The 111,553-nt window shown below is 35.8% G+C and overlaps 16 protein-coding genes and 1 long non-coding RNA gene across 20 annotated transcripts; 3 read left to right on the plus strand and 14 right to left on the minus strand.

Moving 5' to 3' along the window:
* Positions 1-7,585: 7,585 nt before the first annotated feature.
* On the minus strand, positions 7,586-40,663 carry LOC123320474. Its single transcript, XM_044907805.1, has 2 exons — positions 40,570-40,663; positions 7,586-9,266 (listed from the first exon to the last, which is right to left on the minus strand). The coding sequence occupies exon 2, from the start codon at positions 9,188-9,190 to the stop codon at positions 8,336-8,338; it is 855 nt and encodes a 284-aa protein (XP_044763740.1). The 5' UTR covers positions 9,191-9,266; positions 40,570-40,663; the 3' UTR covers positions 7,586-8,335.
* On the minus strand, positions 10,242-11,264 carry LOC123320479. The gene is made up of 3 exons (XM_044907810.1): positions 10,690-11,264; positions 10,566-10,634; positions 10,242-10,468 (listed from the first exon to the last, which is right to left on the minus strand). Exons 1-3 carry the CDS (start codon positions 11,033-11,035, stop codon positions 10,449-10,451), a joined length of 435 nt encoding a protein of 144 aa, XP_044763745.1. The 5' UTR covers positions 11,036-11,264; the 3' UTR covers positions 10,242-10,448.
* LOC123320475 lies at positions 19,391-21,736 on the minus strand. Its single transcript, XM_044907806.1, has 2 exons — positions 20,859-21,736; positions 19,391-20,769 (listed from the first exon to the last, which is right to left on the minus strand). Exons 1-2 carry the CDS (start codon positions 20,989-20,991, stop codon positions 20,096-20,098), a joined length of 807 nt encoding a protein of 268 aa, XP_044763741.1. The 5' UTR covers positions 20,992-21,736; the 3' UTR covers positions 19,391-20,095.
* LOC123321096 lies at positions 24,725-25,680 on the minus strand. Its single transcript, XM_044908598.1, has 5 exons — positions 25,584-25,680; positions 25,329-25,492; positions 25,134-25,220; positions 24,922-25,002; positions 24,725-24,732 (listed from the first exon to the last, which is right to left on the minus strand). The coding sequence occupies exons 1-5, from the start codon at positions 25,664-25,666 to the stop codon at positions 24,725-24,727; spliced, it is 423 nt and encodes a 140-aa protein (XP_044764533.1). The 5' UTR covers positions 25,667-25,680.
* Positions 26,107-27,724, minus strand: LOC123320472. The gene is made up of 2 exons (XM_044907804.1): positions 27,574-27,724; positions 26,107-27,484 (listed from the first exon to the last, which is right to left on the minus strand). The coding sequence occupies exons 1-2, from the start codon at positions 27,704-27,706 to the stop codon at positions 26,148-26,150; spliced, it is 1,470 nt and encodes a 489-aa protein (XP_044763739.1). The 5' UTR covers positions 27,707-27,724; the 3' UTR covers positions 26,107-26,147.
* Positions 32,839-34,846, minus strand: LOC123320480. Its single transcript, XM_044907812.1, has 2 exons — positions 34,738-34,846; positions 32,839-34,670 (listed from the first exon to the last, which is right to left on the minus strand). Exons 1-2 carry the CDS (start codon positions 34,778-34,780, stop codon positions 34,300-34,302), a joined length of 414 nt encoding a protein of 137 aa, XP_044763747.1. The 5' UTR covers positions 34,781-34,846; the 3' UTR covers positions 32,839-34,299.
* Positions 34,819-36,029, minus strand: LOC123321097. The gene is made up of 5 exons (XM_044908599.1): positions 35,583-36,029; positions 35,445-35,519; positions 35,305-35,370; positions 34,884-35,088; positions 34,819-34,828 (listed from the first exon to the last, which is right to left on the minus strand). Exons 1-5 carry the CDS (start codon positions 35,677-35,679, stop codon positions 34,819-34,821), a joined length of 453 nt encoding a protein of 150 aa, XP_044764534.1. The 5' UTR covers positions 35,680-36,029.
* LOC123320476 lies at positions 38,442-39,830 on the minus strand. The gene is made up of 2 exons (XM_044907807.1): positions 38,916-39,830; positions 38,442-38,856 (listed from the first exon to the last, which is right to left on the minus strand). Exons 1-2 carry the CDS (start codon positions 39,250-39,252, stop codon positions 38,504-38,506), a joined length of 690 nt encoding a protein of 229 aa, XP_044763742.1. The 5' UTR covers positions 39,253-39,830; the 3' UTR covers positions 38,442-38,503.
* Positions 40,664-45,308: 4,645 nt separating the features above from the next.
* On the minus strand, positions 45,309-47,677 carry LOC123320470. Its single transcript, XM_044907802.1, has 2 exons — positions 47,415-47,677; positions 45,309-47,358 (listed from the first exon to the last, which is right to left on the minus strand). The coding sequence occupies exon 2, from the start codon at positions 47,351-47,353 to the stop codon at positions 45,434-45,436; it is 1,920 nt and encodes a 639-aa protein (XP_044763737.1). The 5' UTR covers positions 47,354-47,358; positions 47,415-47,677; the 3' UTR covers positions 45,309-45,433.
* A 3,701-nt stretch (positions 47,678-51,378) lies between these two features.
* LOC123320478 lies at positions 51,379-54,078 on the minus strand. 4 transcript variants are annotated; one of them, XR_006538767.1, is made up of 5 exons: positions 53,355-54,078; positions 52,106-52,306; positions 51,804-52,052; positions 51,613-51,720; positions 51,379-51,553 (listed from the first exon to the last, which is right to left on the minus strand). XR_006538767.1 is itself a non-coding variant. In XM_044907809.1 (4 exons), the coding sequence occupies exons 1-3, from the start codon at positions 53,440-53,442 to the stop codon at positions 51,829-51,831; spliced, it is 513 nt and encodes a 170-aa protein (XP_044763744.1). In that variant the 5' UTR covers positions 53,443-54,078; the 3' UTR covers positions 51,379-51,720; positions 51,804-51,828. The 4 variants fall into 4 exon arrangements, 2 of the variants coding, with proteins under 2 accessions (XP_044763744.1, XP_044763743.1); XM_044907809.1 differs by having other exon boundaries at positions 51,379-51,720; XR_006538766.1 differs by having other exon boundaries at positions 51,613-52,052.
* A 187-nt stretch (positions 54,079-54,265) lies between these two features.
* On the minus strand, positions 54,266-58,583 carry LOC123321098. The gene is made up of 5 exons (XM_044908600.1): positions 58,468-58,583; positions 58,157-58,360; positions 57,922-58,086; positions 57,575-57,774; positions 54,266-55,059 (listed from the first exon to the last, which is right to left on the minus strand). Exons 1-5 carry the CDS (start codon positions 58,541-58,543, stop codon positions 55,033-55,035), a joined length of 672 nt encoding a protein of 223 aa, XP_044764535.1. The 5' UTR covers positions 58,544-58,583; the 3' UTR covers positions 54,266-55,032.
* A 2,742-nt stretch (positions 58,584-61,325) lies between these two features.
* On the plus strand, positions 61,326-61,889 carry LOC123321099 (poly [ADP-ribose] polymerase tankyrase-2-like). Its single transcript, XM_044908602.1, has one exon. The coding sequence runs from the start codon at positions 61,326-61,328 to the stop codon at positions 61,887-61,889; it is 564 nt and encodes a 187-aa protein (XP_044764537.1).
* Positions 61,890-66,464: 4,575 nt separating this feature from the next.
* On the plus strand, positions 66,465-67,298 carry LOC123321100 (putative nuclease HARBI1). Its single transcript, XM_044908603.1, has 2 exons — positions 66,465-66,771; positions 66,884-67,298. Exons 1-2 carry the CDS (start codon positions 66,563-66,565, stop codon positions 67,296-67,298), a joined length of 624 nt encoding a protein of 207 aa, XP_044764538.1. The 5' UTR covers positions 66,465-66,562.
* A 300-nt stretch (positions 67,299-67,598) lies between these two features.
* On the minus strand, positions 67,599-68,726 carry LOC123320482. Its single transcript, XM_044907814.1, has 2 exons — positions 68,569-68,726; positions 67,599-68,504 (listed from the first exon to the last, which is right to left on the minus strand). Exons 1-2 carry the CDS (start codon positions 68,621-68,623, stop codon positions 68,197-68,199), a joined length of 363 nt encoding a protein of 120 aa, XP_044763749.1. The 5' UTR covers positions 68,624-68,726; the 3' UTR covers positions 67,599-68,196.
* A 3,789-nt stretch (positions 68,727-72,515) lies between these two features.
* LOC123321101 lies at positions 72,516-73,746 on the minus strand. Its single transcript, XM_044908604.1, has 3 exons — positions 73,729-73,746; positions 73,013-73,518; positions 72,516-72,933 (listed from the first exon to the last, which is right to left on the minus strand). The coding sequence occupies exons 1-3, from the start codon at positions 73,744-73,746 to the stop codon at positions 72,516-72,518; spliced, it is 942 nt and encodes a 313-aa protein (XP_044764539.1).
* A 7,596-nt stretch (positions 73,747-81,342) lies between these two features.
* Positions 81,343-92,109, minus strand: LOC123320471 (cytochrome P450 307a1-like). The gene is made up of 3 exons (XM_044907803.1): positions 91,211-92,109; positions 87,188-87,970; positions 81,343-84,526 (listed from the first exon to the last, which is right to left on the minus strand). The coding sequence occupies exons 1-3, from the start codon at positions 91,593-91,595 to the stop codon at positions 84,183-84,185; spliced, it is 1,512 nt and encodes a 503-aa protein (XP_044763738.1). The 5' UTR covers positions 91,596-92,109; the 3' UTR covers positions 81,343-84,182.
* Positions 92,110-93,858: 1,749 nt separating this feature from the next.
* On the plus strand, positions 93,859-94,838 carry LOC123320483. Its single transcript, XR_006538768.1, has 2 exons — positions 93,859-94,360; positions 94,530-94,838. It is a non-coding gene; the product is annotated as an uncharacterized LOC123320483 (long non-coding RNA).
* The last annotated feature ends 16,715 nt before the right edge of the window (positions 94,839-111,553 follow it).

Consider the following 111,553-nt stretch of genomic DNA (forward strand, 5'->3'; position numbering starts at 1 on the left):
AGAAACACTGTCACATGGTCGGCAATATCCGGCTTCCTTGAACGTCCTGTGTCTGGCAGTCCTTTTATATTGTCTTGCTTACAATCATATTGCAAGGAAGGAGTGACAGACATTTCATCAAACATGAGGATGCAGAACTTGTCCTTCACCGGCATTTTAGTGACAGTTTTCTTTAAGGATATATTTAAATACCTGCTTATTTATACCTGCTTTCAGTGGCATCTTACTAAGAAGCTGACCCAGTGGTTTCTTTGAAGGCAAGGTGAAAAGTTTCGACAACAAACGATATCCTCTTCCACTTGCCTTCAAGAGTGACAGAGCCAGAATTTTGTCCTCAACTTTGAATCGCCTTCCTCTAGGCTTGATATGCTGGTTTCTGACTTGAGCCATTATAAAATTATATGTGGGCTCAGAAACATGGGCTCATCAATTTGATGAAACTTGGAGATTAATTGAGTTTCTCAGCCCTTTTCATCCGTTCCTTAAATGATATAACTTTGTTCTCTAATTTTCGGATTTTTTTGCCCTGCCGAACTATTCTTTTTGATAAAACTCTCTCATTATCAGATAATCTTCTTTGCCTTCTTACATTATGGCTTGTCTTTCCTACGAAGTGGGAAGTCCCTGCCAAGAATTTTATCTTCTCATCATCCTTAGAGACAACCAACGAGACTGTCAACTGCCTTGTAAGAACCCTATCGTAATTCTCCATCTCTCTCTGAAGACCTTAAACCGTAGGTGGCGCTTGCATCTGTCAATATCTGTTCCTCGGCAAATTCAAATATCAGCCTAAGGAATCCTCTGCTTGGATGATAGATTTTATTCTTGACAATTTAGAATATTTCCTTTTTGAAATGATAGAACGCCAAGAACGTATTTAAGAATAGAATTTTTCAGGCATTCCTCATAATCAAAAAGGAAATATTCTAATATTGAGAATAAAAAGTATTTCCGCTTATACTATTCAAGGGAATTGGTTTTTGTGAAGCAGAAAACTTCAGTTTTACATTTTTATTGTTAGAAAAAGCAAATATAGTATATACAAGAAAATTAAATTACTAAAAGTGATATGATTTCAATATCGAGAATCAAACATAGCTTACTAAAAATGATAATTGTGATGGTGAATTTGAAAAAATGAAGATGGAAAAGTCATTTTATTTATGTAAAATTTTTTTCTTTTTTGATTTTGTATCTTTTTTTGAGTTTTCATATCTTCATTTTTTCTTTTGCACAACCACGGAATTCCAATCTTACATATGGCTTTTATAGTAACATTTTTAAAAAAATCCACATGTTCCTAACATCCCAAATGGCCAAAATTGAGATGTGAATTCAGAAACTCCAGCGAAGCCAACATTATTGTTGGCTCATCCAAAAGTTTTTCTAGTTTCGTAATTGCACAGCCAACAATAATGGTGAAGTCTTCACTGGGGTATATTAGAACATTATTTTTATCACTCCATTCTTTATTAGATATAAATGAGTTATGCTTATCTAAATCTGATGCAATCAGTTTAGATAAGCATAATTCACAATTTAGTTTTTTTTTATTCCTTCTTAATATAAATCCCCCAACAAATGCCACAGAGAAAACCCTGGGACTGCCTTTTGATACCTCCATAGCTATTTCTGATGCCTCGACCTCACAACAAAATTCAAAACAATATTCAAAAACAATATTGTTTTTTACTGCCTGAAACGTCGCCAATTACTATTATATTTTGAATAATATTAAACCCTGAATATCAAATACTGTTATTCTTTCATAAGTCACACAGGGTAAATACTTATCATTCGATAAATACATGTATAATACACAGGAAAGAAATGAGAATAGTTTCTCCTGAGTCGACCAGCTGAAAAATACGCATGGGGAATGGTGGCGACAGCTTTCAATGTAAACAATTCCGTCTCTTTTATTATGTCTATGGTCCCAACCTTAAAACAATCTTAGCCGATGTAAAAATGGAGATAGATAGATAGCTCTGATATTACAGTTATTGCAAACCTGAAAAAATATAACTTACCATGAAAAAATAAGACAGGGATCGCATTTTTCCTAATAAACTTTTGGCTGGCTACATTAGATGCCGATTGGTGTACAGTTTGAACGATTTTTGCCACAAGTGAAAACAATTGGCGTGCCGATTATATTTTTCGAGCGTCCTACGTAAAGTCTTAGTTGTCTTTTTTTAGAAAACTCCATCTCTTCCATAATTCGATGAGAATTTTGTGCATTCTAGTTTTGAATAACTATTTTCATATATAACAAGTAGACTCTAAAAGTGATTCATGTGGTGATCTATAGGACAACGGCATCCAAGTTAACAAAATTCGATCACAGTTTTATAATTTCGATCAGCTCAATGATTTGCATGGTCCTGGTTTGATTCAATTGGCTTTTGAGGTCCATTCCTGACACTCCGAATTCATAAGTTTGGCAGACCCTGATTTGCATAACATGCTGTATAATTCATAAAATGCCAGAATAATTAGGTTTGGTGAGGATTTGTGTTCACTATTTACAATATTTGTAAAGTGCCAAATGACTTCGAAAGAAGAAAACTGGACAAAAAGAATAAAAAAAGGAAAGAAAAAAAAGGAGAAAGGCTGATCAACATAGAAATCGAAAAGTCTTCGTGAAAATCTGCATTGATGTGTTTCATTAGTAGACAATGTCACTCCGCTTACACACGCAATAAGCAGAATTAGCGATTCTTGTTGTTGGCCAATATCCAGAGAGTTTTCATCCAATCTGGGTAAATTTGCACACATCACTAGACTTTGAAAATTCCATCAGAAATAATTTGATATTTCTGGATGAGTGACAGGTGAAGGAGTATTTTCAAAGTAATACTTCATATTTAAAGGTACTATAGAAGGATACGGATCTTCATCAAAGGTGATGATTCTTTTGGAAAAATCAATATGTATCACATTTTTAATGAAATCATGTTATTCATATCTGGCGGAAGCAAATTCTTCTTCTATAGATAAAGCAATGTTTCGGACGACGAATCTAGAGCATGCACCTTATTGGTTGGTGAATTAAAAAAAGTGTAACAGTGAATCGACCAATAATTTGGGCAGCCGTTATCTTGTAGCACCAGAAATTTGGAAAATCTTATATTCAAATTTTCAATATTGATTCAATTTGGAATCTGCTGATATATGGGCCGAATGTTAAAAAGTATCTAATATTTCGCGATATTTCAAAGCACGTAAAGTTTTTTTTCGAATGGCAAAAAAACGTTCATTATGTCCACTACTTTTTGATACAACAAGTGATTTAAATGACATTTATAACTCACATGTAGTAAGCAAAATTTTATTCCATTTTGATTAGGATTCTCTGTCCAGAGAATTGGCTAATTTATAAAATGACATGAAAGCTGTCGCTACGATCAAAGATTATAGAGTAGAAAGATATCATCGCCTTGGACGTGAATGGGTCTAATCCACAATTTTAGGTTTTCTGGGTTAGAACTTTAGATAACTTCAAACAAGCTCAAATCTTGTAGTAGAGAGACATTCAATCGATTTGTAGCTTATTCGTTTAAGCAAAATTGCTAAAAGATCAAAGCAACAATTTTTTTTAGTGAATACTAGCGGCTTGATCGTTTCACTTCTGTTAGAAAACAGAAATTCAAATCAGCCCTGTAGAAACAGGGGGTCAATGCAGAAAAACTTTTTTACAACAGTTTTCTGTTTTTCAATTGAGGGGCGCCAAATTCGAATTCTATTCTTTGTATTAAATTTCAATATCGACTTTGTTTCTATCAGAAAACAAACATCCTGAGCGACGAAACAAAAGTATGGCTTTGTTTTGTGATCAGGATGTTAGTTTTCATCTAAACATCGTTTGTAATCAATTGATATCAATGAAAAACGTTGTTGGATGTACTATATTTTTATTTGCAATTCATAAAAAATTCACAAAAATTTAAATGATGGGCAATAAATGAAGCTCTGACTAGGACACTAAAGTATATGGTGATCTGCTATACGTCGAAGTTATTTCTGTACAATAGGTTGTTCTGAATTAATGAACTCAGTTGAATTTGTAAAATATACATATATCAGAAATTAATATGAACCAATATTCAATATACCATCTCAGCATACATATTCCAGTTACTTACATATGTAGGTATGTATTTATAATTTTCAGAACCACACATTCAAAACATACAAGATCTGTATGTCAGTACAGTTTCTTGGTGCTTTTTTTTATGATTTCCTTATGATATGGTATCTTTATGACACAATATACCAATTGATTAATGAATGGAAAAAACACTCACAGCAGGTTTTATAAAACTTTTAATTTGTTCCAAAATCTACCTTGTCTGGTCAAAATCATAATAAATGGGTTGTTTCTATTTAGAGACCATTCCACCAACTATGACAGGTTTGACAGGTAAATTGTGTATTCCCAGAACGATTCAGCAAATTATTTCTACATATTTCACAATTTTTGATGGATGCATTTTTTACAATAATTCTACACATTACACCACTTTCGTAAACGAGGGTACATCTAGTAAGTCTTGTTGAGGGCTATTTACAGGAGTTATATTTTCCTGCAATGTAGGAGTACTGTAATTGTTTCTTTGTGTGAGGAAAGATTTCAAATTGTCTAAACAAAGACTTTCTGTTTTATCTTCCTCATCAGGAATGCACTGACATGAAATTATTAATAACTAAAGTTTTGAATGATTAAATGAACTGTTCAACATTTGGGTTAGTATTCCTTACCCCATATTCTCTAATGTACCCAAAAAAGTTTTCTAAACAATCTTTATTGAAAGCCCCAGTGAGAATATCTTCAAAGTGATAATAATCATTGAATAGTTTTTGCCCTAAGTATAGGAAGGCTTTCAATGTTATCACTATATTCTTCAAAGTGGCCACCACAACGGATCTTTTCTTTCGAGGGCCATAAAATGACATACAGTTGAAAATTTGTGTGTGGGTTTATTATTGATTTTCAAATTGGGTTCAGAAACATTCAAATCATAAAATTTCTAGACATGCTCCCACATTGCAATTTCTAATGCAGAATTCTCTTCTTTCCTCTATTGATGATTTTATTTCAGCCTGATTATTTGTCCCTTGGTCACATATGGTGACCATAACATCCAAACCAATACTTTGGCATTTTTCAATCAATACTTCCATCATATCAAACATCAAATCAACACACTTTTTAGGGCCGTGGCTGAAAGTGAAGGCAAGGGGTTTCTTATTCTGTCTGTAAAATTCCTTTAAAAAGAAAACATTTGCATGATCAACCAACCTTGCCTTCTTTCTGTCCCATCGTCCTGTAGACCTACAATTTTATCAGCAACTCTATCATAAGTCAAGTTGGTTGCCAATGAAATTTCGGGCATAAACCCTATCTTTACGAGATTTCATTCGGCAAACATTTTCCTTCAGTTGCTGAAATATGTGATCATTCACACCAGGGTTGCAAATTAATTTTTCTAGGAGTCGTGATAACGTTCTAGCAGACGGTAGGCAAAATAGCTTGCGAAGAAGGCGATTTTCATTAGGACTTGCTTTGTATAAAGCCAGTGAAAGGACTTTTTCATCTAATGTGAATCTTCTGGCTTTTGGATGCAGTTTTTGGTTAGTGATTTGGCATTTTATAAAATGAAATGTTGCCTCATTGACATGACTTAGTGAGTTTCTGAACCCTTCTGCATGCAAGATTTTTTGTGCAGCATCTAACCTTTCCTGGAAACCTTTCATTTGACGCTCCTTTTTGCTCAGTCGGTTCCTGCATTTACGTAACATGTACAAGATTTTTTCCTTTGGATTGAGCTGTATTTTTCTTGTATCAATCTGTATTGGAAACCCTTTACCTGAAGAAAGGAATGTTCTAGTAAGTGCATGCAGTTATCCTAAAAGTTCTATTCTATCACACATGCATATAAAGAATAAAGGTATCGCTTTACTTGAGCAAGAGGGATAGTTCCTCTCTGATTATTATTTTCTGAAATACTTATTCTTGCTTCAAAGAAATGTAGGCTGATCAAATGTCCATTATAAATTCCACACCAAATGTGGACACTGAAGCGTCTTTGATGGTTTCTTTCTCTTTTGATGAGGATTGTTTTGAGATGTGCTTTTTTTCTTCACGTGATAGTCAACTCTCCTTGAATTTGAACGAAATACTCATGATTTCTATTCATTACTATATTTCCGTCACTATCTACTTGTATTATGTAGTCATAAACCTTCCAATACAGTGTCATCTCTGAATTTATAGGGGCATTTCACCTCAACAAGGTGATCTTCACCTATCAATCCATCCGCACTTGTGTAACCACAGTCCAGCGGCAATTAATTTTACACTAAGTGCTTCCTTCAGAGCTTCGATAGCTTTTTTTTTCATGTATCTTTCCCCATTGTATGTCTCTGAAATTACTAAAATTAAGTACCTGAAATAGACTGGGAGGATAACGCTGCCTATTACATGCTGCCAAGACAACCGCAAAATTGCTTGACGTTAACCTATTCTTCCGAGCCAACAGCCATTTTGCATTCTCGGACTGTCAGCTCTGCTATTTTGCTGACATCGTTTTTCTCCAATTTGATTTTGTCTTCGAGAAACTCCAAGTGGTTCTGTGCTGTTGAATACTCTTGGCTGAACAGAGTATCTTCCACATTAATAAGAAACGTTTCTGAGGTTGAGGATGAAGCTGGCTGAGTCAATATAGGCTGAGACGAAGACAATGGCTGAGTAGATAAGACTGGCTGTACCGGTGACGTTGACTGAGGCAATAATATCTAAGACGTTGACAATGGATGAGACCATGAAGAAGACTGAGACGGATTTTGCGTTGAAGACGTCAAGTTTAAAAATGCTGAAAAATATTATTCCATATAATATACGTAATATACCCTATAAAAATAATATACTTACAGGGATCTTCTGAGAAGGGAGGACCAGGTCTGTTTTCCACAATATTCCCGACAAATCTTGCTCGGTTTTCGAGAGAGAAATGCTCCACCAATGGATCAACCTTTATGGCCGCAACTTCATTTGGGGAAAAACATACAGAACTGTTGCATCCCCTAATTTCTGACACCAATTTGAGCAGTAGACGAAAATGACTTATTACAAGATGCCTATATTTTTGAAGCATCTTCCTGCTTATATTCTCCGTCGGAGACAGAAAGGATCTGAAAATAGTCTTGATGCTTGAGACGCAATTAAAGGAATCCTCAATTGCTACCTCTGTACGTTGCTCATCCATCATCTCAGATATCAACGTCAAACAAATATTCATCAAAGTCTTGGTACGGTATGACGACCGAAACAGCTTAAGCATGTGGATCGTAAGGTTGTAATAGTTGTGTATGTATTATGTAGAAAAATTATATCAATTTGCCCTGTCGCTGATTAATTGGGATCGCTTTTTGGAGATCCGCGAGCGTTCGAATGTTCTCGCTACTTATTGTGATGGAGGAGTTCCCTACATGTTTGCCAACCTATATAAAGGTCTACCAACGGGGAATTATTGCTTTCTAACGAAACCTACTTCATTCTTTCCGCAATGATCAAATATATTAATGAAATTCTACCGAGCTTTCTAGAGTTTACTGTTAAAGAGAAAAAAGATTTTCATAACCTCGATTGCTGATTGGTTGAAATTTATGTTGGTATTACTACTGTTTGTGACAATTGACATGTTAAAGTTGATACAACTCACATTGTGAAAACCTCTGGAACATAAATATTGTTATAAAATTTTTTAACGTTTATTTTTATTTCCCTTACAACTTCTGGGTAATCCCTCCTATATACTGGAGTGACCATCATGTCTGAACAATCAGCATACATTTATCCACTTGAAAAATCTCTAATGTCATGATTATTTGATGATGGGTAGTTCCGTTTGACAGTTATCGAATTATTCTTCTTTTCCAAAAAAAAAGAATTGCATTGAGATTTTAACAAGTGTGTATCAAAATTGTAAATGCCTCTGCACTTTTCCAATACCTTTGGACATTTTTTTTCAATTATGTGATCGATTTCATTATCTATAATCACTACACCATCTGGGCTTGTTGCCATATATGGATGATTTACATTTAACATCAGTCCCTTTCAACGAGAGGCTGATTTTCAACCAGAATTTTGGCGTACTCCTGCCTTGCCACCACCTCCTTAGCCTTTCCGTACGCCATAGCCACAGTTGTGATTGATTTGGTTTCGCTCCACGGATTTTTCAATAGGAAGGTTTTTTTGTTGCCCTGTCGCTGATTAATTGGGTGGCCACAATTTTAGCATTTGAAGAAGTGATGAAATATTACCTCCATTTCAACCACTCCTCACATCCTTTGAAGTTCCAGGCACTTCAAGCAGTTCCTCACCTTTCGAGATGTTCTTCAATATAAGAAGTAAATTGGCCATGAATTGTTCTGACTGCTGTTTCAAAACATCCAGTTCTTCATCATTATATTCAAAATCTTCATATTTCAAATAGAATATAGATTGAAACATGGAATTGTCACCAGCCTTTTGTAAATCTGTTACAAAATCGTTCTCATTGAAGGTTTTCACATAACCTTCAGGCCTTGGATCAAAATTGGCTCGTTCGGATCTATACCTCTTTAAAGGGTAAACAGCAGATTCAACTACTGCTGGGTTGCGCTTTTTTGGTCCAAGGCCCCATTTACCGGGTTGACTAGTGGCTGATAATTTCGTGTGTCCATGTTTTTCAACATATTCGCAAATAAAGAGCAAAAATGCAGACACATGACTGCATTTTCCCAGGGCTGACTGCTTGCACTCGCAAATGCCTTTCATTACTACTTCAGATATTTTGTTTAAAATAAGTAGAACAGAACATTGCAAAGCCTTCTGGAAGGATGAGAGACACTTACACTTACCTACATAAATATGTATTGTTAGCTTCCCCATCTTCAACATCAACATCAGGTGATTACTACTCACATATTGCTGACCTTTTCTGAATGGTTTCACTGTAGTGAGCGACTGGTCAGCTACTTCCAATATCTTTGGGTCGTCATTCTCAACATTCTCACCCACTATAATATGTATGAATATGTCCTTTGTTGGAATACTTTGGAATATCGCAACTTGGAAACTTTCCCCATACAATTCCTTCAAAGAGCGATTCATCAACGTTACTGCTAGAAACAGGCTTGGCATTATTTTTTAAATCGTACTATTTTTCTCCATCAACACCACTGATTATCTTTCCTTCATTACCAGCATTCACACAGTTCTGTATTCTGAAAATAAAAATGGATTTGTACTACTTGCCTTGACTTAGAATGGGTAATTTCCAACGGGCTAAAATTCTACTGCGATAGAATTTCTCATATCACTCAAAATATTGTGAATGCCTAATAAATATCATCAATTTTCCTTATAGAACAATATGCATTTTAATCCATACCTTGAAATAAGTTCAGCCTTGGTTCCCACTTTTTCAATCCTCTGCATTCTAACCAGCGTTGTAGTATGAGTACGGAATGTGAGTCTAGTGACACATCATCAATTATATCAATTTGCTCTGTCGTAATTAGGTGGCCACAATTTTAGCATTTGAAGAAGTGATGAAATATGACCTCTATTTCAACCACTCCTCACATCCTTGTGGTGAAGTCCCAGGCACTTCAAGCAATTCCTCACCTTTGAGATATTCCTGTGAATAACTGTTAATATTCTTTCAATTTAAGGATAATGTGGAGATATGTATCTGGGTAAAGAAAAAAAGAATTATCGACTACAGTTTATTGCTCGTACATATTACATGTAACATTAAAAAAAAAATTATTTTGTTACGTTTAACAATTGTTTGGTATATTCATTGTTAAAATCTATTTTCAAAATAACAAAACTCTTATCAAAAGATGCATATAGAACAAAATCGTAAATATTTACATTTAGTATTGCCATACCCAACTGGACCTGAGCATGGTATTTATGTTTCTGACGAAGAGAATATGCATTTCCTCTTTTTTCTATGAATCTACATTTTTCCAGCACTTCTGTTATGCTCTTGGTGCTCCTGAAATATTAAGTTCTTAAACTGGAGATTCATCTTTGAACCTGCGAGAAGTAACCTGAACTACTTCATGGCCACAGTAATTAATTAATAAAGACTTGAATATAATCAGAACTTTGAACGTGATAAGCTGATTCATTGGCTTTCACACAAAATACTGAACAATTCAATTAGTTACAGTTTTTTTCGTGAGGATCAGATTAAAAAACTTAAATGTGGAAAAATACATATTTATTAAAAAGTTGGGAGGAATTAGGTATATATGATATTTTTCGAATTTATGGTTATGGCATTGTAATATGTAGGCTTAATAACTAACATCACTGTAGGTATTTTTGGAAAATATCATCATCCCATATGATCGCCTCTGTAGACTGCTCGTCCCTCCACCAATTCCTAGCGACTTGATCCACATACTGTAAAAAAAGATAGACTATTAGATAATTTCTTAAAAAACTCCTAACAATATGTAAAAAATAGGAAATATATAAAGATTTAATTTTTTCAACTTACATATTCTGCAATTCCCTAATTGTAACCTGGAATGCCACTTCTTGCGACTAACATCAGTAGGTGGGACAACTAAAATTTATTCAGTTAGTTAGTTACAGCATAGATATAATTAATTTTAAATTACCTCTAGATCGCAATACTCTGCCAGATGACATTGACTGAGAGTACAGCACTTGCTGCGAATAGGAGATTGGCCGAGATGATGATACAGGCGGTAAGGATGTGGCAGACCGAGGAGACAGCGACTGAGGAGATGATACAGGAGCCTGCAACGATAATGTTGACCCATAGTGTAGAACAGAGTGAGAATGTCCAGTTGAAGTTGAGGCTGGCAAGGTCAATGAGGGATGAGAAGAAGTCAACGGCTGAGTGGAGGAGACTGGCTGTACCGGTGACGTAGATTGAGAAAATAATATCTGAGACGATGTACATGGCTGGGAAGGATTTTGTGTGGAGGACATCAAGTTCATAAATGCTGAAAAATATTATTCAATATAATATAAGTAAAATAACATGAAAAATACTATACTCACAGGGATCATCTGAGAAGGGAGGGCCAGGTCTGTCTTCCATAATGCATCCGACAAATCTTTCTCGGTCTTGAATAGAAAAATAATCCACCAATATATCAGCCTTAATAGCTGCAACTTCACTTGGACTGAAGCGTACAGAGCTGTTGAAAGCCCTACTTTCATCCCCCAATTTGAATAGAAGAGGAAAATGGCTATATTTCTGGAGCATCTTCCTGCCGCTATCTTCTGACGACGAAGACCTCCTCCTCTTACGAGGGGTACTAGGAATTGCCTCCTCATAAATGGAGTCCCCCATCAGAATCATGAATTCTTCGATCTCCGCCTGTTGCTCCTGGGAAGATCATTTTAAGGAAGATTCCTCCTTTACCTCCGGAATTTTTTCCGTTGGAGGCTTTGGTGTGGGGGTCTTGGGAGCGGATACGGGAGGTTTTTCTCGAACGGTGAAATGACCATTCATTGGGGGCACGAATTGCCCCCTTTGTTTGAGAAGATTGAGATATTGGCCAGAATATAAGTCGTATGCCGTATAATGGGCATAAGTGGCCTTGGAACCCTTAATGGAATAATAAATAGACAACAAAGATTTTCTCCTCACTTCGGTGCAATTGGTATTCACCTCCCGTATCGCACCCCACACATCCAATAGTTGGAGGTGATTCTGCAAGCAGAACACGGATAGTGCCACCCTATCCTTATACACCATCTTCCCATTGGAGAACAACTTAATGATTTCGCGGGGTAACCGCCCATCACTGTTTATATCGTGCAGGAATTCGTCGAACGTTCTTACACTACCCATATTCCTGAATCAAATTATAATAATGAAAAACTGATGGTTAAAATAATTTCTAATATTAAATCGACATAATGTTAGATATATAATTTTATTTTACAAGTTTTAAAATTATACTTACGAAAATTATTTGCACACAAAGTTACGAACACTTGGAACTGAGTAAAACGAGAAATATTAGATTGGGGAAAAAGAAATCCATTATTTTTACGTGAACTTCAAGACTTTATTTAACATGTTTTGCATTGTCCGATTTAGGTCAAATATGCACCATTTTGTTCTATAATTTGTTGCCATTTTAATGGTAGCTTCATTATGCCTCTCTCATAAAAGTCTTGGTCCTTATTAGCGAAAAACTCCAGCAATTGATTTTCACACTCTTCCCTTGATGCCAATTTCTTATCACTAAAAAAGTTTTGCAATGCAAGAAAAAGATGGTAATCGCTTGGTGCGAGGTCCGGACTGTATGGTGGATGCATCAAAACTTCCCAACCAAGCTCCTGGAGTTTCTGACGAGTCACTATAGAAGTGTGTGGCCTGGCGTTGTCCTGATGGAACACGACACCTCTTCTGTTGGCCAATTCTGGCCGTTTCTGGTCAATTGCTCGCTTCAGACGGTCCAGTTGTTGACAATAGATGTCTGAATTTAATGTTTGGCCATATGGAAGCAACTCGTAATAAATGATTCCTTTCCAATCCCACCAAACGCAAAGCAGAACCTTCCTGGCCGTTAGTCCCGGTTTGGCCACCGTCTGAGCTGCTTCATCGCGCTTTGACCACGATCGCTTTCGCCTAATGTTGTCGTATGTGACCCATTTCTCATCCCCAGTCACCATCCGTTTAAGAAATGGGCCGATTTCATTACGTTTGGCCAAGGCTTCGCAGATGGAAATTCGATCCATCATGTTTTTTGGTGTTAATTGGTGTGGCACCCAAACATCAAGCTTTTTTTTAAACCCAGCTTTGTGCAAATGGTTTAAAACTGTTTTGTGGTCGATCTTTAACTCCTGGGCGATGCTACGACTACTAACATGCCGGTCTATAATTTATGAAGTACGGCTCTGTCGCATGAACGACCTTCAGGCGATTGAGAAGAGCCTGATCTACGGAATAATGCTGGGGCGGATAGTTCGAGACGAAAATTATGGGTTTTTCCCGAGCAAAATCTTTCTGATTTCCATATTTTACTTCGGCAGAAAACGAAGATCCTTCTAATAGCCTTTTCAAGTTTCCGTGGCTAATATTCGAAAAATCAGCTTCCTCGAATAAAATAAGTTCGTGAAATGACACGTCCAACGTGGAAAAAGCCCATTTCGATCTCTCAGGATAATATATTCTTTGACTTTTTTCACTTCCCACCAATATTTTTTCAACAAAATACGATTTGCCAACGTTACTGTCACCCCACAGATATAGCTGAGGATCCTTATGACGAAAGGTCCTCAGCTTTTCGTTGAACCAATTAGTAACCTCTATTGTCCAAGGACAATTATATGTTAAAGTTAAAGGCTGGAGAGAGGGCACAACGGTAGACTCCATTTTTCGCGAGAATGCGGCTAAATATGACTGTAAAAAATTAGCGCTCCTTTGATTTTTTACGACAAAGGGATCGAGCGGATTATAAGGATTTTTATAATTATTATACGCCCACATGTATATTTGGTATTGAAAAGAAAAGGTTGAAGTGGACATATTACTATAGGGTTTCGTATCCAGCTTAGTAATATATTTTATGACTTTGCTCTTATTTTTTACAGATTGAATGTCCAAACCAGCAGCCCAATTTCCATCATCCATACTTAAAACGACCTGCCTCATTATTTCGAAATCAACTTTAACATTGAATTGCGTATAAGAATGGATGTGAAATTTGGCGAGTCGATTCTCCAAAGAAGAATTGGACGACTGATTTAAAAATAACAGCTCACCATTAGCGCTGTAATTGGAGATGTATTCTTCGTCCGAATCACCTCCATCTAAATCGGTAGTTTCGTAAGGCTCCATACCAACACAAAACGTGACAATTTCCAGCTGCTGATCTTGTTGTTCGCCCTGTATTGAGATCCTCAATTGCTTCTCCAATTTCCTCCTGAAAGTTTTACGGGGGTTCTCTGTCGCGGGAAAATTCTCCGGCAATGAGGCGGTGATGAAATACTGCATACCTATAAAAAATGAAAAAAAAAATTAGAAAATATATATTAAATATGTAGAATAATATTAATTAAAATTTTATTCGAGTAGGTTAACTTACATTTCTGAGTTGTACGCCTCCCACTTGAGCCAGATGATGATACTTGATCCTCCTGATTGGCCGCTACGCGTCGCGATCCTCTTGTAGCTGGTCTCGACATTCTTATAGCTTTTTTAAAAATTAAATTACACATGTTAAATAGGTATTCAAATAAGTTAATTTTCAGAATTACTAAGGCGATTCAAACCAACCACATAAACATTTCAATTTGATTTTTCATATAAAATTAGCATATAACACAGATACACCTGAGACATGACATCTATTCTTTTATATTACTACTTCTTAAAGGGCAAATCTCTTTTTTAAGCGGATTTAGCGTAGCCAACAGATCCACCTATGCGGGGCCCCCCAGGCAATAATGGTGAAGTCTTCACTGGGGTATATTAGAACATTATTTTTATCACTCCATTCTTTATTAGATACAAATAAGTTATGCTTATCTAAATCTGATGCAATCAGTTTAGATAAGCATAATTCACAATTTAGTTTTTTTTATCCCTCTTAATATAAATCCCCCAACAAATGCCACAGAGAAAACCCTGGGACTGCCTTTTGCCACCTCCATAGCTATTTCTGATTCCTCAACCTCACAAGAAGTTTCAATCAAAACAAAATTCAAAACAATATTCAAAAACAATATTGTTTTTTAAAGGCTAGAAAAAGGGTACTGCCCGAAACGTCGCCAATTACTATTATATTTTGAATAATATTAAACCCTGAATATCAAATACTGTTATTCTTTCATAAGTCACACAGGGTAAATACTTATCATTCGATAAATACATGTATAATACACAGGAAAGAAATGAGAATAGTTTCTCCTGTAGTCGACCAGCTGAAAAATACGCATGGGGAATGGTGGCGACAGCTTTCAATGTAAACAATTCCGTCTCTTTTATTATGTCTATGGTCCCAACCTTAAAACAAACTTAGCCGATGTAAAAATGGAGATAGATAGATAGCTCTGATCAGAGACAACCGAGACCGTCAACCTCAAACAAAATCTATGTCCGATCTTATCATCCATCTCTTTCTAACTTTTGACGAGTTGTATAGTAGGTGGCGCTTGAATCGAGGGAACAAACGAATAGCGGGAAATTTGAATTTCTCTTATTCATTAGAGCTTCCAATTATTCTATGTTTGCAAACATGATGAAGAAACTTTCACTTTTGATTTTTTCATTTTGCTCTTCAAAATATTAGAGGCAAATATTGGATTATTAAAAAAAAATGAAAAAATCAAAAGAGAGAGTTTCTTCCATCATGTACAAAATTGTGGTTTCATTTCAACTTGGAGGAATTGAGTAACACTTCAGATAAAGGACTTAATTTTTTATTTAACAATAATTATAACAACAATAAGTCTGCCTTGCTAACAAGAAAGGTCCTATCTGCAGAATGTGATGGACATAATGCAATATCTCCTAATCGGGAATAGTTCTGTTCGTCAACATTATATCTAAATGAAAACATGGAGAGTTTGTTGAAATACTATCTGTTATACAATGAAAAAAAACAGAAACCCCGAATTTTCTCAAAACTTAAATTCTACAGATAGGACCTTTCATGTTAGGACAGCAGAATTTTAACAACAATAATTATAACAACATATGCTTCATTACTGATGCAATATCTTTTTTAATTTTTTGTTCATGCTTCTTGTTTTAGCTTCCGTTTTCACCTCTTCACACTTCCTTCTGCACCACCATGGAATGCCAATCCTACAGAGAGCAGCTGTCGTTATGTCCCTTATGTGACTTTTATGTTCAGAACATGCAAGATGATCAAAGTTCATGGTAGACAGTACCGCAAGTGCAGTCACTTTTACTTTAGGATGGGAAGGGGATTCATCCAAAAATTCCTCCAACACTGTTATTCCGCAACCTATAGAAACAGTGTAGCTTTCACTTGGGTACAGTAATACCGATCTTTGATCAGACCACTCTTTATTCATTATAAATAAATTTTGTGGCTCTAAATCTGAAGCTGTGAGCATAGAATCACATAAGGAACAGCATATGTGTTTTTTCACCACCTTAAGAATGGCTCCAGCCACATATGCCACAGACAGGATCTTGGGGCTTCCAGAAGAAACTTCTCCCGCAATTTCAGCAGACAATACCTCTACTGATATTTGCGGTGCTTCATTAATCAGAGAAGCCTCTTCTACAGTTTCCCTTTCCAAACTTTGAGGGGGAATATTGAGGAATGACTTCAAATTACAGACAAGTTCATTGTCGTCCTTCTCACAATTTCTCCCACGAAAGCTTTGGCTTACCAATCCATTTAGAAGTTGGGTTTTCAAACTTCCAATGAATTGCTGAACTGTAGGATTGTCATTGCATCCACAACCATACCTAATTTGACCAAACAGGTTCTCCAATGGATCTTGATTGAGAGTTCTTGTTTTGAGGGATTTGAAACCCAATTCCCTCAAATACTCCCAGAGCCCTTGAACAGCTTTGATCGATTGGAGCCAACCTGTTTGGGAAGGTGGCATGGATTGTTTCAGGGTGCCAGTTTTGGTGTATCGAATGAAGCTCCACTTTTTAATCCTTTGTGATTCCTCCTCCCAATATTGGATGTGGGGTGAGCGGACACTCAATGGACCCTTCAGCTCTTTCCCAAAGGGACCATCATCTGACTTGCCATTCATACTGTCAAACAGTGTGTCCACCTCTTTTATGAAGGAAGCAGTCCCAATGGCCTCGGGGTTCATTTGCCCTGAAAAAAAATATAAATGTAAAACCTATCAAGTTAGACCATAAAAAATATATTACCTGCACTAATCAAGGAAAATATGTATGCTGCAACTGTGTGGCTCATTACTTTGGCAGCTATATTCACCTTCATTGCATACTGCAATATGGGTTTCAGGTATGTGGCTTTTATTTTCCATAAAGTCCTGAAAACGATTGTATTTCTATTATCTATTTCGTAAGCTGCAATGACATCCTGAAATTTGGCAACTTTATTCAAGATGGTTTCGCCAATGGTTACAGGAAGACTAACATTGTGCTTACGAAATAGAGAATAGGTACATTTCAATAAGTGAGGTGGATCAAACATGCAATGAACTTTTGAGTTTTCAAAAAAAAAGAAAGGTGTATCTTTAGTAGCACCAAGTTCTTTGATGCACCTCACATTACTTGTACCCATATCACAGACTGTAACAGCAACGTCCACTTTGGCAACATGTTTTGCTGCAGAGAGAACTTCTAATAGACATTTTTTCAACTCTGCAGCATTACAACCCCTATGGCTGAAATAGTAGGCCACTGGCTGCTTCCAATTTTTACCCAACCCTACCAGCATGAACACTAACGCTTTTGTGGCAAGCCTTTTACTAAAATTAGTATCTCCAAAATCCTCAAAACCAAGGATTTTGTCTTCCCCCATATCATACTGGACACCTTCTTTGATGTCCATTTCATCAAATAAAAGGGCACAGCATCTCTGATGTATGTCTTTGGGGAGATTCTCATTTAGTTGATTGAAAATGCTTTCGTTGATTCCAACTTTGAACGGAACCATTTTCAACAACTTTAATATTGTGTTTTTGCTTGGTAGGGCCGCAAATTTTCTGAGAAGGTTGTAGCACCGGGGACTCCTCTTGAAAAGGGAAAGAGCAATGATTTTGTCATCAAGGGTCCATCTTCGTGCATTGGCACTCTTTGCTTTAAAATTCCTGATTTGTGATAGCATAAAATTAGCCATCACTGACGGCATGTCCTTAAAAAGGTTCCTTACCACTCCCTCATCAGATAGGTTCGTGATACTATTGATGGTGTGGTTTCTCTTTTTACACAGAGCTTTAACTTTGCGTAGTTGGTCTTCCTTTTTCCGAATAAGATCAACCAACTTCATCTTTCTAGGGGTAGAATTTGATAAGGTAAAATTATCAATATTACGGAATATCTTCGCCCTAGACCTCCCATGTGGTGTACTTGGGCATGCTGATGAAGATGCGCTAGGGGTAGGATCTTGTGCATCTAAAAATACAACAACAAAAAATGACATCAGTACGTTGGAAAAAAATTTTTGCAAATAAATATAATACCTGATGAAGGAATTGTTGAAGTCCTAGATGCAAATTCCTTTTCATTCAAAGAAGGTATAGTGTTTCCCTCTTTAGCTAGAACTGAATGAAAGAACATTAAAATTGTACATTATAAGTGAATAAACTATCGTATTGAAATTAAAATATAATGGACAGAGTAAAAGAATATCATTAGTTATTTCAAAGGAAATATTTGCAGATAAACACTGTACCTGATGAAGATAATATTGAAGAACTAGATTCAACTGGAAATACGTCTTCAATTACAGAAGGCATAGTGTCTCCCTCTTTTGCTAGAACTAAATGGTAGTGCATTAGAATGGTACCTTAAGAGTGAATAACCTATTTACTAATGGTATGATATAATCTTGTAGATAAATAGCTATATTACTGAAACATAATAATACCTGGAAATGAAGGAATTACCCATGCTATAGGAATAGCATCTCTCTTCAGTTTTAATAACCTCAAGTCCATGTAAGCTTCGTTGCTGAAATGCTTATCACAAATTCGATGGTGTTTTTTAGATTGGGTGTTTTTGAAACCTAGAATTTTCATCCACGATTCACATCTACAAAATAAAATATGGATTTTACCTGGATTCACTTTAAACAATGCCTTTATTGAAATCTGCTTTTGAATGAGATAATTTTTACTCTTACCTTCCTGGATTTGATGGAAAACAAAATAATTTCTTCACTTCGAACTCGGTGTCTCCACAGACTATACAACTTTTTGCAGCCATACTCGAACTCACTTTGTATTACAAAAAAAGGAAAACTTATTCAGCGTACTGCGACCCAAACTGCAAGAAGTTTGAATTTGAAAAGGTTTGTTGTTGTTGTTGTTTGTTTACAAGTGGTGAGGTTATTTCTGTATGTGCCATTGCGCATGTTTTTTCTTTTTCTTTATTCTATTGCACACCAAATTTCGAATTCCCCAGAAGTCGAACGTAGCTCCACCTAGGGCTAGACTCAAGTCAAGTGCAACAAAGATAGACTTATGCCATTTCAACGAAATAGAGAGAGATGCAAGAGCGTTCTTAAAATCGGACAAATTTCTACTTGAAGTTGACGGTCTCGGTTGCCTCTGTATTAAGGGTAACAATCGCATAGCACCTTACCCGCCATAAAAGGCATTACCGAACCATCCGCAAGAACAGGGACGGACTAAGAAAATTTTAAGATTGATACACGAGATAGATATTTCACTTCAACCTTTCCTTTTCAACTATTCTCCTGACGCCTAATGTTAGGTCTCAGCCTAGTAAATTGTACGTTAACATTGGTGGAAAATGAAGTATCCTGAGAGTTTCGTACTGCCGAAGTAAATTCATCAGGAACTAGATTTGCGCCATTATTTACATTATTCACTATAGACGAATCGGGGACAGGAGGTGACTGTCGAGGCTCCTCGGAAATATTCACGGAATAACACCGACTATAATTTATGAAGTACGGCTCTGTCGCATGAACGACCTTCAGGCGATTGAGAAGAGCCTGATCTACGGAATAATGCTGGGGCGGATAGTTCGAGACGAAAATTATGGGTTTTTCCCAAGCAAAATCTTTCTGATTTCCATATTTTACTTCGGCAGAAAACGAAGATCCTTCTAATAGCCTTTTCAAGTTTCCGTGGCTAATATTCGAAAAATCAGCTTCCTCGAATAAAATAAGTTCGTGAAATGACACGTCCAACGTGGAAAAAGCCCATTTCGATCTCTCAGGATAATATATTCTTTGACTTTTTTCACTTCCCACCAATATTTTTTCAACAAAATACGATTTGCCAACGTTACTGTCACCCCACAGATATAGCTGAGGATCCTTATGACGAAAGGTCCTCAGCTTTTCGTTGAACCAATTAGTAACCTCTATTGTCCAAGGACAATTATATGTTAAAGTTAAAGGCTGGAGAGAGGGCACAACGGCAGACTCCATTTTTCGCGAGAATGCGGCTAAATATGACTGTAAAAAAATTAGCGCTCCTTTGATTTTTTATGACAAAGGGATCGAGCGGATTATAAGGATTTTTATAATTATTATACGCCCACATGTATATTTGGTATTGAAAAGAAAAGGTTGAAGTGGACATATTACTATAGGGTTTCGTATCCAGCTTAGTAATATATTTTATGACTTTGCTCTTATTTTTTACAGATTGAATGTCCAAACCAGCAGCCCAATTTCCATCATCCATACTTAAAACGACCTGCCTCATTATTTCGAAATCAACTTTAACATTGAATTGCGTATAAGAATGGATGTGAAATTTGGCGAGTCGATTCTCCAAAGAAGAATTGGACGACTGATTTAAAAATAACAGCTCACCATTAGCGCTGTAATTGGAGATGTATTCTTCGTCCGAATCACCTCCATCTAAATCGGTAGTTTCGTAAGGCTCCATACCAACACAAAACGTGACAATTTCCAGCTGCTGATCTTGTTGTTCGCCCTGTATTGAGATCCTCAATTGCTTCTCCAATTTCCTCCTGAAAGTTTTACGGGGGTTCTCTGTCGCGGGAAAATTCTCCGGCAATGAGGCGGTGATGAAATACTGCATACCTATAAAAAATGAAAAAAAAAATTAGAAAATATATATTAAATATGTAGAATAATATTAATTAAAATTTTATTCGAGTAGGTTAACTTACATTTCTGAGTTGTACGCCTCCCACTTGAGCCAGATGATGATACTTGATCCTCCTGATTGGCCGCTACGCGTCGCGATCCTCTTGTAGCTGGTCTCGACATTCTTATAGCTTTTTTAAAAATTAAATTACACATGTTAAATAGGTATTCAAATAAGTTAATTTTCAGAATTACTAAGGCGATTCAAACCAACCACATAAACATTTCAATTTGATTTTTCATATAAAATTAGCATATAACACAGATACACCTGAGACATGACATCTATTCTTTTATATTACTACTTCTTAAAGGGCAAATCTCTTTTTTAAGCGGATTTAGCGTAGCCAACAGATCCACCTATGCGGGGCCCCCCAGGCAATAATGGTGAAGTCTTCACTGGGGTATATTAGAACATTATTTTTATCACTCCATTCTTTATTAGATACAAATAAGTTATGCTTATCTAAATCTGATGCAATCAGTTTAGATAAGCATAATTCACAATTTAGTTTTTTTTATCCCTCTTAATATAAATCCCCCAACAAATGCCACAGAGAAAACCCTGGGACTGCCTTTTGCCACCTCCATAGCTATTTCTGATTCCTCAACCTCACAAGAAGTTTCAATCAAAACAAAATTCAAAACAATATTCAAAAACAATATTGTTTTTTAAAGGCTAGAAAAAGGGTACTGCCCGAAACGTCGCCAATTACTATTATATTTTGAATAATATTAAACCCTGAATATCAAATACTGTTATTCTTTCATAAGTCACACAGGGTAAATACTTATCATTCGATAAATACATGTATAATACACAGGAAAGAAATGAGAATAGTTTCTCCTGTAGTCGACCAGCTGAAAAATACGCATGGGGAATGGTGGCGACAGCTTTCAATGTAAACAATTCCGTCTCTTTTATTATGTCTATGGTCCCAACCTTAAAACAAACTTAGCCGATGTAAAAATGGAGATAGATAGATAGCTCTGATCAGAGACAACCGAGACCGTCAACCTCAAACAAAATCTATGTCCGATCTTATCATCCATCTCTTTCTAACTTTTGACGAGTTGTATAGTAGGTGGCGCTTGAATCGAGGGAACAAACGAATAGCGGGAAATTTGAATTTCTCTTATTCATTAGAGCTTCCAATTATTCTATGTTTGCAAACATGATGAAGAAACTTTCACTTTTGATTTTTTCATTTTGCTCTTCAAAATATTAGAGGCAAATATTGGATTATTAAAAAAAAATGAAAAAATCAAAAGAGAGAGTTTCTTCCATCATGTACAAAATTGTGGTTTCATTTCAACTTGGAGGAATTGAGTAACACTTCAGATAAAGGACTTAATTTTTTATTTAACAATAATTATAACAACAATAAGTCTGCCTTGCTAACAAGAAAGGTCCTATCTGCAGAATGTGATGGACATAATGCAATATCTCCTAATCGGGAATAGTTCTGTTCGTCAACATTATATCTAAATGAAAACATGGAGAGTTTGTTGAAATACTATCTGTTATACAATGAAAAAAAACAGAAACCCCGAATTTTCTCAAAACTTAAATTCTACAGATAGGACCTTTCATGTTAGGACAGCAGAATTTTAACAACAATAATTATAACAACATATGCTTCATTACTGATGCAATATCTTTTTTAATTTTTTGTTCATGCTTCTTGTTTTAGCTTCCGTTTTCACCTCTTCACACTTCCTTCTGCACCACCATGGAATGCCAATCCTACAGAGAGCAGCTGTCGTTATGTCCCTTATGTGACTTTTATGTTCAGAACATGCAAGATGATCAAAGTTCATGGTAGACAGTACCGCAAGTGCAGTCACTTTTACTTTAGGATGGGAAGGGGATTCATCCAAAAATTCCTCCAACACTGTTATTCCGCAACCTATAGAAACAGTGTAGCTTTCACTTGGGTACAGTAATACCGATCTTTGATCAGACCACTCTTTATTCATTATAAATAAATTTTGTGGCTCTAAATCTGAAGCTGTGAGCATAGAATCACATAAGGAACAGCATATGTGTTTTTTCACCACCTTAAGAATGGCTCCAGCCACATATGCCACAGACAGGATCTTGGGGCTTCCAGAAGAAACTTCTCCCGCAATTTCAGCAGACAATACCTCTACTGATATTTGCGGTGCTTCATTAATCAGAGAAGCCTCTTCTACAGTTTCCCTTTCCAAACTTTGAGGGGGAATATTGAGGAATGACTTCAAATTACAGACAAGTTCATTGTCGTCCTTCTCACAATTTCTCCCACGAAAGCTTTGGCTTACCAATCCATTTAGAAGTTGGGTTTTCAAACTTCCAATGAATTGCTGAACTGTAGGATTGTCATTGCATCCACAACCATACCTAATTTGACCAAACAGGTTCTCCAATGGATCTTGATTGAGAGTTCTTGTTTTGAGGGATTTGAAACCCAATTCCCTCAAATACTCCCAGAGCCCTTGAACAGCTTTGATCGATTGGAGCCAACCTGTTTGGGAAGGTGGCATGGATTGTTTCAGGGTGCCAGTTTTGGTGTATCGAATGAAGCTCCACTTTTTAATCCTTTGTGATTCCTCCTCCCAATATTGGATGTGGGGTGAGCGGACACTCAATGGACCCTTCAGCTCTTTCCCAAAGGGACCATCATCTGACTTGCCATTCATACTGTCAAACAGTGTGTCCACCTCTTTTATGAAGGAAGCAGTCCCAATGGCCTCGGGGTTCATTTGCCCTGAAAAAAAATATAAATGTAAAACCTATCAAGTTAGACCATAAAAAATATATTACCTGCACTAATCAAGGAAAATATGTATGCTGCAACTGTGTGGCTCATTACTTTGGCAGCTATATTCACCTTCATTGCATACTGCAATATGGGTTTCAGGTATGTGGCTTTTATTTTCCATAAAGTCCTGAAAACGATTGTATTTCTATTATCTATTTCGTAAGCTGCAATGACATCCTGAAATTTGGCAACTTTATTCAAGATGGTTTCGCCAATGGTTACAGGAAGACTAACATTGTGCTTACGAAATAGAGAATAGGTACATTTCAATAAGTGAGGTGGATCAAACATGCAATGAACTTTTGAGTTTTCAAAAAAAAAGAAAGGTGTATCTTTAGTAGCACCAAGTTCTTTGATGCACCTCACATTACTTGTACCCATATCACAGACTGTAACAGCAACGTCCACTTTGGCAACATGTTTTGCTGCAGAGAGAACTTCTAATAGACATTTTTTCAACTCTGCAGCATTACAACCCCTATGGCTGAAATAGTAGGCCACTGGCTGCTTCCAATTTTTACCCAACCCTACCAGCATGAACACTAACGCTTTTGTGGCAAGCCTTTTACTAAAATTAGTATCTCCAAAATCCTCAAAACCAAGGATTTTGTCTTCCCCCATATCATACTGGACACCTTCTTTGATGTCCATTTCATCAAATAAAAGGGCACAGCATCTCTGATGTATGTCTTTGGGGAGATTCTCATTTAGTTGATTGAAAATGCTTTCGTTGATTCCAACTTTGAACGGAACCATTTTCAACAACTTTAATATTGTGTTTTTGCTTGGTAGGGCCGCAAATTTTCTGAGAAGGTTGTAGCACCGGGGACTCCTCTTGAAAAGGGAAAGAGCAATGATTTTGTCATCAAGGGTCCATCTTCGTGCATTGGCACTCTTTGCTTTAAAATTCCTGATTTGTGATAGCATAAAATTAGCCGTCACTGACGGCATGTCCTTAAAAAGGTTCCTTACCACTCCCTCATCAGATAGGTTCGTGATACTATTGATGGTGTGGTTTCTCTTTTTACACAGAGCTTTAACTTTGCGTAGTTGGTCTTCCTTTTTCCGAATAAGATCAACCAACTTCATCTTTCTAGGGGTAGAATTTGATAAGGTAAAATTATCAATATTACGGAATATCTTCGCCCTAGACCTCCCATGTGGTGTACTTGGGCATGCTGATGAAGATGCGCTAGGGGTAGGATCTTGTGCATCTAAAAATACAACAACAAAAAATGACATCAGTACGTTGGAAAAAAATTTTTGCAAATAAATATAATACCTGATGAAGGAATTGTTGAAGTCCTAGATGCAAATTCCTTTTCATTCAAAGAAGGTATAGTGTTTCCCTCTTTAGCTAGAACTGAATGAAAGAACATTAAAATTGTACATTATAAGTGAATAAACTATCGTATTGAAATTAAAATATAATGGACAGAGTAAAAGAATATCATTAGTTATTTCAAAGGAAATATTTGCAGATAAACACTGTACCTGATGAAGATAATGTTGAAGAACTAGATTCAACTGGAAATACGTCTTCAATTACAGAAGGCATAGTGTCTCCCTCTTTTGCTAGAACTAAATGGTAGTGCATTAGAATGGTACCTTAAGAGTGAATAACCTATTTACTAATGGTATGATATAATCTTGTAGATAAATAGCTATATTACTGAAACATAATAATACCTGGAAATGAAGGAATTACCCATGCTATAGGAATAGCATCTCTCTTCAGTTTTAATAACCTCAAGTCCATGTAAGCTTCGTTGCTGAAATGCTTATCACAAATTCGATGGTGTTTTTTAAATTGGGTGTTTTTGAAACCTAGAATTTTCATCCACGATTCACATCTACAAAATAAAATATGGATTTTACCTGGATTCACTTTAAACAATGCCTTTATTGAAATCTGCTTTTGAATGAGATAATTTTTACTCTTACCTTCCTGGATTTGATGGAAAACAAAATAATTTCTTCACTTCGAACTCGGTGTCTCCACAGACTATACAACTTTTTGCAGCCATACTCGAACTCACTTTGTATTACAAAAAAAGGAAAACTTATTCAGCGTACTGCGACCCAAACTGCAAGAAGTTTGAATTTGAAAAGGTTTGTTGTTGTTGTTGTTTGTTTACAAGTGGTGAGGTTATTTCTGTATGTGCCATTGCGCATGTTTTTTCTTTTTCTTTATTCTATTGCACACCAAATTTCGAATTCCCCAGAAGTCGAACGTAGCTCCACCTAGGGCTAGACTCAAGTCAAGTGCAACAAAGATAGACTTATGCCATTTCAACGAAATAGAGAGAGATGCAAGAGCGTTCTTAAAATCGGACAAATTTCTACTTGAAGTTGACGGTCTCGGTTGCCTCTGTATTAAGGGTAACAATCGCATAGCACCTTACCCGCCATAAAAGGCATTACCGAACCATCCGCAAGAACAGGGACGGACTAAGAAAATTTTAAGATTGATACACGAGATAGATATTTCACTTCAACCTTTCCTTTTCAACTATTCTCCTGACGCCTAATGTTAGGTCTCAGCCTAGTAAATTGTACGTTAACATTGGTGGAAAATGAAGTATCCTGAGAGTTTCGTACTGCCGAAGTAAATTCATCAGGAACTAGATTTGCGCCATTATTTACATTATTCACTATAGACGAATCGGGGACAGGAGGTGACTGTCGAGGCTCCTCGGAAATATTCACGGAATAACACCGACTATAATTTATGAAGTACGGCTCTGTCGCATGAACGACCTTCAGGCGATTGAGAAGAGCCTGATCTACGGAATAATGCTGGGGCGGATAGTTCGAGACGAAAATTATGGGTTTTTCCCAAGCAAAATCTTTCTGATTTCCATATTTTACTTCGGCAGAAAACGAAGATCCTTCTAATAGCCTTTTCAAGTTTCCGTGGCTAATATTCGAAAAATCAGCTTCCTCGAATAAAATAAGTTCGTGAAATGACACGTCCAACGTGGAAAAAGCCCATTTCGATCTCTCAGGATAATATATTCTTTGACTTTTTTCACTTCCCACCAATATTTTTTCAACAAAATACGATTTGCCAACGTTACTGTCACCCCACAGATATAGCTGAGGATCCTTATGACGAAAGGTCCTCAGCTTTTCGTTGAACCAATTAGTAACCTCTATTGTCCAAGGACAATTATATGTTAAAGTTAAAGGCTGGAGAGAGGGCACAACGGCAGACTCCATTTTTCGCGAGAATGCGGCTAAATATGACTGTAAAAAATTAGCGCTCCTTTGATTTTTTACGACAAAGGGATCGAGCGGATTATAAGGATTTTTATAATTATTATACGCCCACATGTATATTTGGTATTGAAAAGAAAAGGTTGATGTGGACATATTACTATAGGGTTTCGTATCCAGCTTAGTAATATATTTTATGACTTTGCTCTTATTTTTTACAGATTGAATGTCCAAACCAGCAGCCCAATTTCCATCATCCATACTTAAAACGACCTGCCTCATTATTTCGAAATCAACTTTAACATTGAATTGCGTATAAGAATGGATGTGAAATTTGGCGAGTCGATTCTCCAAAGAAGAATTGGACGACTGATTTAAAAATAACAGCTCACCATTAGCGCTGTAATTGGAGATGTATTCTTCGTCCGAATCACCTCCATCTAAATCGGTAGTTTCGTAAGGCTCCATACCAACACAAAACGTGACAATTTCCAGCTGCTGATCTTGTTGTTCGCCCTGTATTGAGATCCTCAATTGCTTCTCCAATTTCCTCCTGAAAGTTTTACGGGGGTTCTCTGTCGCGGGAAAATTCTCCGGCAATGAGGCGGTGATGAAATACTGCATACCTATAAAAAATTTAAAAAAAAATTAGAAAATATATATTAAATATGTAGAATAATATTAATTAAAATTTTATTCGAGTAGGTTAACTTACATTTCTGAGTTGTACGCCTCCCACTTGAGCCAGATGATGATACTTGATCCTCCTGATTGGCAGCTACGCGTCGCGATCCTCTTGTAGCTGGTCTCGACATTCTTATAGCTTTTTTAAAAATTAAATTACACATGTTAAATAGGTATTCAAATAAGTTAATTTTCAGAATAACTAAGGCGATTCAAACCAACCACATAAACATTTCAATTTGATTTTTCATATAAAATTAGCATATAACACAGATACACCTGAGACATGACCTCTATTCAATCAAAACAAAATTCAAAACAATATTCAAAAACAATATTGTTTTTTACAGGCTAGAAAAAGGGTACTTCCCGAAACGTCGCCAATTACTATTATATTTTAAATAGTATTAAACCCTGAATATCAAATACTGTTATTTTTTCATAAGTCACACAGGGTAAATACTTATCATTCGATAAATACATGTATAATAGACAGGAAAGAAATGAGAATAGTTTCTCCTGTAGTCGACCAGCTGAAAAATACGCATGGGGAATGGTGGCGACAGCTTTCAATGTAAACAATTCCGTCTCTTTTATTATGTCTATGGTCCCAACCTTAAAACAAACTTAGCCGATGTAAAAATGGAGATAGATGGATAGCTCTGATATTACAGTTATTGCAAACCTGAAAAAATATAACTTACCACGAAAAAATAAGACAGGGATCGCATTTTTCCTAATAAACTTTTGGCTGGCTTCATTAGATGCCGATTGGTGTAGGTACAGTTTGAACGATTTTTGCCACAAGTGAAAACAATTGGCGTGCCGATTATATTTTTCGAGCGTCCTACGTAAAATCATAGTTGTCTTTTTTTGGAAAACTCCATCTCTTCCATAATTCGATGTAAATTTTTTGCATTCTAGTTTTGAATAACTATTTTCATATATAACAAGTAGACTTTAAAGTGATGTGGTGATCTACAGGACAACGGCATCCAAGTTAACAACATTCGATCACAGTTTTATAATTTCGTTCAGCTCAATGATTTGCATGATCCTGGTTTGATTCAATTGGCTTTCGAGGTTCATTCCTGACCCTCCGAATTTATAAATTTGGCGGCCCCTGATTTGCATAACTTGCTGTATAATTCATAAAATGCCAGAATAATTAGGTTTGGTGAGGATTTGTGTCCACTATTTATAATATTTGTAAATGCCAAATGACTTCGAAAGAAGAAAACTGGACAAAAAGAATAAAAAAAAGAAAGAAAAAAAGGAGAAAGGCTGATCAGCATAGAAATCGAAAAGTCTTCGTGAAAATCTGCATTGATGTGTTTCATTAGTAGACAATGTCTCTCCGCTTACACACGCAATAAGCAGAATAAGCGATTCTTGTTGTTGGCCAATATCCAGAGAGTTTTCATCCAATCAGGGTAAATTTGCACACATCACTAGACTTTGAAAATGCCATCAGAAATAATTGGATATTTCTGGATGAGTGACAGGTGAAGGAGTATTTTCAAAGTAATACTTCATATTTAAAGGTACTATAGAAGGATACGGATCTTCATCAAAGGTGATTGATTCTTTTGGAAAAATCAATATGTATCACATTTTTAATGAAATCATGTTATGCATATCTGGCGGAAGCAAATTCTTCTTCTATAGATATAGCAATGTTTCAGACGTCGAATCTAGAGCATGCACCTTATTGGTTGGTGAATTAAAAAAAAGAGTGTCGATTTATTGGAGTAACATTGAATCGGCCAATAATTTGGGCAGCCGTTCTCTTGTAGCACCAGAAATTTGGAAAATCTTATATTAAAATTTTCAATATTGATTCAAATCGGAATCTGCTGATATATAAGCCGAATGTTAAAAAGTATCTAATATTTCGCGATATTTCAAAGCACGTAAAGTTTTTTTCCGAATGGCAAAAAAAACGTTCATTATGTCCACTAATACTTTTTGATACAACAAGTGAGTTAAATGACATTTATAACTCACATGTAGTAAGCAAAATTTTATTCCATTTTGATTAGGATTCTCTGCCCACAGAATTAGCTAATTTATAAAATAGCTGTCGCTACGATCAAAGATTATAGAGTAGAAAGATCTCATCGCCTTGGACGTGAATGCGTCTAATCCACAATTTTAGGTTTTCTGGGTTAGAACTGTAGACAACTTCAAACAAGCTCAAATCTTGTAGTAGCGAAGACATTCAGTCGATTTGTAGCTTATTCGTTGAGTATAAGCAAAATTGCTAAAAGATCAGAGCAACAATTTTTTTTAGTGAATACATCCTAGCGGCTTGATCGTTTCACTTCTGTTAGAAAACAGAAATTCAAGTCAGCCCTGTAGAAACAGGGCTGATTTGAAATATTCAATAGGAGTTGAAAGTTATGACCTACTACCTGAGACTTAAATTCTATATTAGATTTTCTAGAGCGAAAAAAGTTCAAATACGTTTTACTTGAAATTTATATTGAGTGGATTAGACCCATTCACGTCCAAGGCGAAGATCTCTAGTACTAAAATAGTACTAAAAACCGACTACATTTTGGCTAGTGAAAACACGCTTGACAATGATTTGGCGCTAAAAACGCACTGTCAATGCAGAAAAACTTTTTAATAACAGTTTTCTGTTTTTTAATTGAGGGGCGCCAAATTCGAATTCTATTCCTTGTATTAAATTTCAATATCGGCTTTGTTTCTATCAGAAAACAAACATCCTGAGCGACAAAACGAAAGTATGGTTTTGTTTTGTGATCAGGATGTTAGTTTTCATCTAAACATCGTTTGGAATCAATTGATATCAATGAAAAACGTTGTTGGATGTGCTATATTTTTATTTGCAATTCTTTAAAAATTTACAAAAATTGAAATTATGGGCAATAAATGAAGCTTTGACTAGGACACTAAAGTATATGGTGATCTGCTATACGTCGAAGTTATTTCTGTACAATAGGTTGTTCTGAATTAATGAACTTACTTCCAGTTTCATAATCAAATTTAAAGTCACTTTAAGCTTAAAGCTTCCTTTACTGTCATTTTTAGTAGGGTTAAAGGAAGCTTTAAAAGTAAAGCGACTTTAGGTTTGATTATGAAACCGGCCGTTAGTTGAATTTGTAAAATATACATATATCAGAAATTAATATGAACCAATATTCAATATACAATCTCAGCATACATATTCCAGTTACTTACATATGTAGGTATGTATTTATAATTTTCAGAACCACACACAAGATCTGTATGTCAGTACAGTTTCTTGGTGCTTTTTTATGATTTCCTTATGATATGGTCTCTTTATGACACAATATACAAATTGATTAATGAATGAAAAAAACACTCACAGCAGGTTTTATAAAACTTTGATCCACAGTTCTTCACCATTCAATAATTTTCGAACAATATTTTGGTGTTTTCACCAAGAAATAAGACAAAAGAATTCAATAATCAGCAACTAGAACGAGCTAGATAAACAAAAAGCGGTACGAGAATCAAAACATTCGAAACCTCTTTGATCAAAATGGACGTCTGAAATCTCACAAAATTCCATATATTTTTGCAACTGGCACTCAAATTAATAGTGTAATATTTTTGGGTAAGTGCCTGTGATTAGGCGCGTTACTAAACACATTCTTCCCATATACTAATAATAAAAGATTTTTATTATTAGTCTATAATTCTTCCCATTTTTCAGCTGTCTCCTTCTTACAATCAATGTGAAAGTAGAAAATAACACTTCTGTGACAACTGAAATATGAAATATCTGTAGTTTTTTGGATATTTACTTCCAGAATTAGATGTATTCATGAAATGCAGGAATACCCTCTCCATTAAAATAATCAAGGCTCAACATTTCTTCTTGAATGTCGAAACCATGACGATTTTTCAAATGTAACCGAAGCTCACGTTGCAACCTTCTAAACAATTAAATAAATGAACATCTCAGTCGTAAGTCTTCATAATCTTCTGAACTATCCTTGGTTTTTCCCTCAAATGTTTTCAATGAAGACTTCAAGCGTTTTTACTATTATTTATTATTAATCGATTTCAAGCGAATAACCAGTAATAACCGCGGTTATTAGAGGTTATGCCCTTGGTTATAGCCCTTGGTTATATCCCGAATAACCAACAATCATCGCTTGAATACAGTTTGGTTTTTTCTGTGGTTATAAGGTCCAACAATAGATGAATAACTTGGCAAAACAACATAACCAACGTCTCTGCAGTGCACTCTCTCTTATTTGTGTTCTGTGCTGCCCACGATTTATTTATTGTTATTATTTTGTTGTAGTGCTGGTAGACAAACTGGGAGTGTATATTTATTTCAGATTTCCCATCTATAGATCAATCTTTAATTTACAGTGAAATCAGTGAATCATGTCAAGTGTAAAAGATCTAGTTGCATCTATTGTCCTTGCTAGTGAATTTATATTCGAATCTGATTTTCATTTCTATATTTATAATTCGCAGATGAATTTCGAAACAATATCCAATTTGATAATGTTTATGATGACAAAATTTCATTCCATGAAACCCAAAATGTTTCTAGTCGAAACATGGGTTGAAAGGTATGAAGAGCATATGTTTTTCAGAATGTTCCGGTTGTCGAAGAAAAGTTTCCACCTTCTCACTGAAGTGATTGGGAAGGCAGATACTAAAAACATTCTCTCCGAAAAATATAGAGGAGGACACTATTCATTGGACCTCAAATCACAATTGCTGATTACATTGTGGTATTTGGCTACTGGGGATACTTTATTATCAATAGGAGACAGATTTAATGTATCACCTACCACAGTGATGAACGTGAATAACAGAATCATATATTTCTTTTTGCAACTAAAAAAAAAAATATATTATTTTTCCTACCTATGAAGAGCTTCACACTGTAGCACAAAGCTTCCCTCATTACCCAGGTGAGTAAATCGAAATTTTTCATTGTTTAACAATAATGCTTGTATAATTATAATTGAAACTTGATTTTGTTTTTTTCACACTTAAGGAGCAGTTGGAGCAATAGATGGGACCCATATATTTGCTAAGGTGGTTCCATCGCTATATGCGATGGAAATTGTTTCTTCACTTACATATTCGTTGGATTTCCAGGATCTGCACATGATTCCCGGGTATGAATTATTTCAGTTATTGCTCTGTTAACTGCTATAGAAATCAGTAAGCCTTTTAATGTCAAGTATGTCTTGAATAAGTTGATGTGAATAGGCATAAATCACACATTAATATTATTCAAACTATGGATAACAATAAAATTAATAATTTCTAGGTGTTTCAAAATTCTTCACTATATCATCAAATTGAGTCACATGGTCCGCAGAAGTTTTTTGATGAAAATTTTCATCTAATAGGGGACAGTGCCTTCGGACTGAGAAGTTGGCTCATGACGCCATATAAAGGAAATAATCTTACGAGGAAACAAAAAAAAACATAATTATATGTTGAGTGCAGACAGAGTGAAGATCGAACATGCCTTTGGATTATTGAAGGGAAGATGGAGACGACTGCAATATATTAATGTGTATAATATTTGTAAAACGGTTGAAATCATCACAGCAAGCTGTGTTCTCCATAATTTTTGTTTGATTAATAAGGACTTATGGGATGAAGAGGCTCCCATAGAATGTGCTGATAGAATATTGAATTATCAAGAGGAGGAAGATCAGCAAGAGGGTAGGGTGAAAAGAGATGTAATCGCAAACAGTTTTTGATGTAATGAATTTTTCTGCTGTAGTCTGGAGAATGGAACTTCTGCTATAATTTATTGAATGGAAAGTAACACTTTACAAAAACAGTATCGAAAGAAGTTTTTTGGGACGATTTGTTTGACAATAACATGAACTTTGTATTTAATTATGACAGTGTTTGTCATGTTACATTGGTGTATATTTCTTTTGTTTTCAAATGACAATGACTAGCGATTATGGCTGCAGAAAAAATATTGTATGCAACACATTGAATTTTTTACATAGATTACTATTATATATATTATATGATTCTTATTACATATATATTTCTCAGTAAATTAGTGTTTCTCTAGATTTCATGTATTTTTTGAACCCCTCATACCAAATTCAGGGAAGATACATCATCAGTCCAATTCATATTTTAACATATATAAAAGAAATGTGCAGCGGTAAATGGAATTGTTTTTTACGAGTTCCTTCCACAGAGAGAAATGTCTTTGGATATGTTGAAATGGCTAAAAATAAATTTTTGAGCGTTTATGAAAAATCCAAGATCTTAGAAGATCGCAGAAGGCATCATAACATTGCTTTCAAAAAAATATGAAATCGCCAAATCAACTGTATTCTTGATTAAAACATAAGTTCTGTAGAAACCTACGAACAATTCTGTAAAAAGGAGTGAATGCTCAGCTATCAGCCAATAATGTGCAAACAAAAATGCCTCCTCATTTTAAATGACAAGTTTTTCTTTCAGTTCAACATCAAAGTCTATGGTTTCACATAGTTACTTAAATTCTATAAACCTCTATTTCATGTCTTTTACTTCAGACCTTTCATAAATGTGAACACTTTAAAAATACGCACAAGCTAAGTTTTATTTGTGTTCACACTAGCTTACAAAACCAAAAAAAACGAATGAAGGAAAATATCACTGAAATTCAAGAATAACATAATATATACATAGAAAAAGAACTTTATTAAATACATAATAAAAATAAAAACAAAAATATACACAAATTTTTTACAAGAAAGAGGAAAAGGCCCCTTTATTCTCCATCAGAATCTTCCTGCCTCTTCCTCTTTCTTGTGAAAAATTCCTCCATTATATTGAGGAGCTTCTCCCTCTGCTCCTCTGTTTTTTTTAGATGAGCAGCAAGCACGTCGAACTGCCTCCTTTGTTCTACCTGGTGGCTCCTCAATTCCTGAAGAACCAGATCCCCTTTGTTGGTTCTGGAGGTTGGAGTGTCTCTCAGGTTTTTGAACCGGTCAGTTATGGCTGGTTCCGTTCGAGTGGTGTAGCTGCAAGAAGCGCCCTCATCCATTACTTGCGCTTCTTGCACGGGCATAGGGGCCTCAGGCATTGGCTCATCCTCCAAGCTGTCCACTAAATGCTTGGGATGAGTCTTATGCTTCTCACCTAAACACCATTCAATGCAAAATTAAAAATCAGAAAACTTCAAAATCTCTTAGTGATGAATACTAACCTAAAATTGAGTGGACCTCCTCAAAAAATGGAGGATGCTCCATGAAGGCTGCCCCTGTTGTCTTCTGGTTTCTTATATATTTCAAGTATGCCTTAGTCAAATTGGCGAATTTTTGGCGGCACCTTTCACCGCCATTCGCCCCCAACATAAATTCGTTCCTCGTCATCTCTTCAGCTATCCCAGCCCATAGCTGTCTCTTGTTATTTTTTTTATTATTAAACTCCTCCTTTTTCTGATCTCTTGATCTCAACATGAGATGTGTTGCGGCAACGTCGGTATCAGTAGGTTTTTTTTTTAACCAAATCACACCTTCCTCATTTGTAAAAACATTCTCCTCATCTTCTTGAAAAGCTATAAATAAAGAAAAATTTCATTTTGATACGGTAAATTCCATAATTGAGGGGTTCAAAACTGAAGTGAACCAACTCCATTCAGCCTAGTTTTGAGATGAATGGCTCAGAAGTTGTTTATCACCAATTAATTCAAAAGTGACTTCTTTAGATTTCAAAAGATTAGAATGTAAGCATATGCTTACATAAGAATAATAATAAATAAATTTCAACATACCTTCACTCTCCAAATTATCTGCATGCTCTTCGAAATTCGATGCCTGATATTGCTGAGTTTGAAAAGCTATAAATAAAGAAAAATTTCATTTTGATACGGTAAATTCGATAATTATTCATAATTTCATTATTTCAACATACCTTCACTCTCCAAATTCTCTGCAAGCTGAGATTGAGAAATCTGGGAATAGTAATATTCCCTTGCTGCATCAGAATCTTGAAAAACAAAATACCAAGAGTGTTAGAATATTACATATTTACGTCCAATAAAATATTTACCATTCAATAAAAGTTGGGCAGTCCCCATATCAGGCACAATAATTGTTTTGTCCTCCCCTTCTATATTGACTACTATCTGGTAGCTATAATTCTCCATTTTTTAAATTTTCTAACTTTGCTAACGACACTTTTGTGGTACTCACCCTTGCCTCTGCTACAACCAAATGAGAAATAAACGTGGTACAGGGTAGTGGTACCCTCCATAATTCCAACCAAAGATGGTTCTTGTTTATTTACTTTTTCTTCTTATAACCTCACTTCTCCAATAACCAGAACTTTAACCCAGCTCTCGAGTATGGTTATCTCTGGTTATCTGCGGTCCAAAATGATGACGTTGAAGGGCTAATTCATGACGTCACGATATTATAACCAACAATGACCAAAAGCGCTTGAATGCAGTTGGTTATTGTTGGTAATTACCAATGATGACCAGGTTATTCGCTTGAAATCGGTTATTATTTACTATGATCTATGGGGTGGTTTCTAGCTAACTTCATTAGATATGGAACCTCAGCAGACAAAAATCTTCGAAGGATCATCATAGGGATGTTGAAATGTCATATCCAACTCCCAATTCTGACCACAATGATTTCCAGTGCCCATATCACTAGCAATGGCCACAACTATGAGTTTAGCTCTATATAACACGCCAATAATTTGTTCCAAAATCTACCTTGTCTGGTCAAAATCATAATAAATGGGTTGTATCTATTTAGAGACCATTCCACGAACTATGAAAGGTTTGACAGGTAAATTGTGTATTCCCAGAACGATTCAGCAAATTATTTCTACATATTTCACAATTTTTGATGGATGCATTTTTTACAATAATCCTACAGTTTACACCACTCCTGTAAACGAGGGTACATCTAGTTTTGTTGAGGGCTATAAATACTCCGTGGCACATTTACAGGAGTTATATTTTCCTGCGATGTAGGAGTACTGTAATTGTTTCTTTGTGTGAGGAAAGATTTCAAATTTTCTAAACAAAGACTTTCTGTTTTATCTTCCTCATCAAGAATGCACTGACATGAAATGATTAATAATTAAAGTTTTGAATGATGAAATGAACTGTTCAACATTTGGGTTAGCATTCCTTACCCCATATTCTCTAATGTACCCAAAAAAGTTTTCTAAACAATCTTGATTGAAAGCCCCAGTGAGAATATATTCAAAGTGATAATCATTGAATAGTTTTTGCCCTAAATAGAGGAAGGCTTTCAATGTTATCACTATATTCTTCAAAGTGGCCACCACAACGGATCTTTTCTTTCGAGGGCCATAAAATGACATACAGTTGAAAATTTGTGTGTAAGTTTATTATTGATTTTCAAATTTGGTTCAGAAACATTCAAATCATAAAATTTCTAGACATGCTCCCACATTGCAAATTCTAATGCAGAATTCTTTTCTTTCCTCTATTGATGATTTTATGGCAGCCTGATTATTTGTCCCTTGGTCACATATGGTGACCATAACATCCAAACCAATACTTTGGCATTTTTCAATCAATACTTCCATCATATCAAACATCAAATCAACATACTTTTCAGGACCGTGGCTGAAAGTGAAGGCAAGGGGTTTCTTATTCTGTCTGTACAATCCCTTTAAAAAGAAAACATTTGCATGATCAACCAACCTTGTCTTCTTTCTGTCCCATCGTCCTGTAGACCTACAATTTTATCAGCAACTCTATCATAAGTCAAGTTGGTTGCCAATGAAATTTCGGGCATAAACCCTATCTTTACGAGATTTCATTCGGCAAACATTTCCCTTCGGTTGCTGAAATATGTGATCATTCACACCAGGGTTGAAAATTAATTTTTCTAGGAGTCGTGATAACGTTCTAGCAGACGGTAGGCAAAATAGCTTTCGAAGAAGGCGATATTCCTTAGGACTTGCTTTGTATAAAGCCAGTGAAAGGACTTTTTCATCTAATGTGAATCTTCTGGCTTTGGGATGCAGTTTTTGGTTAGTGATTTGGCATTTTATAAAATGAAATGTTGCCTCATTGACATGACTTAGTGAGTTTCTGAACCCTTCTGCGTGCAAGATTTTCTGTGCAGCATCTAACCTTTCCTGAAAACCTTTCATTTGACGCTCCTTTTTGCTCAGTCGGTTCCCGCATTTACCTAACATGTACAAGATTTTTTCATTTGGATTGAGCTGTATTTTTCTTGTACACTTCTATCTCTGTATTGAAAACCCTTTACCTGAAGAAAGAAATATTCTGGGAAGTGCATGCAGTTATCCTAAAAGTTCTTTTCTTTCACACATGCATATAAAGAATAAAGGTATCGCTTCACTTGAGCAAGTGGGATAGTTCCTCTCTGATTATTATTTTCTAAAATACTTCTTCTTGCTTCAAAGAAATGTGAGCTGATCAAATGTCCTTTATAAATTCCACATCAAATGTGGACACTGAAGCGTCTTTGATGGTTTCTTTCTCTTTTGAGATGAGGATTGTTTTGAGATGTGCTTTTTTTCTTCACGTGATAGTCAACTCTCCTTGAATTTGAACGAAATACTCATGATTTCTATTCATTACTATATTTACGCCACCATCTACTTGTATTATGTAGTCATGAGTACTTTTAAACCTTTCAATACAGTGTCATCTCTGAATTTATAGGGGCATTTCACCTCAACAAGGTGATCTTCACCTATCAATCCATCCGCACTTGTGTAACCACAGTCCAGCGGCAATTAATTTTACACTAAGTGCTTCCTTCAGAGCTTCGATAGCTTTTTTTTTTGATATGCTCCAAATTATATGCACCTGTAAATAATTTTTTTTAAAAATAACTAGCTGTACCTAAAATAATAAAAATAACTAACCGGTACCTGAAAGCCGTTTGAATAGCTTGGAAGGATAACGCTGCCTATTACATGCTGCCAAGACAACCGCAAAATTTCTTGACCTATTCTTCCGAGCCAGCAGCCATTTTGCATTCTCGGACTGTCAGCTCTGCTATTTTGCTGACATCGTTTTTCTCCAATTTGATTTTGTCTTCGACAAACTCCAAGTGGTTCTGTGCTGTTGAATACTCTTGGCTGAACAAAGTATTTTCCACATTAATAAGAAATGTTTCTGAGGTTAAGGATGAAGCTGGCTGAGTCAATATAGGCTGAGACGAAGACAATGGCTGAGTAGATAAGACTGGTTGTACCGGTGACGTTGACTGAGGCAATAATATCTGAGACGTTGACAATGGATGAGACCATGAAGAAGGCTGAGACGGATTTTGCGTTGAAGACATCAAGTTTAAAAATGCTGAAACATATTATTCCATATAATATACGTAATATACCCTATAAAAATAATATACTTACAGGGATCTTCTGAGAAGGGAGGACCAGGTCTGTTTTCCACAATATTCCCGACAAATCTTGCTCGGTTTTCGAGAGAAAAATGCTCCACCAATGGATCAACTTTTCTGGCCGCAACTTCATTTGGGGAAAAACATGCAGAACTGTTGCATCCCCTACTTTCTGACACCAATTTGAGCAGTAGAGGAAAATATCTTATTACAAAATGCCTATATTTTTGAAGCATCTTCCTGCTCATATTCTCCGTCGGAGACAGAAAGGATCTGAAAATAGTCTTGATGCTTGAGACACAATTAAAAGAATCCTCAATTGCTGCCTCCGTACGTTGCTCATCCATCATCTCAGATATCAACGTCAAAGAAATATTTCATATATCAAAGCCTTGGTACGGTATGACGACCGAAACAGCTTAACCATGTGTATCTTAAGGTTGTAATAATTTACACACTTCGGACAAGTCCACCTATTCATGTTTAATTTCCTGAAAAGCGGTAACTTGTTAATAGATGTATTATGTAGAAAAATTATATCAGTTTGCCCTACTTGGGTGGCCACAATTTTAACATTTGAAGAAGTGATGAAATATGACCTCCATTTCAACCACTCCTCACACCCTTGTGGTGAAGTTCTAGGCACTTCAAGCAGTTCCTCACCTTTTGCGATATTCTTCAATATAATAAGTAAATTGGCCATAAATTCTTCTGACTGCTGTTTCAAAACATCCAGTTCTTCATAATTATATTCAAAATCTTCATATTTCAAATAGAATATAGATTGAAACATGGAATTGTCACCAGCCTTTTGTAAATCTGTTACAAAATCGTTCTCATTGAAGGTTTTCACATAACCTCGTTCGGATCTTTACCTCTTTATAGGGTAAACAGCAGATTCAACTGCTGCTGGGTTGCGCTTTTTTGATCCAAGGCTAGTGAATAGTGGCTGATAATTTCGTGTGTCCATGTTTTTCAACATATTCGCAGATAAAGAGCAAAAATGCAGAAACATGACTGCATTTTTCCAGGGCTGACTGCTTGCACTCGCAAATGCCTTTCATTACTGCTCCAGATATTTTGTTGAAAATAAGTCGAACAGAACATTGCAAAGCCTTCTGGAAGGATGAGAGACACTTACACTTACATAAATATGTATTGTTAGCTTCCCCATCTTCAACATCACTTATGTGATCACTACTCACATATTGGTGACCTCTTCTAAATGGTTTTACTGTAGTGACTGACTGGTCAGCTACTTCCAATATCTTTGGGTCGTCATTCTCAGCGTTCTCACCCACTATAATATGTATAAATATGTCCTTTGTTGAAATACTGTGGAATATCGCAACTTGGAAACTTTCCCCATACAATTCCTTCAAAGAGCGATTCATCAACGTTACTGCTAGAAACAGGCTTGGCATTATTTTTTTAATCGTACTATTTTCCTCCATCAACACCACTGAACCTTCATTACCAGCATTCACACAGTTCTGTATTCTGAAAATAAAAATGGATTTGTACTACTTGCATTGACTTAGAATGGGTAATTTTCAACGGGCTAAAATTCTACTTCGATAGAATTTCTCATATCACTCAAAATATTGTGAATGCCTGATAAATATCATCAATTTTCCTAATAGAACAATATGCATTGTAATCCATACCTTGAAATAAGTTCAGCCTTGGTTCCCACTTTTTCAATCCTCTGCATTCTAACCAGCGTTGTAGTTTGAGTACCGAATGTGAGTCTAGTGACACATCATCTGGTGAGACTGCACCAGGGACATCTTCAGGGCACAGAGAAGACATTAAAAAAAAATAAAAACTGAGAGGACGAATGAGAACTATCTGGACCCAACTACAATGGACGAAAAATTATTCAACTTGAAAGTATGGAAACTAACTTACCTTATTCGTCAGCAGAGTGAATTTCGATGTATAAATCAAAACGAGATGAGATGAAAAATAGTATTGAATCCTAGAGGGATTTGTCATTTTTGAATTTGGATTAGTTTTCGCTTTTATCGATAAATTTGTTGGTAAATCGGTAGAAGTCCCAATAATTTCTAAACGGTTTGGATAATTATAAATATAAACAAAAAACAGACCACAAACTTTCTTCTTGTGACTGTAGACTAGTTTCTAGACCTTAACAATGCTCTTCAATTTAATTCGCCAAATCTCTATCGATATCCGAAATTGTTGTCCATTGCACTACATAATCAGGTGAAGTTACTTTTGACGCCAGTTTCGATGCTGTACTTTTTTCAGTATGAAATTCTTCAGATTATCAAGGTCGTTAGAAGTATCTTCCTCTTCCAAATTTGAACCGAGTGAATGTGATGATAAAAAATTATTTATCAGGAGGGATTTGAGGGAGGAAATGAAGGATGAACACGTGGGATTAACATTTCTCATCCCGTGGCTTCTTATCTGAGCAAAACAGTTCTCCAGGGAATCCTGGTTGGAAACCCGTGCGGCGAACTCTTCTTTTCTTATTTTTTCGAAGAATTCGAAATATCTATATAAGAAGCAACGGATGGTGAATTTAGAATGTTTCAAGGAGGGAGTAATGATTGGATTTGAGGATTGGCTGGTTTTGAAACACTTGGACTCTAGGAATTGAAGGGATTCATTCCAAAAATCTATGTGGGGAGATTTTAGTGACACCTCACCACACTTTTGCAGAGGGGGTTGTCGTAACGACCATTGATACTAAGTTTGTTCGTAGAGTGGTTCACAACGGTTGTGAACTGTACATAGCAAGCGCAATTCCATTTTAGGGTGGCGAAAATCCATTTGCGATTGCTCTGTACAGATCAAAACCGTTGTGAACCATTCTACGAACAAGGCTACTACATGCGTCTGAATTTAAGAATGCAGCGCCCTCAGTGAGCAGTCGTGAAACTATAAATATTGACATTGTTCAATATTCAATTCAGAATAACAACCTATGATGATACACATCTGTGGTTCTTTTAAACATTAAAGCATTGTGAAACCTATCATCCCTAAAAATTTTTTTTGTACATTTAGTTAATAAACAAAGAATTATTTATATGTGACACATGTGACTTTCAGTAGTATTCCTGTGAATAACTACATTTTTCCAGCATATTGCATTCAACAGGTATTTCTAAAATATCTTCCCTTCATTATTTTAAAAAAACTTAATTATGCTCTAGTATATTTACAAAAGGAAATATCAAAAAATATTGAACATCACTACATTTTATAAAAAATTTTAAGGACATCACCTTCGTACAAACATTTCAACTCCAGTAGAGCAACAGGTCTGTCACTTTCAAAAATGACCCCATCTGGAGAATAACCCAACCACGGATTTGAATTGGAAACAACCATACCGCAATCCACAACATGAAAGGAGGTTTGAACAAGGAAAGCCTCCTTAGCATCACTCTCAAACTTCACCACTTGCTTAGTATATTCTTCCTCCATAAAAATATTTCTTGGATTTATTCCCTCATTCATTTTTTGAGAATGTATAAAGGTCATATATTCGCGAACCTATAAATACACACCAGTCCAGTAGTGCCATAGTAATTTGTATTGTATTTTTTAGCAGGCATATAAATTCAAATGCTTAGCAGAACTGAATACACTTCTTCACTAAATTATTAAAAGAAGTTATTTAGGATATATAGCTAATGCCTCACCTGTAACTCAATATTTCCTCTGTTCATGCCACTCTTTAGATTGTTGTGGTATATTAATTATTATTTCAGCATCTTTGCTTGATAATTCTTCATACAATGGCTCACAACAATCATTTTCATAATCAATTCTGATCATTGCAGTTTCAAGCATAATTATGGACTGAGAAGCATTGTCCAAAATTGCTCGAAAATAATCTCTGCCAGGCTCTTCACTTCCATTCGAAGTAGTTCCATCAAAACTTCTTCTACCGATACTAAAACCATAAACATTTCAATTTTATAAAACACAACCTGATATAATATGGCATCCTACTCATGTTTAGAAATTGCAGATTCAGGTATTCGGCTTTTAAAAAAATTGAAGATATCATTTTTGTCCATTGGTAACTGACACTTCTCAATTTTATTTTTGAAGCTCGGCATTTCTTCTATAGGGACTGCCTAATATTTTTCGGCCGTCATCAGCTTTTGCGCTGACCAAACACATTTAAGATCTGTCTTAGAAATCGTCTTCAAATCTTTTTCCCTAAAACAAAAAAAAAAAACAGCAGAAAAAAACTAGGACAATAAGTACGTTATTCATTCTTTTTGAAATCACTTGGCACGATTACGCCCTTATGAATTAGTAAAATGATACACCTTGTGCATCTGATTAAAACTGCAGAAATGTGTTTGCATTTGCCGCTATTTCCGGCTTTGCAAGTACACAACATTTTCCTTATTTCAATACCCCCTGTACCTGGGTCCTAATATAGTTCGCCTCGAATGTTTTGTGGATCGGAGGTTAGTGCATTACACTGAAGGCACAAAGCACAAATAAATATGTCATTTGTGGTTTAAGAATTCATCTTCCCACATAGTACAACGTGCTCGGCATTGAGTACTTTCCTTCGCGAACACTTCTTGAAGTATTTGTGCCTTCAATACAGCTCAAATACTCTACTAAACTTAGTCTTGCCATTTATACCTAAAAAAAATTAGAAAGGTACTTGAGAATCCCGTAGTATGCATAGGTAGTATGACACTGATTAAACCGTTCACATATGATAATTATACTGTCACAATTATTAGTCGTAATTATTTCAACAATTTTCCAACCCCTAGATCACTTCCCATCGTGATTTTGAACAAATGACGATACCTACCGGTTTTATAAAACTGAAAATAAATACACAGTAGTACACTTGTTCACTATAAAAGTCGAAAGTCATATATATTTTGAAAAAACTAATTTTAAAACACAAATACACGTTCAACGCAAAACAACGTCAATATTTACAGTTCCACGACTGCTCACTGAGGGCGCTGCATTCTTAAATTCAGACGCCTATCGAAAAGTTTATCAGAAAACATGAGAGAATCAGCAGTTTGCGTCGCAGAGGAATCGAAGTTATACCTTGGCATTTCGGCACTTAACTTCGCCATCATATTCATGACTGCACCAACACATAGGCTGAGCAGCTGTTCAGCACACTTCACTTACATTTTTTATACTTTGAGGTATGAAATGTTCCTCTGTCAACTTTGGCACTTTAGTACTATACTAATTTAGACTGTACATAGCCGGAATATGTGACCAAGAGGCAAATTTTGGATGCCCTCTTGACGAAAGTACAAATCTTTTGTCGAGAGAGCATTATGAGTACCCTTGAGGAGATGAGGGGGCTCGTATAGATGAACTATTTCTTGTTTATCTATAACATATGCTTGAAAAGTATTTTTAATTTCATTCCTCAAGCAATATTCGTTCGTTTCATGCAGCAACATAAGTTGATCCTTGGTCAGATATGCTGGCCACAATGTTCTCCCTTGCGATCACTACTGAGCATGTCCACTATTCCTTCCACACAATCTCTGGAAAAATTGTGTGAAAGTATGGGACTTTGTGCAACATCTTCATACATTATTATACCACATCTGTCCAATCCTGTTGTTTACCAACAGTTTTTCGCAAACTGTTGAAAAATTGATAACTTGAACGAAATATTACTGAGAAAATTCGTTAGAGTATGTTCTGAATTTGAACAGAATATCTTAGATGGATATCTACATCCTTCTCTGCCTTTTTTATAAAATGAAAGTGCAAAAATTTTGTCGAGAAATTATCGGCGACCTCTCATCTTTTGTTTTTGGTTAATCTGTTGAGGCATAAAAAAATTGAAAGTTGTTCTGTTCTCCTTGTTGAGGTGTTCGACGTTGTTGGTTTTTTCAGCATCAAAAACTTTCTCCTTCAATTAGCTCTCCTTTTTCTTCATATATCTGAGTTGCCATTTCCACAAATAATTCATTGTCTTCTTGTGAGCCGAAACACCTCCAATTAGAAAAATTTTCCTAGAAATGCTGAGAAAAACATTGACTTTTTCTTGGCTCTCTTTTCTATGTTGACACAATCCAGTTTTCCTCCTCGTCATTCCCGATCTCCATTGCATTTTTTACTCATCAACGACAACTTGATCCTCATCTGAAAAAAGATTTCAACTAGGAAGTAATGAAACGGGAATTATGTAATGAGTATAATTAAAGATGCATATATCATTTTGTTGTGTTCGGCATAGGGTGGTTCCTTTTTATTGATTTTAATCTCAATATCGAGCAGCTCCTGCTTCCTACGAGCCATCTTAACCCTAGAACGCCAACGTCCCTAATTCCCCACAGTAACGCCAACCATACGTAAATTTTACGTGTTCAACATTGGAAGAAAATGATAGCGTGAATTTCTCTGTATAGGTTATTAAACAATTTTGGTTTCAAAATATTTTATTTATACATAATTTTAATAACATTCAAATGAAAAATATACCTGCAGAAGGTAAAACAAAGAAGCTTAATATGGCATATAAAGTGAGTAATATTATTTATTGACATTTTGGACGCAATCATAACATATTTTTATCTGATGTTCTCCACAAAGTGCTCGTGGACAGACGTGACAGTAAGTTATCGTCATTCTTTTCTTAGCAGATGGACAGATGCTGCAGTATGAACGTTTTCCCTTTTGTTCCACTTTGGTTATTGTTGGAGCTTTTTCCCCCATCACATTTGATATACATTCCTTCAAATTTCTGGACAAGGTAGGAATGCTGCGCCTTGTTTCCTGCCAAGGCATGGTCAATTGTTCATGAAGTGTCAACATATACTTGAGTCTAGATGCTGGCTTTTTTTTCATAGCAGTCAAGTTGTGATTATAGATGACGTAGGAGTTCACTGCGGCAATGTTCATCATATTATAGAAGATACAAAGAGGCCAGCGCCGAGTCTTTCTATTACAACTCATGTTCTGGGACATTTGATCGAATGTATCCACCGCTCCCTTCGTGGAGTTATAAACATGTATAATTTCTGGCTTCGCAGTTTCGGGATTCAGGCAGTTCGAAGTATGCATCGTGGATAGCAATAAGACATTTTTATTTTCTTTCGGTTTATAGGAGATTAGAGTAGAATTTTTAGTAAAGACAGCCATTGTAGTTTTACACGGTCTAGATTTTATATCTAGTAGTTGTGGCGGTATCTGTGGTTTGTTTTTTCTGAGTGTGCCGACTACAGTCAATTTGAAAGGGGCTTCAGTTAGTTTATTGCTTAGAGGTATATTCGTAAACCAATTATCCATCGTGATGTTTCGTTTAGTTCCCCAAACTGGCTTAGTCAATAACTCGACATAATAATTAGCCAAAGGAGCTCCATTTGTTTTTGTTGATTTTCCAAGATATGGGCTTGCATTCAACACGTATTTTGTTGCCACATCACAGACCATTACGATCTTTATACCATATTTATTCGGTTTATTGGGTATGTACATTCTGAATGGACACCTCCCACGAAAACCAACTAGCTGCTCATCGATACACAAATATGCACTCGGTTTGTAATTTTCTGTGCAATTATGTATAAATTTATCCCATAAATCCGATATAGGAGCAAAATTAGATGCTGCTCTTCGTTCAACTCTTGTTGATTGGTCATCAAATCTCAGAGCATTTTGTAAAAAGAGAAATCTTGTTCTACTCATAGTAGCTCGATATCTGGATCCTGAGAATGAATCGTCGAATAGGAGTTCAGCTGAGAGGTGGTTGCTTTTCAAGGCGGCAGCTAAGATTAAAAGTCCAAATAAAGCCTTCAGTTCACTTATTGACGTTAGAGAAGTGGATGCGTTTTGTGTTTTATACTTTTCTTGCAAGACAACTATTCTTTGATTCGTATAAATTAGTATGTCTGACAGTACGTCATCGTTGAAAAATAGAGAAAACGCATCGAGAGGCTCAGTAAGCGCTTTAGCTGGGCCAACTGGACCAGGTCTGATATAAACCACATTTCTTGCCGGAGTTTTCCCCTTTTCAGATATTGGCGGTGTATCACTCCACTTATACCCATCTTTTCCAAAGAAATTATTTGGAAGAATGCTTTCTTCTTGGTTTTTCTCTTTCAATGGTGTTCGTCCTGAGCATGAGCTGACTGAGTGTGAGGTGGATGGAATAGCATCATTCGCTAATTTTTCTTTTTTTGCCGTCGATCCTTCGGAAATAATACCTTGTATTCTTTTCTGGCCCCGTCTCCATATGGTTTGTAGCTCCTCAGCGTATGAATCCTCATCTAATGGATCTGGAACATAATCTCTATCGGCAATGCTGTCGTCGCTGTCATAATCAGCATCTATTTCTTCCGGATTTTTTTCTTCTGAATCGCTTATATCACTAAAATCGCTTGCTGCAAGAATTTCCTCTAAATCCTTATCGCTTAATTTTTTTTTGGAACTTAAAATATCTTTCGCACTCATTTTCGCTGGAAAAAATGCACATTTATAAGGAAAAAAATATAACTCTAAAAATTATACTCACGTTTCCGCCAATCATACGTCAAAAATACGTGTTGTGATTTATAGGTAAACGCCAACGATACGTAAAATTTACGTGTGGATTTTCACTCCTAGCACTATAACACACTAAAACCGACTGATGTGATGCCGCATTCGGCGGCACTTATGGGTCTAAGGAGTGGGGAAAGCACTGGCGGGCGCTCGTCCCGCGGAAACAGATATCTAGGTTGTAATAGTTAGGAATTTAAAAGACATACGTAAATTTTACGTGTGTTGGCGTTCTAGGGTTAATCATTCCAACTTTGCCCTCTTTTCAATGTTCACGCATTCCAATTTTTTTTATAAATCAACCTTTTGTTATCATCATTTTTCAGTTTGACTTTTCTTTTCTTATTTGTGATTGTTTTTCTTTTATGCCGAAGCTCTGATTCTCTGCTCCCGACCACCACATCATCCTTAAAGCCCATTCGCTGTTATGTATCCTCACCATGGGCAACTTGATCCTCATCTGAAATAGATTTCAATATTTTTAAGTAGGAAATAATGAAATGGGAATCATGTGATGAGTATAATCCAAACCTGCCTATAGTATAAAAATTTTACAATATCATAAAATTGCCTCTTCAAAATGTTCCTTTCGTTGTCAAGAACTCTTATAAACTGATCGTATAAATAAGATAAAGATTGATCTTGCCACTTTTTTTATTATACGGCCTGATGTTGTTGGGTGAATACCAATCAAAACAGCTATACAATCCAAATGAGCTCTTGTTGCATATAAGCTTGGACAAGTTGATATTTGATTTATTGGGGACAGACATATTCCTCAAAAATGGGTTTACAAAGTAGACTGAATAAATATGAGTTTCAAATTCCAATTGGTTTTCGATATAAGGCAAAAATTTCATCACACTCTTTTCTCAATCTAAATTTTTTTGAAAAAAGTATAATCATCCAAATTATGGAAATGATCTGTACAATCTTATATCCTACGCATTTAAATTTTCCAGAATAATTTGAAACATAGGTAAACGGCAAACGAGACATCATCAGTAGTGCGAAGCGAATAGACTGGAGTTGATGAGTATTCCCATGTGGGAGTGGATTGTGCAGATGTTTGCGGAAGAACAGGTGTGCTTGCTGAAGACCACCCAGAGTGTGTGGAATTACTTGAGTGTAGAGGTGAGGGTGCAGAGGCAATGATCCTATCAATCAAGCTACACACTTCATTTCGGAAGGTCCTGTATTGCGTTGAGGTCATGTCTTCTACGTCCGGTACTAAACTTAACAAAAATTGTGTCCTAGGATTGTCGTGGTTTGGTCCCTCCTGAGTCTTTGATTTGATGTAATTTATGACGACCGCATCAGCATCAGTTGGTGTTTTCTTTCTTTTATTGGGGGGTGCTACTGAAGCTTGTTTTGAGTATCTGATAGTCTCGGTATTGATCGTAGTAACATTTGGGGATTCAGATTGTGTCCTCTGATGTGTAGAATCCTCACGCGTAGCATCCTGAGTGAGCTCTGTGTCGGATGCGTCGTTGGCCTCCTTGTTATTGTCTATTGTTTCTGGGACGCGATCTTTGTCTGGTTCACTGTACGCATTGTCCACCTGTTCATGTTTGATTTCCTGAAAAGCGGTAACTTGTTAATAGATGTATTATGTAGAAAAATTATATCAATTTGCCCTGTCGCTGATTAATTGGGTGGCCACATTTTTAGCATTTGAAGAAGTGATGAAATATTACTCCATTTCAAACACTCCTCACATCCTTGTGGTAAAGTTCCAGGCACTTCAAGCAGTTCCTTACCTTTTGAGATGTTCTTCAATTTAAGAAGTAAATTGGCCATAAATCGTTCTGACTGCTGTTTCAAAACATCCAGTTCTTCATAATTATATTCAAAATCTTCATATTTCAAATAGAATATAGATTGAAACATGGAATTGTCACCAGCCTTTTGTAAATCTGTTACAAAATCGTTCTCATTGAAGGTTTTCACATAACCTCGTTCGGATCATTACCTCTTCATAGAGTAAACAGCAGATTCAACTGCTGCTGGGTTGCGCTTTTTTGATTCAAGGCCCCATTTACGGGCTTGACTAGTGGCTGATAATTTCGTGTGTCTATGTTTTTCAACATATTCGCAGATAAAGAGCAAAAATGCAGACACATGACTGCATTTCCCCAAGGCTGACTGCTTGCACTCGCAAATGCCTTTCATTACTGCCCCAGGCCTTCTGGAAGGATGAGAGACACTTACACTTACATGAATATGTATTGTTAGCTTCCCCATCTTCAACATCACTTAGGTGATCACTACTCACATATTGGTGACCTCTTCTGAATGGTTTTACTGTAGTGACTGACTGGTCAGCTACTTCCAATATCTTTGGGTCATCATTCTCAACATTCTCACCCACTATAATATGTATAAATATGTCCTTTGTTGAAATACTGTGGAATATCGCAACTTGGAAACGTTCCTCATACAATTCCTTCAAAGAGGGATTCATCAACGTTACAGCTAGAAACTGACTTGGCATTGTTTTTTAAATCGTACCATTTTCGTCTATCAGCACCACTGAATATCTTTCCTTCATTACCAGCATTCACACAGTTCTGTATTCTGAAAATAAAAATGGATTTGTACTACTTGCATTGACTTAAAACGGGTAATTTTCAACAGGCTAAAATTCTACTTCGATAGAATTTCTCGTATCACTCAAATCATGTATAATGTATAAATCAAAACGAGATACGAGAAATAATTCTTGTAGCAACGCTTACTATTGTCAATGTGCTGGATAGCTTAGAAATGATAATACAAACTACAAGAAAACAAGAATGCGTTCTAGCGAAGATTATGCACATATCTAAATCTTTGAACATAACAGAGACAACCGAGACTTCAAACTAACTTCTAAATATTAGGGTCAATTGAATTCTCCATTTCTCTCTATTCCACTCAAACATACGCATAGATGGCGCTGCATTAAGTTTGAGAAGGCAGCGCGGGAAAATTTGAAATTTCAGCGGGTGATTCGAAATGCTTTCGCATTTAGCGAGTTACATAAAAGGTCACAATACTGCATGAAAAACTTTTTCATTTTCCAGTACAGAAAAAATATTTTACTGTAAAACTCTGATTGTTCTTGTTCGAGAGAAAACAATATAAATACTAACTCTACAAGTGGTAGCGGAATTTGATGATAATTCATCAGAAAGCAGTTCCTCAAGGTCGGACGAAGAAGATTATGGCATCTCTATAAAACAGAACGTTCGATCACGCATTCCTAATTATGAGAATGTTATAAGGAATTATTCCGATGAGGAATTCAAGAGTCATTTCAGATAAATATTAACAATAATAACTGAAACGAATATATCTACAATTAAATTCCCGCTGGATAGTCATATTTTGGGTGATTCTACATATGAAATCCATCAACATTTGATGACTCCTTATAGAAATAATGGATATTTAAGTAGGAGACAAAGGAATTTCAATTATCGTCATTGTTCAACCCAAATGGTAGTGTAAATGTGTATTGGGACTCTAGAAGGAAGGAAGAGAAGCCTCTTGCACTGTCTTACCATGACTAGGATCGCTTTAATGGCAAAATATGTAATCGCATGGTGTTTTCTATATAACATTTGTATATCTCGAGGAAATATAATGACAATTGTTACACTTTCTGGGAATCATGAAGGAAATATATTGCCAAATAATAACAGCAGAAACACTGGAATTCACAAAAGAGATACTATAATGAATACTTTGGCCATTTGAATAAAGTGTTGATAAGAAATAGAAATTTATTTATTTATTTATTCTTGAACATGCTCTCCACCCATTCGATTTCTATTATATTTTGTTCCTTAGAGATGGAATACGTGTATGAAGTTTAAGTACAATGAATGCTATTATGTCTTTAGGAAATCGCTCCTTTGAAATCTAACTTAAAACTAATCAAAAATACACTTCAATATGTTCAAAGCATTTATTTTCAACCAAGTTTTTTCGATATTTCTTCCAAAACACTCATCAATTTTTTTATTATCTGCATCCTCTCCTTGTGACGCCTATTTCTGTTGGCTTCATTAGCCTCCTTTTGTTTCATTCGTCCCTCCATCAGCGAATTTATGTTAGGCTTTGTAGACCCTGAAACCAATACAAGTGATATTTTGTTATCGATTCACTTTTCATATTATTCAACTCACTTTGTGCGCATGTGTAATTCCCAATAGCAGTTTCTCGGCTAACCACAATTCCGGAGGAGGATGCAGTCGAAACTGGATGAGCCCAAGCCTTCTTTTGAAAAATTTCATCTGTTATATGGAAAAATGCATAATTCATTCAAATTTGTATGCTTATTCAATTCCGGGATCGATATCAATAAAGGGTTACTTACATCTAGAAACTGCCATTGTCTCCTATCATTCCATTGATTCCATTGATGGACCTATACGTTTTTTTAAGCTCCTCAATTTCGAAGAGCACTGAGGCCCTGTCACCAAAAACCCCTTCTCTCTTATTTTAATGGCGAGTTCCTCCCATACTCTTTTGTGAGAAGTTTTCCCATTAACAAATTTGTCCTCAAATATATTGTGAGTTTCCAGCAGGAGAAGAGTGCACGGGGTATTCCACCTACACATAGAGACTGCAAAAAAATTAATGAGTATTCATTTAATTCAACACATTTATGGGAATTACCATCATCCACGTTTTCCTCGATATCAGCAGGAACAGCAGATTGGTTCGCCGGCACAGTTGTTCTCTCTGCTGAACCCGCTGCAGGGTTCGCTGGCACTGTTGCTGACCCTGCTGTTGGGTTCGCCGGCACTATTGTTGTCTCTGCTGCATCCGATCTCTCCTTCAAAGCTTCGGCCACTGATTGGGACGCAAACGCTAATTCTGAACAGAAAACACCAAAAATTTATATTTTAATTACATCATTTTATAAATTACATCATTTTATAAATTACATCATTTTATAAAAAATGAGTATTTTGAAGTATTACACGTCTTCTCATCATCCACCCTTGATATTGTAATGCGGAATACTTGTACAGTGCTTCTGAAAGCTTGAAAATAATACATTCTGAATTTCCATCATTACAACATCTTGTAACGTCCCTTTCTCCAGTATCTCGAGCGCCAGCTATTCTTTAAAGGGGAAAATAGCAAAAATAGTTGGTTTCCGCTTCTGACGTGTTTGCACGCCGGGCAGAAACTTCCCCCAACGCAGTGAAGTGGAAAAGGGTAAGGTTACACAACGGGTTGAAACTGAGGTTTCCAAATGAAATTCAGAAGGCTATCTTACCCCTGAACGCGGTAACGGATGGTCTGTCTGGTTCCTGACGGCCCGTCGGCACTCCGCACACACCGTCGTCAACGTTAACAGAAAAATTAAAAGCAATGAGAAAAAAAACTGTACGGCGGATATTCGAGAAAAAAAATGAAAAAGAAGCAAAAATTAAACTATCAGTCGGCGAAAACTACTCTGCGGCGAAAGAAAAACTGTATTCGCACTCAACTCGACGAATTACACCAAAATTCTACTCTCTTCGAATCGTACCAATTAATTGACCAGCGGGGACACATCTGATGAGGATGTGCCTCAGATGTCAAAAATCGGTAATATTCGCGTCGATGAAGATCTGTTTATCGGTGCCGGCAGAAAAAACTCGGTTATCTCTCAATTCAGGAGGTTTTTCACGGTCCGACATAGTTTTTTAGAACTAAAAACGGAAACGGTGCGGACTGCTTACAGTTCCGAACGATGTCGGAATCCTTAATTGAAAACCGAATTTCTTCTCAAGAATTAAAATTAAATAAAAATTATTCAAAACAAAAAAATTCATCTAAGACGGGTTGCATATTTCATTTAAAAAAATTCAGCTTCGTCATAATCTTTACCAAATAATAACGCATGAAAAATATTCTACAATAACACACTTACCGCTTTCTGCCCGTTTTTTTAATTCCTCCGGCACATAAATCTCGAACATTACATTTCGCTCTTCATCGAACACTTGTATGGAATCCATTTTAAATTTAGCGCCACGCGTTCACAAATGACCACTACGACCAACGAGCAGAGATGGGTCGTCGTGATCGAAAACTATGACGCCATCCGAGACGTCATCGATTCGAAGCGGGCGATCAGTTTACTAGTTTTTAGTTATTAAGCTCCAAGCGCCTTGAGCATTAGCAAATCTGGTCACAACCATTTTTTTATCAATGACTCTCTCGTAATTTATGTGCATTAGAGCTGATCCATTCGAGCAGTTTTCTGCCATAGTGCTTCTGAGCCAGGTCTTAAGTCTCCTTGGAAGAAAAACTGCGCTCTGCTTCTTCAGCTGTTGTTACAGGAAGTACTCAAAATATTTGAAGTAATATGTACAAATTTGGGTAAAAATCTTCGCAACATTTCTCAAGTGCTGATGAAGGACATGATTCGGGATCATTTGGTGTTGAAGTGATCCATTTTTTTCCATCTTTTTAATTCATTGGAGAGAAGACAATATTTGGTTCATCATTACCAGATATTTCTATTTTACTGTCAGAAAAATTACACAGGCCAACACACCCCAGGTAGCATAAGACGTACAACGGACGTAAGAGAAACGTCATTGCAGACGTCTGGTTCACCTATATTATGACGTCAGAATGACGTCTTAGTGACGGGCAAATGTCAACGTCAGCGGACGTCAATTGTAGACGTCATCGGACGTCAATTATAGACGTCATTAAAACGGCAACTTCAGACTTTTATATCAAAAATCTTTTACTGATAAAAAACAATACTTAAAGTTATTCGTTATTAAACATAAAACGTCATTTATTCGTAATAATACATTTTAATAAATCTAATAAGTTTATTTTAGGTAGCAAAGGAAAAGCTGCACGAGAGTTATCCGTTAGATGAAAAATAATACATTTGGTAATAATATCCTGAAAACTTAGCGCTTTAAATACAGATAAGACATCAACAATAAAAATTTGTAAATCACTAGACTCAAACGGATAAGAAAAGTTATTTCTTATTAAACATAAAACGTCATTTAAATAATAATTAATACATTTTAATAAATGTTATTAGTTCATATTATGTAGCAAAGGAAAAGCTGCACGAGAGTTATCTGTCAGATGAAAAATAATACATTTGGTAATAATATCCTGAAAACTTAGCTCTTTAAATTCAGATAAGACTTCAACAATAAAAATTTGTAAATCACTAGACTCAAAAGGATAAGAAAACAATGATTTATAAGATAAAAATTCTTTACAAATAAATACTATAAGTCCACCAGAATCTACCAGGATGTTGTGGATCTCAAAGATTCTATTTGACTTGTCAAGGCAGTATGAATTTCTAGGTGACCGAGCATGAATGGTAAAAGTCATATTTTTAAAACTGATTTTCTCATATTGTTTATACTTGGTGTATGTTGTTAACATTGGACCACGATTGTGCTCACATCTTGTCTTTAAAGAATCAGTAACAACTGCTGCCATATTTTTTTCGTTTAATTCATTGAAACGGCGATATAGTTGCTGCAAAGGTTTGTTAGGAGAACGTATCAATTTTTTTATCGCACCCAAATTGTTTTCAAAAGGAAATGCTGAGATATTATCTAAAACTCCATATTTTCGTGCATCATCTGCAATGTGAATTAAAGCGTGTATATTATGAACAAGAAAATCCACACCATATTTTTTTTACAATGTAAAACAAAAGTAATAATCTGTGAGCTAAATCACACCCTAGTTTTTCCAAATTTCTCTGAGACAATAAAATTGATATTCCAGAATGCAACAACATAAAATGTTCATAAACTGCAATATCAATATGATCTTTTAAAACAACGGGACCTAGATACAATAGGAATGATCTGAACTGTGTAGCTTTCCAGAAAGATATTTCGGATATTTTTTGAGGTTTTCTTATGAACTCATCCGGAAGAAAAACACTTAGATTGGTTAAATAATCAGAAATAAGGTTAATATCCCTCGCTGATAAGCGCACTCTATAATAGGGACCTCCACTCCAAGAGTTAATTAATTTTTTCATTACTCCAAGGCAGACACAGTGCATATAATCATTAGGAAATAAATTTATTAGATCAATAGTTAAATGAGTTAATGGTGATATAGAAATGTGGTGATCACCATCAACTTGTGCTAAAAATGACTGATTTGTTCTTTTTTGAGATGAAACGCTATCAAAGATCATATGCCCATTCACATAGTCACCAGAAACAGTACATCGATCACAAGATGAATAACCATTATGACCTTTAATGCACTTTATATATGCCTTGGCTGGTGCATCGCAGATAAAGCTATGAATTTCAATAGAATAAATTTTATTATTAAAATAGAAACCATTATTTAAAAGTTCTGAGAGTTCATTTATAAAGTCATTTAAATAGGAGTCTAAAGGCTGTGGTTTGCTCTTCCCACAAAAAACACCCACGACAAAACATTTTGGTTTAACAGATAAAATATTTTTAATAAGTCCCAGAATTGGCCAAAACTGAAGCGGTGAATTTTTATTAGAAAAAACCGGCACGCCATCAACATTAAATGCAACTTTAATACATTCTGAGTCAAAAGACGTATTATTGAGAAGAAACTGTTTTAAATTATTTGATAAACCTAAGTGAATATATTGGCCAGTGTCTAACTGCTTCTGGTCTGTTACAGCCACTGGAATTTTTAATAACGTTCGTGCATCTAAGGGCAATGTTGGATGATGTGGAGATAAAATATGTAATAATTCCGTAACACTCACATGAGTCAGGTTATTACGAAGTGCCCACTCTTTTAAATCGTTTTTTAAAATATTATCTTTTTGATAATTATTAGTAGATTCTGCTGAAGAACTAGAGGTATTAACGTAGTTATCAGTATTTGAGTAAGGGTCATCATCATCAAAAGAATAATCAGTATCTAATTCTGATAATTGGTTGTCGAGAGATAGATTTAAATCTAATGATGCATTATGTTCAATGTTAAAATCATTGGTCACAAATGTTGAATTAACAGAGATACACTTTGTGAAACATTCTCATTGTGTTTAAGACTAGTGCAAAATGTATTATTTTCAGGATATTGGTTGTCCAGATCTTTTAATGTAATTTTAACTTCTTGAGCAACTCTCCTGTACATTTGGCGATTGCCAACTACTTTTTTATAAAAATTTCTAGACATAGTAAAATAAATAAAAATCTCTTTAGCAAATCAACTCAAACTAAAATAAATAAAAATCTCTTTAGCAAATCAACTCAAACATGAAGTAAAATATGAAAAATATCAAGTTCAAAGAGCTCAAAAAACAAAGTAAAATAAATAGGGACCTCTTTAAAAAGTCAATAGTCCACGAACATAAGAAACTTACATTTAATCATTATTATTGTTTTGCTTCTTTTTCTTTAGTCCTTTCAGGGGCATGCTTTAACCATGTCTTAATGACGTCTTCTATCTCTCTCGTAGAACACCCATTACAGGTTAATTTAACAGCTCCTAGAACCAAAAGAAATCGAAATTTAATGAATTTGTAGTTTATTACTTTATCACAATTCTGGCCAGTAATCAGAATATATCTGGTGCTATGGCCTACTTACGTATAATTTCCGAATTAAGTTTTAATTCTGAAAATGCCTTCTTTGTATGACGACCATAAAAATTATAATCCTTGGCTAATCCGTCACTTAGTACTTCTTTTAAAATTCTACTTGTTTTGGAGGATACATCCTTACCACCAAAACCAGACCAATGTTTTACCTAAAAATATTTATATACCTATTTGTCTGTTGTACAGGGTGGTCTGCCATAAATTGACTCACTACCTGCAGCCGTAATTAAAGTTGCTAGGTAAAAAAGGTAAATACATAAGTAGTTGCATTATATCTAAGCTGTCAGATTTTTTTATCAAATTTAACAAATGGTTCGTAAAGGTCAAATTGTGACATAATTATCTCAAACTCAAAATATATCTGTAGAATCTACCTAGCACCTGTAATTACAGTTGCGGGTGGGGGGTCAATTTATGGCGAACCACCCTGTATACCATTTGTAATAGCACAATAATCATTCATGGGATAACTGAACTTTAATAGCAAAAACCAAATATTACTATCAGATAAAAAAAATTTTAATAAATCAAATACTTACAATGGCATGTGCACCTTCAGATTTTGATGTTAGGTAACCTTCAAAAGAAACAAGATCATCCAAATTCTTTAGAGGAAATGTAACTGGAAGATCATCCGGTATTACTGATTTTGCTAAGCTCTCTTTTTGATCCAATAAATTTAAAATTTTCTTGTTTTGTTGCTTTATTTCCAACAGGTTCGTCAAAAGGATTTCAAATGCTTGAAAAAATAATTCCATATTATGCTTGCCCATAAATTATAAAACAGAATCAAGTGAAAATAGAAGTAATATTGTTACTTTTTACTATTTTACATTTTTTATTTATTATTAAAATACGTAGATATAGATTTTTAAACTTTAGATACCTGATTTCGAAATTGCTTCTGAACCATTAATTATTAGTTCTTTAGCTGGTCGTATGGAATCGTGAGTGAGCTCTCTCACTTTACAAATGTTGATAGCCTTTGATGAATAATTACTACTGGTGCCAGCACTAGCACTACCTGCTTCATATCGATGATCATTTGGTGCTAGAAAGAAATGAGTTAAAACCAATAATTATTCGTTATATCATAAATAATAATATATAATAATAAATACCTTCAATATTTGGCCTCAGATTGTTAAGGCTTGGCGGCCGAGGAATAAAATTTTCTGAATATTCTTCATCGCTATCAAATCGAATTGGTCGAGTAACTTTTCTCTTGGATTTCAAAGTGATGGATTCACTGTCTTCACTATCTGTTTGTAAATCTGAAGTTAGTTCAGCAAGTTTTAATTTCTTCTGTGCTAACTCAAAATTGTCTGAAAGTTAAAAACATATGTTTGTAAAGGGCTTTTAAAATTTTCAAACAGTACTCAAATCAAATGGCAGTAAAATATTATATTATACATTGATAAGAGTGAGATACCTGCTACCTGATACCTGTTAGAGTTACATATATACCTGCTGTGTAATAACACTTTGAAATTGAATACAATTTCCATTTATCGGAAACTTCCTCTCCTCTTAGAACCGCTTTATTAAAGACTTTCGTGTCCTTATACGGAGGCCAAAACACTTCCCTTTTTCAATGGTGTGAGCCATTTTGAATGGACAACGGCAAGAGTGTCACCAAACTCCTCAGTGAACCCAACCACGGAAAACATCTTTTAAATTTAAATGTTTAAGATTTATTCAAACGGCGACCAAAAATTCCCATAAAACGATATACGGGATATGCGACACACAAACCAACAACGACGACAAGTATGGAGACCGCCGGCTACTTGGGACTACAAAACAAGCACATAACAACAAGCAACAAGTCGAAACTCGAAACGAGCGGGAAATGAAATTGTTGCGTGCGAACTGCGACTGCGCGACGCGTTGCACTTCGGCTTGCTTCGGCTTCAGTGGGTAAAATCGAATGGAAATATGTAATGTCCTTGTTGTACGCTTTCGATATAACAAGGACAAAATAATTTCGAAATAATTAAATACTTCTGATATTTTCTAATCTATTTTTCCGCCCATACACAAGGCCCTTCAGGCCTTGTTTGTGAGCGAAAAAATTATTCAGAAAAAACGAAATTATTTTCTGGCATGAACTCTGATATAGGCATAGTAGCGAAAATTTCAAAAGAAAAAAAAAATTTATTTAGTTAGCTTTCTGTTTTAGTTTTTTTAAATTTTAATATTCGTGTAGGTATTTACATGAATAACATAATTTTGTTAAGAAAAATAATCTACTCTGTTATTCCGTCATAAAATGGCAAAATAATAGCGTCATTCTAAAAACGTGATAGTGACGTCTAGTAATGACGTTCTAAGAGACGTCATTTTATGGTCACTGACGTCTAACGTCAGAAATGACCTAAAAAGTACGTCATTTTGACGTACCTTTGCTACCTGGGACATTTTGGTGCCTGCGATTTTTTAACTGTTCCTGAGTAATTTTTGGATGCAGAATGTAAAAAAGTTCTCAGATTTTGTCTATCAGATCTAGTTTTTGAGATTTTTAAAAAAAATTGTGTATATAATTTACGTTATAACTGTTATAATATATAATATTACTATTAACAGTTAAAAAAAACAAAGACACATGGATTTAAGTATTTATTGCAAAAACTTAATTTACATAATTACATTAGTCACTAATTACATAAAAATTTTCTTTTATACGATTTTCTAGAATGAAGTTTACTAGGGCAGTCTCGCTGAAGGCTCCAGCAGTAGTCCGCCATCATGTGGCTATCCCATCGTCCTTGATAACGATCTTCCATAGTTTTAATATCCTGATGGAATCTTTCCCCCTGTTCTTCACTACAATCACCTAAGTTTTTCGGAAAACGATCTAGGTGGCTGTGGAGGTAGTGAACTTTTATACTCATGTTACAGCCGAGAATATTAAAATTTGAAAGCATAGTTTCCACTAATTCTACGTAATTCTCTGCTTTATGATTGCCAAGAAAATTTTGTACTACTTGAACAAATGAACTCCAAGCGTTAGATTCAGTCTGGTTCATTGATGTGGTGAATTGTGGATCTTTAACAAGTTGTCTTATTTGAGGACCATCAAATATACCAGCTTTTAGTTTTTCCGAGCTAATGCCAGGAAATTTACGTGACAAATACCCAAAACAATTTCCATCTCAATTGAAAGCCTTCACAAATTGCTTCATTAGGCCTAGCTTGATATGCAAGGGCGGAAGTAAGATTTTTTCTCTTGAAACCAAAGGTTCGTTGGTCATTGTATTCCTTGAATCATGACATCTGTTGAAGGCCAATTTTCGTTAACCCAGTGCTCATTTTTAGCTCTGCTGTCCCAAAGGCACAAAAAACAAGGATATTTTGTATAACCACTCTGCTGTCCAAGGAGGAAGTTAATCATTTAAATCAACACAAATTGACCACTGATGTTCTTCGTATTTAATTTTTCTCAAAACTAATGCTATTGTTTCATATTCTTCCTTCATGGTAGTAGAATGACCAATAGGAATTGAGCCATATTTGTTACCGTTATGTAAAAAAACACATTTGTTGTCCTTTATCAGAAAAAATATACCATTTAACCTGTAACGCGTATCTCAGAAACTAGAGCTGATAGAAAAAATCTGGTGGCATTTTTGGAATCAGCACATTAAAAACATATAAAATCAGATGTTAGATTTCCGGCACCAAATTTTTTTTTCATTTTGTTGGCCTGTGTTATTTAACGTTGCCGGCTTTTTTGATAAGTGAGGAATATTTGGATGCCAATTCATTCACTCCGATGGCTATAGAGAATTTTCCACCACCCATCCCGAAATAACCACTAGATGACAGCGCGAACAAAATTCTCGCGAATTACATTGACATTCAATAGATGGCTGTACTTGTAAGCTTCATACATTGAACTCTGAAAGTTCAATGGCTTCAGATAATAACCTTATTGGCCCAATCTTATTTTACTTTTTACTCGAACAATACTTGAAAGTTCTATGTGTCGAATGATTATGAGGGACCTCTTGAAAAAGCCTTTGGGGGGCTAGAGCCCCAATAGCCTAGATGCATACCACCCGCCGATACGAATATCGACAGGAGTTACGATCTGAATGAGCTAACCAATATGCCATCGTCAGGGTCACCAAATGGAGTCAAATGTTTTATAAGTTGTATAATATCGATTCATCAGAAGCGTCCTTGAAAGATCTACAAAATGAATTTAGCACTTCCTATGTCTAGTGTTTCCGAAAAATGGATTTTTTCAAACCGTTCCAATATTCTTCTTTGTTTTCAGGTAAAAATATGTTCAATTTTATGTTGAATTTCATGAAAGACATCAACGAGCACCACGGAGTATCGCCGGCAGATACAGCACTCCATATTGCCATCGAAAGAGGATTTTTCAGAACAACGAAAAAAATATTGGCAATGAATGCCGATGTCAACAAGCTCAACTGCGGATACGACGAAACCCCACTTCATCGTGCCGCAAGATACCAGAGAATAGAGCTCATAAATTTACTTATTGAGCATGGAGGAAGCATGGAAAAAACGGATACGGGAAAGCAAACCCCTCTTCATTATGCTTGTTATTTCTATCCACAAAATGAAAAGGTTGTTGGGAAATGTATGGAATACAATTCTTTATATTCTAGAACCATGAAAGGTTATACTCCGATGCACACATTAGCCTCTCGATCAAAAGAAGCAACAGCTGAGGCTGCAGCAATAGTGGAATCTTTCCTAGGTAGAGGATTTGACATGGAGACAAAGGATTACCGAGGACGCACACCACTCGTATCATACCTTGAAAAAAAACGTTGGGCCAATGGCTTTATTATTATTGAGAAACAGTGCCCATCTTGAGATAACCACAGATGATGCTATTCTTCTCTTACGTTATATTTCAAGCACAGAAATAACGGACGAAATGAGCAGGATTATTCTCAAATTTATCGCCTAGGAAGTTTCCAAGGGAACAAAAATTCTCGAAAATCTGAAAGAAAGCTTGAACGGACGGGTGAGGACAAGCAATTATTTGAAAACCTCGGACATTCGAAGTGGGTTCTTATCCAATTTATGGTCCAGACATTCTTTACAAGTTCACAAAAGGAAAAAGGAGGTTGAAGATGATGACTGAAAGTGCAGACAAATTGAATAGAATATACGAGGGGAAATTACCACCACTTTGTATGGGTATAGTAATTGATTGGCTCTCGATAGCTGATATGGAAAATTTAAAAAAGTGTGCATTAGGTTAGGTATATTGAAATGTGAAGTTAAATATCAAAATAAACAGTTTGACGCCGAAAGGCAATGAAATTTCGTAAATAATTTTTAAATCTCTGTAAGTATATTTCTGTGATCATTATTCAGATCCCGAAACTGGCTGATTGATACACAAAAGTGTGACTTGTCTGAACCAGTTTGAATGTATGTACTCATTATAATATGATTTTTATGTACTATATGATGAAAATAAAACAAAATTTAAAATTCAATATGGTGATTTTTTTCAAAACAATTTTTAACAGTACAACCCCCCCTTTATTTCTTGCAACCCAAACTTTATCTATAGCAATCTTTCCTCCTCAGATATAACATCCTATAAAACCAGAGGTAATGTATGTCAATCGCAAGGGTTATTATTCAATAATTGTTCAAGTCTTTTTCGTATACGAAATATCACCCACGTCTTCCAGTTCTCTCATTATTACCATAAAAATACCAATAATTCAAAGAACCTAAATTTTGAAACTAAGTTGGACGCTATCTAATGAATATTCGAACGTTTTGTAAAATTAAAGTATTCTTCATATTTCCTCGTATAATTTACAGTTTTCGAGTAATTTGATGTTCAAAAATTAAAAATATTTGTGATATTCGGAAAATTAGGTACTTTGGCTGAATGAAACTCTGTTTAAGAGATCCACAGATGTGCACATCAGTGGATCTAGTAGTGTCATAGATTGAGCTTGTTTTTCTGAAGGGAATTTTGATTCTCTAGGGGTGGCATACATAGCTCGTTATGAAAACTTAAAATGGTGTTCCTTCAGACGTCAAGAATCTTCTGTTGAAATATTTGTACGAGCCAAAGACTTGAATACAGACTGGTTATTTCTTTGGTCATAAGATCTAACATAGATGAATAATTCTGTTGCAAACGGACTTAAAGCAGAATATTTACAACTAACTTACCCTTGTTCCGTAAAATCCTCTGAATAATGGTTCCACCGCATCTAAGTTATTATTATTATTATTACAATGACAAGAGTAAAGGTAAACCTATAAACTCAAAATAAAAAAAAAAATACAATATGAAACTAAGAGTAACTCAAGAAGTGATGAATAAAATCTGAATGTTGAATTGATTGGTTGAAAAAAAAAACTATCGCTGTCGCTGGCTGGACCATCCATCCAGAGAGTTCTTAAAGGAGTTCACTGATCGTGACGAAACAATCCTATCCGGAAGTCGATTCCACGCCTCAAACACTCTGTTGGGGAGGAAGTTGAGCCTCGGTGTGGTACTGAATTTTTCCTTGGCAAGCTTGTAACGGTGTCCTCTCAATAATCGGTTCCGGTTGAGTGGGAAGAGGTGAGTCATGTCCAATCCAAAGAGGGAATGAAGTGCTCTGTAAGTTATTATCAAGTCTCCCCTTTCCCTGCGCTCCAAAAAGGAGGACAAACCAAACAACCGCAGCCTTGTCTGGTAGTCCGGGCGATTTCTGCCAAATGGTATACGGGTATTCCATCGCTGCACGGATTCTAAAAGTTGCTGGTCGCCCCTCAGATTAGCCCACCAAACGGGACCAGCATACCCGTAGTGTAGAGAGTAGCATATGTAGTGTAGAGAGCCTTGCTTGTTGCTATATCACATCCAGGGAACGTTTTAGACAGTTGGTAGGTAAATTGTCTCGCTCTTGACACAGCAGTTGAAATGTGCTTGGACCAACTCAAATCATCAGTGACGGTAACACCCAGGTCGCAATGTTGAGAGACGCTACGTATTCTCTGCCGGCCGATATAGTAGGGAATCTTAGGGTTACCCCTGCCGATATGAAGAATGCAACACTTTTCGACATTTAGAGGCAACAACCACTCCTCACACCACTCGGAAAGCCTTCCGAGGTCATCCTGAAGACATCCCGTATTAACTAATGGGCAATTATAAAGTTTCGTGTCGTCAGCAAACATCGCGCAATTTGATCGAAAAAGTCGAGGAAGATCAGAAGTATACAATAGGAAGAGGAGAGGCCCCAAAACTGAACCCTGGGGGACCCCACTGAGAACACTCACATCTGAGGAGGAAAAATAACCACCGACTCTCACCCGAAAAGTACGGTGGGACAGAAATGATCCGATCCAAGAAAGCAAAGGGCCCCTCACTCCCAAGTGTTCAAGTTAACCCAGGAGTCGGCGATGGGGGACACGATCAAATGCCCGTGCGAAGTCGAGGTAAACAACATCCACCGCTTTACCAGAATCAACCCACCTGGTCCAATCGTCAACGCAGGTCAATAAGTTTGTGATCGTGGACCTACCTGGAAGAAACCCATGTTGTTCATTGGGGATTATATTATTTTGCAGGGCAAACTCCATCAATCTATCACTGATAATTCTTTCGAGCACTTTGCAGACACTGGATGTTAAACTTGCTGGTCTGTAGTTGCGAGCCGAAAGCTTGTCGCCCTTCTTGAAAATAGGTGTAACAGACGCCGACATCCAATCCAAGGGTAGCGAGGATGTCCGAAGAGAATAGGAGAATAAAATGGAGAGTGGCTCGGCCAAAGCATCGGCGCAGGAATGAAGCAGCTGTGAAGAAATGCCATCACGACCAGGGGAAGAGTGCTTCTTTACCTTGGAAAGGTAACCAAGAACCAGTTCTCTGCTCACGTCGACTCCCGATATCTCATCGTCAGTACGTGGAAAATTAGGACTAGGAATAAAATTGTCGGGCTCTGTCAGAAAAACGGACGCAAATGTCTCGGCCATTACATCAGCCACCGGAGTAAGATTCTCGCAAGGCTCCTCAGAAGAGTCACGTACGAAGGGTATTCCCACCTTGCTTGCTTTAAAGGACTGCCACCATGTTTTAAAAGAAGGCATATCATGGATTTCTCTCTGGAGTTGTGTCGTATCTTATCGCCCATCAACAATTCCAGAACAGTTTTTCTTCTATAATGCAATGTGTCAACATGGAAATCCAAATGCGGCAACGTATGCTTCAGAAAATTGGCCATATATAGTTTCAACGGACCAATTATATCTCACATTTCTGACGAATTCAATAGATGCAGTGGCGGATCCAGCTCTCGAGAAAGGGGGGGGTCACGGTCAGGTGGATTACATACCCGCCAATTGATTTTTTGGAGACAAATCAGCACCCCCAAAATAAAATTCTGATGAGGTCTTACACAAACAAGAAGTTTATTTGATTTATTACAAAAACAAAAACTTAATGAGAATAATTACAAAGTTGAAACTAAATAGCAAAGGGAATTTTTCTATTTCTCCTTGCAAAACGAGTGATGACTTCCTCTACATCAACAGACATGTCATTATGGATATGAAGTAGCGCTAGTCCAATAAGTCGTTCTTCTGCCATCGAAGCTCTTAACCATATTTTGAGCCTCCTCAGAGTGGAAAATGACCTCTCTGCCGTTGCCACACTAACTGGTAGTGTTGCGAGTATAATGAGAAATTTTCTCACATTCGGATACATGTCAGAATCACAGTTTTCAATAAGATTATATATCGTCTGTGGAATCTTCTTCTCTCGTTGCCATTTCATCTTCCATAAGCGATTTTCATTCGTAACGATTGAAACAGGAGAATTTTCTAATAGGAGTTTGTACTCATTTACCAACTCATTAACTATTTCAATATCTTCATTTTCATTTTTTGAATGAACGACTTTGAGTATGAAAACTCCTAATTTGAATAAATTCATTACTTCAGATGGCAGTCGATCCTCTAGATCGTTTATTATTGAATCCAGAAGAGGAATGTATACAGACCTGCGGAAATACTCTTCTGCAGACTGGACAGGCTGATTATTGGCTCTGTGTATTTGTATTTTGACTATTCTAGGGCATTTAATAGTCACATCTAGCTGCTCAGCGACTTCCTTCGCCTCTTCAAAAAGCTGTCGGAAAACTACGTCCGCTTTTTCCCTTTTTTCTCGTAGTACACTGATCGTATCTTTTATGGCATCCGTAGCTCTTTTCAAATCAATTGAGCTGGTTTGTAATATTCTACTTAGACTCTGTTTCACCACTTACTGTTAAAGTGGCAGATAAGCTATCCACAACTAATCCACCAGATAAATCTGAAAATTGTGTTTCACAGGTGTCTGTTAGGTTATCCTTACTGTTAAACTGTCGAATATTTTGACTGAGAGATCGAATGGCTGATAAAAGTTCATGTGCCAGATAACGTCACTCCGAACTGTCAAAACTTCGAGAAAATTTTGCTCTCGATCAGTTTATCTCGAAGGTATTTCGTGAACGTTTGCAGACGCAACACCAGATTTTGTGATAATGGATCTTTTTGAGTGTCTTGAAGATGAGAGTGACTATTATTTTGCGAGCTTATCGAGGCCTCGCAAACGTCGTGAAATTAGAACTAGAATGGAACATTTTGAAAACTATGATGACGAAGAATTCAGGTGCCGATTCCGACTGACGAAGGCATCTATTAATTACGTTCTGTCTCTCATAGAGGATGACATAAGAACAACAACTAACTTGTAAGTACCTGCACATTCATATAATTTCGTTATATTGTGATAAAAAATTGCACTTACAATGTGATTGAGAATATTATTATGTTGTAATAAATGTATGTTATTTTTTTTTCAGGAACTCTGCAATATCTCCAGTGAATAGATTGCTACTCACACTTCGATACTATGCAACAGGATGCTTTCTTAGAGCTGTTGCAGATTTGAGTGGTGTCAGTGCAGCATCAGCATGTAGAATTGTTGCAGAGGTTTCTCTGGCAATTGCAAATTTGAGAACCGAATTTGTTAAATTCCCCTCAAATTTACAGTCTGTTATACATGGATTTTATAGCATAGCCAGATTTCCAAGAGTGATAGGAGTTATTGACTGTACCCAGACCCACATAACAATAAAATCTCCAGGTGGAGATAACGCAGAATATTACAGGGACAGACATGGTAATTTTTCAATGAATGTTCAGACTGATGTAGACCATGAATTGAAAATCCTCTTCAATATGCTGAGAGTCCTCATTAAAATATTTATCTCCTGACATAATCGCAATGTTCTGAAGCACAGCACAAGCTACAATAATGCTTTGCACTTTTGAAATATAAAGTGTTATTTTTTTTGATAATACTGGAAACCTGCTTTTCCATACACCATAAGATCTCTCTACTACATTCCTCGTCCTGATTTGTGATTCATTGTACAACCGTTCTTGTGGGCTAGAGGGGTTGTGGAGTGGCGTCAGCAAATAACTTGTATTTTCATATCCTCTGTCTCCTAATATTAAGTTATTATTGAATTCTCTGTTCAGAAGCCGCTGTTTCACTCTTGAATTATTGAAAACTGTCTAATCATGACATGAACCTGGCCATCTAGCTACGACATCCATAATTGAGGATCCACAGCATAATGAAATCGAAAATGCTTCAGGAAATGATGTAAGAAGTATGCTTATATCGGAATACTTCGCATCATTATTGTAAATAATAAGGAGCACAATATTTTTCATTAAAAACTGTATTGGAATTTGTTTCTTTATTTATTTATTATCTCTTTATTGAATATTCTCAACTTGTAAATATTGAACGATTTTTGGGTAATAACATCAATGAAAATGTGGGTCCTATATTGTTAATTGTTAATGAAATTTCACTTAATTCGCGGTTTTATTATTGCATGAGCATACATTTTTGTTCTTCTCAATCTCCAATAAAAGTGCCTTCTCTTTCAAATCATACAATTTACTTTGCTCTTCTTTCATGCTTTTCTGCATACTTGTTTTGTGCAGAATTTCCTCTCGCAACATTTTCATCTGTAGCTCATGGATTTCCATTTTCTGTTTTTCTTCCAGAATTTCATTCTTCTTTCTCTTCTCCTTCAATTCTTCTTCTAATACCTCTTTCTGCAATTCCACCAAGGCAAGTTTGGCTTCACCCAATTCATTAAACACCCTTTTCTCTTTTAGTTGGCCTGGAAAATGAGTAAAATATGTTCGCAGAAAAAAAATCAATAGAATACTTACACAAAGCAGGATGTTTTGTTGTTTTTAGGGAAGCAGGTTTCCATTGGCTCCATGTATTTTCAGTTGCTTCTCCTTCTATTGAATTTGATGAAGGAACTGATGGAGAAAGAGGTTTTTCTTGTTCCGTTTGTCTATGATTATCACCTGAATCGCTATGCTGCTCCATGTAAATAACTTTTATATTTGGCTCCAATGGCACAAATCCTTCAGTTATATTCTCTTCAATAACTGACAATAAATAAATATATCACTGCAGATATTATCATATATTATAATGATAGCAAGTACTCACTAATTTGATCAGAATCACATATGCTCTCTTCCCCTTCAACAGATAATAAGATCATTTCTTTGACTTTCTTTTCTGTTTCTGTATAAGGTGGTGCTTCATTTATTCCACCACCTGTCTTATATAACTCGGCGCGGATGGTACTAGCTTTTTTTCTGGTATTTTTTTTTTATCGCCTCATATTTAATTTTGAGGTGCTTCGCATCACGGAAAGGCCCTAATCCTCTACTATTGAAAGTCATTTCTATATCTTTCCACGCTTTCTTCTTCTCTTGCCAAGTCACAGCATCACTTTTTTTGTCCTCGATTATATTTTTACGCTCTGTTATAATCGAGACGAGAGCATCGGTATCCTCACGTGAAAAATTCACATTTCTTTCCCCTTTTTTTTAACATGCTTTCACATTCACTAAAAATTCACCAACCAATTTGAAAATGATAGAAAAATTTGAATTTTGGATATTTCAAATCAGAGCATAGAGACATGAGAAAAGTCTTCATAATTCTTCTTCTTCTGTCAATGTACTTCATAACTGACTAACTCTGTCCTCATTCTATGCTCATTTATCCTAATTTCAATCACGAGGACGGCGTTGCCAAACTGTCATTCAGTAAAATTTTCAGATAGTTAACTAGCAGATAAATTACTTGGAACTTGGGCGGTGATTATGATGTTAGCATATCTGCTGAATACATATCGAACACTTTAACAGTAAGTGGTGAAACAGAGTCTCAAAGACACAGTTGTACCTGAAACATCAAATATGATGAATTAATAGATTTAACTCACAGTTAGATTTTCCATATATGACACAATTACTAATTGAAATTTGCAACTCATCATTTTAAGAACGAAATAGAGATAGTTCATCAGAAAAAAATGAGCAAAAAAGATATAGGTATTTACCTAAAACATCACACATGCAGACAGATGATATAATAAAGTCTGAGCTTCGCAATGTTCGGAGTTAGCAGTGTGCGTCATTAGTAGTTTTGCCGTCTTGCGATGTTGAAATCGTTTCTAGGGCTCTACATATCTTCAACAAGTTCTCTCCTTGGAATTGCAGGTGCCCATCATGCCGCTCCACCCAACGTGTCTCTTGGCAGATGCATTGGCGAATGCAACAACTTTTCTCATTGTACCTGAGGTGTTACGGCAAGAAGTCACTTTCGATGACATGGCTAAAGAATTATTCAAAATGTGATTGCTGCATGGGCAGCGTTTGGCATGAACAGCTTTTTTCGATAATTCTTGTACCGCTCCCTTCGTTGCTGAAGACATAACTGAGCAGCTGTCGGTTCCAATACCCACACACCATTTTAAATCAACATTGAATTTGGAGCAGAGGTTTTCAACGATATTCGCCAATGCTACACCAGTCAGTCTAAGCTCTGTATTACCTGTAATGTTATCCACCTCATCACTTCTTAACATTTCGTGAATATCGCAAAAAGTCACAAAATCTTCCCTCGCAATATAATTGTGCAGATACCTGAACGACAGGCTTAACTGTGATGTATGAGATAAATCAGTTGTCTCATCAAATAAAACTGAGAAGTATTTAGCTTTTCTAACATTCTCTAGAATGTTCTCCTGAATTATCTCTTTGCAAACATCAATCAACTCATTTTGCACAGTCTTGCTGATGTATGTTGCATTGGACTTACAAGTCTCCAAATGATGTTGCAGTTTTGTGTCGCCTGAATCTATACGAAATCTCAGAAGTGCTCTGAAATTTCTTCATGAGATAATACACTGTCATTTTCGGGCAGTGAATTTGTTTGAGAGTTCATATTCAATAATAATTTACCATCGTCACGATGCCCACGTAGTGGTATATTCTGACGACCACAAAAAATTATTGTTTTGACAATTGGTCGCAGACGTTCCCTGTTTTCATTGATTTCTTTCATTCTTTGACTACAAATCTGGTTCAAAATGATATTTTCTGGTTTATGAAATGTTGATAAGAAAGTTTTTCCTATTTCGACAGCTTTCTCATGGTACTTGTTCCGCTGATGTGTCAGCAGAGCACCATTTTCACCGAGCAAATTATCAAATACTTTTAACGGTTCTGTGACAAGTCGTTTCAAAGATGTATTTGAGTTTACTGCAAACAAAGCACAATATTTGCAGTAAAGGCCCTGCTCTTTATGAGACGAAACAAGCCAGTGAAATTTGTCAAGGTGCGACCTTTGTGCATATTTTTTTGTTTGTTTATTTTTTTTTGTTGACAACACAGTGAGGAAAAATATAGTTTGGAGGAGGCACCCGATGCTTTTCTAACAACATTGCTTTAGTTGAATCATCAATTTTGTTCCCTACGTGCCATCCAATATCAGAAGAAAATTTCTCAAATTGTTCAAAATCCGAAGTGTGTGTATTGGTAACAGGACCAACAGAAGTTGAATTTTTTTTTTTCATCAAAATTTGTCGAAACCGAGGAAGTAGAAGCAGCAGCAGAATAACTACTATCACATGCACTGTTAGTTGTTATATGTAAATCATTAGTTTCATGCTTTTGTTTCTTTGTGAAATATGAGTCTATTTTTCCAAATGTATCACCACATCTATTACTTTTCGAACCACTGTCATTTTTGTTCTTAGGGTCACCCTGAAATAATTCATGCTATAAAAAATACACATGCACCCCTCAAAGCAAAAGCATTAATTTTATTAATTTATTATTATGATAAATCCGGTCACCCGTCACCCTAAGACCAATGGACAAATTATTCTTCCAAAATTAAGATATTTTTCATTATTGGAACTAATCACCCTTCAATATTCACTTAATTATGATGAGCAACTAAAAAAAAAAAAACAAAAAACAGAATAAATGTTTACGAACACTCAAATTCAATTCAATTTTCTCAATTGAAACATTTTTTTTTAAAACACAAGATTTGAGGGTTCGTCCAGTCCAGGGGGGGGTCATGACCCCCCCCCCCCCTGGATCCGCGCTTGCTGGCACCATGTTTTAAAAGAAGGCATATCATGGATTTCTCTCTGGAGTTGTGTCGTATCTTATCGCCCATCAACAATTCCAGAACAGTTTTTCTTCTATAATGCAATGTGTCAACATGGAAATCCAAATGCGGCAACGTATGCGGACGGACCAATAATATCTCACATTTCTGACGAATTCAATAGATGAAACATTGGTAGTGCCGTTCTCCATGACTTCTGATTTTCTTTAGAAGTAATATGGAAGTAAATATTTAACGAATTTATCACTGAATAAGAGACTTGAGCGAATGTGCCAAACTGGAACACGCAGCATACTTACTACAGACTGGTAGCGCAAGAGTTGCAATATGTAAATAATTTAGTAACGCTTGCAAATATGCAAAATGATTCTATTTGTACTCACCAGCATTGTGATCTGCGTCTGCGCAAAGAAGATTACGGTTAGCTTAAGGAGGGTAGGGGTGAGAGTACCTGGAATACGGAAATATCCGTATTCCAGGTACTCTCACAATAAAATCTGTGGGTATCTGTGAGTCATAGCCGTCTACAAGGACGGCTGTGCTTTGAGTATACTATAGTCTATTCAAATATAAGACGGAGCAATGTAAACAAGTTCGCGCAGAGGTAGGAGGATCTTCGCTACTTGCCGTCCAGAGTCGAATTGAGGATAATTCACACAATCGTATCGTTTGTACTCCGTATTCATCTCCAAATAAAAAATTCACAACAGCTCAACATAAAATATGTATTTACACATAACTGAAAAACTCTAAAAAAAATATCAACATAAATATCACAGAATCGAAAATATTGACCGAAATATGAAGTTCAGAAAAAATAAATAAATAAACAAAAATGCCATAATATTGAAATAATGCACAAAAAAAGTATTCTGAATAAAAAAATATCAAAAAGTATAAAAAAAAGATAAACAAAATAACGTAAATAATCTAAAGTGGGCGAAAAATCATCAAAAAAATCATTCGGAATTCGTTTCGCCCCCGTCTTCGGTGTCAGTTTCACTGAGATTGATCACTACCCTCTCTATGGTTGACTCCATAATATTATCAAGTTGCCACATTTTTTCCTCAACCTCCTCTATGACATGTTTACATTTCTGCCACTCGTCAGGACCAATAGTTCGTATCGCTTCCAGAAACAGGTTACGAACCTCAGAAATTTTAAAAGAGGAGTTCTGTGCAGCTACTTTCCCTTTAATTTGAGCCCAAATGAGCTCGATTGGATTTAGCTCACAATGATATGGTGGGAGTCTCAACACAGTTCTACCTGTTTCTCTTGCCATTTCATCAATTCTATATTTGTTGTATTTTTCTTTATTTTCTTTCACCAAAACAAGTAGTTCAGCTTTCAGAAGATTATGGTCGAAAGAAATATTTCTGCTGTTTAGCCAGTTTTTTATATCTTCTTTTCGGGTTGAAGAAGACGGTACGGAATCAATTTTTCTTGAATGATAGCATTACGATAACAGCGTTATTCTCAAGGGTAGGCAAAATTGTAGAGAACCACTTTTCGAACGATTCCCCATTCATTTCTTCGTGATAATCTCCAGACTTATTGGATTCGAAGAACCACAAGCCGTTCTCTACAAAACCATTTTGCCCTCCTATATGACAAATGATCAGTCTTCTTCCCTTTCCACTTGGATTTTTGAGTCCAGTGGACAGACCTTCCCGACGAGCTTGTCTACAGGACTTAATGGACTCATCAACCCATATGGTATTTTTTGTATGTCCTGCATTAATCCAAGTCTCGTCGAGGTAATAAATTGTTCGACCCTGCTCCCTATATTTTCGAATTTTTCTGAGATAATCTCTCCTCCAGACAATTATTTCCTCCCTATCTATAAGGAGACTATCACGACCACGTTTTTTGAAAGCAAATTGCATTTTCTTCAATAATTTATAGAAGGTGGTTCTCTTGAAATTAGGTAAACTGTCGTCATTGTTGACAATTTCTAACACCTTCGAAATTGTAGGAATTTCATTACGAAAAAAAAAACCGTGAACTATTCGTCTTATAAGATTCATGTCCAAATCGTCAACCGTATCAATAATTTTCAAAGAATTAGATTTTTTCTTAGGTGCAGTTAATATCTGGTTTTGTTTATATTCCTGAATAATTTTGAATATGGAGGAATTACTTACACCTGATGATCTTGAAACAATGCTCACCAAGTCCCTTTTTGACATATTAGGATGATCCTCAATTTCTTTTCTATAAATATTCAGAATCATCTCTTTTTCCGGAAGAGAAAAATGTGATTTTTTTGTTCTTTTTTGTGGCGGGCCCCAGGCATCACTCTCAGATGCAGTATCTGTTTCTGACATTTTCACCGCGAGTTCCTACAAAACAATGAATGCGAAATACTATTCGTTTACGCTGGCACAGTTGGATTCGAATGATATCTGTCTGCAATCTGCATTCCGTTGCGATTCCAATCCTGGAAGTCTGAAACGGACGAAGTATGGATAAGTGTTATGACCGTTTGACCAATGAGAGATGCCCTATGCGCAAACCATGCGATACGCGTTGTTTATATTGCTTATATTTGAATAGACTATAGTACACTTCGTCATTAGAAAATTCGAGTCCCATTTACCCTTCGATCACAACACGTCGTTAAATTTCAATAATCAGACTTCCAAGAAGATCTTCGACTATACAACCACTAACTAAAAAGAATTTCGAAGAATCCTCAACGACAAAATAGAAAATAGTTATCAACTGCATAGATTTTGTTGAATGCTTTGGAACAAGAAGTATTTAAATTCTCGGACTATATGACCTACAAAATAACAGAACCGTAGGTACCACTAAAATAAAAACAATTCGTCCGTATAAAGAAACACCCTCAAATATTGTTGATTCAATGAAACTCAGAAACAGTACCCTCAGACGTTGACAACGTTTTCGTGACCCCTAAAAACATTGACTCGTAGTCACTCACGGCCATACCAAAAAAAGCCATTGAAATTTTCAAAAAGCGATAATAGGGAGATAAACCGAAAAACAGACGCCGACTTTTTTGAAAAATACTTTTTTTTTTAGTTCTAGGTAGCTTTGAAAGAATTCTGGAGTTCCTTATGAAAATTTTGAACGGTAAATCGTAGATTCTAATGAAAAAAAAAAATTGGTGTCGCTAACTTCACGCGGCGCCGTCTTTTTCGGAAATTCAGTTCAGATGCTATTTTTCGTTAAAAAAGCCCGTCACACTAACAGTGCCATCAAAGGAAATGTTGATCGGGACTCCGGTTCTGATCTGGCAGATGCTGTGGTAACTGTCCGGTTAGAATTTACCCAAGATGCAGGTAAGTGCGGGAAAGACAACCTTCGTGTAGAATTAAGCCATCTACCCTGTGTCGGACCCTCAGGTGTTGTTATCCCACAGTCCTGTGACTGTGTGACAGGTATCGCTGGTAACTGTCGCAGTAATGCTCTACATGTCTGCCTCGTCTCATTCATGACCGGTTCTAATGTTGGATTCCTTACAGGGGTACCAGTACGTGATACATTGACTGCTACAGGAGGATCGAAACCATCTCCCTAGTGGATCAGTGATGTCTCGACCCTTAGATCCTCTCCGGTTGGATCGGTGACATCCCAGGTGAACTGGGCTCCTCCACATCCAAAAGAGACCCCTGATCCCGGTTGGATGTCTGCGGCTGTCTGTGATTACTGCTCCTACGCAGCTCCTCTAGTGTTTCCAAAGCCTTGTCTGTAGTCGCCTTCATTTGTTCAATTAATTGTAACTGTATTGTGTCTGCAGTGACAATAAAGTCCAGCCTTCCTTGAATGTGTATTAATCTGGTGTAAAGTCGCGAAAACTCGCATTATCATAATTGAAGTTCTGAAGGGATTCCACCAGATCGGTGAGTTTATTTTGGCAAATCTCAATCTCGGAGGCGGGATTCAATGATGTTAAGGGTTGTAGAGGTCCATTAGACTGGAGCACTTGTCGTAGCAGGCTCCGTTTAGCCATCACAGTGCCCGGTATCGATTGTCCCCTCAGTTGCAATTCGTATGTAAGTTCATCACTAAGTAACCGATTCACTACCATGTTCGACATTTTATATTGTAATGAATCCCAGTTTTCTGACAAAATTGGAGTTCATTTTAGTGCATTCCTTTCATTTCACATTTCCGCCTTTAAAAATATTTAATTCTGAAATATTCAGTGCATTCATTCCGATAGGCAGAGTAAATGTTAAAAAACCTTTTATCTGTGGTTAACGTTGTATTTCTTACATGCCGTTGAAGATTTCGACGTTTTTCTGATTTTGATATGCGATAAACCGGAGCTGATGACGTTTTTCACTCTTGTCGCATTCTGGAATTTTCAGATTTTTAAAGTGTGGGGGGGATTTGCCAATGAAAGCAGATTTTCCCCCGCGAAGGCCACTTTTACTCTTTTGTCACTTGACTCTCTTTTATCTCTTTACTCTCTTAGCTCTTTTCTATGCGATTCGTCTCTGATTGTGTTCACGACTAGCCGTTCAACGAATTTAGAATAAATTTTGTGTTACGAAGATAGTGCTCTTAGAAATTAATTTTTATTTTTCGTTTTTTCGCGAGTGCCTTGAATAAAGGAGGTAGGTCCCCGTCTATACCGTTCAGTTTCTTTATTAGACCTACACCGGTTACTTCTTTGACACTGCTGTACTGTCATGGTGGGTAAGCCCTTGGGGTAGTGAATCGAAAGTCCCGTCAACACCTTCTGTTCGCGTTCCCGCGTCATAAGTGTTGAAACAGAAATCTCTTCTTTTCTATCAGTCATGGTGCGTAAGCCCTTGGGGTAGAGAATAAGAGATACAGCTCGTCGTCAGTGAAATCCCGTAGTTGCGCTCAAAATAGACCTTTTCTTCGCTATCAGTCATGGAGCGTAGCCCTTGGGGTAGCGAATAAAAGTCTCGAGTAGATCCGCCCTGGTTGTGTTTCTTTCAGTTCTGGAGAAATACAATTAATTGCGTCCCGATACCGTATAGCAAGTCATTTCACTTCGCGAGGTCATCCTTAGTATCCATTTCGTCAGTTCTGGTTGGCGTATTTTATTGAACAACCTTTGATTTTTCACTGTACCCGGTATAAACTTTATAAAGTGCTCGTGATCGGATCGAATTTCCAGAATGTATGTTTGCTGATCGATTCGCTCATATTTCATACCTACACATATTTCCGTTGTTTATATGATCAGTTTTCGAAGGTGTGAATAAACTGGTACATAATTTGATTTTGACTACTTCGTTATCGCTACCACCCTAGATAACAGCGAACTCTGTCTCCGACTAGCAATCTCTCTGGTAGGTTTGCTATTCTTCCTAGTGAAAAGAATAGCTGGCGCTCGAGATAAGTTTTCTCCGAGGAAACCACGTTACAATATTCAACAATAATAGTCCAAGATCCCAGAGCGACCAGATATAACTTATTTTATTTAGGATCTCAGTAGATTCTCATGTGCTTTGAATACCTGCGAACTTGTGGAGCTTGCCTAGTGACACCTGGGCAGATACCAGGTGGCAATGGTGACTGAAAATAAGTGTTACTTAACTTATTTTTTGTGCATCTTCAAAGCGTCTGGCAAGAGTTTTGGCCCATGGGAAGTGTCTGGCACTTATAATATAACTTCAGAATGATTTTATTCAAAACATATATAAAAATCAGCCGTGTGAAAATAAGTTAAGTAACACTTATTTTTAGTCACCTGGTATCTACCCAGGTGTCACTAGGCAAGCTCCACAAGTTCGCAGGTATTCGAAGCACATGAGAATCTACTGAGATCCTTAAGTTTCATCTGTGTGGAAATAAGTTATTTCTGGTCGCTCTGGGATCCTTCTCTATAAGTCCGATTCAGAACGCACTAATATTTCACACCCTGTATGTCTTTCACAATCCGTTTAAGTTCTAATTCCGACCCGGTAAGTTAATCGCTAACCTACCCACTCAAGTTAGGAGTGGGTCCCGGTGTACCAAAAAAATAAAAAATAAAGTCTAAGTACCAAAAACAATCTAAGTCCCGATGTATCACAAAAAAAATTGACCAACGTAACTCGGAAAAATTTCAGTCAGTCCCACTAAAGTCCGAAAATATTCGAGAAATACCGCACACAATCGCAAGTCGTTTCGAATAGTCCGGAAAATTTCCCGAAATTCGAATAGCACCGGAGACAACAGGTTAAATTCCAAACAGTTTTTAAAGTTCAATAGTCAGAAAATAAATTACAATAATAGAATTTCAGTTTTTAGAAAAATCAGAAATAATCGGTGAGTTTCAACAGTACAGTTCAAAAGAAAATATAAAGCAAGTTATCAACAGGGATAGGTGATTCACAACTAAGCCGATAGATAAATCAAACCTATCAAGTTTTATCAATTGCTACACTAATTTTCAATCTTTCAATGTCCAGAAATTCACTCACCTCCAATGAGAAATTCAACAGTTCAATTCGATAAATCAGAAATAATGAGAAATCCGAAATAATTTTCACTGATAGAACGACGTAATAACAGTTCAGTTTAAAAAAAATCAATACAGTAATCAGCAAACAAGGTAATACCTCGAGCCTTTTACCAAATGTTTATGGAGGGTCCACAGGGGTCAATATTGGGACCCATCCTCTTCATAATATACATCAATGATATCTTTGTTCCAGGTTGTCTCCATGAATGCCTGTACTGTGATGACAAATCACTTCTGATATGTGGAAACTCAGTAGAAGAAGTAGAGAGAAAAATAATGGAGGCACTCGCGTATGCAGAAGAATGTTTTACTGCAAACAAGCTCAAACTCGACCATGACAAAACTCAAAATTTATCTTTCAGCAGAAAAACAAGAGACCCAGTTAAGTTTCTAGGAGTTGTAGTGGACTCAAGTTTGGACTGGAAACCATACATAAACAAAACTTGCAGGAAAGTGAGCAAATCGTTATATTTGCTCAGAAGCCTTAAAACTATCTCCTTCCCTGATGTCCAAAAATCTGCATAGTTTGCTATAATTCAAGGGGTATTAGCATATGGCATTTCGATCTGAGAAATGTCGCCAGAAGCACCCAGATTGTTCATAATGCAAAAAAAAGGTATAAGAATATTGTACAACATGAAAAATCAGGATTCGTGTAGGGAAAAGTTCATAGCAGAAAAGTTACTTACACTGCCATCCTGGTACAAACACGTTGAGCGCCATCCAAATATCGATATATTTTCTTGTGGGGCCAAATTTTTTGTGTCGATATTTTGTTTTGCTCTTATATCATATAGATAATCCCTTTGCTCAGATTTTCCCTAAAAGTGCAATATCGCCTGATATCAAGAATATTGATGACCGGGCCCACGGAACCGCTCTGGTCCTCAGAAAAATAGAAACGCACAGCAGATGCGGTACAGGTGAAATTTGACGAGTCCAATCTCCTTATTATAACCATAACAACACCTGTTCAATTTTTTTTTCGAAAAAAAAAATACTACTAAAAAGTAGTCGTAAATTCCAAAACAGCGGTCCTTACGGACCGCCGTGGCCCTACAAGTAAGACTATCAGCGGTCCCTATGGACCGCTGTGGCGCTCAACGTGTTAAAAAGGTCCTCGATTATGTGCATGTAAACAAACATATCCACAGAACAAATAGCAGTTTCCATGAGAAAAAGACAAGATATAGGGAACACTTCACCATGCCACTACACCGCAGAAATTACACACAACAATTTGTTGACTTCTGGGGAGTGAAAATGTATAACAAGTTGCCTGAAGAATTCAAGCTCTTTACAGCAAAAAAATTCAATGGAACAAAAACAATTTAAAAGTTATGCGATATTTACTTTGGCTTTGGTTTTTTTTTCGTATTTGCTGTGTTGCATATATATCTATGTATAGAAGCTCGTAATCGTTGATCCACTTTGTTGTATATTGTTTCAGTATGTGTATTATATTTTAAGATGGACTATGTGATATTTTTCTCATTTGTACCTGTGATATTTTTGATATATTTAATTTGTATTTATGACTAGCCATGTAAATATTTTTGATGACGTTAAATAAACATTTACAAAAAAAAAAAATAAAAGGAACAATTAAATAATTATGTTCAATGGGGTACAACAATAGGTTGATTTTCAAAATATAGTTCAATTCAATTCACAGTATAACAGTTCAATACAGAGTGGCAGGAAATAGAACACAACTCAAGTTTATTTTTCACAGTTCCGTTCAAGAGAAAGTTAATAACTGTTTTCTGAATTCACTCACTGTCTGGTTAATTTCTCTCACCTCTGTTGCTTCCTACTAGATTTTGAACTGTCTCTGCTCCGTGCGCCATTTTTGTAACGCCCTTTTCTCGGGTATCTCGAGCGCCAGTTATACTTTAAAGGAAAATAGCAAACCTACCCTGGTAGCTAGGAGCCGAAGACAAGATTTCGTGGTGTCTGGGGTGATGGCGACAACCAGTGAAAGCCAAAATCAGCGTGTACAAATTTTATTTGTCGAGTCGTAAAAGGAAACACAAAAGGCACTTTACAAAATCCATACAGTGAAAGATTCGATGAAATAGGTTGAGCAGAAACAGTCTATTCTACAAGGTTTTTCCGCGGAATCAGATACAAGTAAAAATTAAGTGGTAAAATTACGGCGTGAAACGGACGGAATTAAACAGGGATCCGATCTTTAACGTGTTATGGTGTTTACAGACGTGTTCGCCAGCCAGAACCTAAGACTTACACTTAACGGACAAGTATCGGACCTCAGCCAGGTTAGGGGATGAAATAAGACGGCACAGACTCACGACGGTGCACCTCTAGGTGCGTTCTGCACCCTCTGAGTATCCACGCCAGTGGGGTGTCGTACTAGTAGCACAGGTGAATGTTGGACAGTAAGGAAGGGTCGCCACCCCAAAGTGTGTTCGGTACCCCCTGAGTATCCACGCCAGCGGGGTATCCTATTAACAGTAGGGGTGGAACTCAAACTATGGTATAGGAAGGGTAGAAATGGAGGCCGAAGTTCCAACAATATAAAAAAACGGAGTGTCGTCTTACCTATGGTTTCTGGACGGGCACTTGCACTCAGAAAGGAAAATAATCAAATGAAAGTAACGAAAAATTCTATCCGCAATATCCAAAAAAAATGAAAGAAACTCAACGTAAATTATATTGCAAGAATAAAACTTAACGGCAGAAAAATAAGTTTCGGTAGCGTACGGCAAGGCAATTAATCATGAGTGAGTGACATGCGTGGGGACACCTGATTTTATACCCACAAAGTGGGTGAGGAAACTAGATGTGCCCCGGCTGTCGAAAATCCTGAATTGGAAATTGAAAATATTCCTCTCAAAATTAATTCAAAAAAAAATTATTTAAAATGAAACATAAAGATTATTCTAAAATGAGGGTGCATTTTTGCCAGATAAGTACATCCTCATTACAACAGTGTTTCTGTATTGATTGACAGTACGTTTTCAGCGCCATCTCATTGTCAAATGTATTTTCACTGGCCCAAAATGTAATCGGTTTTTAGTACCGTAGATATGAGGGCGTTTTCTATCTTCCTACTTTATAATCTTTGGCTGAATCTATTTCTCTTCCTATGTTATTGTTTCTTTTATATTTCTTGATGGCTTTCGTATCACAGACAAAAATGTATTCGATGCTTTTTAAACATATATGCTGACAGTGATGCTAACGCCGGCCCTGGGTAAGATCATGCAATGCATCTTTGTGGCCTTTCTTATGGTACTTTCAATTATTCAAAATGAAACCTTCAACCACAAAACCCAGTTATGGTCGAGGGAAAAATTATTTTAACACATTGCTGTCATCACATATATTTTTTATTAGGAAGGACTATACAACACTTGGAACATATCAAGATGTAAATAACAAAATAAAGGTTTCGTATTCCTATGAATTAACAATATATTCTAAATCATATAAAAAGGAATTCAGTTCTTGAGTCAGTACACCTCGAATACTTTCAATATGTTATTAAATTAAAATCTGACAAATATATCTATTTACATAAACAAAATCCTCAAGAGAAAATAGCTCATCTTCTATGATCTCATTTACAAGGTACATTACATTGATCACAATAAACGAAGTTGTTGCATATTTTACAGAAATATTATACATTTTTTATTTGGTACATGAGCTTCAGGAATGCCTTGGGAAAGGAATAGAACTACAAACGGAATCTAATACTATTTCGGCTGCATCCCAGAAATAAACACTTCACTGTAAGAAATTTTTTATCGTTTCAATAGAAAAAGACATTCAATGCTTGTCAGAACAAATTTTTGTTACCCCAAGAGAAAACTATGTTTTTAGGACGACAATGGTATAACATATTTCCTGGAAAATATGAACCTACTAGTACCTAGTACTATTGCAGTCTTATTATCAATATTTTTTACTCATATCAGTCGAGCCTACACAACTTGGAGAACTAGAATCGGAGTCACTTGAGTGGTAGTACTTTATTCAATAATTGGAGGAATTAATTACTGTTCGAATTCCAGTACGACGCTTGCAATTAAGGCAAAAATAGAGGTTCTCTTTTCCAAGAATGATTGCAACCCCAATAAAATCGCTAAGTGGACTTTCTTCAGCAGGGAATGCTTTGACCTCTTTTGGTTGTTTCACAGTTCCTGAAACCCACGAAATCGTTGCTTGTGCATTTTCTACTGGGGAAATGAGAAGAACCTTCGAAAATAGACTCTTTGAAAAAACTTTCGACAAATTTTGTTCGAGCGTGTTAATCGGAATGTCATAGGGCTGATCTGATGATGGGGTTGAAAGATGACCATGAGAAACTTATTTTGCGATTGACTCCTCCAAACTATACCAGATAGAAATTTCTTTCCTGTTGAAAATCACCCCCTTTTCTAGTCCTTGAACATGATGTCACTAAATTTCTGATATTTGTATTTCTTGGAAATATATGATATCCTGAAAAAGTTTTATTTCATCGGCAGTGAATTGGTACCGTTTCCTAATTTCAAGATACGACCTTACACTTTTTTTTCAAGGCAGCCTTGTTGGTCCAAAATCGATAAATGGCTTTCAACACAATTTCCAAAAACACCTCTAGTCTTCCTAAGAAGGCCGTTCATATTATGCATTAGTATGTACATAATGAGTTCCCACAACAATTTTTGGGGCCTTAGTATGACTGGGGGTATTTTTTGAATACATTTCAAATCTAAACACACGGATTATAATGTTGAATTCGAATATCATTCTTTATTTTTCAATGGGTAAATTCAATATAGCGATTTTAGAATATCATATGTTTTCAATATGAGTTCCAAAAGAAAAAATATATTAGAAATTGAAAGACATTATGTGGGAGGTGAAACCTTTTCATCCAGAAACAGAATCTTTTATCTGCACTACTTTGGGAGATGAGTTTTTTATGAAATGCAAAGGATTAAATGAATCAAAAGAAAAAAATTTAACCAATATGACAATCAAAAATACCCATCTGTAAACAGAACAAATAGCTAAATAAAAGTTTGAGGCATTTTATCAGAATAAGGAAGGTAATATATTAATTATACAGGGTGATTGATTATAAATGACTTCTATGGGTCAATGTCTGAAACAGATTTAATTTCAAATGGGTAACTAATTTTCTTTTCAATCTCCTCATTCTCCTTGAAATGTTTCATCCAACAGTCTTCACATCTGAGTTTGACGTCAAAAGAAATCAAAATTAAGTCAATTACCTGCAGACAGAATAAAAGAATTGATCGAACTGATCGAAGAAGTAAATCTATTGAACGCGCGCAATCAAGATATGGTCCTGGCAGAAATGGAAAAGAAGAGAAAATGTATCGAGCAAAATGAGGCATGCAGACTACTTCAACAAGTTCTTCAATTGATTGACGACATATCTTTTTATAAACAAAATCCAGATTTGAGGTATTCCAGATAAAAAAAATCAGAATTATTAGGAGAATCAAGAAATCAAATGGAAAATAGGGTTACCATTTGAAATCGAAAAGTAGAATCACAAACAGGCTTTCGTAAACACCTTTTGTATATGAAAATACATTTTTCAGAATTTCCTCAGGAATTATGAAACTTTTGTACGACACATTTTTTTTATAACGACACAGAAAATTTAAAGGGAAGAGACATTGATAATCAATCACTCTGTACTATAAAATTTGTTCAACATCTCTGATCGTTTTTTTGGTTTAGTATTTTCCCAATACAACCTTGTTTGGAATTTTTTCTCAGTTTTTTCTAAAAATTCATAATGGTATAAAACATTAATATTACAACTACGCGCAGGATAGTTTCAATCCGTTTCGTAGTTTTTGCACAACCGTAGGATTATTCATTCAGATTGAAATTTATGCAACCATGAATGTTTAAGAAATGGTGAGGTTTTTTCTAGATTTCGTAAATATTTCGAAGTATAAATATGCAATGATCTGATCGTACAAAAAAACGTTGCGTAGGTTTTTCATTCTCTACACAAAATTTCATCGATTATGGAAAAGTTCCTACCATCCTTATCAATATTTTTCACGATATTTTTTGTTGGTTGACTCAACGTGATTCGAGGTACTCAAACTGATATGATGATTTGAATAAGCTCTGACAAGTAGTGAAAATCTCAGTGAATCAAGTCCCAGAAGCTCAACAACTTGGTGCTAATCGCGATGTGAACCTGAATTGAAAGGTGTTTTTGGGCAAAGCGAGTGAACCAATAGGCACCTTGTATTCTTCGTTATCTACCGGTGATATCGTGTAGTGTTGTAATAATCCTCCGATTATTCCAAGACTGATCAGATTGACCATTTTGTATCCCATGCACGATCTCTTACCGCCTCCAAAGGGCAAAAAGTGATCCGGCTTCATGACCTTACCGTCCTTGATGAACCTTTCCGGCATGAATTTTTCTGGTTCATCCCAAAGCTTGTCCGACATACTGAGGTCGTAGTTGTTCAGGAAGAGAAGAGTGTCTTTTTCTATCCGGTAACCTGAAAAGGAAGTCCATCTGAATTATTGGTGATTGAAGAATGAAGGATAATTTCATCAATTTTCAAATGCTTCCTGGCACCGCTTTAGGGGAAGCCCCTTTTTTCGTTATCGGTATCCTCATGAATTCCAAAGACGTCGGAATATTAACGTTTTTCCATTCCAGATTTTCGCATATGATTTTCGAGAAGAGGGTTGGTCTCCTCCCTCAACCAAAATAAATCTTTGGTCCTTGTTCTTTCAGTATTGTTATCTAGTTAGCCTAGACCATTTACATGCATAAAAAGAATATTGCGTTACCATAGCAACGAACAATAACTCATTAGAAGTGTCAGTGTGAAGTTTGAGGTCAAAAAAGTAAACCAGAGTTATGTAATAAATTAAAAGAAATAAGATATCCACCGAAATTGTAAAAATCGAAAAATTGGAGTATCGAGCCATCATTAAGCAACTGCATTTAAAAGGGTTAAGAGGTAAGCAGATTTACGAAGATATGTTTAATAGCCTTGGTGATCAATGTCCTTCGCATGCGATCGTGAAAAATTGGACTGCAAGCTTCAAAAGAGGTAAATTTTCCATTGAAGATGATGACCGATCGGGAAGGCCAGTTTCTGTCTGTCCCCGAAAATAGCGATGCAGTTCATGACATAATTTTATCAAACCGTCGAATTGGGCTAAGGCCCGTTTGCACCAATACCCCTTAAAACGAGTACTTAACTGAGTGTCGTTTAAAGTTAATGGACGCTTAATTTTATTCCCAGTTGCACGACTGTGGCTTAACAGAATCTTAAGGGGCCCTTAAGTTCTAGTGATATTTCAGTTTTTTATTTTGGTGCAACTTCATCCTAGTCAAACAATTTCATTGGTTGGCCGGTTGCCAATGATCGTTGTCATTTCATTAACCTAATTTTATTTTCCTATCAGTCAGTGTCAAGGATATTATTATCAAAGAGTAAAAACTTTTTGTTGTTGAATTAGAATTAATATTGATAATGATAATATTGATAATGATTGTCAAATAAAAGGTAACTAAGTTCATATTATTACAACACTTTCTTTGTAAGGTCTTGTGTGAATTTTATTACTAATGTGAAGAAAATGTCCTTATTGCCCTTGTTAGTACGAATACGGTGAATGATTGCCAAGCAAGTGGTGGTAATTTACGAAGGCACTCAACTTCTCAACAGAAGAAAAGAGTACTATAATATTATTTGTGACACCAAATTGAAAATTAAAAAATACTGATGGCATTACAATAAAGGCAAAAGAAAAGGCTTGGTATTCAGTGGTGAATTCATTCAATTTTCAAAATCCATCAAAAATGCGAAGTTCTACAGCCAGTTCAACAAATTATTTAAGGTTAGAATCCCGCCCTTAAATACCCAAGTGGTCATTTCAGGAGCGCTTGAATTTAAGGCCAGCTTTAAGCTACATTCACAATCAATTCACGGGCCGAAGTGCACTTCGGCACGGAAGCTTAGTAGATGGCGTTCTCCGTTACCTTTCACAATGAAATTCAAGACAAAATTTCTTGCAAGTTGCAAACTATCACTTCGGCAAGGAATTTCGTGCCGGCTATAGATGATGCTGATGCTTATGTTTTGATCAGTTACATTTTTGATTCATTTGAGTATTTGGTTCCAAGATTATTGCGAATGGTAAATTTCGTGCCGAAGTGCACTTCGGCCCGCGAATTGATTGTGAATGCAGCTTTAGCCATTTAAATGTCACTTAACAGTTGGTGCAACGTAATTTAAGTTAAGGGATACTAAGTGCGTTTGGTACAAACGGGTCTGAACCGTATATCTGAAGCACTGAATTTCATTCGAACGCGTTCATCATATAGTTCACGTCAATTTGGACATGAGAAAAATTGCTGCAAAATGGATACCCAAATGTTTGAATGTTGACCAAAAGCGTGGAAGGTTAGAAGCATCGCGTTCGATCTATGCACGATTTGAAAACGATGTAGACTTCTTAAACCGAATTGTTACTATGGATGGGTCTTGGGTACATTTCTACGATCCAGAAACAAAGCAACAATCAATGGAATGGCGACACTCTGGTTCTCCAACACCTAAGAAGTTTCGTGTCCCAAAATCTGCTGGAAAAGTTCTTGCTTCAGTTTTTTGGGATTGCCATGGAATAATCACGATTGATTTTTTGGATAAGGGTAGAACAATAACCGGAGATTACTATTCGACATTACTGACCACTCGCGGGAAAAAATCAAAGAGAAAAGACGCGGAAAGCTATCCAAAGGTGTTTTGTTTTTGCGCGACAACGCCCCCTGCACAGAAATCTCATGTTGCCATGTGAAAAATTCGTGATTTAGGGTTTGAATTACTAGAACACTCTTCATATTCAACAGATTTGGCTCCATCCTACTATCATCTCTTTCCTCAACTCAAAGAAAGTTTGAAAGGTCGTAAATTTTCTTCCAACGAGGAGGTAATAAAAGCTGTGGAGGTCTGGTTTGCAGAACGAGAAGAAACATTTTTTTTGAAAGGTCTAGAGACGTTGCAGGTTCGCTGAAATGTATCCAATTGTGCGGAGAATGTGCTGAATAATGAAATATTTTGACATTGAAATTTTGTTTGGTTCTATAGTAGGCTAAGAATTTTTCAATATATCCTCGTAAAACTATTCATAAGAAAACTTACCATCGATGGAACTGTCTTGGTTGGATACCCTTGGAACAATTGGCGACGCGATCAACCTCACAGCTTCATTTATAGTGGCTTCAGTGTAAGGCATCTTATTTCTATCACCGATCACTACATCTCTTCCTTCCGTGCTCACAATCCTGTCAATCTCCTCCTGGATCTTCTTCTGTACCTCAGTCTCCTTAACCAAAAACCCAAACAATTTCATGATGAAATTACCGACAGCAGAATGTCCCCCGATTATATCCTCCAAGGCGAACAGAGCGGTCTCCCAGTCGAACTCTGCCTCCGTCCTCACGTGTTTAATCAAACTTTCGACATAGTCCTTAGGTTCCTCCTCCACATTGAACGTTTCGTACCTTTCCTCGATGATTCTACCCAATATGAAGTTTCTTATGTTGTGCGTCAGGGTAGAAATCCTCCTCAGGTTCTTCTTGTGGAGGGGCATGAGGAAGGGGAGGAAATCGGCCGCGTAGCCCTGGTTCACCTCGTAGAATATCTCGTCGAAGTCTTCGACCATATCGAGGAACTCGCTGTCGTTGTAGCTGAATTGTCTGGTGCAGAAATGTTTAGTGAAAATGTTGGCGCAGTGTTGTACGATGATCGGTTTCAAATTCACCGGTTTTCCGGTCCCTAGTTTGGCGACCATGCTCCTGGTGTTCTGGTGGATTATGCCTTCCAGGTTGCTGAATATGTTGGTGGTTATCCTTGGGAACGTGTGGGCCCTGAGCATCTCGCGGCGCGTTTTCTGTACTTCGGACCAGTCGCAAAACGCTAGAGCTGAAACAAATCCCTTCTTAGTTTGTTTTTCCAATTATTTCGATCGATAGTATTTTCTAATGAAATGATGAATATCACTCTTCGATTAGATCTACAGAGTGGGCTGCTGCAAACGAATCAGTGGATTTGTAAGTCGCCAGAACCGAATTATACAGAGTGTCCCGGATAAGATGGGAAACATTTTGATCGGAGACAGAAAACATCTATAGGATCACCGAAAACGACCATATTTAGTACCTAGGCGTTACAGTTTCTGATTTACAGGGTGTTTTTCAAATTTGAATGGAAATTAAAACCATCTTCTGGTTTTATGGCAAGATTTGGAATATTATCAATTTCAATACTGAAGGGATTTCTGACGACAAGGGTGATCCTTTACCAAAATCAACAGAGTTGACGCATAGTTGATGCAACTGGTGAACAAGTTATGTACCTATGATTAACTATTTTTTACAGCCTTCATCAGTTCGATGAAGGCTGTATTATTTACTTCTTCTTTCTCGTTTTCTGTTCTTGTTTTTCGTTTCAGACATAATTTCGATTTTCATGTCAACTATTTCATGAAGTTTCAGTGATATCGAAAAACAAATGTAACATTTTAAAGACCCTTTTTCATGTAGAATGCAGTGGCGTAGTCAAAGATTTTTTCAGTACGCCACTTCAGTGATATAATAGTAACTTTCATTTTTTTTTCAATATAAACCCCATGTTTTTTTACAAATTCCAGACTCATATTTTTTTCTGATTCAGAATAAAAAATACACGTCGTGTTTTTAATTGTCCTACCAATAAAAAACTCAGAAACTAGTTTGGTGAAGTTGGCACATCATTTCCATTGATAGTATAACAATGAACTACATATATGTTTCTATGTTGTGTCAGGTTATGAGGGACTTTGAAGATCACTTTCATTCCGGATATTTGAGTACATGCTTGAAAAATTAAGAAATTGCGAGAATTTCCATGACTACTACTGCTGGAGAAGTGGACCTATTTGAAATCTGAAAATTTGGATTATGATATTGTTCGGCATCTACTGAGCTAAAATATTCTTGAAGCCTAAGCACTTTCAGTTATACAGGGAATGAAAGTAAATTTTTCAAAAAATTTTTCTTTACTTTTTCTTTCCTGATATGATAGAATATTCAATTCTGAATATATTCCTGTTCAAATCGTTGCATTTGTCAATATGCGTATTCAGTATTATGTTAGATATTCCTATTCTATCTATCCTTTCATATCAATGTTCCATGGACATTATTTTTCTTCGCAGAATCCAACGCAATCATAAAAAAATTAGGGTTCTAATTTGAAAAACGAAAGTTATGGGCAAATCTTTCTCCCAATTTTTGACATAACATTTGGAACATCCTGTGGCTAGTTTTTCGAAATTCAGAAAATGTACAATATTCCCATATTCTTCGACTTCAAAAATGTGAAAACGATTTGTGTTTAAGATATTTAGAGTAGGAATATCGAACATAATTCTGAATAAGTATATCTTTCTTTTTTAAATGTGTTTTCTCAATATTTTAAAAACCATTTGGACTAATGCAACGATATAAACGGAAATATATTCGAAATTGAATACACTATCATATCAGAAACGAAAAAATAGAAAAAAAAATTGTTGAAAAATTTATTTCCATTCCCTGTATAACTGAAAGTGCTCACGCTTCAAAAATATTTTAGCTCAGTAGATAATGTCGAACAATATCATAATCCAAATTTTCAGACTTCAAATAGGTCCAGTTCTCCAGAAACGTCTTATAGGCCCTCGAACTTGGTACACTCTGTATAGGTTATCTACTACTTTCAGAACATATCAATTTGAATTCAGGTTTACAAAATTTCCTGAATGTGATATCTGGAATGAAAGTGATCTTCACACATTCTAAATTTTTTCAATTTACTTGATTGGTATTCCACATTGTATAGTGTTATAGGTATATCAGTTATCACTATATCCTCGATTCATTCAGGAGGAATTTTGATGGCAAGTATTTTGTTTTTCATTAACATATTAGAAAATGAATGGGAAAATTGGAGAAGAAAAATAACAGAAAGATAGAATGCAATTATCCGTTATATAAATAATCTTTAACTAGCAAACCAAGATCCAGGCAACGTTTCGATTCAAAAATAGGTTTCATCAGGGCTTAGGGAAGTCTACCCAGAAACACCTGCTTCTTTGCAAAATGTGTTGAGGAAATACCATACTTTATCTACACTTTCCTGATGGAGAACTATATTCAGTTCGAAACGTTGACAAGATCTTGGTTCGTTAGTTAATGGTTGTCTACATACCCGAGAATTTCTATCATTCTGTTATTTTTTCGTCAATATTATAAAGCAGAAATTATCACCCCTTTTACATTAGAATTAATGGATGGTTCAATAGTTATTTTCAACAGATGGAGAAACAGAACACACAACTGCAGGAACCTCAGCTACTCTAAGAAATTGGCTCATGGGCCTCAATACCGAACATGAAATTCGTTTGATCATATCATTTTTCTTTGCCATCATTTGAAGATTCTCATGTCTTTGCCGTATGAAAATTAAATTTTTCAACAGAATTTGGATTCTTGTAGTCTAACTGAATAAAAGAATGGCTTTTCGCTCATTGGACGAAATCATTATTGAATCTGCATTAAATGTGACTTTTACATACAATATTACGATACAGGTTTATGTCATCAATACATATTTATATTCCCAAAATATGTAAAGTTTCTGAAGGAAAGAATCGAGTACAGTAACGAACAAAACTATGGCCTACTTGACGACGAAGTTGCCAATTTAAAAATTAGTAGTAGATGGTTGTGTTAGCCAGACCTAAATCATAAGAAATGTAGGCTATAGTTGTAAATCTTGAGGTTTGATTAATTCTATTCATCCAACTTGATAGTCTTCTCATTAACCCCCTGTACATTTTTGGTCGAAATAACGAACAGTGTTACAATGGCAAAATTGAAGATGGTGAAGTTGCCAACGAAAAAAAGGGTGTTACTTTCCCTTTTCATCCCAACATAAAAAATTTTAGCACCAAATTACCAAAATTAGATTACTAGTTAGTTTACTATAGTTTTAAGATATTCTTCGATCTTTTCCTTCTTTTCTTGTACTTACTACGGAAATTGTTTCTGATAAATGCCAATTTTTCATGAAATTTTTTCGAACATATCAAGATACAAAGTATCTATAGCAATACGATTGATAACAATAGAATATACTCACAATTTTGTTTGTTTCCAGAGAAGAGATGCTCGTACCTCACGAAATTCGGTCTGGCATCGAAGTGGTTACTCTTGTTGATGATGGCTTCTCTGATGTTCTTCTGATCATTAACGACCACACATTTCACGTTTCCCAGCTGCAACCTCACAACATTCCCATATTTCTTCCCGATGTCCGTGAAGGCCTGGTACGGGACTTCGTAACCTCCCAGCAGGTGAAGATGACCAATTAGGGGCAACTGAAAAGGTACTGGTGGATCCGGAAGGCCATTCTCTGCGGTTTTTCTACTTTTGCTTCTCCTATTTTCGCGTATGACCAGAAGAACTATGAACACTAGAATGACCGATAAAACTATGGTGAACTGACTGAATAGTAGGAGCGACATTTTCGTTTTTTTTTTTGTTTGTTTGTTTATTCTCAGTAAACACCCTGATTTTTGGTTACAGAGAGCCAACTGTCTGCTCTTGACGCAAACTGCTGTCTGAGTTATCGAATGTAGTTCAATCGTTTAAATACCCTCATGCCCTATTTAGATGCATGTATTCACAGGAGATGTTTCGGACCAACACGATTAAATGAATAAGAATGACAATAGAACTATGAAGATTTTCATATTTTTTATCTTTACCATCTGACCAATTTCCGATGTTGACCACGTTTATGCGACGATAGTGTCGGTCTACTTGGTTGTAGACGAGGGGGGTGGTTTTTGAAACGAACGTGAATACTGTTGAATTCAATTAGGGATTTGTTAATTCCAAAGTTTAAGATATATTCTGACGAAAGTATCTCGAACTGAAATCAAACAATTAATTTCTTCAATATCGAATTAAATAGTCTGGAATTAAATTAATATTTCGTCAAAAAATAACTCAAAATGAAAACGCCGAAACCCGTTGCTTTATTTTCAGTTAACCTAATTTTCTGGCAATAAAATTGAGTGTTTTTCATCCACCCCTTAGCCGCAACCCCATTCAACTTCCCTGTTTCAAATACACTGCGCAAAAACATTAACGCACATTATGGAAATCTCAAATTTATTCTACAACTGAAGGTGTTTTCAATGATAATTATTTTTATCAGAATTATGCATGCATATGTTATCCACTTTCAACGGTTTTCTTCAATACAGATGTTTTTTCCCAGCAGGAATAAAAAAAGATGATATTATCAGATTTTGAATGTATTGGCTCCATTCTAAAATCAGTTGTTATCGATCAATTCTAGTGATCAATAGTTTTTCTTTCGTTTGATTTTCTACACTCGATCGCTATGCAACGCGAAACACGCAATTTGACCCAAGAGGAATGTGCAAACGGTAGTTTTGCGAGAAGAAGGGTGGACATACACAAGAATTGCAGAAAGGTTTGGAGTTTCCCATACAAGTGTGTCCAGAATGTTGCAGCGATTCAGGGAGACAGGTATGAATGTCCGAAGACCAGGACAGGGTAGACCACGGGTAACAACTGCCATTCAAGAACGTTACTTGAGAGTTTCTTCGTTGAGACAACGGTTTGCAACCGCTCGCCTCCTTCAAATTCAGCTTGAGCAAACTCATAAGGTGCAAATTAGCACTCAGACTTTTTCCCCATTTTTTTCAACTGTCATTTGAAAAAATCGAGAAAAAACAATTTGTAATTCTTCATATTTGGACATTGATAACGGACACCCCGTAGATCCAAAAACTACAAGAAGTAGATAAAAATCCTCTTGAAATAAGTACCTATCTGCTCGATTTAAATCTTGTCGGTTTTCTGATTTTCAAGAGAAAATACTGCTTTTGGGGGATTAAAAAAGGAAAAGTTTATATGGAAGACCCACCCGATTTTTTTGAAAGGAGTCACCCCCTCCCTAAAGTTTCCCCCAATTATCCGTATACACCCTGTATATTTTGACGTGAATTTGGTAGCCTCCGATGGTTTCGTCACTTGATCCGTTTTGTAGATACACAAGCAAAATCGAAAAAAAAATTCTAGTTACCCCTATTATTCTCCCGAAATATTCCCTCTAAATCTTCGAAATAAGGACGCACTAATTTATGATGCCCTCAAATTAGTAATCGGAAAAGTATTTCATGAACTCAACGTCATTTCTCAATGCGTTTGTAGGAATAGATCTTCCATTATGCATCCTTTGCTCTATTTGCAACCGAAAACAAGTTCAAAGATTCGGTTATAGAACGTGGAATTCCTGTTAACCTTTTGAATCGATAAGCGTGTTCCATGAAATGTAACTAGAACGAATAACATTACTTTCACCTTCTTAACATTTTCTAGTATTTTTCGAAGAAGTCAACGTAACTGTTTCGAGATGTTTATTTTTTTCAGAGAAATACGCTCTGTGGTAATCATACAATTTAAAAATGGGGTCTGAGATTTTGATTTTGTTTCCCATAGATTATGGAATGTGAATTTCTAGAAAATTCTTGATATTCGCGGTGTTTTCAATAGATTGGCTGATTTTGACTTTTTGTCACTGATTGTAACGTTACAATATAAAATTATAATTTCAACGTTCTTTATTTTCAGTTCAGTCAGTATTTTTTCTAGTTGATTTGCTCCTGACAAATTAGTGCAAGAATTTACGCAGGAGCAAATCGTTTATTTCATTTTATAATTGATTTTGTTTCAGAAATTGGGAGTGAAAAACCTAATAAGTTTCAGGAAATGCAGAATCCTCCCAGAATAAATTTCAATCGATATTCTACCTTCTGACAAAAAAAAGCCTCATCTTTGAAAACACCCTATAGTCTAATGCATCCAGAGTTAATTTCAAAAAAGCTGGAATTTCATTTCACAACTAAGTTTCTAAATTCCTACTACTGTTGTGTGTTGAATAATTAGTTGTATTTTTTTTTATTCCGTGGCTCACACCATGTTGAAATTGCTATTTTTCGTCTTCTGTCAAATCTTCCTTATGTGGGACTTGAAATACAAGAATCCGTACCTCGAATATCCAAAATGAACTAATACCTTTTTCCCTACTTTGTTTCATTCTATAGGTTTCCTCTGAACCCTGAAATAACTGGTTTCCTTCATCCTATGCAAGGATTTGTTCCATTTATTTCAAAGAAGAGGATTTGGATAGAATCTCTCTTCCATATGTAAGAGTCAGAGAACATGCTGTAATTTCCATTTTCCTTCAAAAGAGGTAAGATTCATAATCCATAATTTCAAAAAAAAAAATAATTCTGAGAACTTCCATTGTCAGCATGAAAGCTATATTAAAGATAATAATTAGCTTTCAATGCTTTTGTCAATGGCTGGTCAATATTATTGATTATTAATTGTTAATTAATTTGTTAATTCTTAAATTTCAGGTTATCACAGCTACCCTCATAAAATAGAAGAGTTACCTGTCGAACCCATGGACTTTCGAGAATTCCATGGTGATTGAGATGGTTCCATCAACCTCAAGGGACTCCATAGATGAAGTTACACTTATGGAAGGAAATGAAACAAATGTTCTAGAAAATACCGCTCCGAAATATAAATCACTAATACACCATATCCTATTGCAGAGATTGTGTGTTGATCCGAATATTGTATATTTTGTGAATAAATTGCACGTTCTGTAAATTATTTCCTGTATAAATCTTGTATAATTATAATAAATATCAATAATTTTACTATCTGTGTTTTCATTGTATAATTATGATATTCTCATTCATATGGAATTTGGAGGAGTTAATTAATTAACTGTTAGAGAAACAAATTTTTCATCCAATCGGAAATGAAACTGATAGATAGATAGATGATAAAAGGCTAAAGTTTATGACATTTTGACTTATGTGACTTCTGGTTTAATTATTTATGGATACGGTGTCGAAGAAAACCGTTGTTTTTATTGTTCAGTAGCTTATATTTTTATGTAAATAAATTGAATCGAAAGAAGTGGGAAGAAATTTCTCAATCTTAATTGGTGCTTTTTAGAAATACCTTCATTATATTACGAAAAAAAAACGACAAATTTCTTACCGCACATAAGAAATATTATTTTATTATTATTATTAACAAAATGTAAACTATGAAAACAAAAAGAATGGTCTAATATTATTAAAAACAGAAATCGAAGTAGTCATCTTCTTCTCAGGAAAAATGTATTATTTGTAATAACACGTGGCACAAGTACTATTATGGAAAAAAAATTTCAATCTTTTGGGAATTGAACCCAACAATTTCTCCACAAAGCTATATTTCGTGGCATTTCGACACTGTTGGGATGCAACAAATTCATGTACGTCTATGATCCAATACAGCGTAAAAGAACATCGCCATGAAATGACGAGAAACTAGGTCTAAGGGCGCCGTTAATTACGTTGACATATATTGCCATTAGTTTTTTCAACCCTTGTTCACAAATCATTTTTTTTCCACTGTGCAGAACAGTTAATAAAGTTAATTAACTGAGTGAACCTTTTCTTCGCCAGTCCAAAAGACACATTAGACTTGTACTTCAATTATTTTCAGCATGATTTCTGAATTCAATTGTCATTAAAGGTGAACCGAAGAAAATTCGAATTGAAGAAATTCAAACAAACCAAATTCCCGCCACAATGTACCCTTACCTATTAGTTGGGGAGCTTACGATGCTGAATCGGAATTTAATCTAGCGTCGTGGAGACCTAGTAGATTTTGAAGATGAGGTGGTAGAAAAAAACGAAAGTTCTATGATGTATGCACTTTTAGCGGTGGGGAAAGCGTCTGCAGGTTTTCGAAGATATAAAAAAATCGTCAGGTGTACTTGTAGATACTTGAGCGTGTTAGATTTTCATACCGATGGTTAATCTCGGTGCTGCACACGTGTAGACACATTAATCTGACACTAATCGGGGTTTTGACAGTTTGCAGATGATGACAAGGCATTTTTTTTAAATATCTCCATTCCTGTACATAGGTAGGTAACTTTGATTGTTTCTGTATTCATGATTCAAGTTGTAGATAATAAAATTCTATACAACTTTTGTCTGAAGCAATTTTCCATACTCTTAACCGTTTTCGAGTTAGAGGGTGATAAGGGCGAGGAGCTTAGCCACACATGCGAAATGCCAAGGTCAATGTAGAAACCCAATATAATGTACATTCATCGTCATATATCTAGAAAACGTTCAAACGTAGAAAAAATTGCTTCCGACAAAATTTGTAGAAAATGTTATGCCCTACAACTTTTATAATGAATGCGAAAACAATTTGAAGCCCAGGAGAGGAGATAATCCAAAAAACTGATTTTTGTGACCTTTATGGCCAAATTTTATTGTTCCGGCTTGCTGAAACTGCCAGATTATATTTTTTCCGTTATTCTTGAATCATCAGCTGTAAAATAAGAAAAAAGCCACCTCGCTCGAGAACGTACACGTGACATTTTTTTTGCAAATTTGGCGCCCTCCCATACATTTTTGTCACGCTTTAATTGTCAGTATCATCAATTCATTATCTTTTGAGTGAAAGTAATTCATCCGAAAAAAAGTTTGAATAACGATTTCGATATTGTTGAATGACGAATAATCGAGTTATAGCTTTTCTCTCTTTATTTCCGATTCAAATTGAGCTTATGAATTGGAAAATCCTATTCCACCTTCTATCAAGGTTGATTCATTTAAATAGCTTGGATTATTCAAGAAATTCATGTATGCATCATGAATAACAAAGCGAAGAATCATTCCAAGTCTTATTCACAAATGAAATAGAAATTCGAAAGACAATTCAAAAGACATTCAGGAATAAAGAGGAATTTTTCTGGTGTACTGATGATTTTGTGAAGAATTAAAACATTCAGCCAATTATCATTGTCAAGGGTAGAATTTCAAATTCGTAAAGTGGTTCACAATTTCCGCGATTTTGTCGGTATATAATAATTTCGTAAGCACCGGGTGATGTAAGGGGGGCAGTTCAGCTGATTTAGAGGGTTCGGAAAATAGTCTATTTGTTAAAACTGCTGAGTTTCACCAAACGAATGTAGGAAACAATTCCTACCCTGGAGCCAAATTAGAAATAAGAGAAAAAAGCTTAAGAAATCCAGCCTTTATCTAACGCTAATATAAACTTTGTAAAAATGATGAGTTTAGCACCGAGGGTGGTTTGTATAGTTTGACTCATGGAGCAAAGAAGAGTGTTTTAGGCCACGGTATTTATGAAATTTCATTTTTTTATAATTCTTTAGGGCAAATCGGCACGAAAAAATGGATATTCCGGCCTACTAGTCGTTATATACTAATTTAGAAAGCACCGTGTGGGAGAGGCAGGGTACAGGATATCCCAAATTGTTTAATTTTAGGCGTTTCTCGTACTTTTAGACTAGATAGGGAAAAACGTTTAGAGGAGTACTGGGATTTTCGTGGAAAGTCCAGTAGCGGTAACCGTTTCTCGATATCTTCATTTGTCTTAAAGATATAACCAAATTTTGATATTTTGTCGATTTCGAAAACTTCTTTATTTCCGAAAATATCTAAAAATGATGAAACCTTCTCACAGGCACTTCAACAATGGGAATACGACACTATATTCTTTTTTTTTTCAATTTTTTGTACTAAGGGGATTAAAACACTTCGTTATTGTGAATTCTTTTTTGATCTTAAATCATACGTTTAAAATATTAGCTTCTCAAAAAAAATATATACAGTGTGAGTCTTTGATTCGTACGAATATTACAGTACGAACAGTAGATTCTTGAGATCAAAAGAAACACTTGTTTCCTTTACCATTTTTTCCGAATCAGCTCAGTTGAAAGATACAGGCTGTTGAAAAACCTTAAAAAAATGTTATTTTCAGTTCTATCTCACAAACGGTTGTATCGAATGAAAAGAATTTTTCATTTATTCGATGAATTTTTGTAGAACACAAGATATCACCCACGTTTTCCAGTTTTCTCATTATGACCATTACGTATCATAGAAATACCAAAAATTTTCACAATCCAACTCTCGAAACTAAGTTGGCCGCTATGTAATGAATATTTGAACGTTTTGTAAAATAAAAGTATTTCTCATATTTTCTCGTATAATACGCCGTTTTCGAGTAATTTGATGTTCAAAAATTGAAAAGAATCTGTGAAATTTGAAAAAATTGGGCACTTTGGCTTAATACAACTCTGTTTAAAAGATCCGCAGATGTGTAGTTTCACAAGCTGTATTCGGGTTCGGCTTTTGGACGGTCCGAGGATGGTTCTAGAACTGCGCAGAGGATTTTATACTAGGGCGCAACAGTTTTGCGCAGTCCTAGAACAATTCTCGGACCGTCCAAAAGCCGAACCCGAATACAGCTACAGATATAGCTAGTTGTTCAGAAGGTTATTTTGTTTTTCCAGGGGTGGCACAACTCATTATGAAAACTTAAAATGGCTATATCTTTTTATCAGGTCCTAATCGGAAAATATGGTATGGGAAAAGGTGTTTTTTTGACCTCAAGACTCTACTGTTAAAATATTTGTTCGAGTCAAAGACTCACCCTGTATATGCCGTTATATTACATCTTCAAGGTAAAATCAGCATAAAAGTGAATAATAAATAACTGTTGAGTCTCACCTACATTATTCTATGAATGAAGTGGACATAGAATTCTTCAATACACTGTGATAGTAAAGGTCATGGAATGAAATGAATTTCAATCAATATTTTGCACTAGATCATTTCCAAAATTGCCATTGCCATAGATATATCCAACCAGTGGATGGGAACGAATGGTCCTATGGCCTGGCCAGCAAGATCGGCAGACTTCAAAAGTTAAGCGGCCTATAGACGAGCAACCTAGTTGAACGTCTGTGGGCCGGTTGGTGGTTGATATTCCTTCAACCTCGTATGGTTTACGACTTGTCGACTACATAGTTGTCAACTAAGTTGCTCGTCTGTGGGCCGCTGCTCGTTTGTGGATATTTTCGTATGGAGACGAGGGATGTGTTAAAAAAAAATTCTCTAGACTCCAGTCATAAATGAGGCCGATTTAAATCATAGAGTCAGAAACATTTTACGTGTTATGCTGTTGAATAAGGTGAATTCTGTTAGAAAAAGATGTCGAATTTGTTTTCAGAATAATGGCACTCAATTTGCGAACTCTTTATGAGTTATATTGAAATTGATTATAGAAATTCTGCTCGATATTTATTCAAATTGAGTGTAACATAAATTTCATGATTTTATTCACTTTATAGGTGTTTCAGCTGACAAATGAAATTCCATTAACGGAATATTTTAATTCGTATTCTATGAATAGAGATTCATTGGGTGTTTCAGATATGTCAGCACTATAAGCCTTGTATGAAAGTTCGTCTTGAGGAAATTTCGAGAAATTACATGAATTTCTATGAAAAAACGAAATTGGAATATTCTCATTCACTTCATGATGTAATTCAATACACAACCTTTTCACAAGACTGTGCTCCGAGTGAGACAAAAGTCCCGTAACATATTGACATAATATGCTTTTACTTTCAATTAGATGTTAATTTTCATTGGCTTACATGCTTAATATAGTTTGAGCTGTTTCCAACCCATCTGACCCAACACTTATAAATGAAATCGTTTCAAATGGTTCTTCATCGATATATGGGTCGAGCTTCTATCAGAAGTCTTTCTCGAGTAGGCTTTGAAATTTTGGCTATATTTATGTAGTATTAAACTTTTAGTTCGAATACGCTGCTTCGCTCGCGCAATATTTCATAGTAAAATGCTAGTTAAGATATCATAAAAAAATTATGATCATGTAAAGAATACCCGCACGATGAAAAGAACCAAAAACAAACACCAATTACGGAAAGATTTGCGCAATCTTCCTGAAAAAAAAACACTGCAATTCCCTACGGTACGACGTTATCTTTTCTTTCGATCCTAGTCCAAATCGAAATGATAATGCCCCTCTGTAATCCCATCCCACCTTGAATGAGCCGTTACGTTTCTTGCCTAAATTTGTAGGTATTTCTTTAACCTGTCAAATCGGGCGAAATATCCGCTGTATACTATGCTGCGAAGAACTGAGATGTATGCCTTCGCCTAGTTTTTAAGACAACTTCTCGTGCTCTAACAAAATTGTACCTGATCATTTTCCTCTATCTCTTATAATAGGCCATGAAAACCTGAAATCAACGGCTTCATTTGCTTATGACAAAAATTGATATTTTTATATAGTCATTTCTACATTATACATATAGGAATGAATTTCACACAAAAACCTACTCGAATAAATTCTCCACACTATACAGTGTGAGTCTTCGACTCGCACAAATATTTTAACAGTAGATTCTTGAGGTCAAAAGAAACACTTCTTTCCTATACCATTTTTCCGATTCGGCCCTGATAAAAAGATATAGCTATTTTAATTGTTCATAATGAGCTTCAGAAGTTCAGAATAACTAGGTAAATTTGTAACACCTACACATCTGTGGATCTTTTAAACAGAGTTGTTTTCAGTCAAAGAGGCTGCGTATCTTCATATCTATTTATAGGGATTCCTATTCTTGCAATAGACATGTTTCAAATAAGTACTTGGTTCGTTTTAGCTCGAAGGACCAATGTTCGGTCGTCATTTCAAACTACTATTTTCATAAGAAAAAACACAACTTCATGTTATAGCTCCGCAATTAAACCTGTAGGAAAAAATCATAGCCACTGGATTGCTATCAAAAAAGTGTCTGTATTGTGTCTTCATTTCAACATCCTAGCACAAACCAGAAACAGAGATAATGACCAAAGTTGAAATCGCCCAAATTCAAATTTTGGCCTCTAACTCAAAAACAAAAGAGGATAGAGGAATGCAGTTGATGGCATTATTAGTTCCTCGAAAAAAGACGACATGAATGGTACATTCATTTTTCTCTATCTCGTTGGGTTAAAAAGTTGTAGTTCAGGTATCACCAATTTTGCCCACCCTTTACAAGCAAATGGGATATTAGATCCCGGGCATATTAGATCCCGGGCGATTGTTGTCAAATTAATAATACTTTACAAAAGCATAGATGAGGCCATCAATATTACAGTCAAGAATTGTAGATGTGACAACTTTGAGTAGTACCACGTGTAGAAACTCAATTTGAATTCTTTCTAAAAAGCGGAAGAATTATTTGAATTTCGAAATACAAGGTGATATTTTTACCCTGAACACTTTGAGTAAGGATTAGTGAGTCCGGCTCTGGAATATTGAAATGATTGATATGTCTCTGTTCGATCTAAGCATGTGTCATTGATTTTCCAAGTTTCAATCAATTCCATGGATAAGTTTGGCTCTGCTGATTGTCTCAGTATTTCCATGAATCTCTCATAAGAGTATAAACAGTTACTCCCGGGACACCCTGTATAATAAAGATGATGCATAAAATAAGCATATCGGTATCCTTAGATTTTGACGAGCTGTTTAGTTCCATTATATAAAAGGAAAGAGGTTATGTTCAAGAGTATTCAAGACAATCTAAAATTGCCTTTCTCGTAGCATCAGTATTATTTTCTTATCGGAATGAATGTCAGCTGAACAATAATTTTTGTAGAATCATTGATCAAATTTTCCATCTCATCAATGCTTCCATTGTTTCGACCTACTGAATCAAATATACGAAAGATCATCGCCAAGAAAGGATGCAACTTTCAAGAAATATTAATTGAAAAAGTTCCATTTCACTTCAGATGTGAAAAAAGTTCCGCTGATCATCAAATTCGAAATGAAAACAAACAAACCATTTCACTTCGACACATATTATTTCTCGGTACAAAAATAGCTGATTTCCTGTCTTAATTATGTAGTATTCAAATTTATGAAAAACAAACTGTGTTAAGAACTGAAACGGACAAATGAAAGCAGTCTGTCGTATCGATGTATGAATTGAATGAAAATGATGGAAAGGATGTTAAATATTGAGAGTTAAGCGACAAGAAGTGACAGAAACGATTCGTTTTCAAATAACTGACCTCGTTCGTACCAGGTTTTGATAAACATGCATTTGATGAACAAAACCTGCCATTGAACATAGATGTCCTAATTTTGGGATCGGTGTTTTGAACGGATCCTTATTTTTGGAAATATTGGGAAAACGTTTTTTTTTTAGCCAAGCAGCGGCCTAGTTCAGTACCTTGCTTCCTAATTTTTTCAAATGAAGATTTTCAGAATGTTGTGCATTATTTTGTAGACAGAAATATAACTTACCTTCAAGTTCGGCCCTTGCGTTTTGGAAAACTTCAACTTGAATTTCTCGGCTTGCTGTGTGTGTAGTATACTTATTGATTTCCTCTTCAATCATTGAAAATTTGCATGTTCTGACAACAACTAGTTTCATTATTTTCCGTCCTGTACTTAGTGAAGGAAATCGAAAAAGACTTAAGTTCCCTTCAACCGCATCTGAAAAGTGGTATACGAGGATATGATATCTAATTAGCCTGGACCAGTTCCTGGTCTAGTTAGCCTAGACCAGTTTTATGCATAAAAAAATATTGTGTTACCATAGCAACGAACAATAACTCATACGAAGGGTCAGTTTGAACTTTGAGGTCTAAAAAGTAAACCAAAGGTACGCAATAAATTAAAAGAAAGAAGATATCCACCGAAATTGTGAAAATCGAAAAATTTCAGTATCGAGCCATCATCAAGTACCTTTATTTGAAAGGGTTAAGAGGTGAGCACATTTACTAAGATATTCTTAATACCCTTGGTGATCGATGTCCTTCGTATGCGACCGTGAAAAATTGGACTGCAAGCTTCAAAAGAGGTAAATTTTGCCATTGAATATGATGACCGATCGGAAAGGCCAGTTTCTGTGTCAGCCCCCGAAAATATCGATGCAGTTCATGACATGATTTTATCAGACCGTCGAATTGGGCTAAAACGGATATCTGAAGCACTGAATATTTCATACGAACGCTTTCATAATATAGTTCACGGCAATTTGGACATGAGAAAAATTGCTGCAAAATGGATCCCCAAATGTTTGAATGTTGACCAAAAGCGTAGAAGGGTAGAAGCATAGCGTTCGATCTGTGCTCGATTTGAAAACAATGTAGACTTCTTGAACAGAATTGTTACTATGGATGAGACTTGTATACATTTCTACGATCCAGAAACAAAGTAACAATCGATGGAATGGCGACACTCTGGTTCTCCAAGACCTAAGAAATTTCGTGTCCAAAAACCTGCTGGAAAAGTTCTTGCTTCAGTTTTTTGGGATTGCCATCATGATTGATTTTTTGGATAAGGGTAAAAAATAACCGGAGATTGCTATTCGACATTACTGACCACTCTACGGGAAAAAATTGAAGAGAAAAGAAGCGGAAAGCTATCCAAAGGCGTTTTGATTTTGCAGGACAACGCTCCTGCACATAAATCTCATGTTGCCATGCAAAAAATTCGTGATTTAGGGTTTGAATTACTAGAACACCCCCCTCATTCACCAGATTCGGCTCCATCCGACTATCATCTCTTTCCTCAACTGAAAAAAAGTTTAAAGGTCGTAAATTTTCTTTCAACGAGGAGGTAATGAAAGCTGCGGAGGTCTGATTTGCAGAACAAGAAAAATAGTTATTTTTGTATCTAGTGCGCGAAATGCTACTTTGGTGATCGTGAACTGATTTTTTTTTAACGAGGCGCAGCCGAGTTAAAAAAAATAGTCGAGATCACCAAAGTATTTCGCGCAAGAGATGCAAACAAAATTTTTTCTACAAACGTCAAAAATTTATTCTAAAATAAGTAACATGTTCAGCTCAATATGAAAAAGAGTATTGAAATTTCAGAATCAAATGCTGTCACCTCTACGGCAGTTGCTTGCAAATAAAAAATGGATAGTCTTATCCAACTCCCAAATCTACGATATCACGAGCTGAATCTGAGTTATCTGGTTTAGGAATACCTAATTATTGGTTCGTGCACTGGCTGCACCATTAATGTTAACATTATGAATAATAAATAAAATTAGGTAGTGTTAAATTCTCTCACAATTTGAAAGCCTTAATTATTGTTATACATTAATAAATGAATGATTTCTTGGATTTTTGCTTGATTGAGGAACATAAAGGTTATGATATAAAAATCCCATATAGTTTACATGCAGTGTGCGAAGTAAGTATTTCGCACACTACCTCGCGCACGGTGTCATGGTAACGAAGGAAAATGAAAAAAAGGTTCACTTCGCATATTGTTGTCAATGCACGAACCTTGTCATTTTTTGACGTTTGTAGAAAAACATTATTTTTTGAAAGGTCTAGAGACAGGTTAGCTGTAATAAATGTAACCAATTAAGAGGAGAATATGTTGAGTAATGAAATATTTTGACATTGAAATTTTTTTGTTTGGTTCTATAGTGAGAATTTTTCAATATATCCTCGTACATTGTAAGAAAACAACATAAAATACTAATTAGAACTTCTTATGTTAGGAATCCATCTTAGTGACACTTCCAACTAAAAATTCGACTGCAGCAATTTAATGGTTATTGTACTGTCTTTCGTTGATATATATAACTCGTCGGAAATGCCATATACCATATTTTTCTGATTTTATGTTAATTACTTTCACTGACTTATTCGAAATGTCTGAGCTCTTGACTGGGTCGTCATGACTGTTAACACTCGAAACTATTTCTGCATCTGATGGTACCAAACTTTCATAGTAAGTTATATTCTCTGAATAACAAGTGTCCCATTAGCTTCTCTTCATAAATTCTCAAAGAGCCTCAATCAGTTCGGTCGATGGTGTTAACTGAAGCTCGTTTAAATCTTTCCGCATATAACACAAATAAATTAATATCTATCGATGGATGTGTGTTTCATGTTTTTCTTCAAAAACGTAACTCCTTCTAACCTAACTGGCCCATTAACAGGTGCAGTCAAAGGGTTTCAACTCCTCAATTTTTGAGACAGTCAGTTCTGGAAAAGCGAACTCGTATGGTCCCAAATATGGGCCAAGAAAATAACTCCCGGATATTCGTTTATGTAAACTGGAGAGTGGATACGTTTCCTCTGACTTTCCTGAGAGATAGTTGAACCTCAATATTCGACAAGGTAAAAAATATTATAGGAAGTTTTATATCGGGTATATAAAACTTTCAGTTATAATTCCTACGAGTCGATCACCAATCCAACATAAGTAAAATATTTTTTTGTCTTTGAAATTTTTGATTTGTTATAATGCATCACTCGCCAGTGCACAGTTTCTTTTTTTACAACAGTAATTACAGTATGTTTTTCGAATAGCACTACATTCAGTTAAATACTAACAACAATAACGTTATACCCCCTTTTTACTCTTTAAGTTTAATAATACATATAATTATTTTTGTGAATATACGTTTTATCTGATATTTTTTGTTCGTTGCTGCGCAATTCATGCAAGTATGAACTGCATCCAAGTAGACTGTCTAAAACAATGGGAGCTGTCCGCTGAGTGATTCCCAAAAATATGTTAACTCTAATGTCTAGCGATATTTCAAGATCTCAAACGAATATCAAGGACGATTTTGTGTTATATACGGGATATTCTGTTTACAGATCCGTATTATGCCACCAGATGCCTGATGATGAGAAGTAATCATCTTCATTCTATCCATATCAGGTCTTCGGTATGAAAATTGACATTCTCAAATTCAAATCTAGGATGACTTAATATAACCATATATGTATTACCAACATTTCCGTGAAGTGTTTTACTGTCAAGAAAGCAAGATTGCAAGGTTAAGAAAACTAAAGATGCATGGATATTAAAATCAACAAATGTTAGGATCAAAATAGAACTAGCCACTCAGAGTGTCAACATAAAAAGCACTCCATCGAGGAAGTGGATCCAAATGGGCATAGAAGAGCTATTTAATTTTTCGGGACACTGAAATTTTGAAAATAGGTCACTGAGATCCTGACAATAAGTTTCGTAGGAAAAAAACCCGGTTTGTGATATACAGAATGTTCCACAATTGCTCGTCTTGTCACTTAATACAAAAACAGCAAATATTTGATTATTTCAAAACAAACACCACACTTTTCATTGATGAACAATTTTTCAAATTTAAAATTACTTTTTATTTTCACCAGTGGTGCCCGTACATACTTCTGTACAAATAAATTTGGTGAAAAAAATGGTACGCCAATTCTTTTTTTTTCAAATTTAAAATTCTTATCGTCATTACCACATAATTTACAGTAAGAATGGTATCTTGAATTTTTTACTTGCGATAAATATTTTCTGAGATAAAAAATAAAATGCAATTTCATCTGAGAACTACGAAATTCTAAGATTAGCTGCAAACTTGTCTGGACACAGATTAAGGCAGCACACTCATATTTGACGTATACTTAATCAATTATCTCGTCTACTACGACATTGAATTTAACTGCTGATTTTACAAAATATTTATTTTCATTTTCAACAACCTGTATCTCAGAAACAATGCGTCCACAGAATCCTAGTATCATAAAATCATGTGAGGAATAAGATCCCCAATTTACGGAACCTTATTCTAAAACACTCTGTATAATAACCTGCAGGTACGCAAGTTAACCACTTATTTTGGAGCAGTGTAATAAAAGGGTCATCAATTCGTTGTGTTGCTCTGAAGAGGTCGAATTAGGCTGAAACCATGGTCAGCATCTACTCTTCCTCGGTGGAATGGTCTATCTGTTGAAACTCTGTTTGATTGTGGTTGGCTACTTCGTTTTTAATTGTACGTTTACTTTAATATCAAGGTATATTATTTATCTGACGTAATTGAAATAGAAATACAGATTCAGAGCGCACACCGCCGATATACAAAACGATGCGGAAAAACCCGAAAAATTCGTTACTTCAGTCTCCAATTTTTTCGAACCCTTTACATTTCAGAAATGGATATGCATAAAATGAATAAATATAAAAAAATGGAATACGGTTCTGTACAAACGATAAATTCACGAAATATGTTAGGAAGCACCTAAATAACCTTGTTCTAACCTTAACCTTGGTACGACAAATTTTGGGACCCTATTATCATGTCTGGAGGCTTATTGTAAGTAGATTCTGATAATTTCCGAACAATTATTCTATTCATGTAACATAATGAATCTCATAAATATGTTTTATATATTAATTCAAATGAGGAAGAGCATTCGGAACTAGATATTGGAATGTTTGACAAACTGGTTGGAAGGGACTTCGAATTAGGGGAGGAATATCCGAGGGAGTCTAATGTAGTTTTGTGCCATTCCAAACATGATCTTCAATTAACTGAGGAAACCTGTGTGAAGAGCAATATGGATATTCATTATTTATAATTCGAATAGTATCTGAAATATTTTCTTCTTAATTATTCGAAATTGAAAGAAAAAAAATGTGGACCTTGAACTTGACTTCAGATTATTGTCAAGACATTCCACCGAGAGTGCCAGGTTTATAGATTTAGTCAACTGTTATATACGGTGTAATGAAATGAAAATTTTCGTTAGTCGTGAAATTTCTTCTCACCTCATGCCGTTATTATACTTAGTCGCGGATAAAACAGAACACTTCGTATTACTTTAATTTCTAGTATTGTATTTGTATTTGTTTATGTATTTGTTCAAGTTAGGATGAGAAACGATACATTTTTAACCATAACTAAACAAAAGTTATTTTCGATACGACATCTTGGTCATTAGGAGTGATATTTCCAAAATACTAGTCCAGGGAAATATCAAAGCTATAAGAATTGGCTATACTGAATTGGCAATTGTATATTTTGGGCATGCCTAATCTGTATCCATTTCCTGCATTAAGAGGTTAACAGTTCATATGTCTTTCATTCACAATTAGGTACTTCATCAATAAAAATAAACCTGGAAAGTCTGTAAATTTCACTTTGAGATCAAGAATATTTGAATTGTTCTCATTCTGGATCCGTCAGAAATATATGAATAGCTAAGCATTTGACCGCCAATTTTGGCAATAATCAGCATAATTCACACTGATTCGTTTTGTACACATAATATGATTTGCGCGACCCAGAGACAGAGCAGACATTGTCTGATTTGGAATTCGAGAGTGATCCATCGTTGAAAATATTTCACAGGGTCGTAGCATATTGATATTTTTCCTGTAAGGAAATGTGGGTATACATTAGAGTAGAGTGTCAACATTTTGATGAGTTATTTCCAATAATGAAGTTTTTTCCTCGCTTAAAAAGCACATAATCGTATATTATTCAACGAGTACATTTATTATTCACGCGTTTAAAGCTCAAGAAACGAGACGAAATGACAAAATCTACAGGGTGAGTCCTTGACTCGTACAAATATTTTAACTGTAGATTCTTGAGGTCAAAAAAAAACACTTTCTCCGTAACCATTTTTTTCGAGTCGGCCCTTATAAAAAGATATAGCCATTTTTAAGTTTTCATAATGAGCTGTGCCACCCATAGGAAAACCTTCAGAATAACTAGCTAAATCTGTGACACTACGCATCTGTGGATCTTTTAAGAAGAGTTGCATTCGGTCAAAGTACCCAATTTATGTCATTTCACAGATATTTTTTATTTTTGAACATCAAATAACTCAAAAAGGAGCATTATACTACGAGAAAATATGAAGAATACTTTTAGTTTACAAAACGTCCAAATACTCATTTAGATAGGGTCCAACTTAGTTCAAAGAGTTATGTTCTTCGAATTTTTGGTACTTTTGATGCACGTAATGGTCATAATGAGAAAAGTGGAAGATGTGGGTGATATCTTGTATTCGAAAAAGATTCATCGAGTAAATGAAAAGCTTTATTCCGAAATAATAATAAAAAAATACCATTTCATTCGATTTAACCGTTTGTGAGAACCAAAAATAACATTTTTTTTATGCCTGTATCTTTCAAACCGAGCCGATTCGGAAAAACGTGTTTCTTCTGACCTTAAGAATCTGTTAAAATATTTGTACGAGTCGCAGGCTCACCCTGACGACTTCTAAAATCATATTCGAAACCTTATCTCTTCAACTTTAAGTGTTACAACCCCATCCTAAATTTTGAAAGATGAGGTAAGTGACACCTCATTCAGAGTTCAGCATATTGAACTTTTTTTCATTAAATCCATTAGTTTTTGAGATATTCATATTCAATGGTGAATTGAAAAATTCGGTGTAATTCGGTTCTGCCAACCTACAAAGCCGCTGTTTCGTTTTCCAATAGTCCACTCTGTATATCAGTATATCCAGGAGATCCACCTTCACGGTCTGATTCGCCTCAAATAAAACATAAGACGATTTCTTTAAATACCGAGGCCAGAAACAGTATTCTATGAGTACGATAGATCTGAAACACCCCGCTCTGTGATCGCTGCGAACTTTCGTCAAAACCGATCTTCACATATACAGGCAGTGCTGGGAAGAAGTTTAGCAAAAGTTTTGCATGAGGTAAGCAAACGCTTTATTGGATCTACAAAGATGGACAACGAACATTTTCCTGATTCCAAACAATCGAATATAAACCTGAAATACTCGGTAATCGATTTTTTTTCCCGAAGCCGAACTATTCGATAATATAAAACTGGTAGGAGAGTAGGTCTGTAATCACAGAATACTGTGGTTAGTGAAATGTCATACATAGCCGCCATATTTGGTTGGGGAAATATGTAAATTTACAGCTTCTATCATAAATATTTGATACAGAATTGGAATTTATGATAGAAGCTGTGAACTTACATTAAATGAACAATTATAAACATTATAAAAGAACAAATTTAGCACTTCAACACTTTATTATATTATACTCAACAAATAGTGTGACGATGAAATAAATCAAACACTTGAAAAGAAGTAGACTTCTTGATTGTAGAACCTGTTTTCCAAATAAAATCTCAGTATAAGCACTGGGATGTTACTTGGAAACCAAGTAACATCCGTATATCTGTATGATACAAAAAAAAATCGAGATAAAACCAAAGCAAAAATTTGTTCCCATACAAGTGTTGTTATATTGAATTTATTCATATTCATAGTATAGGACTCTTTCATTGTGATAAATTATCTTGTTGCCTTCTCCATCTTGAAATCATATCTGAAACAGGAAAAAGAGAATGACGATTGAGAAAGCTCAGTAAATAACATAGTAAGAAAGAGATTGATGTAGAATGGCTATGATGATGAATTTATAGGGATCAAAAAAACCTCAACCTGGCTAATCACAACGATTATCAGAATAGATGAAATAATATTCTATACATTTCGTCGTTCGTAAAGTTACACATCCTAGAATGTCACCATAATTAACCTCGTTATGTAGTATGAATGTAGTTTTACAGTTGAATATTATGAAATGTGAAGATTGAGAACATGATTTTTAAAATGTCAACAGGTCCACCAAAAGAATTAGGTCATTGTCGTTCTAACTGTCACTGTCACTTAAACCGGAAATTCAAGTCAGCCATTATTTCGTTGGAGATTGAACCATAGATGAACGAGTTTCACCTTTCTGTTGGGTATTGTCTGAAGCAGTTTTGTCACCTCTTTCTGCATAATGGCTCTACAACCGACCATGTGTCAACTAAGTCTGGAATAAAACGGTTCTGCGTGTTAGGGCCTTTACCATTCAATATTTCCGCCATAGTTGCCTCGAGGTATCGGAATTAGATTCAGATTTGATGGAGGCCTGGTTAACCTGAAGCGCCTCAGAGCAAAAACCCGTACAAAGATTATCACGGAACTTCAATATGCAGACGACTGCGCACTTATCGCTAGCAGCTTAAAGGATCTACAGGTAATATTGGATACCTATAAACACATATACAAAGCTTTAGGCCTTAGACTCAATATTGACAAAACCAAAATCCTGGTAAGTCCGCCATAAAGCCTTCAAACATATATCAGCCTGGAGAATGAAACTCTAGAACAGGTCGAACAGTTCAAATACTTGGGAAGCTTCATAAATACTAGGGCTAATCTGGACACGGAAATACACAACCGTATCAATTGGGCATCACAGGCATTCTGGAAGCTAAAGGACAGAGTTTTCCAAAATCACGACGTCAATCCGAAGACCAAGACAGCTGTTTACAAAGCCGTGGTCCAGGGCTTCTTTATGAAAGCGAAGGCTGCAGAAGTCTTGCAGCGCGCGAGTTGTATATCAATTGAGACTCAAGTAACGAGAGCCTGACTCATTTGGTGCCGCCATATTCTGAGGATGCAAGGCACAAGATTCCCCAAAATAGATCTGTATGGCGAATTCACAGAAGGAGTTCGGAAACCAGGAGGCCAGTATAAGCGGTTTGAGGATAGACTGCATCAATCCCTAAAATCAGTTATTGTCAATCATAACTGGGAACAACTAGCGTTAGACAAATCACAGTGGAGGTCTTTAGTCCATGGCTATAATGAAGACTCAAAAAGAATACAGCGGCGGAGTGTGGAAAGATTGTAGGTCACAGTTGGGTCTCTTCAGTCATAGAAGGGCACACAGT

This window comes from Coccinella septempunctata, chromosome 9, assembly GCF_907165205.1.
Source record: "Coccinella septempunctata chromosome 9, icCocSept1.1, whole genome shotgun sequence".
Lineage (NCBI taxonomy): Eukaryota > Metazoa > Arthropoda > Insecta > Coleoptera > Coccinellidae > Coccinella > Coccinella septempunctata.

Excerpts from the sequence above, each read along its gene's own strand:
- LOC123320474 (XM_044907805.1), bottom strand. The coding sequence starts at position 9,190 with ATGCCAAGCCTGTTTCTAGCAGTAACGTTGATGAATCGCTCTTTGAAG.
- LOC123320479 (XM_044907810.1), bottom strand. The coding sequence starts at position 11,035 with ATGAACTTGATGTCCTCCACACAAAATCCTTCCCAGCCATGTACATCG. Across the intron at positions 10,635-10,689 it reads CAGAGTATTGCGATCTAGAG|TTGTCCCACCTACTGATGTT; the intron begins GTAATTTAAAAT and ends AATAAATTTTAG. Across the intron at positions 10,469-10,565 it reads ATTAGGGAATTGCAGAATAT|TATGTGGATCAAGTCGCTAG; the intron begins GTAAGTTGAAAA and ends CTTTTTTTACAG.
- LOC123320475 (XM_044907806.1), bottom strand. The coding sequence starts at position 20,991 with ATGTGTAATTTAATTTTTAAAAAAGCTATAAGAATGTCGAGACCAGCT. Across the intron at positions 20,770-20,858 it reads GAGGCGTACAACTCAGAAAT|GTATGCAGTATTTCATCACC; the intron begins GTAAGTTAACCT and ends CATTTTTTATAG.
- LOC123321096 (XM_044908598.1), bottom strand. The coding sequence starts at position 25,666 with ATGGCTGCAAAAAGTTGTATAGTCTGTGGAGACACCGAGTTCGAAGTG. Across the intron at positions 25,493-25,583 it reads TTTCCATCAAATCCAGGAAG|ATGTGAATCGTGGATGAAAA; the intron begins GTAAGAGTAAAA and ends TTTATTTTGTAG. Across the intron at positions 25,003-25,133 it reads TTCAACATTATCTTCATCAG|TTCTAGCTAAAGAGGGAAAC; the intron begins GTACAGTGTTTA and ends TCTTTCATTCAG.
- LOC123320472 (XM_044907804.1), bottom strand. The coding sequence starts at position 27,706 with ATGTGTAATTTAATTTTTAAAAAAGCTATAAGAATGTCGAGACCAGCT. Across the intron at positions 27,485-27,573 it reads GAGGCGTACAACTCAGAAAT|GTATGCAGTATTTCATCACC; the intron begins GTAAGTTAACCT and ends AATTTTTTATAG.
- LOC123320480 (XM_044907812.1), bottom strand. The coding sequence starts at position 34,780 with ATGGAGCATCCTCCATTTTTTGAGGAGGTCCACTCAATTTTAG. Across the intron at positions 34,671-34,737 it reads GGAGGTCCACTCAATTTTAG|GTGAGAAGCATAAGACTCAT; the intron begins GTTAGTATTCAT and ends AATGGTGTTTAG.
- LOC123321097 (XM_044908599.1), bottom strand. The coding sequence starts at position 35,679 with ATGGAGAATTATAGCTACCAGATAGTAGTCAATATAGAAGGGGAGGAC. Across the intron at positions 35,520-35,582 it reads TGCCCAACTTTTATTGAATG|ATTCTGATGCAGCAAGGGAA; the intron begins GTAAATATTTTA and ends TTGTTTTTCAAG. Across the intron at positions 35,089-35,304 it reads AGATAATTTGGAGAGTGAAG|CTTTTCAAGAAGATGAGGAG; the intron begins GTATGTTGAAAT and ends CTTTATTTATAG.
- LOC123320476 (XM_044907807.1), bottom strand. The coding sequence starts at position 39,252 with ATGATGGATGAGCAACGTACGGAGGCAGCAATTGAGGATTCTTTTAAT. Across the intron at positions 38,857-38,915 it reads TCCCTTCTCAGAAGATCCCT|CATTTTTAAACTTGATGTCT; the intron begins GTAAGTATATTA and ends AATATGTTTCAG.
- LOC123320470 (XM_044907802.1), bottom strand. The coding sequence starts at position 47,353 with ATGAGTGCGAAAGATATTTTAAGTTCCAAAAAAAAATTAAGCGATAAG.
- LOC123320478 (XM_044907809.1), bottom strand. The coding sequence starts at position 53,442 with ATGGATTCCATACAAGTGTTCGATGAAGAGCGAAATGTAATGTTCGAG. Across the intron at positions 52,307-53,354 it reads AAAAAAACGGGCAGAAAGCG|AATTAGCGTTTGCGTCCCAA; the intron begins GTAAGTGTGTTA and ends TTTTCTGTTCAG. Across the intron at positions 52,053-52,105 it reads CGAGGAAAACGTGGATGATG|TCTCTATGTGTAGGTGGAAT; the intron begins GTAATTCCCATA and ends ATTTTTTTGCAG.
- LOC123321098 (XM_044908600.1), bottom strand. The coding sequence starts at position 58,543 with ATGGAAATTGTATTCAATTTCAAAGTGTTATTACACAGCAGGTATATA. Across the intron at positions 58,361-58,467 it reads TAACAGGTATCAGGTAGCAG|ACAATTTTGAGTTAGCACAG; the intron begins GTATCTCACTCT and ends TTTAACTTTCAG. Across the intron at positions 58,087-58,156 it reads TCTGAGGCCAAATATTGAAG|CACCAAATGATCATCGATAT; the intron begins GTATTTATTATT and ends ATTTCTTTCTAG.
- LOC123321099 (XM_044908602.1), top strand. The coding sequence starts at position 61,326 with ATGTTCAATTTTATGTTGAATTTCATGAAAGACATCAACGAGCACCAC.
- LOC123321100 (XM_044908603.1), top strand. The coding sequence starts at position 66,563 with ATGGATCTTTTTGAGTGTCTTGAAGATGAGAGTGACTATTATTTTGCG. Across the intron at positions 66,772-66,883 it reads ATAAGAACAACAACTAACTT|GAACTCTGCAATATCTCCAG; the intron begins GTAAGTACCTGC and ends TTTTTTTTTCAG.
- LOC123320482 (XM_044907814.1), bottom strand. The coding sequence starts at position 68,623 with ATGATCTTATTATCTGTTGAAGGGGAAGAGAGCATATGTGATTCTGAT. Across the intron at positions 68,505-68,568 it reads ATGTGATTCTGATCAAATTA|TTATTGAAGAGAATATAACT; the intron begins GTGAGTACTTGC and ends ATTTATTGTCAG.
- LOC123321101 (XM_044908604.1), bottom strand. Across the intron at positions 72,934-73,012 it reads AATAACGCTGTTATCGTAAT|AAATATTTCTTTCGACCATA; the intron begins GCTATCATTCAA and ends GCTAAACAGCAG.
- LOC123320471 (XM_044907803.1), bottom strand. The coding sequence starts at position 91,595 with ATGTCGCTCCTACTATTCAGTCAGTTCACCATAGTTTTATCGGTCATT. Across the intron at positions 87,971-91,210 it reads CTCTGGAAACAAACAAAATT|CTCTAGCGTTTTGCGACTGG; the intron begins GTGAGTATATTC and ends GATTTGTTTCAG. Across the intron at positions 84,527-87,187 it reads CCAAGACAGTTCCATCGATG|GTTACCGGATAGAAAAAGAC; the intron begins GTAAGTTTTCTT and ends CTTCCTTTTCAG.